The sequence below is a fragment of the Pristis pectinata genome, chromosome 17, assembly GCF_009764475.1.
Source record: "Pristis pectinata isolate sPriPec2 chromosome 17, sPriPec2.1.pri, whole genome shotgun sequence".
In the NCBI taxonomy this organism is placed as follows: Eukaryota; Metazoa; Chordata; class Chondrichthyes; order Rhinopristiformes; family Pristidae; genus Pristis; species Pristis pectinata.
In genome coordinates this window covers 13689100-13804097 of record NC_067421.1, presented here as the reverse complement: position 1 = coordinate 13804097, position 114998 = coordinate 13689100, and the positions used below count along the sequence as shown (strand labels likewise).

At 43.3% G+C, this 114998-nt stretch overlaps 1 protein-coding gene across 5 annotated transcripts; it reads right to left on the bottom strand.

The window, feature by feature from the left end:
* Window positions 1–19819: 19819 nt before the first annotated feature.
* On the bottom strand, window positions 19820–105769 carry LOC127579391 (calcium-binding protein 1-like). Of its 5 annotated transcripts, none has more exons than XM_052032155.1 (7): window positions 105232–105769; window positions 31836–31866; window positions 30965–31015; window positions 27315–27458; window positions 25114–25223; window positions 22406–22553; window positions 19820–20764 (listed from the first exon to the last, which is right to left on the bottom strand). In XM_052032155.1, the coding sequence occupies exons 1-7, from the start codon at window positions 105727–105729 to the stop codon at window positions 20739–20741; spliced, it is 1008 nt and encodes a 335-aa protein (XP_051888115.1). In that variant the 5' UTR covers window positions 105730–105769; the 3' UTR covers window positions 19820–20738. The 5 variants fall into 5 exon arrangements, with proteins under 5 accessions (XP_051888115.1, XP_051888119.1, XP_051888117.1 ...); XM_052032159.1 differs by lacking the exons at window positions 30965–31015; window positions 105232–105769 and adding exons at window positions 50217–50414; window positions 51053–51440; XM_052032157.1 differs by lacking the exon at window positions 105232–105769 and adding an exon at window positions 51053–51440.
* Window positions 105770–114998: the final 9229 nt, after the last annotated feature.

The window sequence follows — 114998 nt, the reverse complement described above, 5'->3', positions numbered from 1 at the left end:
CTTCAGCCTGACAAGTCCCATCGAACACCTGTTTTACACACAAATCCTACCCTAACCCATTTTATCCTGCCCACATTCCCAACAACTCCCCTCCCCCAGATTCTACCACTCACCCACACACTCGGGGTAATTTGCAGAGGCCAATTAACCTACCAACCAGCATGTTTTTGGGGAGAACGTGCAATCTCCACACAGACAGCAGGTGGTCAGGATTGAGCCCAGGTCACTTAAGCTGCGAGGCAGCAGCTCTACTAGATGGGTCACTGTGCTGCCCTTCACAATCTTTGAACATCCCTAAATGACTTACAACCAATGAAGTATCTCTTGAAGCATAACCACAGATGTGCAGGAAACACATCAGCTGATCCACAAACCAAGCACCCACAAACAGCAACATGATAATGACCATATTTTCCCAGGGGTGGGCAGGGGTTGGTGTGTTAGTGGTGGAGGATAAAAGTTGATCAGGAACTCTCCTCATCTTTGAATATTTTCATGGGACCTTTCGTGCACCAGAGGCATGTCCTTGGTTTAATACCTAACTTGACAAATGGCTCCTCTGACAGCACTGCCTTCCTACAGTACTGCACAATAACCTGCATTACGTGCACAGATCTCTGTACTGGAACTTGGACCCACAACTATCTGACTCAGAGGCAGGAGTGTGACCTCCAAGCCAAACATCCTCAGTTTGGGCACCATTTTTACTCAGTTTTTCCAGACTGTTATTTCCCCTTTTACTCAGTTCTTATCTTTACCCCTTCTAGGTTGAAATGAAATATATATGCTTATTTGAGTGGGGGGGGGGGGCATGTGATTATATAGCAAATGCTTCTCTTAAGTCAGTTTATCTCAGTCACATTATTACATTTGATAAAATGGAAATAAATCACTGGTTCAACTAGACCTCCCTAATATTATCCCAGTGCACATTTCGTACACATCACCTTCCCATAGGTATATAGAATTTTATAGACTGTGTGATCAGTTTCTGTGTCTTTTCCTGAGATTGGACTGTCCACGCAATGCAGAAGCTAGCCACTGGAGGGGGCTGTCCACCCGTTTCTTTCAACCATGCCTGAGACTGAAGCTACCACAGCTTCCCATCCTCCCGGACTAATCCCCTGCTGCCTTTTCATCCAGGGCCAACAATCGAGGGCTAAGTAGTATCAGATTCCTGCAAAACTGCAATAAGAATAATACCAGAACGAACAGCTGTCATCAACTTGAGTTGGACACAACAAAGGCATACTCAGTCCTATCATCTCCACAGAATCCTCTTCACCAACGTGAGGGAACTAGGAGAGTTGTCCCATATACTAGTGAAACAAAGCCTTACGTACTCATGCGGACAGCCTTTATTTTATAAATGCAACATCTGGAATCAAGGGATACAGTTGTACATTGGGTCATAAGTTTTAAGCAGCAGCATAAGATTCGAGCGTATTCATTAAAACAAATACGGTGCATGCACAAATTTCCTGCACAGGGAAATGTCAGGATACCATCCAGATAAAGGAGCTTTGCACGTATGCACCAAACGACCGCAACATGCACAGCAGCAAGATGTTCATCTGAATCAGCGAGCAAAGCCACTGTCATTTTTGAATTCTGCACCGCAGCCTGTCTTAACCTAGCAAGGGTTAACTAAACACAACGCTAAACAGAATGCAAGGCCTCACAGCCTGATAAGGAACAGTGCCAATCAAACGGGCCGTGCATTACTTGGGGGTAATTCCTTAATTATTGTAGGTATTATTAACCCTCAAGAACAGACGGGTTGCGATCAGGAAGGCGGCAAACTTTTTTAAAATCACCCTAAAACTGCCCCTACTTTACCCGTTGCCTCTTTCACAGAGGTGGAGCAGGGCGCAGGCACTAGGTTCCAAGGAGCAGTTCGTCCACTGAAGTGTTATAACTAAGGTGAGGGAGGGGAGAAGGCGAAGTGCTTCCCCAGCACTGCTATAGGACCAGAAGTGCAGCACACCAGCTCACCCCCTTCCCTGCCATTGCAGCCATAAAACACGAGTAACCCCCCCGTGGTTACATAGTGCACCCTACCCCCACCACTCGGAGACCAGAACCACCCTGTGCGTTCTCCCAGGGCCAGCCTCTCCTGCGCCACCCAGTGCCCGCAGCCTCGCCGCTGCAAGGCTACAGCTCGGGACATTGCAACTGTGTGCCCGCCGGTGAAGCAAAACCGGGCGAGTGTTGGGCTCGGGTGCGGCCTGGCGGAGGTCCCCGGTGAGGGGGCGACGCGGATGCAACGGCGGGGACTGAACTCACTCACCTTGGAAGCGGCTGCTGGTTGCTGGAGACACGGGAGGGACTGCGGGCGCTGGGAAGCTGCAGCAACACCCAGAGCGCTGGAGGAGCTCAGCGGGTCGGGCAGCATCTGTGGAGGGAGATGGACAGTCGACGATTGGGGTTGGGACCCTTCAGGAGTGGAAAGAGGGGAGATGGCGGGTATAAGGGGGGGAACAAGAGCTGGTGGGTGATGGGTGGATCCAGGTGAGGGGGGGGTGATAGGCAGGAGGGGGAGTGGGATTGAAGCGAGAAGCTGGGAGGTGATAGGTGGCAGTAACAAGGGGCTGAAGAAGGTTGAATCTGATAGGAGAGGACTGGACCATGGAATAAAGGGAAGGAGGTGTGGGTGATGGACAAATGGAGAGGGTGGGGGAGGGGAAAGAAATGGGGGGATGGGGGACAGTGGGATAAGGGGAAAGTGGGACAGAGGGGAGTGGTTACCAGAATTGGAGAAATCGGTGATCATGCTGCCAGGTTGCAGACTACCAAGGCAGAAATATGAGGTGCCGTTCCTCTAATCTGCATCTAATCTCAATTTGGCAGTAGGGGAGGCCGTGGACAGACATGTCGGTGTGGGAATGGGAAGTGGAATTAAAATGGCTGGCCACCAGGAGATCCCGGCTGGTGCTGCAGACGGAGCGAAGGTGCTGGACAAAGCGATCCTGCGTCGGGTCTCACCGATGTAGAGGAGGCCGCGCTGGATGCAATAAATGACACCGATGGACTCGCATGTGAAGGACTGCCTCACCTTAATAACCTGTTAGATTTTTTTTCCCAGCAGTGCATGAATGTTTTCGGAGCAGCGCCCTGCTGGGACACCTCTCCCACCACCTCCTGAGCATCGGACTGGAGGGAGGCTGGTTTCCCTCCCTCCATCTCACCCACAGGCCTTCCTCATCAACTCTGGCACTTAAACCTCCTGTGCACTGCTGGAAGACATTGGTGCTTGCTCTCTCACTGTTCATCCATTCCTCAAAGTATCTCAACATAGATTCGACCATCAAGTGACTCACACCACTCCCTGCAGCTACAATGCACTTTGCCTTTGAGAGGTGCAGGGTGCTTTTAATGAGATATCGCAGTTATCAGGCTCACTGCTGATGTGTGCAGCTGATGAATAGTACAAAGCATTGGCAGCATGTCAGGCATCAGGTAGCATGAACTTACCATTGCTGCCTGCAGTACCAGGAAAGGTCACAGATTAACTGCGATCCCATCGCCATTTCAGGGGATGACACAAACTCATGGAATCTTAAACCAAAATATACAGAACAAGACCACTCAGCCCCTCCCGCTTATGCTGGTTCTTTGAAAGGCCTATCCAAATATTTCCATTCTCATGGCCTTTTACCCAGAGCCCTGAAAATATTTTTCCATCAAATGATTCTCAAATTCCTTTTCAAAAGTTACTATTGAAACCGCTTCCTTTGCTTTTCAAGCACTGCACTCTGGACCGTGAGAGCTCGCTGCAATAAATGTTGTCCTCCCTCACCTCAGCTTGTTTTTGTTGGTTACCTCAAACCCGTGTCCTCTGGTTGTTAGCCTTCCCCCATGGGTAACTGCACCACGATATTCAGTGCTTTGCTTCTAGTGAGTCTCCTCCCAACTCCAAGGAGAACAACTCCAGTCTGTAGCTCACATCCTGCCTCCTGATTATCACTCTAGTTACACTCTTTAAAGCCTTCACATCCTCCCAGAAGTGTGTCACCCAGAAGGAAACACAACACTCCTGGCAGGGACTAACCAATGACTTACTAAGGTTTAGCATAACTCCCTTGATTTTATATTCTGTACTCTGTTTATGATGCCAAGGATTTCATGTGCTTTAGCAGCTTTCTCCAATGTGCCTCTTCACTTCTTTTCCTCCAATAACCCCGACTTCAGGTCTGTCCTGGACCTTGACTACTCTCCCAGCTCCTCTCTCATCTTCTCTTACACCCCTGGACGGAAGAACAGAAAGTTTTCTCCTGATTCCTCTCATCTCTTGCTCCAGGCAACTTGGTCCGTCCACCTTCTCCTGCCCCAATCCATCAGTGGTACTGGAATAACTGCTTCACTGGTGACCCTCATTTACTGCTCTTAAACTGCAAACAACCGTTTCTACTTCCTTCTGTTCCAGTCACGCTGTATCCTTCTCCAGGCTGAAAAGCAAAAATTGGAGTAATTGGAAACCTGAAATAAAACCTGAGAAATACTCATCAAGCTGAAACATTAACTCTGTTTGCCTCTCCACAGATGCTGCCTGGCCTGCTGAGTATTTCGAACATTTTCCATTTTTATTCCTGCACCAAGTTGTTATTTCCCAAGCCATTCTGTGATCTATTTCTGTGATCTAAGAGTTTTATATAATCAAAGCTCAGAGCCAAGTTAGAACCATCCAATCAAAACTCATCATCAATTTAACAAAAGCAACAGGTGCAAGAAATCTGAAATTAAAAAAAATGCACAGTAGGGCGGTGCGGTAGCGTAGCAGTTAGTGCGACGCTATTACAGCGCCAGCGATCGGGGTTCAATTCCCGTCGCTGTCTGTAAGGAGTTTGTACGTTCTCCCGTGTCTGTGTGGGTTTCCTCCGGGTGCTCCGGTTTCCTCCCACATTGCAAAGACATGCGGGTAGATTAATTTGGGTTTAAAATGGGCGGCGCGGACTTGTTGGGCTGGAAGGGCCTGTTACCACGCTGTAAATAAAATTTTTAAAAAAATTTAGATAGTCAGCAAGTCAGGCAGCAACTACAGGAGGAGAAGTGAGTTCTTGTTTTGGGTTGACGCAGGAGACGGCAGACGCTGGAATCTGGAGCAACACAAAACCTGCTGGAGGAACTCAGCGGGTTGAGCAGCATCTGATGCAGGGTTTCAACCTGAAACGTCGACAATTCCTCCCGCCCCCACAGATGCTGTTCGACCCACTGAGTTCCTCCAGCAGATTGTTTGTTGCTGTTGTTTCAGGCCGATGACCTTCCGTCAGAATTCATTAGTGCTTCAATGTTAACCTTGTTCCTCTCTCCCAGGATGCTGCCTGACTGCTGAGTTGTTTTTCACTCCATCTTTTCTTTCATCTTTGGCTCTCACTGGACTTTGACTCTTCACCTCAGTCTCCTGTTGACAGTAGAATGTCTTTTCTTCCCCCCAGCAGTTTAATATAAAAGAGAGAAACTCTCTGGAAATGTGGGTGAACAGTGAGCAAACTGAAACAATTTTCAGCTGCCCATGTTGCATGCACAGACTTTCAATGAAATTGCAATTACTAAAGTTTGGTGCGACAAAGGAGAAAAAAAATCCATTAATTTCTCATCAGTGTGACTGACTTGTATTCAGCACCTGCCATTGGCCCAGACAGGTAATTAAAGGGAAGAGGATACAGTGAGCCAATGGTTTACACTCAAGAAGCATGCGGTGCTACCCTGCGTATAAAGGCACTCACCCCTCACAGACGAGTGTGGCCATTTGAAGTTTAATTATACCAGTGTGCAGACAGCAGGCAGCTAAAAGGTAATGTATTATCACACAGACTGAAGCTTGCTTTACACTCAAGGCTGTCACAGCCAAATGAAAACACAGATGGGAGGACCATCTGGAGATCTCCATGCATTTTTAATGTAGATGGTGTTCTAAAAGAGCAAGTGCTTACTTACACAGACTTCAGCCACCCCTGCTGTTAAACTCACCCTAATTCATCACAGATTGGTTACAGCACAGAAGGAAGAGGTTCAGTCCACGCATGGGTGTCCTTGGAGAGGGAGCACGCGGTATCTGCGGGCACCCCGGTTGAATTCCGCGATCGGTGGGCCCCTCAGGGGATTGTGTGTGTCGTGGATGGTGTGAATGCAATTCTCATCTGAAGTGGTGCGTTTTGCGGTCATTTAGTTAGCATTATTGCCGTAGTTATGTAGTTAGCATCTGTCTGAATAGTTTTATTTTCTTCCTGTGTTGCTGTAGTCTTGACACTGGATGTCATTTTGTGGCGCTTTTAGCGAATAAACTTTTGTAAGGTAAACAAAAAGGAGGACATTCAGCCCATCAAGTTTGTACTGGCTGTATGTTGCACCATTGGCTCCTCAGCCATGCATATACACCAAATATCCAAACCTATGGTTCTTCTCGTACGGAACAGGATTACTGTTGCAACAGCACATCATCAGTCGGGTGAAACTAACCTGTTTCATGACCTTCTAAACCCAGCTCATGTTCCCTATTAGTCGGTGAACAATCCACCGCTCGGTGAACTCTGCCTCACAATGATAGGAAGAGTCGGCATCAAAGGATCAAAAAGTGTCGCCGCTACGATCACTTGGCTATCACAAGCCAGTTAGCCCTGTGGTAACTTTTCTGACACCTCCTGCTTCACACTGTCCTCCAAATTCTTTCAGATACTCATCCACGGAAGGCTACAATTGAACCTGCCTCCATCCCTACCTCAGCAGTGCATCCAGACCCCAATCACTCACCGTACAAGCAAAGTTTCCTCATGTTGCCTGTGTTTTTTTTTTTGCCAATCACCTTCGTTCTATGTTTAAGATAAAAAGTAAGAGGTTTAGAGGAGGTGCAAGGAAGAATTTCACCCAGAGATTGGTTGGAGTTTGAAATGCACTGAGAGGATGCTGGAGGCAGAGACTCTCACAACATTTAATTTATATCTAGGCTCGCACTTGAATTGCCAAGGCATGGAAGGTTACAGCCCAGGTGCTGGTATGGGATAAGTATTGTTAGACACTTGGTAGCCAGCATAGATGTGGTTCTGTTTCCATGCAGTATGACTCCATGACCCTTTAGTAAGGGGCAATCAATGGGTTGGTAGGACCTGCCCCAGGACTGGATCAGGCCTAGTAGTGGGACCGCACCTCCCTTACCCTGGGTGTGAGAGGGAAGGAAACAGCCCTGGCCTCCGGGCACCACCTCCCCCTCCACACCTCAAGAACAATGGTTGACAGCTACAGAAGGAGAGCAGTTGGTCTCAACGGGAGGCAAACAGTAAAATCCTTCTAACTGTATTAAAAGGTTTTATGTAATTTAAGCAGATTCCCCTCCAGAAATAAATATGCCAACTGACCTTTGCAAGGTCTGTATTACTAAAATGTCAGTGTTACTTCCCTGCAGTTTTTTCCCCCATTTTGCTTGCAACCTGGCTGGAATATTGCAAAGTTCATTCTGCAGTTTAGGAAGGCCGTAATTTTGTTCCACGTTCCAATATCTAAGTAATTTATTTCTGTCAAAGAAAACTGTGATCCCAGCACTGAGCCTCGGGGAACATCGCTGTCTAACATCCTCCTGTTCGCAAAACAAACATTTACTACGACTTGCTATTTTCTATTTTTAAGTTCTTTTTATCCAGGCTGACTCTGACCATCCTACTCCGTAAACCTCAGTATTTTTAACCAGGCTTTTGTGTGGTACTCTGTCACTTTCTTAAAATCCATGTTGATATCCACTGCATTTCCTTCCCGGTTATCATTAAAAAAATCAATAAGGTTAGTCAAGCAAATTGTGCTGCCTCTTCTTAATTAACTCAAATCTCTCTGGGTGTCTGCTAATTTATTCCATGGTTACTGTTCCTTAAACCTTGCTCAGCACTTACGTTAAACTGACCGGACTGGTTCCAGTAAATGAGGTGTTAGTTACCCTGGGTTCACTGCCCCTTGGGTAAACCCCTTGTGAGCATTAATTGTTAAATAGTGTTGGCTTTTGTTGTTTACATTAAACTTGTCACAAGTATGAGGCCAGTCTAATTTAGTAAAGGTCTTTTCCCCTGCTAATTTTAAATTGCCCCTAAACAGAGGTCTCAGGGTACAAATCTGTGGGGTTTGCCCATCATCCACAAGTCTATTTAGGCACAGTTAGTAATCCCTGGACAATTCATCCACTTTAGGCATCATTTCATGGATATTGCCCAAACACTCTGTGGTACTTTCACCAATACCCATGTCGTGTAGTGGTTAGCATAATGCTATTTACAACACCAGCAACCCGGGTTCAATTCCGGCTGCTTGTCTGTAAGGAGTTTGTACGTTCTCGCCGCGTCTGTGTGGGTTTCCTCCGGGCGCTCCGGTTTCCTCCCACATTCCAAAGACGTACGGGTTAGGAAGTTGTGGGCATGCTATGTTGGCGCCGGAAGTGTGGCGACACTTGTGGGCTGCCCCCAGAACACTCTAAGCAAAGGTGCATTACACTGTGTGTTTTGATGTACATGTGACTAATAAAGAAATTTTATCTTATTCATCTTCCACCTGGCTTTGTAGGTCACTAAGTAAATATCTAGGTTTACCATGTTGGAAATGTGAGATAGCATTCAGTTTATTCCCTCCCTCCCTGGTATTTCAAATTTCATTCACATTCCCTGACTTCCACCTCTCCCAGGTACAGACACAACGTTACTGCCCTCTCTCATCCAGTACGTCTCATGTCATTCATTCTCTCCTAGTCTCTAGCCTAGCACAGTTCTTCTCATGTTCTCTCTGTTGCTCTCCCTTTCTCTGCAAATTAAAACTCGTTTTACTTCTAACTTTTCCCAGTTCTGATAGGAAGCCATTGACCTGAAACAATAATTCTGTTTCTCTCACCATAGATGCTGACTGACCTGCTGAACATTCCCAGCATTTTCTGTTTTACTACAGTAGATCAGTTTGTTATGTTTACATAAATGAGCTGGGTACCTCTTACTTCTTAGACCTACCTTCATAATGTTCCAGAACACAGCTCTGACGTATTCACGCTAAGTAAGTTTTCTCAATTTCTCAATCAATCAGTTCTTAGAACCAATCTCCCCCAAGCTGTTGTTGGTTTGTTCACACAATCTACAAGCTTCCCTCTTCCATTACACATTCCAATATGTTTTCTGAGTTTCACCAGAATGTTCTCACCTTTAATGTACATCTTGCTAATGGCACCTTACTACTGGTTAGACATACCCCTTCCCATCTTGGGGCAATCTGCGTCAATATTCAATCAATGTTTTGAATATTAACCTTTTGAATTTGCTGTTTTTTTTAGTCACAACTACTGGCATATTTGATATTTAAAATGCACTCCTTTCACTGCTCATCCTTCTCAATGTTATGCACGCCACCTTCTGTGGTTTTCTACCTTCTGTTTGGAACTGCTTGACTACCTCTACCTTGGCTTGTTAGCCCTGCCCACAGAGGCTGTGCACCTTTGCTTTATGCAATCAAAGCATCTAAACTGGTACAGTGATTCCCACTGCAACAACAGCAGGATCCCTACCAGACCCATTTTTTACACCACTCACACTCATGTGACATGTACTCCACATCAGAGCTCCTACCTTACTCCCGCCGCTGATCCCTGATAGTACTTGTGCTAATGTTCTGTGCCAGCCAAACTTCCTCTGCATTTTCAGAGCCCAGGTCCATGACTGTAGCTGTCTTGCACATATGTTCAAACAGCTAGCGTGCTTAGTACCTTGGTTTTGATGTGGTCATTTAACCCACACACAAATTTATCTCACAGCCTGATCCAAGAATGATTCAAAATTGCAATGCCGCAACTGTGATCATCTCTCTTGACCTCTGGTGACCAGTTCCCACTCTATAACACTCCTCAATCTCAGACACTGAGTTGAAATGGTTTTGCAACTTTTCTATTACCTCATTAAATGGAATATTGATTGTTCCAGGAGGACATAAGTAAACTTGTCATCATCTGCAAAGCACTTGCCCTATTTCTATGCTCAATGTTGCCCGCTTGTGTTTGGGTGTGGCCTCATTCTGACCATTTGCACGCTTGCAGTCTGCTTTAACAGTGTTATTGGTTCCACAAAATCATCTTCACATATCAATATACAAATGAAAAGGCTGCTGCTCTCTGTCCAGATCTCCAATGGAACCCATCTGTGTTGGGACTGCCATTTTGTAACTTCAGGAGTAATTAGGTTTGCCTTTTTCTTCACACCAAATTTTGCAAGTGCTTCCTCTTCCTCGAGCTCAAGTCTGCACCTCAGGTTTGTCACAGCTAATTGTGACCTTCACAAACTCATCCCATCAATGGAGTCAGGTAGTCACTTGGCATCCTCAATGACCTTGAACTGTTGGTGGATGTAATTCTTCACCACACCTTCCTCGATGCCAGTGTAAAGTAGTTGCGTTTAATGAGATCTTGAACTCTACCAAAGTCACAGACTGATAAATGTGGGACACAAGAAGCTGAAACAAGATTCTTGTTGTTTATTCAAAGGCTCTTCACAGCCTGCCTTTGGAACTTTTCATACACATTTAGAGAGCAGTCAGTCACATGACACAAACCTTAAAGGGACAGCAGCCTTAAAGCAAAAAATTATTGTTCTTCATTGATTTTACATAAGCTACAGTGTCAACTTTTGCTTCCTAACATTTTACTGTATTAAAGGTGCAATATAAATATAAGATGTTGCTATTTTCTGATGGATACAAATCAAATACAAGAGGACATGCATTTAAGGTGAGGGAGGGAAAGTTTAAAGGAGATGTGCAGGGTAAACTTTTCTACACAGAAGGTGGTGGGTGCCTGGAACAGGCTGCCAGAGGTAGTGGTGGAAGCAGATATGATTGTGGTATTTTAGAGGCTTTTAGATAGATACATGAATATGCAGGGAATGGATCATGTGCAGGCAGAAGAAATTCAGTTTAATTTGGCATCATGTTTGGTGCAGACATTGTGGGCTGAAGGGCTTGTTCCTGTGCTGTAATATTCGATGTTAACACGTGGTCCTTAATCAGAAGGTCTTGGCTCATAGGAACACGGGTTGGTGAGTAACTCAATCTGGATTTTGTACACTGTCCCAATCTGAACTGGAAGGAAAATGGAGCTGGGGTAACAGGTGATTTACTGTAGCGACACTAAAGTGGATGGAAAGAGCAAGGAGATGGGGTGGGGTGTAGTGTTGGATGGGGACAGTCTATCGCCACTTCCTCAGCAGTTCATTGCCACCGAGTAGGTTCTGCTCTAAGCTTCTTTAGTGGTGACGGTTGGTCAAGATTTGGGCAAACCAAGCACCAGGGCAATAAGTATCTCACACCAGACACAGAGGTTCAGAAGTTTCATCATCAGCACAATTGTAAGTCTAATCACAGTGCTGCAGAAGGCACTACAGACAGTTGTGGGCTAATGGAGAATTGCTTCAGGCACCCACTACCAGTCAATATGGTCAGAGCATCACTCAAGCCATTAAATGAGGGTCACTCACATTAACGAAAGCGGTAAGATAGCGCCCGACAAATTCAACTCCAATAGAGCTGGAAGCAGCCTATGGTGGGAAGACACTCGAGTAATCTTGCGATTTATTTGCTTTGGTACTGACTAGCCAACCCTAGAGGAACACTCATTAAATCAGACATCTCTACATTGCTGCCGGAAAATATGTCAAACCTCGATTCTTCAAATAAAAAGGACAATGTTACATACTTGTCATCCATTTCTTTCTGTCTTTTCCTTGTTCAGTCTGCAGAGGCACAGACTTGCTCTAAAATCCCTCAATAATTCACTCTCAAGCCCACAGCTCTCTCACAAATTCACCCAGAAATGTATTATGCTGTCAGTAATTTACACTCTCGCCACTTCACTATTCCTCAATCCCCAGCTCCCTCACTATTTCAGTCTCAAAACCCAATGCCTCATAAATTCAGCCTCCAAACCTGCAATTCCCTCACAAATTCCCTCACAAATTCCCTCACAAATTCCCTCACAAATCTGCCTGCTGCCCCACTGATTAACCTAAATGCCACTAAACCCAGATCCTTCAATAATTCAGCCATAAAGACCAGTTCATTCAGTAGTTTAGACAATCCCCCAACAACTACTAATTCACTCAAATCCCCAGCTTGCTCACTAATTTATTTCAGAAGTCCTGACTCCCTGAAGTAATTTACCCTCAAATGTCTGACTCACTCACTAATTCGCCTTTGAACCCCTCACTCCCAAATTAACCCCCTCCATGTGTTCGCCCACAATCTCCTCTCACCCTCAAATCCACGGCTCCCTTGCTGCCGCACAGAATGACATGCGGGCACTATTTTTTGCCCAGACTGGGGTGCAGCCCTACAATCTGCTGCCCCACTTCCCCACCACTGCCCTGATTAGGGGGCGGCAGGGTGGTGCAGCTGACAGAGCTGCTGCCTCCCAGCTCCAGTGACCCGGGTTCAATCCTGACCTTGGGTGCTGTCCGTGCGGAGTTTGCGTGCTCTCACTGTGACCGCGTGCGTTTCTTCCCAATGCTCCAGTCTTCTCTCGCGTCTCAAGGACGTGCTGATTGGTAGGTTTATCAGCCACTGTAAAGTGCCTCTAGTGTGTAGGTGAGGGTTAGTTGATGGGAATGTGGGGAGAATAAAAAAAATTGTGATTAATATAAATGTATGGTTGATGGCCAGCAGAGACTCTGAGGCTGAAGGGTTTATTACAGTGCTGTATCTCAACAGCTCTTTTCTGGACATCTTGCCTGTGCACTTGGGTGACCATTTCAAGGTCACTCTACAAGTTGTAGAATCATCGGGGGGCGGGGAGGTGGGGGGTAGGATGGATAATGAAAACGTGGGGGGAATAAAGTGAGCTTGGCATGGGATTAGTGTAAATAAGTGCTTGATAGAATGGATCTAGTGGACTGAAGGTCCTCTTTTCACGCTGTATGAATCCCTGGCTTCATTTCCATGTGCGCGTGAACTTTTTTAAGTTTCGAAGTGAAATCTGGAAGAAAATGACTAATCCTTTGTGATTCATTGAAGCTAGGCTAAATAATTCACAGAAAACTGGGGACTCAAAATCAGTCAATATACTTTATGCAATAAATGAGATCAGGCCAACTCTCAGTATTTACATCTCAAGTCCATGAAATCGGTGGTGTTATCCGCAGTGCTTTTAACTTGAAACTTCCTAGTCTGCAGAATCAAGTTAACAAAAACATAAAATGCTGGAAACACTCAGCAAGTCAGACAGTGTCTGTGGAAAAAGAAAATGAGTTAATTGACGTGAAATGTTAATTCATTCTCCACAGATGTGCCCGAACTACTGAGTGTTTCCAGCATTTTCTGTTTTTCTTTCAGATTTCCAAATCAGCAGTTTTTTTGCTTCAAGTTACTATTTCACATTGCATTTAAAATAAAAATCTATAGCAGATTAAAAGTGTATTTTAAACACGCATGAGGACTGAGAGCAGATTATTCTAGGGAAACACACGTCAGGGGGTCAGAATCTAGAAAGATACCGAAGTTTGAAGCTTCTGGTGGGACTCTTTGTAGATGGACACATTGAAGTGTGAGGTGAAAGTGTGATGTATGGTGTTAACCATTTTAACATACCAGCAAAGCGGCTGGGTGTGGCAACACCGTGGAAATAGCCTCATTTCCTAATCACACAAGGATTTTAGGATGTAATCACCATTCCTTCATTATCACCAGGTTGAAATCTGCCACCCAACACCATCATTGCAGCAGCACCATTATAAGAACTAACGTAATAAGTAACAGCACATTCTGAGTGCAGCCTAGAACACTCAGCCAGGAAGAATTATACATAAGAAAAAGGAATTGGCATAGCCAAATGCAGTAATCACCCATAAGCAAGCACAGTATCTGATACAGCTGAAGGCATTGAGTAGTTGACTGTGTGTAATGTCCCCTCACTAACCATCACCTTACTGTCCATCCTGTGGCTTTCTACATTTTGACTCAGAATGGAGCCTGATAATCAACTCCTGGTACCATTGTGATATAACCCTGTGACACCACAGTCTGGAGATCACACTCACGAGGAGCTTGTGGGCTCCATCAGCCACTAGATGTCGGCTGTGCGCTCATCAGGTGGGAGAGGGGGCCGAGCCTTCGCAGGGGAGGACCATCACCCTGAGACGTTGGAGGTCGACTGGCCAGGAACAACCAACATTTTCCAAACGCGGAGCAACTTCCTTCCCACCCTTCAGGAATCCCATAAAAATATCCTTTGCACCAGGTCTTCAAACTGCCCTAAAATTCCCTTTATTTGTTCAGCTTTCCACAAGCATAAGATTTTATATCTCATGAGAAGCAATGTAAAATACAATTTGTTATCACCATTTCCTAATGAGGAATAGGGGACAGTATTTTTAAAGTCTTAGTGTGCTTCATTGCCAAGGTACTACTGCTGTTGTCAGTCAGTCAGTAACTGGAAAAGGAAAAATCTGGTGAATACACAAAATGATTCTCGAGTAACTACTTTCTCACACAATATATATAATTGTAAGGGTCACCCTGGAGAGGACAGTAAGATGCTGTGGAGCCAGTCTGGCTCCACTTAAAAAATAGTAAACTTAGTTTCTGACTGCAGCACCTGCTGCATACAGATTACCATGGATTCCCAGTAGAAACCTGGCATTCTATCCCAGTAGAATGCTTGCCATATTCAGTATGTCTAAAGTGAACACCGTGGACAGGAGGTGGTCTTTGAGAAACAATCACCTCAGAAAACAGGGTCCCATCACTAATCATTCACCTAAAAACAGGTGTGACTGGGTGAAAGAATTCCTTTTGTTGCAGAAGTCCCCATTCAGGCCATTGAGCTCATCAACGTCTTTGCTTCACTTGCACCCCGAGTCTAACCTGTTACTGACTTCTCATAACCATTGTTATTCCATCTCAAGCTGCTAAGTTCCTACTTTAAGTTCTGACAATTTTCTATAATCTTAACACCCTGTTCTTTTTTCTTAATTTTATGGTTCTTGTTGCTACCTCATCAAATGGCGGAGAAAACCCATCATTATTTATCTTAAGCTCTTGTAAGCATGACGGCTTTTGTTCAGGTTGCCCCATTAACTTGCCCAGTGCCATCTAATCAGTCCCAACCCCTCTGGACTCCAGTCACGATTGTAGCCCCATATCTTTAGTAACATCCTAATGAAGTCACACTGCACTTATCCCATTAACTTTTTGTTACTCTTAAAATGATGTTGTCCGATTCTCCAATTAACATCTCACTAAATCTTCATTTAAGTTCGGCACTAGCTGTACAATTTTGCATTCCAAAGAAAGAACTTCATTTTACAAAACACTTTCCCTGTTCTGAAGTCATCCTTAAAGGTTTACTGTTGAGATTACTTTTGAAATGCAGTCAATGCTATGTAGAAAGTTGTTCCATTACATAGACTAGGGATCTACAATTCTAATGCAGATCTCATGTTCTTAAGGTACAATAATGGTGCCTCTCCAAATGAGTCAAGGAAGATTGAGGCAATGGTTTCTCACTCAAATGAGGAAATTATTGGATAAAATGGATGTGGGAAATTTTTCTTCTTTGCTCCAAAAGGGCAGGAGGGTGAGATTGTTTAAGTACCTTCCTCCTTTGGGATCAGTTACTTTCCTGATGAATCATTTTATGGTGAATTTTCTTCTACTATCGGCCGGTGCATGTTCAGTTCAGCATATCGGGTGACTTACAGAGCCAGGAGAACCTAGGACCTTTCCAACAATGTTTCTATAAATGTTGGAAGGGTGAAAGGAGAGTAAAGGATACTCGTTCCAATCTCCCTCTGTGACCCCTTCAGAACTGGGTAATCCCAGCAATGGGCCCAGACTCAGGTAAAATGCCTGGCCCTGCTTCTTTGCCACAAACTACCTGGTCTAAAATTTCCAGATTTCTGCCTGGTCAGTTTGAGCCTTTGATTAGTGTAATTATAATATTAATTCTGGTTACAAGAACAACAAAAAAAAACATGTTTGCAAACTAGAACTGAGCTCCAATATTCACTACTACAGCAATACTTCAAGCCTAGAAAACAAGAATTATCTCTAACCACAAATGAGGACAATCTAGGGAAACACACAGAAACAACTTCAGGCAGGTATTTATAAATAACCATTTTAAATCTTAATTTAATTATCCTGCAATCTGCTCCCAACGTAGTATAATTATACTGAGGGAATACCTGCTAGTCTTTAGAAATAGGTTGAACTACGTGATTTTATACGTGATTTCTGCAGTCATAAAGACCTGCAGAATGAAACCGAATACTGCAATTATAAAGTGGCAATTCTGTAACACCATCACAACAGCTGCTCACTAGCCAAAATCTGTGTAAATTGTCATTGTAAAGCCTTTCCCTTCAATTATTGGCTCTACTATCCATAGAACCATAGAACAGTACAACATAATACAGGCCCTTCAGCCCACAATGTTGTGCCAACCTTTAAACCTCACCTAAGACTATCTAACCCCTTCCTCCCACATATCCCTCTATTTTAAATTCCTCCATATGCTTATCAAGCAATCTCTTGAATTTGACCAATATACCTGCCTCCACCACCGCCCCAGGCAGCGCATTCCATGCCCCAACCACTCTCTGGGTAAAAAACCTTCCTCTGATATCTCCCTTGAACTTCCCACTCATTACTTTAAAGCCATGTCCTCTTGTATTGAGCATTGGTGCCCTGGGAAAGAGGCGCTGGCTGTCCACTGTATCTATTCCTCTCAATATTTTGTACACCTCTATCATGTCTCCTCTCACCCTCCTTCTCTCCAAAGAGTAAAGCCCTTAAAGAGTAGCTCCCTTAGTCTCTCCTCATAATGCATATTCTCTAAACCAGGCAGCATCCTGGTAAAATCATTGGAGTTACTTTCATGGAGTTACTATCATTGGAGTTACTTTCATAGAATCATAAAGCTGGGAAACAGGCCATTCACCCAACTCGTCCAGACTGACCAGTGGGCACCCTTCCATATTAACCCCATCACTTGGTCCATAACCCTCTACGCCGAAGTGATTCAAGTGCTCATTTAGACTCTTCCTAACTGCTGTTAGCACCCCAACTTTAACCACTCCCTCAGGCAGTACATTCCAGTTACTTACCACTCTCTGGGTGAAGAAGGTTTCAGGTAAGGTAGAAGAGATTCAGAGGGTATATGAGAGGGACCCACGTCCTCTAGTTTTATCTACCTCTGATATGGAGATAGATTTCCTGCAGTTTACCTATTTACACTCCTCAATTTTATATAAACGATTTGAATGTAAATGTACAAGGCATGGTTAGTAAGTTTGTGGATGACACTAAAATAGCTGGTGTTGTAGACAGTGTAGAAGGTTATAAAAAAAAATTAATGGGAGATCTTGATCAGCGGGTATGTGGGCTGAGGATTGGCAAATGGCTTTCAATCCAGATAAACGTGAGGTATTGCATTTTGGGAGATCAAATCAGGGTAGGACTTGTACAGTGAATGGTAGGGCCCGGGGAGAGTTACGAAACAGAGGAATCTAGGACCACAGGTGCTTAGTTCGCTGAAAGCAGCGTCTCAGTTAGATAGGATGGTGAAGAGAGAGGATGGCACGCTGGCCTTCATTGGTTGGTGCACTGAGTATAGGAGCTGGGAAACTCTGTTGCAGTTATATAAGACGTTGGTGAGGCCTCACTTGGAGTATTGTGTGCAGCTTTGGTCACCGTTATAGAAGAGGTATTATTAAACTAGAAAGAGTGCAGAAAAGATTTACCAGGATGTTGCGTGGACTTGGGGGCCTGAGTTACAAGGAAAGGCTGCATAGACTAGGGCTTTATTCACTTGAATGTAGGAGATTAAGGGGTGACCTGATAGAGGTATGTAAGATCATGAGGGGCATAGACAGGGTGAAAGCACGTAGTCTTTTTCCCATGGAGGGGGTGCTTTAAACAAGAGGCCATAGGTTTAAGATCAGAGGTGAGACATTTAAAAGGGACATCGGGACAGCTTCTTTACACAAAGGGTGGTGCATATTTCGAATGAACTGCCAGAAATAGTGGTCGAGGCAGGCACATTAGCAACGTTTAAAAGCCATCTATTTAAGTTTGTCGATAGGAGACACTTAGAGGGCTATGGGCCAAACACAGGCAGATGGAACTACCTCACTGGGCAACATAGTTGGCATGGACGAGTTGTGCTGAAGGGCCTGTTTTCATGCTGTAAAACTCTATATACCTCAATTATGCCCCCTCTTAACCTCCTCTGCTCCAAAGAGAATAGACTTAGCTTCTCCAGTCTCTCCTCATAACTGATCTGCTCCATCCCAGGCAACACCCTGGTGAATCTCCTCTGCACCTTCTCCAGGACTATCACATCCTTGGTGACCAGAACTGCATGCAATACTCCAGCTGAGATCTGACCGAGGTGTTGGAGCATAACCTCCCTACTTCGATATTCAATGCCCCAACTAATGAAAGCCAGTATCCTATATGCCTTCCTAACCACATTGTCTACCTGCATTGCCACGGTCAAGAACCTATGGACTTGTCCTCCGAGGTCCCTCTGTTCCATAATTCTCCATAAGACCCAACCATTCATGGTGTACATCCTGGTCTCATTAGTACTTCCAAAATTTTAATCTAACCTGTCGAGCAGGGAACACCTGGGATCAAACCGACCACCCAAATTTGTCCTCCATATTCCTCATCATTCTCCCTCCCTCCAGAGGTTGGGTTAAAGGTAACCACTTTGTTTCTGGCAACTGGTTATTTTGAAATTGGTTCTGAAGGTTCTGCCTCCTAGCAGTTTGGGGACTGACCTGTGCCAATGGTAAACCATATGGATTGAGGAGATTGTAGTTGGATTCCTGGTTAGTGCCATATCAGCTTATCTCAACCTGGGCAGCAATGGAACTGTTGTTCACTTCAAATAGTTAAGGTATTCCTGACCTGTTCTGCTCCAGTCAGGTGGAGAAAGATGTCTAGGTGAGGTACTTTCAAAAAGTGATCTATTGTGTCTCCTTTGAAATGTCTTCACATGGAACAGCCTACACTGCCAACCTCAGAGGGATGAGGAGCAACTCACAGGCCAGCTTCTAAAGCTAAAGTTGACATTCCAATATTGAGAACTCCCTTGAATCCTTAAGGCCACAAAAGCCTCAGTTGCGTGTGCCACATGTGCAGTACGGTGATGTTAGTGCATCATACTCAACTTGTAAAATTCAGCTCCACTTTCTACAATGGGACCACATTTCAGAAGCCAGAACCACACAGTAAGAATGAATTCCCACCCCTCACTGTTACAGCAACTGTGACACTGAGGTTGTGATTACAAGCATAAAGTAAATGCAGAACAAAGAAAGGCCTCTTCTTCCATCATACTTTTGAACACCACTTAAATGTTTGATCATTGCAGACAATTCATTAATTCCCTGATCACGAGTCACTCATTGTCTCTTTCTGAGGGAGATGACCAAAGTCAGTTAAAAGAAAGTTCTCCCTCAATGTTATAGGAACGAGGGTGCATGCAATCTGGCAGGATTGTTATTTATACAGCAGCTTCATCCTGTCCAAGAAGAACCTTTGATGTCACCCTTATTAATGTGTTCAACCCACAGCAGCAGCAGAGAGACTGAGAATAACCAGACTGTGAAGAGTTGAAAAGATATTCTTGAGCATTTCAATCCGGTTTCACCACAGCCGTGTATGCAGCAATCTAAGGCAGGTTGGTGCATGAAGCAGAGAAAGAATTCTGGTGTTAACATCTCTCACCTTCATCAATATAAAACAGAATAGAATTACAGAGCACAGGAGGCCATCATGCTTGTGTTGGCTCTTTGAATGAATTAGCCAACTCTTAGTTGTCTCACAACTGTACTTTTTCTGTGCACCCTTGCAAAGTTTACCTCTTCAACTGTCTTCTGAAATTTATGACCGAATCTGTTTCCGATGCTTTTTTAGGCCATGCACTCCAGATCATCACTGGAAATGGATGGGAGAGTTCAATCCAATTCAAACCATGAAGAAAATGTCACTGGTTCTCTCTAGTGCAAAGTAATGGGGACAGTTGTGAAGCATCTCCATTGCGTTTACAAGCATGATATCCTGGGATTTCATAGCTCAACCTACCACCACAAAACCTACCAGCAGCTGGAGGTCTCATTTCCTCTCTGAAGCTATTTTAGGACTTTGGTTAATGCGAGAATGCATTAATTTCCCGTCTCTGGTATTTCAATGGAACTATCAACTCATGTGTTTGAATGTCGCATTAACCTCACAGAGACAAATTAAATAGAAATGCGTCAGTGTGATTAGTACAGACACAAAACAATTCTTATCCCTGATATTCTGTTTAGCTGAAGGCTAAGTCCTGTAAAGCCTCATAAAAGACTGATGAACTATAAACAGCTTGTTACAACTTTACATTTCACCTGTCAATTATGTTAGTGATTTTATTTTGAGCACTGCACACTTAAAGAATAATCTCACCACCACGTTTATATGTACAATCCTTGGTGGGGAATCACTTGTATATGATTCTGGGACGATGTTTAATGTGAAATCCAGGCAGCATGAGAGTAGAAAGAGTTTCAGTTTGTAATGCAATGCCCCAGCATGATGGACACTTGGTATTTCTTCAGTAGTTTGGAACAGAAAAGGTTTTGCTCCTTAGCCAGCAAGTCTGTTTAATAGTCTCAAGAACAGCGTGGAGACACTGCATCAGTTTGTGTAATTTGGTGGCTATTTGCCATCTTGGTCCAGAAAGTGTTTTTTCCTAGTCAGCGAGACATCATCCGGACAAACTCTGCCAAGGTAAAGGTTTGAAGAATAGTGTTAAGTGAGGAATATGATTTGAGGTGCTCAACCTAAGCTTCAGTTCCGACCTCTTTAAAACTTGATTAACATGCTGAAGAGAGACATTAAACTGGCTTGACTACTAAACTGACCAAAGATCCCTCACCCCACCCTGTTCCCTCACCAGCCCCTCACTGTGGGCTATGTAAATGTGGTGCATGAGAGTTGGGTGGTGCAGGAGTATGGTTTGTGTGGGGACAGTGGTGTGTGGTGTGTCATTACATATATTGTATGTGAGTCTGGCACACACGCTAGTGCGGAGTATGACTTGATATATGTGAACTCAGTGTACAGCATGGTGCGTGTAAGTTAATGGTGGTGTGTGAGAGACTGCAGTGTGCAAAAGTGTGGTGAATGAGTGCAGTACGTGCAATTGTCGTGTGTGTGTAAAAGTGTGGGAGTAGTGCATAAATGTGGTGTCTAATGTATGACAGTGCAGTGTGTATGATGAACGTTGAGTGAGATTGTGGCATGTGTGAGTTGGTGATGTGTGTTTAGTGTGTGTGAGTGTAGAGTGTGTGAACACAGTGTGTGAATAGTTAGGGACCAGTGTGATGATGGATAACTTTCTCCAGGGTGAATGAATTTCCCAGGACACCCCAGAGAAGTCCCATATTCTCTCTCAAACAACATTGTAGGCTTTTTCACATCCCCTTGCAAGGACATTTCTCAGTGTAACAGCTTTACTGAAAGATGGCCTCTCTGAGAATGCACCTTAACATGTTGCAACTCCCTGCATGAGCTTTTGAACAGAAGCATCAGAAATGGTTACATACACTTGCATCCCCTTTAGTTTAGTACACTTCTCAACTCTGGCGCCGATGAAGCAGTCAGAATGAACGGCCAATCAGTTTCACAACTCAGGCTGACTTTCCACGGGAATGGAGAGTCACTGGGGGACTCATGGCATCATTCAGGAGTGTTAACTCACTGGAATCAGTTTCATTCCACAAAAATTCAGCTGCTCAAAATGCCCTTCTGTTCCCAACTTAGTCACCAATTTAAGCGCCAGTGTGTGCTCTTGTTTGATAAAATTAAGATACATCAATCAATGCAATTTTTGAAGTCCAGTAACGGTAAGCACTTGGTTCAGAGCATGTCATGTATGAGGTTGCGGTGCTAAAATTTTAGCTGCAATCTCTTCTTTCGAGAGCTAAGATGAATATTCCTCACACACTAGCAAATTGGCTAAATCAGTCCAAAAATAAGCAAACTGACAAATGCAATTGAGACTTCTATGACATCTATTAATAAACTTTGTCACAGTGAGTTAAAATAAGCTTGAATAAGCATCAGTTCATGTTGAATTTAAAGGAAGCCTTGCACTTGAACTTTTTCTCATTAGTTATGTCTCCAAGACTCAGTACATGAAATAGTGGGGAGGGGACAGGTGAGAGTGGATCAGCATCCACTGCACAGATTACCCACGTGGGACGGCCTCGGAAATTGAAGGATGTGGGGGGAGGCGAGGATGGAATGAACATTGGGCTGGTGAAGTAGTGGTTGGCTTTCAGCTCATTTTGTCCCAGTATGTGCACTGTGCTTTGGATATGGTGCTCAGCCCCACTGGGTTCTTCAGGCTGCTTCTTACCTTCAAAGTCAACACGTCCATCACCATTCAAATCAACATCTTTCAGTATTTCTTCAATGTCCCGGTGTCCAATCTGTTGGCCGAGTAATTTCTTCATGGCTTCACGAAGTTCTGTTGTGCTGATCTCCCCATCTCCATTTGTGTCAAACTGCATTGAAGGGATCGGACTCAGTCTCAGTGTACAGCAGAGTGAAACAAAACATGAAGTACGTAATATGCCATTCAGCCCATCTACATCCTGCTAGGTTTATGCATCATGCAAATCTCCAACTCACTCCTCCTCAATTATCAACATCCAATCACTTCTCCCTCATGTGTTTGTTCAGCTTTCCCTTAAATGCCTCCGTACTACTTCCCTCAGCGCTCCCCAGCATAGTGGGTCTCACCCGCATTACCTGGCTTTCCTTTTGCAGGTACTTCAACATATCACACCAGGAATGCATTTGTTTCTTATTTTCTCTCTGCGGCGTGGGTCAGCTGGTAGCACACTTGTCAGTCACAACATCCTGAGTTCGAGTTCAACTCCTGACGTTTGAGTCTATAAAATGGCTGGTTCTGCTGTACCGAGGAAGTGCTGCACTGTGGGAGATGTTGCCTTTAAAATAAGCCCTTAGCAAACTCCTGTGCACCCTTATTACCAGCTTTATTGATTTCTCAATCTACAACAGATGATCTGGTCATCATCACATTACTGAAGATGGGAATGTGTTGTGGGAAAACTTTCCGCCATCATTCCTACATCACTACAACGTCTGTACTTGAAAGTGCTCTGCTGCCAGTTGCCACTTCAGGATGTGTGGAGATCTTGAGAATTCCTTAACAATATCAGCTATTCAACATCCTTGTTTTCAACCCTCCATGGTGTCACTCTTCTTACCTCTATGACCTTCTCCACCCCACAACCACCCGAGATATCTGTGCTAGACCGAGCCAGAACTCTGGTCTTGGTCACTCGATCATTGGTCTCACAGCTCCAGCGACCTGGGTTCAATCCTGACCTCCGGTGTTGTCTGTGTGGAGTCGGCACTTTCTCCCTGTGACTACGTGGGTTGCCTTTGGGTGCTATGGTTTCCAGCCACATTACAAATCATGTAGGTGAGTGGAAGAATCTGGAGGAGTTGATGGCAATGTGGGGAGAATTAATGGGGATTAGTTTAGGTCAAGTGTAAATGGGTGGTTGATGGACAGTGATCTGAAGTATCTGTTTCTGTGCTGTATGACTAGGACATTGCTGGCATTGCTTTCAGCTGCCTAGGCCATAAGCTCTGTAATTCCCTCTATAAGCGGCTCTTCCCTTCTCCCTCCCTCTCCTCCTTAAATCCTACCTCATTTATCCCAGAACATGGCTTTGTCCACAAGTATGAGCTAAAGATAGTGAGAGCTGGCAAACATTTTATACATGAAGGTTAATCCTGGACTCACCCTCACACCTTTCATACACATTCTCTCTATTCCATCAGCATCGGGAATCCTAGCCAAGATTTTCCCCTCGCAGTTGGCACCAACCTGCTGTCCTTGCACCCCTGGTAAACCCAGATCACTCAAACCTGGAGAAAGAACTCAACCTGGCAAGTGCTGAACAAGGCCTACACCCTCTCAATCACTGAGGTAAAATTGGTCAGCCGGTCAATCCACACACCTCCCCCCCCACTCTCTGAAATGTGCCTAAAGCTTCCCATTTCAGAAAATGAGAAAAGGCCATTCAGCCCACTCTGGCTCCTCACCTCTGCCATCTCAGAGTGTTATTGTGTTTTGAACTGCTCAACATGGCCGGATATTCCAAGATAAGTTTATATTATATAGAAATTAGAATTATGCAAAAAATGACACACACCAACCCATCATTCAGCCCAACTGCCTTTGCCATTTTTATGATCTATCTAACCCTACTGGGATAACCTATTCTATTCCCGGTGACCATAAGACATTGGTGCAGAATTAGGCCATTCAGCCCATCCAGTCTACTCCGCCATTCGATCATGGCTGATTTATTTTTCCCTCTCAACCCCATTCTCCTGCCTTCTCCCCGTAACTTTTGACACCCTTATTAATCAAGAACCTATCAACCTCCACTTTAAATATACCCAATGACTTGGCCTCCACAGCCATCTGTGGCAATGAATTCCACAGATCCACCACCCTCATTCCTCCTCATCTCAGTTGTAAAGGGACGTCCTTCTATTGTGAGGCTGTGCCCTCTGGTCCTCGACTCTCCCACTACTGGAAACATCCTCTCCATGTCCACTCTATCCAGGCCTTTCAATATTTGGTAGGTTTCAATGAGATCCCTCCCCATCCTTCTAAACTCCAGCAGGTATAAGCCCATCAAACACTCTTCATATGTTAATCCTTTCATCCCTAGGATCATTCTCGTAAACCTACCCTGGACGCTCTCCAACGTCAGCACAGCCTTCCTTAGATATAGGGCCCAAACCTGCTCACAATACTCCAAATGTGTGGTCTGACCAATGCCTTATAAGGCCTCAGCATTACATCCTTACTCTAGAGGAATTGGAGAGACAGGATGTGAAACCAAGCCAGGTCTTGAAATTTACGTGGGGGTTCACCAGATTTCCTGGCAGAACCTTGTTGGAATCCCCAGGGAAATGTGAAGGCCTTTACCCTGATTTTGAAGTTACTGCAGGAGATTGGAGAAAGCCCTATGGAAATGCCAGCCATGCTTATTTAACAGTTGTTGAAATGGTCACCTCCTTGAAAGCATCCCGTAGCTCTTTCACTCCGATCATGTCAGCTGTTTCCGCCAAAAGCTTGGGTCCCATCAATTCCAGAAAGTCATCAAAATCAACGTGACCACCCACTGAAAATAAAACACACAGAAACAAGAGGCCCGGTGACAATCTTACTTCAAATACATTCATCCTGAGAATGCTCAAGCAATAATACTGGGTCCCAGAAATTATTTTGCAGACGTTAGTGATTAAATATTCAATGCCATTGTGGGTCATTCCATTAACTGCTATTTTAATGAAGGTTGCAATCTGCTTAAGTTAAACAGGATAACAAATATATTCATATCCTAGACAAAGGTTCTCACACTGACACATCAATCCATCATCAACCAACATCCACTGTGAATTATAGGGGTGATTTCCATCCTTTTCATTCACTCCATTTTCAGTCTGGGCAGAAATACAGCAGGTAATAAGAATTTCTAACAATATTTTAAACAGAAAAGAGTTAACAAAGTCAACACTGGACCAAATGGAAACAAGTCTGGGAATTAATAATAGAAAACAAGGAGATGGCAAATGAATTAAACAGGCATTTTGTATCAGTCTTCACAATAGAGAATGTGCACAACATCCCAGAAATAGCTGTAAATTGGGAATTGGAAGGAAGGGAGGAACTTGGAAAAATTACAATATCCAGGGAAATGGTACTAGGCAAACCACTGGAGATGTGGACTGACAAGTGTCTGGGTCCTGTTGGATGTCATCCTACAGGCTGAAAAGAAGTGGCTAGTGGGATAGTTGATATGTTGGTTTTAATTTTCCAAAATTCCCTTGATTTGAGACAGGAAAATAGTGTAACTCCATTATTCAAAAAGGGAAGGGGACAGAAAGCAATTCAACATTGTCAATGGGAAAATATTAAAAGCTATATTTAAAGACGTTATGGAAATTCCAAGGTGATCAGATAAAGTTAATGCGGGTTTGAGAATGGGGAATCATGTTTGACCAATTTATTGGAGTTTTTTAAGTAGTAACATGTGCTGTGGATAAAAGGGAAATGGTGGATGTCCAGTCCTTAGATTTCCAGAAGATTATTGCAGAAAATTACAGCTAATGGTGTGGGAGGTAACATACTGGAGTGGACAGATGATTGGCTGGCTAACAGGCAGCAAAGAGTAGGCAGAAATGGGTCTTCATCTGGTTGGCAAGATATCACCAGTGGTGTGCCACTGAGATTGGTGCTGGGGCCTCAACTTTTTACCATTTACATAAATGGTTTGGAGGAAGGGATCAACACACACAAAATGCTGGAGGAACTCAGCAGGTCAGGCAGCATCAGTGGAGGGAAATAAGCAGTTGACGTTTCGGGTCGAGACTGTGTGTGTTGCTCCAGATTCCAGCATCTGCAGAATCTCTTGTGTCTTGGAGGAAGGGATCAAAGATTTGTTTGCTGGAATTGCTAACAACACAAAGCTAGGAAAATAAATTGTGAAGAGGATACAAAGGGATATAGATAGGCTAAGTAAATGAACTAAGATCTGGCAAATGTTATATAATGGGAGAAAATGTGAAAATGGTGATTTTGCAGATAAAAACCAACATTATCTAAATGGTGAAAGGTTGCAAAACAAAAGGGGATTCGATTGAAACAAGGAGGATCCAGCTTGTTGTCTGTATTCCCAGCAACAAATGGTCTGTACCCAGGAACCCTGCCCTTAGCATTCAAGAGATGTTGGTACCTGGGTTCCTGCTCCACAAGTAAGTAATGTTATTGTTGCATTCAGAGGGGCAGGTCATAACTTTGTGATAGCCCTACTCTTGACTTTGCTGGCCAGAAAGACCAGCCAAGTAACAACCCAACTGAAAACCCTACTGGCATAGAGGGAATTCCTGCTACCGTCAATGTGCCTGGCATCAGCATGTTAGTACCTGCCATTCACTTGGGGCAGCTGCTCCTAAGGCACTGCAGTGATTGTGCACACAATCCTGGTGGCTGGTCCAGAATGTTGTAACACTGTGCTACTCCGTCACCTGCATGCCACACATGCAATGCCATGAGCATTTTTGCTTAACTTAGTATGTGGTCCAAGCAGACCGCAGCAAACAGAACCGTGGTAGATCCTCCAATTGGTGTCAAAGGGAGACGATTGTGGTGCTTCAGGTTTCTACATTCAATGTAACACATCTGATTAGGTTGCCATTGAGTGCAAACTCACAGTTCATGTTAATTTGCTGGGAGAGTTCAATCAGCTCCATCTCAGTTGGCATGTAGCCCATTGTCCGCATACAGTTGCCCAGATCTTTGCAGCCAATGAAACCATCCTTGTCCTTATCAAATTCTTTGAACGCATCTCTTAGCTCTGTCAATAAAGAACCACGTAATCAAAAATAATACTCTATTTACAAGTCACGTCAAAATACTATGAGTACTGGAGGCATGAAACCAATATTGTTAGCATTTGCTCTGTAACTTCAATGTAGAACCACCTTCCAAGGTACTTCACAAGACAGTAACTTGGTGAAAGTAAAGCTCTTAGGACAGATGTCAGGAAGAGAGAATGATGGAGGTGTTTGGGGAAGGAATTCAGAGCTTTGGGCCAAAGCTGGTTATTCCAAGGTGCAGGAATACGTGCTGAAGGACGCACTGAAGCTCAGTGCAGCCACCCACAAAGGTTCTGTGGGGAAGGACCAGAGTCTAGGATCCTGCCACCACTGGACACTAAGAGGCTGGCCCTGTGTAAGTGACTCTCAAACACTTGTGCATTGTTTAAGGAGGAAACATGAGTGGTGTTGACACATTGAAAAATAATCTATTGATTTGATGGTACAATAATGTAGAGAAAGATGAGTCATGATTGTATTTACTGGATATATAATGAATAAAGTATATTTTTGAAGTTAAAGAAGTCTGTCAGAAACTCACTGGTGTTCCACAGCGGGGGGTGTTGTCCATGACCAAGTGTTGCAAACTGGCATGTTCAAAGGCCAGGACTTGGTGCTGGGACACATGCTGACGCTGGGTGAAGACCATGCAAGGGCTCTCTGGGGAAGGACTACTGATCAGGTTCCTCCCGCCATTGCATGGAGATTAGTTTTAGTTGAGTTTATTATTGTGACATGTACCAAGATACAGTGAAAAGCTTTTGGTTGTGTGCCATCCAAGCAGATCATTCTGTGCATAATTACATGAGGTCGTAAAAAGGAAAACAGAATGCAGAATATAGTGTCACAGTTACAGAGACGGTGCAGTGCAGGTAAACAAATAAAGTGCAAGGGCCATGATGAGGTAAATTGTGAGATCAAGAGTTCATCTTTTAGTTGAGATCTGTGTCAAAACCCTATGAACTATTTGCTCAATAAATGTATATAGCAATTAGCAAGTTATCGGCTAAGAAATGGGAAAAACATGACTTCTGATGAAAATGTTGACTTGAATAATTTGTATTATACACATGATTTCTGCACAAATATTATACACATGATTTCTGCATGAATATTTTGATATATAAAAAGCTGAAGGTACAGCTCTAACAATGGCCAAAAGGACTGGAGAGTTGCTCAAGAACCACCCAGCTTCCTGACTAGGGGCATCCATACTGTTGTGTGATGTCAAACTGACCCAGCTCAGTAAAATTTCATGGAAGCTTTCTGTATTCCAATGACAACCTCTGTTTTAAATTCGATAACCCACCTTGGTTTATAACAGAGCTCACTATGTGCTAGATTAGCTTTGCCATTGTTTGGTCCTGTCTATTGGAACCTCAACACTTAAAGTCATGGAACTACTGAGCAAATCTTTGCAGCAAGACAGCAGGTGGTGTAAAACCTCTCACGTTGGGGTTTGTACTGCATTTAGACTTAATCTACTCCATTTTTTGTGATTCGGGGATATGTTCCAATTGCTTTAGTGGAACCCAGCACTTGGTTTCAGTCAACACCCCCTTGCTGTGGAATACTGGTCAGTTTCAGGCAGACTTTTTTTTAAACTTCAAAAATATTCTTTATTCATAATATATACAGTAAATACAAACGTGAATCGATTTCCTCTGCCTTCATTGCACCTTCAAATCAATACATTATTTTACAATGCATCAATGCCACTCATCGTGTTTTGTAACAGATGCATTCAGTAAGATGACAGAGATGGGAAGGGGTGCCAAATGGGATGCGTGAATATGGAGCACATAACAGAGAAGTTTACCGAAGAGCCTTCTTCAATTACACTGTGTTCTGCACTCTTTATTCACTGCTTTAATATGGGCTCTATGTTGTAACTTGCATTAAGGCTATGCCGTCATTTTATAAGAGGATTAAAGTTTCCTCCTTCAGATTTGGAATGAAGTTGAAAGGATCTAGAATGCAAAAAAATGAATGCTTTGGGATTACAAATGGACCAAGTTAATTTCTGTAACACCAGGGTGCCCCTGTGCTATCTGAGTGCCGTTTAATTGGTTAGAAACCCACTCCAATCCCAGTCCCGTATCAAATCCCTTGCCCATTTTCACTTCCAGATCAGTTTTAGCATAGAGGACATTAGAGTAGAATCCCTGGGTTTAGAAACTTGCATTCTGGTGAACGGTCTGAATCCATGCTATGGTAATATGCACACATGGAACTCCACTACTGACATTTGATTCCACTGAAACTGATGGAATTGAATTTCAAGAGCAGAATTTAATGTATGTTATAATGTTACATGTTTAGTATAAACAACAAAGGACAAGTCTCTTCCCCAACAACGTGTCTTAATTACAAGTTCAAAGGGAAATCCTAAATGTTATACCTGGTATTTGCCATCTTCTGGTTTCTTCCAATGAGCTTGCCAAATCTGGGACCAACCATTGGGAGGAGTTTCTGTGCATAGGGTCTCTGTGCATTGTTGCTGTGCCTTTGCTCCACCCTAAAACCATTGCCCATGGGACCAGTTCCCCAGAGGTGATATAGGCTTTATAATGCAGTAAAGCCACCCATTGGTCTCTATACAAAATATTCACATTTTATAATGCAAAGCAACAAGTGAAGATGTAGGAACCACAGTCATTCCACAGGGAAAGTGGCCAAAATCACTGTTGGAAATTAAGGTGGTAAAAAATACTTCAGGGAAAACTAATTCTCTATATAGGACAATAAACTCTTGATGGAAGTAACTAATATTAATTACTGTTTGTTTTTCCAAATGAACACCCCAGTAATGAGCAACAAGAGTCAGAGGATTCAGCTGGCATTGCTATTTGAACATGAGAATGCAATTCAGGACTGAGTTCGTGGATTCACCAAGATTTTCATAGATTCCTCCTTCCCCAAAATCCAGGAACAACCACGTTAAAGTAATGGTGGAAAATATGGAGGGATTAAGAATTAGTCATAAATAACTAATATAACTTAGGGGTTCTAGGAGACAATGATCTCAACTGAAATTAAATGGTGAAGGTTAAAGAGCTCAAGGGGTTGGAGTGTGTGGGGGGAAGGGGAAGGTGGGTGATGTTTAATGGTTGCACCTCAGGCAGCAGAACCCATTTATACTTTAACCTTCCTCATGTGTTACCTGCTCATTGACATCATCAGTTAAGATAAAGCTTCACTACTTGTCCCTGAGTAATATATTTCAGCTGTAATTCCAACTTCTTGCATCAGTGCTATCTACTTCCTCAATTTCTCAGACCTGTGACTAAGTTTACCAGTTTAAGTAGTAATTATTGGTAAATTATGTCCAGTGAATTTATAGTGATTCCCCAGACCAGCTTCATGGAGGGCACCAGATTTAGAGCCTGGGTTCTGCATTGTTATTAATGGAACTAAGAACCACTGTATCACTAATGTCCCCAACAATAAGCTATCTAAAAACATAATTTCTCGACACAATTACCAATGTCAGTTCCTCTTGTGAAGGCTATGTGGGACATAATCTTCTGGAACTCTAGAAAACAGGGGTAGCTTTATTATAATATTCATAGTTATCCTTCAGCAATGCAATAACTTACACATATGCATGCACACACACACACACACACACACACACACACACACACACACATACACAAGTATAATGTAATAAAACTTTCAGATTTCACTTCATGTGAAAAAGAACAAATTAATCTTCACATTTTTAAAAAGATTAGCCATTTCTCTTAATTCTATTCATAAATATTAATAATGTTTCATTACTCTCTGTGGTGCATTCAGCAATTTGCAATGATCGGGAAACACTGTCCAAATGAGTAGGGGACACAGGTTCAATAATAACCTTGAAAAAGGCAAATTGGATAAAAACATAAAAAAGCAGAAGGAATGTGAGGCCAGGCAGGAGAAGCAGGGGCGTGGGACTCACTGAAGAGCTCTTTCGAAGGTCTGGCATGGGGGCTCAATAGACTCTATCTGTGCTGTATAATTCAATGATATTGATTCATGTATGAAAATACTGGCTCTTAAAGCAATATTGATCTACTGAGACAACTGATCACGTGGTATGCTGGAGTGGCTAAAAAGGACGCAGCCATTTTGGAAACAAATCTCTAGTTCAAACACTCACCCTTTTGCCATATTCAAACAGGGTGAGTGAGGGTAGGAAAATGTAAATATTGCTTCTGGGCAAAATAATCCAAAGGTTTTGTGTGTGGCACTTACAAACAATACTGTGCAAAGAGAGACATCCACTGCAAATGCAGTTTGTTTTTTAACTACATATTTAGTCCAGTTGTAATATGGCTTAAGGATTGAAAATTAAAAGAATTACTTACCTTCAATTTCTTCTGCACCTAGTTCTCTGTCCTAGTGGCAAAACAATTTGCATTAGAAAATCTTCACCCTTGTTAAGGATTTACAATGCAAATACAATTATGTCAAAGAGGATTTTATTACTTCACATAAAATTCCATTCCCTTCCCTTCAACAAGGAGAGGCCCTTGATATGGATTCATTTCCACAGATACCAGTGTCTGTGTCGTCTCTTTTAATTAATGATAGATAGATGTTGGGCTGCCCCAGCGTCATCCTTTAGAGGGGTGCATCTAACTGAACCCAAATGATTGAAAGCAAAAGGAGCATTTCAAATAAAGTATTATTTCAAATATATATTATTGATGCCATCCCTTATGCACCTCAGTCCCAATGGCCATTGAAAGTCAAGGTACTGTCTCCTTGTTGAATTAGTTCATGTTAAAAGATTGTTTCCAGATAGCATGCACAGAATCAAATGGAGTTGAACCATGATACAATGGACTCAGTAAAGAGCAGCACTCAGAGTGCGCACTCTGGGAAATGCATTTGTGCACCTTGTAGTTTCCTAGGATGTGCTTCCTACAAGCAGTGCTCTCTTTCCACAAACTCTGGATGCTGGGATTTTCAGCACATAAAAAGCAGCAGGGCATGTCCAACCACAGATAAGAGGGAATGAAAGCTGGAGGCTATGAAGCTTTACACTAGCAGATGCGAACTGAAGTACAAGTCCAAGTTAACAGTATGGTTAGCAGAGTATACTGAGTCATGGAGAGTTACAGCATGGATCATCAAATACCCATTTACACTCATCCTACCCTAACCAATTTAATTCTTTCCACATTTCCATCAACACCCCCTAGAATTGACCACTCATCTAATGACTAGGAGCAATTTACAGTGGCCAATTAACTTAGCAACACACACATTTCTGGGATGTGGTGGCAACCGGAGCACCTAGAGGAAACCCATGCAGTGACAGAAAGAATGTGCAAACCCTGCACTGCTAGCACCGGAGGTCAGGATTGAACCAGGCCAATGGAGCTATGAAGCAGCAGCTCTACTGACTGCATTATTGTCTCGACCCAGAAGAGAAAAATGCCACGAATACTCAGTGGATCAGGGAGAATCTGTGAAGACAGAACCAGAAGTAACCAACCCAAAATATAAAACCTGCTTCTTTCTCAAAAGATGCTGCCCAACCTTATTTTTGTTTATATTTTGATTTTCGATCAGCTGCTGTATCCTAAAAAATGTATTTTATTTGTGTAGGAGAAACACTTGTGATTTTGCTGTTCTGTCATTTTGAGAACAGAAATTAAGCCATGTTTCAGCATTACTTCCTCATAGTGGCCAAAGCATGCAAAGATTTAAACAAAAACTGGACATTAGGGAACATGAATAAAAATGTAGCTCAGCTATGCAAAGTTCACAGTGGCAAGTAGCTCAACAGACCAGACCTCTTACTTTATCTCTACTGCAGTCTACTTCTTGTATGCCTTGACAGCCATTGCTCAGATAGAAGTGACATGTGGAACAGCCACGTCAGAAAGGGAATGCTCACATTTGAAAAGATTTGCACTTATACAAGTGTCCTTCAACCTCAGGTGGTCACAAGTCACCTTACAGCTAATTAAACACAACAGTGCAGTAAACATGGCAGCTAATTTACGAAAAGCAAGCTCACACAAAAAGCACGAGAAAATGACTACACTATCAACATTGGTTGAGGTATACAAGATTAGTCTGGGCATGAAGATTATCAGTACTCCTTTTAATGCTACCAGGTGATTTTCTACATGCACTTGAGATCTCAGTTTAATGGCTCATCTGAAAAATTGTATCTCTGACAGCGCTGCACTCTCTCAGTCCCGCTCTGGACTGATTACATGCTTGCTTGGCTTTAGAAAGTGATTGTGAACAAATGGGTACTAAGAATCGAGGAGAAAGATTTATTTTGCTATGTTGCTTTGACAGATTCTTTGTGGAAGCAAATGAAAGATGAATTCAAACTTCCTGTGCTCATTACATGATGGAGCCTAAACACAGCTGGATGGTGATAAGACAGCAACTGGAGGTAACCTCCTGCCAATAATATGTTCAAGAGTCATAATACCTCCTGAGTTACAACGTTACTATAGAACTGCTGCTGATGTAAGCACATTATAATTGATATCTGTGGGTAGCTCGTTACGTCTGTATGGTGTCAAAATGTGCCTGGACAACAAAAGCAATTCACACTCTGAAATGATAACTTCTTCAATATTTAAACCTTGAATTGATATTTTCTTTAAAAATCAAAAGCTGTTAGGTAACAATACAAGGTTGTTCAATAAAAGACGTAGTCAGTTATACAAATCTCAGTGAAACCTGTGCTCTCAATAACCACTCTCAAGCTCATGACAACAGCCAAGCGCAGCATCTCAACATATATCCTGTTAGTAAGATCAAATAACCACCTCACTAACTTACATTTCAACAGCCAGTCATTCAGAAAGATACAGTGATAATCACCAAATGATGTATCCTGAAAGTCACATTTTTAATCACATCTAACTACACCTATCAAGTAACTTCGAGGAGTAAACCTTTATACTCAGCACATTCATCAACTATAGTAACCACTCTGAGCATTATCTCTTCGTGCTTAGGTCAGTCATTGAGACTAGGTATCATCTCTTGGGTTATACTTTCACATTCAGCTGATTTATAAAGTTTAGTGATTGAACACCGTTCAATCATTAATGAACATTCCCACTTCTGACCTTATGGTGGAATGAAGGTCATTAATGAAGCAGCTGAAGATGGTTGTGCCTTGAACAACGCCCTGAACAACTCCTGCAGTGATGTCTTGGGGCTTCCATCAACCATACCAACTACCTTTGTGTGAGATAAAACTCCAACCATTTGTGTGTTTAACCCTGATTTTAATTGATTTCAATTTTACCAGGTGCCACACTTGGTCAAGTGCTGCCTTGATGTCAAGGGCACTCAGCCTCACCTCTCCTCTGTTATCCAGCTCTGGTCCATGTCTGGTGTGCTCCTGGTGAAACCCAAACTGGGCATCAGGAAGCAGGTGAGTAAGCGCTGCTTGATAGCATTGTCAATGACAACTTCCATCATTTTGCTGATTGAGAACAGACTAATTGGGCAGTAATTAGCTGGATTGAATTTTTCCTGCTTTTCGTGAACAGTACGTACCTGGGCAATTTTTCACATTGTTAGGTAGATGTATGTTGTAATTGTATTGAAACAGCTTGGCTAGAGGCACAGCTTGTTCTGGAGCACAAAGTCTTCAGAACTACAGCTGGGATGTTGCCTTGTCCAAAGAGGCAGTTAACAGTCACATATATTGTTGGATCTGCAGGCATATATAAGCCAGACTGGGTAAGGACAGCACATGACAATTCATAGTTAAGGTTACCATGACTGGTTCTTTTTAAACCCAGATTTACCCCATTACTTGAATGTAAGTTCCCTTGCTGCCACAATGGAGCTCATGTCTCTGATCAATGGTGGTCCCATACCCAATCAGCCAAATTCTTCAAAACACGAGAAAATAGGAGGAGTACCCACCAGACTCCATCAAGCCTGTCTCACCATTCAATATGATCATGGCGGACATGACAGAGCAGTTGTTGAGATGTTTTCACTAGTGGGAGTCATTGATAATTGGTTTGTTATCGTCACACATACTGAGGTACAGCGGAAAACATTGTTTTGCATGCCATCCATACAGATCATTTCACAACATCATTACATCGAGGTAGTACAAGGGAAGAGCAGTAACAGAATGCAGAGAAAGTACAGTGCAGGCAGACAATAAGGTGCAAGGCCATAACGAGGTAGACTGTGAGGTCAAGAGTCCATCTTGTTATACAAGAGGTCCATTCAATAGTCTTATAACAGTGGGATAGAAGCTGTCCTTGAGTCTGGTGATAGTGTCACATGCATGGGGATAGAACTGCAAAGTAATTGGCTGGTTATTTTAAACTGAGGTGCATAGAAATTTCTTCTCTCAGAAGGCAGTGAATCTCTGGAATTCTTTACCCTAGAGGTAGTGGAAGTCACATCACTTGATATATTTTAGATGGACCTCAACTCCTCTTCTGGGCCAGTTCCCCGTAACCCTCAATTTTTTGATCTTTCAAGTATTTATCTATCTTCCTGAGAAGGTTCTTTTGGAAATCTGATACACCACTTCACCTCTACCCCTTCTCCCTGTTATATCCTCAAAGAATTCAAGTAAATTTGTCAAACATGATTGACCTTTCATAGAACCATGTTGACTAGGTTTGATTATATTCAACTTTCCTGAATGATTTCCTGTTTGATTATTGATTCTAGAATCTTGCCAATAATAAATGTCAAACTAACTGGCCTATAGTTCCCCACCTTCTGTCTTCCTCCATTTTTAAACAAGGGAGTCACATTAGTTGTTTGCCAAATGTTTGGTATCTTCCTGGAATTTAACGAGTTTTGAAAATTTTCAACCAATGGGTCCACTATCTCTGCAGCCATTTCCTTTTTAAATCCTTGGGTGTAGGCCAGAGGGTCCCAGAGATTTATCTGCCATTAGCCCCATGAGCTTCTCTAATACTTTACTCCTTCTGACTGAGATTTTTATGAGTTCTTTCCTATTATTTGAAATCAGCCCTTCTGTTATCTTAGGGATATTTTCAGTGTCCTCCACTGTGAAGACTGATGCAAAAAATTGATTTAACATGCCTGCCATTTCTTTGTTTCCTGTTATTAATTCATCAGCCTCATTCTCTAGAGGTTCCCCACCTACATCAGCCACCCCTTCCTACCTGTATACTACTGATGGGTCTGCACTGCCACTGGAATAATTGAGGTACTCAAGTGTGTGGATTGTTCAGCCAAGTTCTTGGCTTAACAACATCAGAACCTAACCAATGGACCACCACCATACTCTGTGTACTGAACCTGTCTTCAAGACCAAATCCTTCAAATGAGTCTAATAACAAGCATTCGGATTAGTGTCAATAACTGAAATACAAAATAAGCATCTTCCCTTCTAAATAAACTCAATTTCTTCTCCCCATTTCTGAGATGATTGTATAGACTACTATTTTCACATAAAGAGTTAACTTTCCTGAAGCTTCTCCTCCCATTTCAAGCATCTCCTAGGCTGGGGTTAATCATGAACAGAGGGCCTCTGTCATTATGAGAGATGTGACAACATATAAACTATGCTGAGTGGGCAGTAGATGTCCTTGTCAGGTACATCATGGTGCTTGCACCAAGATATTCCCCCTCCCCTGATCTTTTGCCTGCTCAACTATTCTCTGTGGGGGAATGTTATTAATAGGTACACCCTGGTGTTAATTATAGGCTAACCCCAATTAATAATAGCAAATCTGCCTCTCAGTTAATAGTTGCCTGCAAATCTCAGGGGAGAAACTGGATTAACAAAGTCAGAATAAGCCAATGCTTTTGTTCTTTCCTCTTGGAGAGAAGCTGCTTGGTAATTGACAGATTCCATCCCTAATTCTTTCTGATTTGTTGCTGTTTTATGGATGTGACATGCCAGCAAATCAGGTGCAAGTGTGATATATACTTTGCATACGTGGCCTGGACACATGAAACGTGCCTACTGGCATTTTCCTCTCTGTGAATGATAATGGGTTGTGCATTGTGCCGGGGCACCAGTCCATTCACAACGGATCCAACCTGTGCAATTACTGACCACAGAAGCCCCAATTCGGGATAGGCTTGAAATTTTAGGGGAACTGATTTGCCATCAGTACACTCATCCCCGCAACAAATGTTTGCTGTGAAGAGGATACAAAAACAAAAAAAAATGTTGGAAACACTCAGCAGGTCAGGCAACATCTGTGGGAAGAGAAACAGTTAATGCTTCAGATGTTAAGTCTTTCAACAGACCTCAAATGTTATCTTCTTCTCTTCCCACATGTTGCTTGACCTGCTGAGTATTTCCAGCATTTCTTGTTGTTATTTCAGACTTCCAGCATCTGCAGTTTTTTTTCAGGGATTTGTGTCGTTCCGAGCAGTAATCACTGCTATGATGCAGGACAAGGAGCAACTGATTGGTGCACAGCAAAGCAATGATGCTCAGGGTTATGAGGAGGATGCAAAGAGGCTCAAGTGTTATTTAGGCATGTGCGCAAATGCATGACAGATGCAGTCTAAGTGAGGTTATTCACTTTATTTCCAAAAGCAGATTGACAGACTATTTTCTGAATGGTGATACAGTGGGGAAAGGAGATGAACAAGGCGACCTGGGTGTTCTTGTACACTAGTCACTGAAAGTAGGTGTTTAGATGCAGTAAAAAGTTTGGAACAAAAATGGTATTTTGTCCCTCTTTGCAAGAGGATTTGAGTACAGGAGCAAGGATGTTTTGCTGCAGCTCTACAGGGTCTTGACGAGACCACACCTTGTTTTGTGTGCAGCTTTGGTTGTGATGGAGGGAGAGTAGCGAAGGTTAGTAGAGTGAGTCCTCGGATGGCAGGACTGATGTACAAGAAGAGATTGGATTGATTACGCCTATCTTCACTGGAGTTTAGAAGAATGAGCAGAGATCTCAAAGAAACCTATACAATTCTAACAGGATGGAGGCAGGATGTTCCCCATGGCTGGAGAGTCCAGAAACCGGGGTCAAGCTTCAGGATACAGGGTACATTCTTTGGAACTGAGATCAGGAGAAATTCCTTCATCCAGAGGGTGCTGAACCCTTGGGATTCTCTACCACAGAAGGTAGTGCAGGACGTATCTAAGCCCTGAAGAGGTGGAGTGGAGGTCAGGTACTGGTGAAAAAGAAATGGGAAAGAATGATGTTCCAAATATATTCAAGAAGGTAGATATATTTCCAAATCTTAAAGAGATCAAGGGATATGGGGAGAAGACAGGGTGGATGATCAGCACTGATAATATTGAATGGTGGAGCAAGCCCAAGAGCTGAATGGCCTACTCTTGCTCCTATACCCTATGTTTCTATGAGATCTGCTTTTAGTGATACTGATGAAGGGATAAACATTGGTCAGGACCCCAGTGAGAAGTACAAGTGAAGTTATCTACTTTGGTTCCAAAAGCAGTAAAACAGATTATTATCTGAATGGTGACAGACTGGGGAGAGGGGAGGTACGTCGAGACCTGGGTGTTCCTTGTACACCACTCACTAAAGGTAAGCATTTAGATGCATATTTGAAATAATGAAGTGTGTTAATCTACTATCGTCTTATGCTGTTCCTTTTGCTAGCCTTACTAAACAGCCGGAGGTAGAACTGGTTGCACACCTCTGAAGCCTCAGTGATGATGTGTGAGGAACCACTACACGTTTTAAGTGTTGGTTCCCTGTGGCAAAATTCTTTTGCGTACAGGGCCCAAGGTGTTGACTGAAATCTGCAGAGGAGAAGGAAAGGTCAGAGTTTTGACTTGTAAGGGATGGAAGAAACTGAAGATTGGGTCGGGGTATAGGGAAGGAGTGTGGGTGGGGTATCATAACTGCTAGGATTGGATCTAGGCAGCAAGGTCATGGGCTCGATTAGCTGAGGGTACAGAGGAACTTGGATTGTGGTATGGAGGGGGCTCAAAGGACTTCACTGCAATGTAAGGGAAGTTTGTAACTAAGGAGCTGGAAAAGTTGTTAAACGTCTTGTGCTACAGGATCTTATATGCATAGGGCCCCATGGGCATGGAGCAGGTCATGCTGTTCATGCTTTTGAATGAACACCATCCACTGTCACCTCGAGTACAAACATCCAAGTGGCGTGGGTATGTGCATTGCATGTCTCAGCCCTGGGGAGGTGGACTGGAGGTCCAGTGGTGGTGAAAAAAGAGAAGAAATGGCAAAGATGTATCAGATCGTTCTCACAGATCTCGTAACAGAGCAGTGGCGATATGGGGTTGCCTTGCCATTGTGTCAGTAACAAGGACTGAGAAGAAATTGGAAAAGGTAAAAGGCCAATAAAATTCTGCAACCCAACATGGCAGAAATAAGTGTGAGCATCCTGGCATTCCCACTGCACGTGTCTCACCCTGACAGGGTTTGAAGAGAGGAATTCAGCTGGGTTTATCTCTGCCAGGATAGTGCCAGATCCTTGTATGGTCACCCTGAGTAATTTGAAAGCACACCTGACCAGCATGTTCCCATTGAACAACCCCCCCCCCCCCAAATTTTTATAGAGGCACGATAGAAAGCATGCTATCCAGATGCGTCACTGCTTGGTACAGCAACTGCTCTGCCCGAGACCACAAGAAACTGCAGAGAGTTGTGGACACAGCTCAGCACATCACGAAAAACAGCCTCCCCTCCATCGACTCTGTCTACACTTCTCACTGCCTTGGTAAAGCAGCCAACATAATCAAAGACCCCACCCACTCCGGACATTCTCTCTTCTCCCCCTCCCATTGGGTAGAAGATACAAAAGCCTGAAAGCACGTACTACCAGGTTCAAGGACAGGTTCTATCCTGCTGTTAAAAGACTATTGAATGGTCCCCTTGTATGATAAGGTGGACTCTTGACCTCACAATCGACCTTGTCATGGCCTTGCACCTTATTGTCTGCCTGCACTGCACTTTCTCTGTAACTGTAACACTTTAATTTGCATTCTGTTATTGTTTTTCCTTTTCTCCTACCTCAATGTACTGATGTGATCAGGCAGCATCTGTGGAAAAAGAAATCATATTAACGTTTCAGGTCTTCAATGTTGCCTGACCTGCTGAGTATATCCAGCATTTTCTGGTTTTATTTTAGATTTCCAAAATCAGCAGTTTTTTTTCATTTTTATTTACTGGCTTTACAGTAACTTTCACAACACTGGGATATCTTAAGAAATTGACTTTTTTTGTTCTGATTGCATATAGTTTATGTTTAATTTATGTTTTTCTTGTGAATGCTGCTTATATGATGCCATGTGCCTGTGATGCTGCTGCAAGTAAGGTTTTCGTTGCACCTGTGCACACATGTACTTGTGCATATGGCAATAAACTCAACTTTGACTTTGAAATTCATAGACATTGAAGTGGAAATGCATTTACTCCAGTAATGGAGAGAATTTTGACAATCAAACAGCCCATAGCAGGGTCCAGCAACAACTGGATAACTGATGGATAACAGGACTAGGACTCCCCTGCCTTCCTACATGAGAGCACAGACAGAGACTCAGTTCAATGTCGCATCCACAAGTCAGCACTTTTGGACAGTGCAGCAGTCCCTCGGTGCTCCTCTGCAGAGTCACCCTGGTGCTTGTGCTCAAGTCTCAGGGGTGCAGCTCGAGCCAAGCACCTTCTGATTCAGAAGCGAGGACCGCCACTCGGAACAGGCTGACAGCTTGAATGACATTTTTGTTCAGTCCCCAGCACAGCTTATAAAAAAAGCGTGCTAAAGGCCGTGTACGATAGTGACAATCAAATCAATAAATGAGGATTACCAAGCATACATTTCTGGATTCCATCAGCCTGCTTTTATATACCCCACAGACCACCGAGTTAATGTTAGTGCTGGACTGTAATTTCGAGCTTCATTCCCTCCACCCACACATTTGTTCTGGCCAGAGACTGACAGTCATGGCGTGTTTACACAAACTGGCTACTCAGACTGACAATAATAAATAGAGAATACCATCACTGGTGCCCAGGAGAAATTAGAAGGGAATGAATCACATAGAAGGGTTAGATGAATTCATAAACATGGAGCACAAAGTCAGAGCAGTTACATGAATCATAAGACAGCATAACAGCTTTGAAATTACCACATCTCGATATTTAATATGGACTTTGCATAGTGTTTTTTCCTGGTTTTCATCCCCTTTCTCCTTAAAGTGTGAGTCATGCAGAAGGATAATTACTTGGGTGTTGGGATCCTTCAGACACCTCAGCTCAACAATCATCATTTAGTACTGAATACGGTGAGTGCCGATACGCTATTTGGCTGTGAGAGCATCATCGCCAGATCTGACCCGCCAATCACAGGGGCTGCACAGGTCTGTTCCAGGGCCTGGAACTCACTACCATTGCACTCTGCCATTCTACCACTGACAAACAACGAGGGTGATGGTAACATCCTCACTGCCAACCGCATCATGGATTAACTCAACGCAGCAAGGTAACATGCTTTCTTAGTCTCTGTGCCTCACTACCTGACTGTGCACTGCATTTACCCTCTGACCAGCAGAACGATTGTATCTCACTGACCGAGACTCTCAGGAAGATCAGTACTTTCCTTCCACACTAGTACAGGATTGCTCCACACAAGAACACAGTTCTGATATAGTCATGTAATTATACACAGAGATGTTTGAGAGCTGAACACTGCAAAATGCTTTGATCATTATATACTATTCTGCAAAAATAATTATAATTGTCTTCTTTAATGTGTAATAATGACACAACTGACATGGAATTGAACAATATTTTTACAGCATTGCATGGGTGCTCCACAGCAACAGAAAATATAACAGCAAAGATCTACACAGAAAGAATTACTTGCTGATGTTTTTCTTTCATTGCTTTTCCAGACATGGACATCACTGATATTGCCCAACACCAGGGTGCCCTGAGGTGGGAGGAATTGGCCTCCTTTTCGATACGTATGAATGACTTTCTTATCAACCAGAATATTACGCAATAGAGTGATACCGCACAGCAGGAGGCCATTTGGTCCATCAGGCCTGCCCCAGCTCTTTGCTAGAGGAACCAAATTAGTCCCATTCCCTTGCTTTGGAGTCTGTATTTCACAGATGGAGACCCTCAGGGAACATGATATACTGTTTCCACATTAATGTAAGAGGCTCCGCAGAAGAACACAGGGTAATCTTGCCATGAATATTTAAACAGCCATGGTTAATTTATTTCTATTATTATTTGTTTATAACTATAATTCTGATTTCTACCAATCAAACAAATGGAGTTTCAGTCTGGTATATGTTAGTTTTGACTATTGTTTGAAGCGTTTTAACACCCTATTTTCATGGTAGATAAATTAAATATTAAGTAGAATGAAGTAGAAACATAAAATGAAATGGCACACAAAAGAAACAAGAGGCACAACGTGTCTGTGCAGCTCACTGGTAGGTCTCTCAAAGTCGAGCTTGTTGCCATCTGCACAAGTCCATGTGTGCACAGGTGCAATGGAAAACTTACTTGCAGCAACATCACAGGCACATAGCATTAGAAACACGCATTCACAAGAAAAACATAAATTAAACATAAAGTATATAAAGGGAGAACACAATTAGAGCAAAAAAAAGTCCACTGTAATTCATAGTGGTCATAGTGGTGCCATACTGAAGCAGTGATTAGGGTCGTACAGGTTGGTTCGAGAAATGAATGGTTGAAGGGAAGTAGCTGTTCTTGAACCTGGTGGTGTGAGACTTCAGGCTTTTGTACCTCCTGCCCGATGCAAGAAGATGGCATGGCCTGGATGATGGGGATCTTTGATGATGTATGTTGCCTTCCTGAGGCAGTGCCTTATGTAGATACTACCGATGGTGGGGAATGATGTGCCGGTAAAGTATTGGGCTGAGTCCACTACTCTCTGCAGCTTCTTACATTCCTGCACATTCAAACTGCTGTACCAGACCATGATGCAACCATTTATTCCCACTGTGCTACTGTCACTCCATTGCTCTGTAAGTTTGTAGCACATATGCATTCTAATCTCAATTTAATATTACTAGTGAGTCTGCTACCATCACCCTTTCAGGCAGTACTGCCCCTGCTGTTCTCTGGTATGGATATGTGTGTCCAATCATCCTGCACCTCCTGATCCCCAAGTCAGCCAGCAAGGGGTAGCCAGGTTTCAGCAGCAGCTAGTCCTCAGCCAACGTATCGCTGAGACCCACCCCCAGAACACTCCAGTTGCCTTTGTCAAAGTTGTCAAGGCCTCACAAGGGGGTTTAAATGCCTCTGAGACAGTCACACTTAAAACTAATAAAATTGCTTCATATAATTAACATCTATTATAAACACTTCAAAATGCAAATAATTAAAAACACGCACATTTAAAAAAACTGAACTTTTCTTTCTCTTCCTCATCTCCAGGTCAGGAACTAGCTTCAAAAGAATGGGAAGTCCTGTCACATACTTGCTCTGCAGGATTTCCCAGAGTAGTGCTGGGGAACCTGGGACAGTGAAACTCTGTCTGTCACTCAGCTTCAGACAGGGCTACCCAAGTCCGGGATCTGCTTAATCCTTCAGTACCATTGCTCACAGCCAGTTCTACTCAGGCCAATATTATTCACTGCATTGAAAAAGAATGTTCCCATTGCTGCCTCTATCCTTTTGCCAATTACCTTCAATCTGTCTTCTGATTTGCAACCCTGCTGCCACTGGAAGTGGTTTCTCCTTACACTATCAAAATCATTCATGATTGTGAACATCTCTGTGAAATCTCTGCTCTAACCCCATATTCACATATCGCTGAAAAAACTCACACTACACCACAAGTCCTCTTCATGACCCCTCCAATGTCTTGATATTCTCCCTGATGTACGAGCCCAGATTTGAACACAATACTCCAGCTGAAGGCTGGCTGGTGTTTTATGAAGGGTTTAAATTAGCTTTGTTGCTTTGTTCCCCTGTTAGGAAAGCCAAAGATCTTGTGTTTTGCTTTAAACAGCCTTGCCGACATGATGTGGGTATTTCACCTCTATACATTCATTTTAAAATTATACCATTCATTTATATTGTTCTTCTCATTATTCCAAACAAAATGCATCACCGCACAGTTCACATCAATTTTCACGTCATCCATCAGTGCATTTCACCAATTTATAATCCCCTGAAGTCTGTTACTGTCCCCCTCATTGTTTATTTTATTTCTGAAAATTGTCTTCAAACTTGGAAATTATTTCCAATTCCGGGTCATTAATATATATCAAAAGGAACTGTAGTCTCTGAAGTCACCATAGTATACCTCTTTCTAGTCTGTAACACAATTCCATATCAGTCACTGTCTTAACTAATATCAGAACCATGTTGTCACTATCCTTTTAGTCCCAAAAGCTTTAATTTGCCAATGTCTATTATATAATAATCTCATAAATGACTTTCTGAAGTCTAAAGACGCAATATCAACCACACTTGCTTACATTACATCAAAGTACACAGTGAAGTCAGTTAAACATGATTTGCCTGCAATAAATTTGTGCAGGATTTCACTACTTAGCCTGTTTCTTTTCCTCCCCAAATGCCAATTCATTTGAAACAGAAACAGAAAATGCTTGGAAGTATTCAGCATCTGTGGAAAGAGAAGCAGAGCAAACTAACAAAAGATTAGCTCTGTTTCTCTTTCCATAGATGCTGCCTGACCTGCTGAGTGTTTCCAGCATTTTCTGTTTTTGTTTCAAACTTCCAGAATCTGCAGTTTTTGTTTTGATTTTCATTTGCTGTTTATTAATTTGACCCTGAATTCTCTCTATAAGCTTCTCCACTAGTCATGACTGGACTGAAGTTGCAGGTTAATCCATCTCCCCTTCCAAACAAACATATAACATTTGCAATCCTCTAGTGCTATGACACTACCTCCTTATCTAAAGATTGCCAGTCTCTCCAATTTCCACCCATACTTTCCTCTGGGAAGCAATCCATTCAGACCAGATCACTGTCAATTTTAAACACTGTTATTAGCCAAATTTTGGTCAGTGTATTCTGTTATTGTAATCAGACAAACTGTGCAGTTCCCATCACAAAGGGAAATGAAGCAGATAATATAAAAGTAACCATTGTATGCTGGTGTCTGACTTCCAAGCTCTGGTGAGCAGGAGCACAGAGCTCCACAGGGCTCAGACCTCCTGCAAGCAAACTGACAAGACTAATCATCTTCTCTTCTGTGCTGCTCAGCATCATGCAAAGTCCAGCCGCCTCAGCAGATCAACAACCTGCACTTATACAGCAACTTCAGGGTGGCTAAATGTCCCATTGTACTTTACAAGAACCTTAGCAAACTCAATTTGACAATGAGCTACCTGAGGTATTATAGCAGATGAGGTAGGTTTTAAGAAGATAACTGGGCAGAAAGATTTAGAGAGGAACTTAAAAACATATAAGAGCACAAGAAATAGAAGCAGGAACAGACCACTGGCCCCTTGTGCCTGCATCACACCTCAATAAAATTTTGGTTGTATTCTTGATCTAGCCTCACCACAGACCTGTACAATTGGAGGAAGATGTCTTTTCCTTCAGTTGCACTTTCTTGCACTAACCCTATATTCCTTGATTCCTTTAATATCTGAAAATCTATCAATCGCTGCCTTGGATATTCTCAGTGGCTGATTCACCATACCTTCTTAGGTAGAGAATTCCAAAGATTCAGTACGGTCTGAGTAAATGAATTTTCTTCTTATCTCAGTTCTGAATGGCTGACTTAGTATTGTGACCCTTTACTCTGGATAGCCCAGCTAGTGGAAACTTCAACCTTGCATCTATCCTGTCGAGCAACTTAGGAATTTTGAGTAACAAACAATCAGCTGGAAGAATTCAGCAGGTCAAGCAGCATCTGTGGAAGGAATTGCCGATGTTCGTCTCTTGTGTCTCCAACTTTGGAATTTTGTTTGTTTCAATGAGATAACCTCTCAGTCTTCTAAATTCAAGACACTATAGGGCCAGTCCACTTAACTTCTCCTTATCTGATAAACCTGTCATGCCAGGAATTAATCTGGTGAACTATCCCTGCACACTCCCTCTATCAGAAGTACATGCTTCCTTATGTTGGGAGACCAGACCTGGACACAATATTTTACATATAGTTTCACTGCGAGCCTGTAGATATCTCAACTCTTATGCTCAATCTTCTTGCAATAAAGGAGGCAACATACTAGTTGCCTTCTTAATTGCTTGCCTGCATGCTGCTTTCAAAGATTTGTGTACAAGGATATCCAGGTCCTTCTGAACACCAACACCTTTCCAGCTCTCACCATTTAAAAAACACTCTTTCTACCAAAGTGGGTGGCCTAACGTTTTTCCACATTATATTCTATCTGCCATGTCCTCGCCCATTCACTTAACCTGTTTATATCTCCTGAAGCTTCTCTATATCTTCCTACAGCCTTCATATCCACTTAGCTTTGTACAATCACCCAGCTTGGGTCTACATTGTAATTGATCTCCTCATCCAAATAGTTGACATAACAGCTGGGGCCCCAATGCCAACGCTATAGCACCCAACTAGTAATAACCTCCCAATCCAAAAATGACCCATTTGTTCTTCATCTCTGTTTTCTGTCCATTCCTCACTGACACAATTCCTTAATTCACAGCAATATTTTATCCTCAATACCATGAGCTCCAAATTATGTTCAATAATCTTTTCTGGCGGCATTGTATGAAAGTCCAAATACAACACATTAAGGGATTCACCCTTATCTATTCTGCTGGTTACAGCCTTAAGAAATTCCAACAGATTTATCAAACATGATATTCCTTTCATAGGTCCATGCTGACCCTGCCTAATCTTGTCATTATTTTCCAACTGTCCCATTACCACTTCATTAAGAGTTCCCAGCATTTTCTCCACTACTGTGGCTAACTGACACACAGACCTGCACTCTCGCTCTCCCTCCTTTCTTAAATGGTGGGGTTACACTTGCAACCTTTGGGAGACAATCTCATGTCTTTGAAATCTGGAAGATGACAACCAGAGTAGAGCCAGCACCTTCAAAGCTGCTGGATGCAGGTCATCAGATCATTGGGATTTATTGCCTTTCAGTCCCACTAAGTTCTCCAGCACAAATTTTTTACTAATTTCTTTGAGCTTCATCTTCACTCTCGACTTGCCATTCTTCACTATTTCTGGGAGGTATTCTGCATCTATTTCCATGAAGGAATACTGGAAATTCTGAAGCATTGTATCTACCTGCAGTAGACATCTCAACGCACAGAAGATACCACCAACATCGTCTCTGCAAAATCCTCATAATCCACTGGCAAGATAAGCAAACCAATATCAGCATTCTCTCCTAGGCCAACATCTCCAGTATTGAGGTCCTAGTTATATCTAGTTGACTCCGATGGGTAGACTACCTTGTTTGCACTCATGACCACAGACTCCAGAACAGCTTCTCTTTTCCAAGCTCTGTCATGGCAAGAGATTACCAGGTGGACAGAGAAAATAATACAGGTATGTTCTCAAAGCCTCCTTGAAAAAATGCAACATCTCACTGAGTCTTGGGAATCTTGGTGCACAATCATCTGGAGCACATGGCAATCCAGCACAAGTGGTGGAAGGAGTTCACAACCTCCCAAACCATCCACCCACCACACCCTGCCAGGCACTTGCTGCCCCACCAGATCTGTGGGTCCACTGAATTGGGGTGGAACTAAGTCATTCTCGATCCTGAGGAACTACCAAGAAGAACATCTATGAGTGTCCTTGTTTGAAGCAGGTCTCATCAATCACATGGTTCCTCAGCAAATTAGGATTCCAAGGGGACCAGATTAAAGAGCAGCAATACTGGGGGTCACACTGAAACAGGTTTACTGTTGTGTATGATAACATGTGGGGCAAGAATTTCAATGATGGTTTGGTGTCAATGTGGCCTTTTAGAAGAGACCACGCGTGGGAATTTTTCAACATAGTCTCTCCCATTGAATATTGCTAGGAATTTCTGCCATGGGGGGCAGGTTATTCAGTGTTTTGCTCACCCCTTCACCCTTCAATTTCAGTCACATTCACACTTCGGCAAATTCCTCGTTTCATGGAAGGCCTTGCTCATCCCCTGCCATCAGCAGCGCCCCCTCCAGGAAATTTCACCCAAAACATCCAGTTCTAAATAACAATTACTTTGAATGGGAACCACCTAGATAAAAGTCATTTGCGCCCCACCCCTATCATTGCAAACACTACAATGCCTTGACGCAAACAGCAGTGTGCTACGAAAGACATTTGTGTCACTTAGGAAGAACGTCCCACTAAAGGCACAGGCTTTTCATTCATCCATACAACACAGAGGCATGCCCTTCTGCCCACCAAGTCCCTGCCCAACATCAAGCTACCTTTTACATTAATCCTACACAATTCCCATTCTTATTCTCCCCTCATTCCCATCCGTTCACCCACACACCAGGGGCAATTTACAGTGGCCGATTTACCTGCCCACCTGCACGTGGGAGGAGAGCAGAGGGCCCAGGAGATCACAGAGAGAACACACAAACTCCACACACACAACACCGGAGGTCAGGATCGAACCTGAGGGGGTGGAGCTGTGCCACTCTACCACTCAACTGGCCCATTCTCCAAAAAACACACAAGAACGACACACATACAGGTTGATAAAACTGTGTCATCTTGACCAGATTCTCACTCACCACAGTGACAAGTGTTGTATTAAACAACCCTTCTTTTATACCAAGAAATTTAATTAATTTCCACATGGGACCTGACTGAGGTATACAACATTACGGGGAGTAGGAGAGTTGAGGGAGATATTTTTCACCCAGTGTGTGGATGGTTGGAATCTGGAATGCACCGCCAGTGGGTCTGCTGAAGACGGGTACTCTCACAGCATGTACTGGCGTATTTAGACGAACACTTGAAACGCCATGGCATTCAAGGCTAGGGGCCGAGTGCTGGAAGTGGGATTGGGATAGGTAGTTGATGACGAGCCTGTGGGATATTTTACTTGATCTTCCGATCATAGAAAACAATGGAAGTGCCAAATTGGGCGGTAAAGTTCCGGGTGACGGCCAACTCATTGGTCCCAAAAATCATCTCCAAAGCTGCACAGCGCAGGGAGAACGCGCAAAGAGGATTAAAGCTGCGAAGGATCAGAGAAATCCAGAGAAAGTTGAACGCTGCCTTCTTAATCCACCTCCTCGGAGCCGCGCCTACGGACAGACCCGCGCCCCGATGGCGAGGACAAACCGAGGTCGGCGCTCTGAAAAGCAACGTAACCTTCGCCGGTGACCGGGGTTGAGCTGATGCAAGGACTGGCGGACTAATGGGACCAGAGCACTTATTGCTGGATCGGGTCGAGGCGCCAAACGCCAATAATGTGCTTTCCCTTTCTGCTAAACCAAGCTCTGCCAAGTAATTTTGTTTTTGGTTCTCTTTGGGCTACCGCTCATACAGCGGGACAGAAGATTTAAAAGGAGAGCCTCCCTAGATTCAGAGTGGGAGCTGAACGTGAATAGAAGTGTGCCTCTACACGCCAAACAGAAGCGTGTCTCTACACACCAAATGTATTGAGTGTAAGCTTTGATCTCTGCTATATTAAATGAATTAAGAATTGTCGTAATTGTTACAAATTTAGGGAAACAAAGTGCAAAAACAAGAGTGCTCAATCTGCCTGCTGCAAATGATCACTGACATATGAGGAAGGAGGTGGGGGGGGGGAGTAAAAGGGAGGGGGATGTGACAGGGACTGAATGCAATGCAGCGAGACCTTCTGATGGATGGGTAAGTTCCAGTTAAGACTTACGTACAGCCTGCCTTTCTGCGAAGCCTTTCCTGAGGAATATGCAGGCTGGCCCCAGGAGATTGTGCATGAGCGCGCAGTTGTGAGCGAGAGCGAACAGGGGCTCCTGGTAGTGGTCGGCTGTAGGGTGCGCTGCCGTTCCATCCGCCACCGTCTCCTCGCTGGTCCTGACTACTTTGTAGCTGCTTTTGTCCTCGTACCGAATCTTTCGCACCCCGAGCACCAGCACAGAAAACAGAGCATTCATTTCGCTTCAAGAAAATACACTGATCACTCTGCTATTTTTTTTCTGAAGGAAATCTCCATGCATTGCCCTGCTCTGCTTTTCACTACGGGTTAAATTAGGGCGAAAAAGTTCTTGCATGCGGACAAACATTACACAGGATTTTTGTTTAAATCCTCTCTCCTCAATGTACTATTTGAATATTCAACGCACATGCAATGCAGCTCCCGGCAGGGAACTATAGAGAACGATGTTTAGTAATGCGGACACAGCGCTGAATATACCTCCCTGGTTTTATTTGTAAACGAATCTGGGAGAAGATACGACACGTGCACAACACAGAGCCCACTGGTTCAAAACGAGGACAATCACACCACAGTACCAAACAATACTTTGTAAGGTGTTGTCTTGAATTTTAAATTCGATTTAGACTCCAGTGAAACTCAAAGCTGTTGACTTGCTCCATAGCTGGGGGGTGGTCTCTCTGTCCAATATATTGACCCCCAGCCCGCGACCCCATGCGTTTTCCTGATCGTCGCCCTGAGCATTCGGTTGCACACATATTTAGGCACTACATCTATATATTACAGAAACAATTCCTTCCAAACTGTGACACATACCTTCTGAGATAGATTTCTGAGCGGCGATTTGACACAGTTGCCCATATTTTCCTCACAGGTGGTAACACCAGGTCTGCCCGCTCTAGAGAGTCCCATCAAATGTAATCTTTACAAAGAAACCGAGCCGTTCTTGAAGTCCTATCCATGAGCTAAGAGGTTCGCTGGAGCTGCCCGTGGGTCGCAGGCTGGAGATGAAACGTGTAATCCAGGGCGGATTAATGCCCCACCAGGCACACTAATGAATGTTTGTGGTGACGAAGGGTGGATTTTGAGTGGGATTTAGTAGCTGGGATGAAGTGACTTTAAATTACCAGCCGCGGAATCGAACTCTCGGCCGGTCCTTCTCACACTGATTGGCGATGCGCTCCTACCCGCACACAGTGCAAACTGCAACACTTCAAGATCCGACTGACTGGGCGCCAGTGACGAGGCAACAATCGACGCAGCATCGATCAAACACCGGACCTGTTTACGAACGGAAGCGCAAACTTTGTGGAAGTTGCGGCGCAGAGCAGTATCACTGCGCCAGGACATCCAACACGCAGCCCGGCTGAGCCCAGGCAGGCAGCGAACGCCTGGTCACTCTGAGAGATTTAGTTTTGCTTAGTATTCCTGGTCAGGCGGGAAAATAGGAGAGGAAATCTTCAGCGCAGTTATGACGCGGTGCACGAAGATCCAAGCCACTCATGGAGCAATTGTAACACTGCAGTTATATAGCAACAGGATAATGAGGCGGTCACAACCGAAACCTTCAGTCCACTCTGCATTCAAACTAATTTTTGTCGTGGAATAATATATTATCCAGCAGACAATACATAACATAGCAATTGGGATTCGGTGCTAGAAAAGTTAATTATATAATTTGAAGCGATTTTGAAATAAAATGCATAGATTACGCCAAACCCAACCTGTTTCCCTGCACGCGTTGTCACCAAGCATAAACTCTTAGAGTAAACGAAAATCAAAAACTGCAAATGCTGGAAATGAGAAATAAAAACCAAACTGAAAATACCAGAAATACGCAGCAGGTTAGATGGTATCTGTGGAAAAATAACAGTTGACGTTTCAGATCGAAGATCCTTCATCAGAACCCTTCACCAGTTCCGATGAAGGGTCTTCAACTTGAAAGGTTGACTGTTTCTCTTTCCACAGATGCTGCCTGACCTGCCGAGTCTTTCCAGCATTTTTGTTTCAAAAATCTCTTAGAAATCCGGTTATGAGAATAATTTGAAGGTGGGAATCATGCTCCCCCAACATGTGTATGGATTAATTCACAAACTCACAGTTTACTTTGTGAGCTCGTCTTAATTTGGATACATGTAGTTTTGTTTGAAAGAATACCAAGGAGGTCATGGGGTAGACTATGGAAACAATGTGATGTCTGAAGAATCATATTAAGTCTTAGATACTGCAGACCATTCAGCTCATCACAGTGCAGATTGCAAAAGAGCTGCCTAGCCTCATCCACCATCCAGTTCCAGCACTAGATTCTGCAGTTTATGACACACATCCGAGCACTTTTTGACACACATCCGAGCACTTTTTAAATGACATAAGGGTTTCTGCCTCTACCTGGGTTTCAGGCACTGAGTTCCTGACCCCTCGCACCCTCTGGTTATTTCTCCTCTCCTTCCCCCCAACACTAATCCCTCTACCATAGATCTAAAGTAATTGGTAGAAAGATCAGAGGAGGGATGAGGATTTTTTTGGTCTGAGATGGTGGTAGAGGCAAATTATACACAATTTTTACAAGAAAGCATAATAGAACAAAAAAAGTCAATTTTATTGCAAAGTGATCAAAGTGGTCATAGTGCTGCTAAACTATAGTGATCAGGGTTTTGCCGGTTGGTTCAAGAACTGAATGGTTGAAGGGAAGTAGCTGTTCTTGAACCTGGTGGTGTGGCACATCAAGCTTCTGTACCTCCTGCCCGATGGTAGCTGCCCGGACGGTGGGGATCTTTGATGATGGATGTTGCCTTTTTGAGGCAGCGTATCCTGTAGATACTACTGATGATGGGGAAGGATGTGCCGTGATGTATTGGGTAGAGTCCACTACTCTCTGCAGCTTCTTACATTCCTTTGCATTCGAATTGCTGTACCAGACCATGATGCAACCAGTCTGGATACTTTCAACAGTACATCTGTAGAAGTTTGTTAGAGTGTTTGGTGACAAGCCGAACCTCCTTAACCTCCTGAGGAAGTAAAGTCGCTGGCGTGCTTTCATTATGATTGCATCTATGTGCTGGGCCCAGGACAGGTCATCTGATATGTTAACACCCAGGAATTTAAAGCTGCTGACTCTCTCCATTGCCGATCCCCCAACGTAGACTGGCGCCCATTCGCCCTCCTTCCCCTTCCTGAACTCAACAATCAGCTCTTTGGTTTAGCTGACGCTGAGCAAGATCAACCGGGCAACTAAAAGGAATATTACTGAATGTGTAATTCTTAGATAGCAAGAGAGGATGAGCGAATGGTCCAGACCTTCACGAGTGCTAAAATGAGTACTCCTTCAATTTGCCACGTGTAAACTTAGCCCACTGAAGTGAATGATAGAGATAACAAGTTTTAGATTCTAAATTTTATTAAATAAGTAGGAGACATTCAAACCACCTATCATCCCAGACGCAGTGCTCTGAAGAGAGAAAGGAAGGATGGAAAGGAACTTGTACTGACGTAGCATGCTTCATGGCCTTGAGGCATCCCAAAGCACTTTACACCCCATAAAGTAGTTTTGAAGTGTAGCAAGTGCAACATCTGATTAAAGCCCAATAAGCTTTCACAAACAGCTATGAGTATTACTTTGTGGCGTTGGCTAGGAGATAAATATTGGCCAAGATGCCTGGGAGAATGATCTCACTCTGAAGTGTAATAAGGCCTTTTATTTCCACCGGACAGTTTAGTGTTTGATCTAAAAGGCGGCACCAACAATGGCAATCCCCAAGTTCTTTCCTGAATGCCAAGGGACACAATTATATCTAGAGTAAGGGAACATAAACATTAACTCATGCAGGTCCAAAGTGAAGGGGTTACATAGAATATTCTGAAACTCAATCAATTTCGTGTAACCAATGATGAATGACAAGAAATGTATAACAAATTTATTGTGTTGTGTTGAAGCATTAATATACAAAGCTTGAAACTTGTCAATGGGCCTGATCACAATGCAAATGTTTTATTCCACATTTTGTGTGAAAATCTACCAACTTTTTTCCTGCATTAATTGTTCACAGAATCATGGAACATTTAGAGCACCAGAGGAGACCATTCAGCCCACTGATTCCCTGCTGGTCAAAAGGGAGCTCCCAGCTTAACCTCCCAGCATTTGATATGGAGTTTTTCAAGTGCACTGACTACTTGGGCCATTATTGCATTTCTGTTTATGGGAGTTTGCTGTGTGAAAATTGGCTGCTGCATTTCCTACATTGCAATAGTGACCACACTTCTAAAGTACATCATTAGGCATGAAGTACTTTGATATATTGTGAAAAGTGCCATATAAATGCAACTTTTTTTAACAGGGGGTCACTAGGAATGGTTATGAGAGGTTCTTAAGAGCATGTTGGTAATTAAAGGAAGTCACAAGGAGTAATTATGGGAAATCCCTTGATATGTGTTGGTTTTTATGGTGATAATTAGGAATATGTCAGTGTTTATTGGAGGTCCTTAGGTCAATATGTGTAGGTCACTGGGAACATGTCAGTCAAAATCTTCATGGGATGTCACCAGGAAAAGGTGGGCAAGAGTGAACAGGAAACTAACATCAGTAGAAGGGAAAATGCTAGGGGCTATGATAAAGGCTGAGATAACATGCCATTTGGAAAATGAGATTAGACAAAATCAGCATGGATTTCTGAAAGGAAATTCATTCTTGACAAGGCATTCTTTTGATAGTGCAGTTGGTAGATTAGATAAAGGAGAACCAGTAGATGCGGTGTACTGGGATTTTTAGAAAGCCTTTGAAAATGTTCCACATAAAAGGTGAGCATGCAAAAATAAAGCAAATGGTATTGGAGGTAATGTATTGGCATGGTTTGAAAATTGGTTGACTGACAAGAAACAGAGTCGGAATTAATGGGTCCCTTTTGGGATGGCAGGCAGAAGTGAGTGGGTTGCTGCAGGGATCAGTGCTTGGGCTTTAGCTATTCATTATATATATCAAATGATTTGGATGAAAGAACCAAATGTAATACTTAAAAGTATGACGAAACACTAAAACTCATGGGACTATGAATAGTGAGGAGGATGCAAAGAGGCTTCAAAGTGACATAAATTGGGCAAAAACTTGGCAAGTGCAGTATAATGTGAATAAATGTGAAGTTATCCACCTATAAGAAAACTGGAAAGGTGGTGTTTAAATGATGCTGGTTTGGGAAGTGTTGATGCACAAAGGGATTTATGTATCCTTGTACAACAATCACTGAAAGAAAACATGCAGGTGCAGTAAGCGATGGTATATTGATCTGCATAGCAAGACCATTTGAGTACCAGAGCAAGAATGTTTTGCTATAATTACATGGAGCATTGGTGAGAACATACTTGGAGTATTATATGCAATTTGGTCTTCTTGCCTGAGATATACTTGCCATAGAGGGAGTACAAGGAAGATTCACCAGACTGATTGCCGGAACAGCAGGACTGCCACATGAAGAAAGATTAAATTGACTAGGTTTGTTTTCACTAGAATTTAGAAGGATGAGAGGGAATCTAAATTAAAAATTTTTAAATTCTGACAGGGCTTGACAGACTGGATGTGGGAAGGAAGTTTCTGCTGGTTGAGGGGCCACAGTTTCTGGCTACAAGGCAAGAGACTTTGGACTGAGATGAGGAGAAATTTCTTCTCTCAGAGGGTAGCGAACCGGTGGAATGCACTACTGCAGAGGGCTATAAAAGCCATATTGCTGAATATATTTAGGGAGATAGATAAGTTACGATGCAAAAGGCATCAAGGGGTATGGGTGGACTGCAGCATTGAGGTAGATCATCAGTCATGATCATAATGGATGACAGAGCAGATTCAAAGGACAAGAATGGTTAACAGAATGAAACATTTTCTATGGTTCTCTGAATGTGTCAGCCAGTATTTACAGGGGAAGTTCTGTCTAGTTTCTAAATTTCATAGGTGGGTGCTTTTCCTTTTGCAACATACAATTAGTCTTCCTTTGTTTCAGGTGACTGGTGAATCCAAACATTCAGACAATGGGATGTAACTAAGTAGCATCACAGAGGCACAGCCAAATCAGAAAGTTACAAAGCTACAAGCACAAAATGCAATTGTCAATAAATATTTATCAGTACCAGAGATCTGTGACAAAGGGTGATGTGACGTAAACACAGCATTTGAACAGCTGGAGGAAGAGGCAGGAAATTGAATCCGATGGTGTGAAATGAACAGAATGACTGGTTATTCCAGTATTTTAACTCATCCCATTAAACCCGACCACTGAGCTTAATGGGAAATGACAAAACTAGGATACCCAGTGCGAGCGTTGAGGGGCATTCAAGGAAAGGTCACGTAATTGAACATCGTAAGTACTTAAACATAAACTTTATAAAAATATTAATGGGAAGTGAGCAAGATAAGGGCTCACTATGAATAGTGAGAAGGATGCAAAGAGGCTTCAAAGCGACATAAATTGGGCAAAACCTTGGCAAATGCAGTATAATGTGAATAAATGTGAAGTTATCCACCTATAAGAAAACTGGAAAGGTGGTGTATTATTTAAATGATGCTGGTTTGGGAAGTGTTGATGCACAAAGGGACTAATGTCTCCTTGTACAACAATCACTGAAAGAAAACATACAGGTGCAGTAAGCGATGGTATATTGATCTGCATAGCAAGACCATTTGAGTACCAGAGCAAGAATGTTTTGCTGTAATTATATGGAGCATTGGTGCTTCATTCAATCAGCCACTTCATTCACAGCCCATGCACAAAATACCCAAGACTATTCTCATCTTTTCATAAGGCTCTCCCGTCTTCCTGGGAAAACAAACTAAACTGCAGAATATGTGTCAAATGTACAATTTCACATGGTCCATCCCCAGCAGGCACCAAAGCTACACAGTTTCACAGCTCATCCTGTCCCACACACCATTTATTTATCTCTTGCATGCCTTATCTGAACTCTCAGCCTCAAGAAACAACATGTATTCATCCAGCTGTTTTTATTAGTCAGTCCACATAGTTATTTCTGTTGTTTCTGGGTACCTATTCCACATATTCAAAGCTCTGAGCTACTTCTGTTCTCAAACCTCAGTTTTAAGATTACTCTCATGTATTATGGTCAAATGTCTGTAACCAACTTTAAACAATCAATTCCTCTCAATTAAAATACAACATGGATCGTGCATCTTTTCTGAGTTCTTTCCCTTCATTAGTTAGACCCCAAAATCCCAGATTAAACTGTTCTATTGTGCTCTGAGCAACACTATCAAGGAGGTTCACTCATAGTCCCAAGCACCAGACAATGATTTTATAGGTGAAAGCCTTACTAGATTGTTTTTCTTCTTAATTCATTTCTGGGACGTGGAGGTTGCTGGCAAGACCAGCATTTGTTGCCCATCTGTAATTGCCCTTCAGAGCTGCCTTCTTGAACCGTTTCAGTCCTTCTGGTGAAGGTTCTTCCATAGTGATTTTGGGGAGTGAGTTCCAGGACTTGGACAGCTACAATGAAGGAGCAGTGATGTACTTCCAAGTCAGGATGGTGTGCAACTTGGAGGGGAACCTCAGCCAGTGTTTCTGCACCTGCTTCCCTTGTCCTTCTTGAGTCATGGATTGGGAGAGGCTGTTGGAATAGCCTAGGTGAGTAGCTGCAGTACATCTTGTAGATGATACCAGTGGTGGAGGGAATGAACATTTTGAGTGGTTGATGAAGTGCCAATCAAGTAAACTTTTCTTCTCAAAGAGGGTGGAAAACCTCTGGAGAGCTGTGGAGGCTAGACCACTGGAAGCATTTGAGGAAGAGGTAAATAAGTTTTTGAAAGATTGGGGCAATGAGGGCTTTGAGGAACTGGAAGAGTTGAGGCCTGGGGCAGATCAGCCAGGACTGTATTGACTGGTGGGGCCTACTCCTGCTATTTTCTTGTATTCTCATGTTCTGTGACTGCCTTGTCCTGGATGGTGTTGAGCTTCTTGGGAGTCATAGGTGATGCATTCATCCAGGCATATGGATTACACTCCTTATATGTGCCTTGTAGATGATGGAAAAGTCTTGGGATGTCAGGAGGTGAGTTGCTCACCACAGGATACCCAGCTTCTGACCTTCTGTATTTATCTTGCTGGTCCATTGGAGTTTGTGTTCAAAAGTTACCTCTAGGATATTGATGGCGGGGAATTCGACAATGCTAATGCCATTGGATGTCAAGGATAGGTGGTTAGACCCTCTCTTGATGGACATGGCTATTGCCAGGTACTTTTGTGGCATGATGTTACTTGCTACTTATTACCTGAATGTTATCCAGGTCTAACTGCATGCAAGCACGTGCTGCTTCATTTGCAGAGGAGTTTTGAACGGAATTGAACATTATGCAAACATCAGCAAACATCCCCACTTTTGACCTTAACGTGGAAGGACACTGCGCTGAGAAACACTTACTGTGATGTCCTAGGGCTGGGATGGTTGACCTTTAACAACCAAAACAATCTCCCTTTGAGTGAAATAGGACTCCAACTACTAGAGTGTTTTCCCTTGAGACCAATTGACCTCAGTTTTACTAGAGCTCCTTGATGTCACACCGGGTCACTCTCTCCCCTTTGGTCTATGTTTGAGCTCTGGAGTGGAATGATTCTGGCAAAACCCAAACTGGGAATTGGTAAATAGGTTAATGGTGAGTAAGTGCCAGATGCAGTGTGATCAGGTGAATCGGGGCCTAAAGAACTGGATTCTAAATAGCCAATGTGCTGGGAAGTGGGGAAGGATAGAAGGCAGTGGGAGGAGTCAGTGAGCACACAGAAAACTAGGCAGCAAACGGAGCACCTCAGGCAATAGCTTTTAAACAGCCAATAATTTCCACATCCCATTGTGCCAGCGCCCCCAGTCATCCTGCAACTGACACCTGTGGAGCAGTAGGCATTGAAAAGATGCAGACTTCAAGGTGTCAGGTTGGAGATGAGGGCCACACCAGTTCCTGACAGCAGGTTCAATATTATTCACCCACACGGCAAACAACAGCCACTAAAGCTGACGTGAACTCAGCACCAAGTAAAATATAACCACGAGCACAGTGACCTAAAGTGCCCAGTTCTGACGAAGGGTCATTGACATGAAACACTCACTCTGTTTCTCTTTCCCTGGATGCTCCCTGACCTGCTGAGTGTTTCCAGCATTTTCTGATTTAATTTCCAAAGTCCAGTATCTGGAAGGATTTTTTTTATTTTCAACCTTAAATGGTGGTCTTCAACCATAACCACTCTCTGCCGGGTGAATGGTCACAGACCATTCATCAGCCCACATATTCACACTCCTGGGATGGCAGAAAGACAGGGAGTTTGGTTTCATACATCACAAGTGAGTGAGGGCAGATGGTGAAGGAGGGGCGGCAGTGCAGAGTCTGCGGTAGAGGGTACCGGGTTGTCTATGCTCTCCTTAGCTAGACATTGATACCATCTCAGGGGCTGATGAGTAGAGTACTTCTGAAGCAGCAGCAAATGGGTGCATTGTCAGTATCCCAGTCAGTGCTCACATGCAAAGAGACTGCACTGGAATTATCACGGGGCTTTGCCCATGGAGAGAGTGGTCATGTGTAGGAAGCATCATACGTGTGCTTGCAGGGCTTCGTCGACAGTTTTCACACCACAATTATCTCCTTTAACAGGACATGAATTACCCTAGGCTTGTCTGTTCAGCAGACTTGACATCTGTAGCAAAGTGCTCCCCTGTTCACTGCTAGCAGAGCAATGCGGAAGGGTCACAAGGGGGTTGGTGGTAAGAGGGAACAAGGAACTGCAGTACTAGCTCAAAGCATCTCCACCTGATCCATTGCCCCCATCCAACTAGGGCTCCCGATGCTGCCTCGCTGGCTGAGACTGCCCCTGCATAGCATGCAGGCAGATATCTGGGAAGGGGTCCACATAGGCTCCAAGACCCAGAGGTTATCTGAGATTACCTCAGCAGTCAGAGCACCAAGTGAACAGTCTGCTTTTATCTGAAGCCACATACATATCACGGTGTAAGAGTATAAAGCTTTACAGTTGCTAAGGGTTTGCATACAGATGTATTGCACACTGATAGAGTGTTAAGTTTCATTTAGAAACTTGACCCATGTTCTCATTTTGCACATTTTTGACAGTGGTCTTTTCCCTAGTGATGAATAGCGAGAGATGAGCTCTTATCGAAGGGGAATGGTGAAAGGGTTGGTTGGAGGACCAGTTTGTGTTAAGAAAGTAGCATTTGACGAGTAGATGTCAGATGATTATACTGATGTGAACCTTACTGGTATTCAGGCAAATAATATGTGCCATCATTGATATACTGGTTGTGTCAGCTAAGAATCTATAGATCTGGAGCAGAAGCCACTCTTCTTCGACTCTGAGGCACTGCCTGAGAAGAAGTATCATGTTCCACCACCATTTTCTTTGTGGAATCATCTGAGGAGCTCTGTGCTCTGTGCCATGCATTCCTATGACCCCAAACCTTGTTGCTGCTGCCCAATGTTATCCAGAGCTGAGAGCCCAGTCAGCACGACTGCTCTGGAGTGTGATGAGGCACACTTCCAGAGTGGGCTAGGCCCCTGAAGACCAATTTCAAAATGCTCAATGGTACATCTGATTTTCGCTGCATCACTCCTGTATCTCATTGGTTGGGTTCCTGCTGGGCTCATTGGCCATGTTTTGAGTGCACATCCCTTGGTGATGAGTTGTTATAGTTTTGAGATTTGAAGAGATTGGGCAGGGTGAATGAAATCATCGTGGCAACTAACTGAGAATCTTGTGCATTCATGCGTTAAATACCTTCTTGTGATTGCACACCAGTGGCACCCTAAATTGAAAGATCTTGTGGTTACTGAGAGTTCCTGGGTTAAAACAGCTGCAAGGTTTCATTATCTGGCTTATTTCTGTTGGCTCAAGTCTCCAGACACCTCAATGCTGCCACATTTTCACTTTGATTCCATTGGATTCCACACTTAATAATTCCACACTCACCAACTTTTATCGATGCACCATAGAAAGCATCCTACCTGGATGCATCATGGCTTGGTACGACAACTGCTCTGCCCAGGACCGCAAGAAACTGCAGAGAGTTGTGGACACAGCCCAGCACATCACGGACATCAGCCTCCCCTCCCTGGACTCTGTCTTTACCTCTCGCTGTCTTGGTGAAGCAGCCAGCATAATCAAAGACCCCACCCACCCGGGTCATTCTCTCTTCTCTCCTCTTCCATCGGGTAGAAGATACAGGTGACTGAGGGCACGTACCACCAGATTTAAGGACAGCTTCTACCCCACTGTGATAAGACTATTGAACGGTTCCCTTATATGATGAGATGGACTATGACCTCACGATCTACCTTGTTGTGACCTTGCACCTTATTGCACTGCACTTTCTCTGTAGCTGTGACACTTCACTCTGTACTGTTATTGTTTTTACCTGTACTACATCAATGCACTCTGTACTAACCCAATGTAACTGCACTATGTAATGAATTGACCTGTACAATTGGTATGCAAGACAAGTTTTTCACTGTACCTCAGTACAAGTGACAATAATAAACCAATACCGATACCAATAATTAATAACACTCTGAATGAGCCATTACTGTCCTGGAATTTACCACTATCCCTGGAGGATTGCAAGCACTGAGTCTGAGTAAAACATGAAGCAGCTTTCTAATTTCCCTCGTTACCCACCCTGCCTCTCCCTCAATGTACTCCCAAACTCACAGCCACAGACTTTAAATCTATCTCCATTGTCTCATGGGCTCCTTGAATTCACTCTCCTATTCTAAGTATGGCCCTGCTGTGAGTTGCTTAAGTTTAAATACATTAACTAAACACAAAAGAAATTATGAGACGAGTCTAATGTCTTTTAATATGATGATCTAACTTTTTTTTAATAAGCAGCTACTGTTCTCTGCAGAATAGCAATTTAACCTTAATAAGCAATGCATGTGCTCTACCTTTCTCTGGTAGCCAGAGCACAGAATGTACAGCAAACAGGGAGTCTCATAGCCCACGCATGCTTTATCACCACACTCCTTTTAGGAGCCAGTCTATCAGCAAAGTGCTAATTGACCCAGTAGTTCAGCCAATGAGTTGGAGGCAGCATGGGATTTACAACAGGGCTTGCAACAAGCAGTATATGGTGAAGCAAGCAAGTAAAAGGCGAAGCAAGCATTTGGTAATCAGTGCATCATGTCAGTCTACAGAGTCAGAGAGTTGTAGAGCTCAGAAACTGGCCCTTTAGCCAACTACGTCCATGCCAGCCTTTTGGCCATCTACACTAATCCCATTTGCCCCGTCAGGTCCAAATCCTTCACACTTTCCCTATTTAAGTGCCTGTCTAAACATCTCTTAAACATACCGATTGTGTCTGACTCCACCTCCTCTGGCAGCGTGTTCCTGATATCAATCACTCTCTGTGTAAAACATATTCCCCTCAAATCCCCTTTAAAATTCCTTCCTCACACCTTAAACCTATACCCTCTATTTTTTATATCACAACAATGGGAAAAATATCCTATCTATATCTCTATCAGGTCACTCCTCAGCTTCCTTCGCTCCAGGGAAAACAAACTCAGCCTATCCAATGTCTCACCAAAACTAAAATCCTCCAGTCCAGGCAATATCCTGAGGAATTTCCTCTGCACTATCTCCAGTGCAACCACATCCTTCCTATAGTGTGGTGACCAGAACTTCACACAATACTTCAAGTGGAGTCTAACCAATGTTTTGTAAAGTCTCAAGATAACATACCAACTTTTACATTCTGTGCCCCAACATTGCCATTTGCCTTCTTCACCATTCTATAAACCTGTTGCCACTTTCAGTAAAATATTGTCTTGAACCCCAAGGTCTCTCTGTTCATCAACATTCCTTAGTGCCCTACCGTTTACTGTATACAGGTCCTCTTCAGCTTACAAATGCTCAACTTATGTACAGCCCGTACATACGAACAAACAATTGAGAAACTGGCAGGGTGGATTTGCCGACTGCTGCTGGGCTGCAGGCATCTTCTGCTGGGTGGAAACTCGGCCGTATTTCAGACCTGCCAACAGTCTGGGTCACAAACAGTTCACAGGAAATGGAATATCAACATAACCTGGGGGTGACCTGTAATGTATTGTACTGTACTGTATGGCCCTATTTGACTTACCAAAATATGTCACCCCACACTAATCAGGATGAACTTCCATCTGTCAATGCTCCACCCAACTTTACAAATGGTCTATGTCCCACTGTATCCTTGGACACCCTTCTTTGCTATCTAACACTCCACCGATTTTCATGCCGTAATCAAACTTACGAATCATACCACCAAGTCATTTATATAAATTACAAACACAAGGGTACCAGCCCCAATCCCTGTGGTACACCACTTGACACAGACTTCCAGTCAGAAAAACACCCATCCACCACCATCCTCTGTCTCCCAACATCGAGCCTATTTTGAGTCCGATTTGCCAACAATCCTTGCATCCCTTGTGTCCTGACCTTCCCGGACCTGCCAACCATGCGGGACTTCACCATGCGGGGCTATCCTCCACTCCTCTGGTACTTCACCCGTGGTTGAAGACGCAAAAATGTCAGAGTTCCAGCCATCTCCTCCCTTGCTTCCCGGACAGATCTCATCCAGTCAAGGGGATATAATAACCCTAAATGTACTCCAATATCTCTAGCACTTCCTCCTTCCTGATACAGCTGTGCTCCAGGCTTATCAGTGAGACTCTCCAGCCTCCACATCCTTCTCCCTGGTGAATACCAATGAAAAGTATTCACTTAGGATCTTGCTCATATCTCCTGGCTCCATGCATAGATTACCCCTTTCGTCCTTGAGGGGATCTATTCCTTCCTTGGCTATCCTTTTGCTTCTAATATAAAAGGTTTAGGGATTGTAATTAATCCTACTTGCTGAGGTCACTTCCTGGCCCCTTTTTGCACTCCTAATTTCTTTCTTGAGTTCTCTCCTTTATCCCCTATAAACCTCAAGTGACTTGTTTAATAATAATTTCCTATAGCTGACATACATTTGTGACCTTGCACCTTATTGCACTGTACTTTCTCTAGCTGTGACACCTTACTCTGTACTGTTATTGTTTTTACCTGTACTACCTCAATGCAGTCTGTACTAACCCAATGTAACTGCACTGTGTAATGAATTGACCTGTATGATCGGTTTGTAAGACAAGCTTTTCACTGTACCTCGGTACAAGTGACAATAATAAACCAATACATTTCCTCTTTTCTCTGATATAGGAAGATATAGACAGGCTGGTGGAATAACAGATAGGGTCAGTTAAAATTTATGTGGTGTGGTAGGAAGAATAAGGAGATAATATTCTAAATGGGGTACAAGAACAGAGATATTGCGTGGTTATGCACAATTTGTTGAGGGGTGGGCTGAGAAAATGGTTTAAAACATGAGATCCTGAACTTTATAAATAGAGGCAAAGAGTACAAACTGGAGTACTGTGTCCAATTCTGGGTACTACACTTCAGAAAAAATGTTGATGGCTATGGAGAGGGTGCAGGAGAGATTTACCGAAATTATTCTAGGGATGAGGAAGTGTTGCATGGATGTACTGGAGAAGCTGGAGTTGTTTCCCTTCAAACAAAGGAATCCGTTATGGGACCTGATAGACGTATTTAAAATGTTGAAGGGTATGGAGCAGATGGAGAAGCTGTTTCCATTGGCAAAGGGGTCAAGAATTAGGAGACACAGAGTGAAGGTGATTGACAAGAGAACCAAAAGTCACACAAGGAAAATTTTTTGCAGTGAGTGGTTACCGTTTGGAATGTACTGCCAGTGAAAGTGGTGGAGAGAGTCTCATTTGTAGCACTGAGAAAGGAACTGGATAAAGTATCTGAAAGAAACTAATTTGTAGGGCTCTGGGGAGAGGCATTGAAGAGGGACTAGCTGGATTGCTCTCATTTAGGGGTAGTTTGGACTTGGTGGACCAAATGGCCTCCTTCTCCTGTCACCAATCAATCATTCTAAATATATAAAAAAGGTAACATGGTATTTCACTTGACTAGGAATAGTTAAAAGGAAAGAATATTGTCTTTAATTCTTTAAGTCTTTTGTCCCCAGTCTCATGAAATACAATCTGGATCTTCTAGTTTTACAATAACTTGTTTAGACTTCCAGTCAAATGCCCTTGAGTTAAATTCCAATGTAATTACTCTTGTTCATAACACATCCCCATTAATGAATATTTTCATGAATATTAAGAAAGCTGAGCACTGTGCCCTTCACTTTATCACTGCTGTTAAATAATGTTTGCCTGAACTGGAAAATCGGTCTTTTCCTATCTAAATATTAGAAAAATGCAATGACTTTCTCCCCAAATCCCTTTTTTCCTTTTATGATGGACTTTCCTTCATAATGTGTATGATTTGCCTTTTTCGTTTTTATTAGATATTAAGATGTATCAACTGATAATATCAAGGCCCATGCACAATATTTCCTTGACCACTGCTTTAATCCAATTGTTAGTATTACAAACAAGGGAATTTTGATCAACTGTGTTAACGTTTGCGGCACCATTAGGTTGAGAACTGAGAAATATTTTTTTAAAGCTACAAGCCATTCCCAGCTTCCCCCTTGCTACATCAGGAATGAATAGAATAAATAGAAGGGGCCCTGGATAAACCCTACAATCACTTTTTCATTTATCATGATTTTTTTTGCTGCAAAGATAATCCTTTCAGTTAATATAGTGTTGATTCTGTGAGCTGGATAATGCAGAGCATGAAAAATGTTAACCTTCAAAAATATCCATTAGCCAGTGCTTAACAACCACAAGATTCCCAGCATGACAATTCACTGATGATCTCCTTCCCTCTGCTAAATATTTCTGGAGGCCTGTTCTGAACACTTTGGCAAGTCATCTCTAATTGCCTTGGACATCTTCATTCCTTGACCGGCGTAGGCACTGGGCACTTCTAAACAAATAACCATCATAAAGTTGGGGAGGCTATGTACTTGCCTTCAAATTATTCAATCTGTGCTGTTGTTGATGGCTCATCTCTTTTTTTCCATTACCTCAGGAGAACTGGAACAGGAGGAGACCATTCAGCTCCTCAGGGCTGCTCTGTTAGTCAGTGAACCTTCGCTAATCTGCACTTGATTCTATTTTCCCAGCCTTGCTCCATTTCCCTTGATACTCCTTAGAAAGACCCCAGACCTTCCTTTCTTTTTCTCCCATTCTTTTTTCCCCAGATTCCACCAGTATCTGAATCATTATGTTATGCAACTAGTTTCAAAAAAATCTTACTACAAAAAAAACTCCACGTTAATAGGAGGCCTCTGTACATTTGCATCTGAGCTCCGTAATACTGAAACAAAGTCTGCTTCTTTCAATTCTTCAAACAGCATTGGCCTAGAAATTCTACCGCATCCTTTGCTGCAAAATTCAGTTACACTGGCAATGGTCATTGCTGTACTTCACTTGAAAAGAAACTAAATCTCCAAAGCAAAACACACTGAAAAGAAGTGTTATACGGTTGACTTTCCAGACAATTGTTTCATCTTTCCCCTCCCCCCCAGTACAACCAAAAGGTACCACTTCTTACCCTTGATGTTATTCCCTTTGATCTCAAGTAGGACCGCTATATTGCCTCTTATTAATGCTGCCTTCAAAGAACATCCTTTCTTCTTTCATGCCAAAGCCTTTATTCACTCAATAACTTTATTCCTCTGAAATTCTGAAGATTACCCAAGACTTAAATGCTGCTATGATAATATAGAGTGTCTTCTGTTGCCAATTTTGGGCAGTTCCTTGTGCCTGCAATGTCTGCAGGTGGTGGAGGGGGGCAGAGTTCTAATATCATAGATTCATCTGAACCCTGAGAAACATTGTAAGTGATTAAAACATGCTATTTACACCATTTCTCTTGGTCTTCCACAAACCTTAAACCTGAAGGTCTGGCGGATCAAATGAACCCAAGGACGTTCTCCCCCAAAATGGCTGATGTGCAACTATTTTCACACCTATTACCACTGCAAACTTTGTTTGCTCAGTGCCACTCACACTCTTTGCTTTTCTCTTCACTTCCTGTTCCAAACACATTGTTCTGTAGGCTCTTCATGCTGTCAGCATGTCCACTGTTGGGTCTTGCATATATCAGTCTGCAAATACTCATTGCCTCAGGTAGGGGTGCAGATACATGTTGTCAAATATCAGATTGCACATCAAAAGATATCAGTAATTCCAAGCGTGGAGGGCATTCTGTGTGTTTGTTCAGTTACCAGAGGTGTTTTGCTCTGATATGACATTCTGAAATTCTACCCCTCCACTCAGGGCTTCACTTTAGAAAGGCGCTTACAAGTCTCTCTAGAGCTACCTCCAACCAGTTTCAGCACATAAGCTCTAGCAAGATGCTGAAGTGTGATGTGAAATGTGGCAACACTTCAGATTGTGCACAGATAAGGCTTCCCTCCCAGCTTCAACAGGTTAAGCAGTTCTCTCCTTTGCCATTGTGTCTGTAATGCAGTGTTCTTGGGAAATATCAGAAGGCCATTTTAATTTAGTGCCTTCACGTTGGTTTTACATTATTGCAAAGCAATTTTGCTCTTCAATATAAACTAAAACAAACTAAAGGTAAAACTTCTTTTGCAAGATTAGGCTATACTTTATTCCCATAGAGTCAGCTTTCTTTCTGTCATTGCCGCTGTGCTTTTCTTTGCCTGTTACAATTCTGAACAGTTACTTCTGCAGTGGTGCTGTGGTCTAAGTGGCCCAAAGCAGCAAGTCAGTGCAAACCTGAGGGACCGAGGACGAGGATCGTATACCACACAAGGTTTATTCCATATGCATCACTTTGTTATTTAGTTGAAATAATATGCTCAGAAAATAGCAAGAAGCACTTCTTTACCAAGGTGCCGTTTAAGCAACTATTTATTATTTTGTGACAGTAGCTTGGAATGGAAAGGAAATGGAAATGGAAATGATAACCCCTTCCATTGTTATTCCCAGACCAGGATGTGGACTCATTGCTGCCAATGGTTGTTGATCGACGTTTCCCACTGAATGGTGCGAGACCATTATGCTTCCTCTAACAAGGTTAGTGGATTGACACCCTCCAATCAGTGCTCATTGAGTTGCTGAGATCCAGGAACCAAAAAAGCCGAAGTGCACTCTCAGTTTCAGCATGGGTATTACAACCAGGGGCAGGTCACTCCAGCAGCAGCACAATGCCACTTATCACATTTTGGCAAAGCCACTGGGATAACTCACTGCTGACAAAGAGCATAAATGATCAATGGCAAGTTCTTTCTAGTAAATAGCTTGAATAATTCACAGAAGATTTCTTCTGGTGCCCATTTCACTAATAATTTTGAAGAAATCCTTCCTGATATCTTACCATGTCTAACTTAGGATTTCTTAGCTGAGGAGATATCAATATTGCTACAATATTAATGACACAAGGAAAACATTCTGTGCCACAAATGGATTCAAAATATTGTTTCAGATAATCTGCATTATTCAAATCTCAACCCTATGGGACAGTGGTGCAACTATTAGAGCTGCTGAATCACAGCTCCAGTGATCCAGGTTCAATTCCGATCACTGGCACTGTGTGCGTGGAGTTTGCATATTCTCCCTGTGACCGTGTGGGTTTCCTCCAGGTGTTCCAGTGTCCTCCCACATTCTCAATGATGTGCAGTTTGGTAAGTTAATTGTCCCCTGTCAACCGTCCCTAGTAAGTAGGTGAATGGATGGGAATGAGGGGAGAATACGAATGGGAATAGTGTAGGATTAGTGTAACTGGGTGCATGATGGTCAGCTTGGACTTGATAGTCCTGCTTCTGCAATGTATGACTCTACAAGTCTATAACCTACACTGGCCAATGAATCAAAAACAAAACCTGTTTTGGTTTGCCATTCAAATCTTCCATGTAGTCAATGCAGTTTGAATTGACTTTCCAGTAATGATACCTTCCCTGCATCATAATTCTCATTTGCAATTTGGACTGAGCATCGACAAATACACCTTTTACATTCATTGACACAGAATTTACTGCACAGAAACAAAAGATCGAGTGTGACAGGCCTGTTCTGGTGTTTCTGCTCCACATGAGCGTATTCTCACCCAACCTAACCCATCTATCATCCCTTATATATTTATCCAGCTCCCCCTTAAATACACCTCTTAGCTCTTCCTTGTGTTAGAGAGTTCCACATTCTGACCACTTCCTGGATAAAGACATTTCCCCTGAATTTTTTTTTAATGGAATTTATCAGTGACTATTTTGTTTTACTTATGGCACCTAGTTTTGGAATCTCCCATAAACTGAAACACATTTACAACACCATTTAAAACCAGACCTAACCTTAAACAGTATGCACATTTAAAAATTTCCAGTGACTTATGATTAGGTCTCCAGCTGAATAAAAAGATGAGTTGCAGTTATTATGGAGGAGGCAAGCCTTGAGTGCTCAAAGTGGAGAAGGAACATGCAGGACGATATTGAGAACTGACCACATGTCTACAGAAGACCTGTGCAAGCAGTGCGCCCCTTACAAACTACCCACTCCTTCATCCAGCTGTTGGCCCATCTGTGGAAACATCTGGAGTTCCCACATTGACCTCATCTGCCACCTCAGAACTCAAAGAACTGGGGTGGAAGCAGGTCCTCCTCCATCCTGAGGGACTCCTGAAGATAGGAGCCAACGTTGTCCTGGATGAACACACACTGCCACACATGAAAGTTGGTTAAAGCAGGAAGGACAGTTTGCAAGCAAGCCAGACCTCACATTCTCATAGTCTCAAAATCATCGATACTTAAGCAACAGGTATCCTGCCATTGAGGGCTACCAACATCTGTACCTTCTCAGGGCTTGGAATATCAGATTTCAAGGAAGTCTTTAATTGTTTCATCCACTGTTCTCATATGATATCAGGAGCACTACTCTCCATAGAAATTGGACATGCCCCCTTCATGTTACTACCATCGGGGAGGTGATGCAGGAGCCAGAAGACCCACACTCAATGTTTCAGAAACAGCTTCTTCACCTCCACCATCAGATTTCTGATGGGTCCAGGAACCCATCAACACTACCTCATTATTCCTCTTTTGCACTTATTATTTATTTTTGTAACTTATAGTAATTTTTATGTCTTGCACTGTACTGCTGCCGTAAGACAGCAAATTTCACGACATATGTCAGTGGTAATAAACCTGATTCTGATGAGCTCTATAATCACCCATGCAGATGTGTTCACACCGGCATGACTGGGCCTTTCTGATGGTGGTCTCAAGCCCAGTTATATTGCAGCAATTGAGAACAACAGTGCCCTGCCAAACCACTTCATCTGACTGCAAAAAGCATTCCGTCAACTCTGATTCAAATAATAGGGCAGTGAGGACAATGGTTTTATATATTTTATTATATTAGTTTATTTATATTATTATATATATATATGCTGAAAACACTCAGCAGGTCAGGCAGCATCTGTGGAGAGAGAAACAGGACTAACATTTCAGGTTGATGACCTTTCATCTGAAATTTTATCTGTTGGAAGATCACAATCCTAAACATTAGCCCTGTTTCTCTCTCCACAGATGCTGCCTGACCTGCTGATATCTTCAGAATTTTCTGCTTATATTTCAGATTTCCTGCATCTACAGTTTTGTTTTTTTACATTGTGTATAACGGACTGTTGTTAGTGGGTTAACCGCTCAGTAACAGAGCCTCTCTTTGTTCCAGTTGCCCGATGCATTGAGGGGCCACCAAAGCGGTATTTCTGCCAGTAGTAGGCTTTGTCCACAACCTTAAGTAGTTATCTACTGATCGTGTCCATGATTGGCCCAGGTAGGGATTGGACCAGGACCCCAGTCTCTTGGGAGTTGATTCTATCACCAAAACTTTCCAGTAAAGCTGTAGATAGAAATAGATAAGCTGGAGGTTATGTAGAGTACTGCACAGTCACCAGCATAGAGTGAATTGTGAGTGGTGACTGCATTACTCCCTCTTGCCCTACTCCTTCCAGCCTACCTTTCACACACATCTTTGCTTCCTTGACAAAGTTTCTGCCGATCACCACGGGGCTTTTTGCCACAACAAAGAGGTCACACAAATGAAAACTGGCTTCTTCAGCCTATAGTTTACAAATGTTTGGAGATGGTGCTATGTGGTAACAAGTATAGATTCCACCACCACCCCCCTCCCCCTCCCCCTCCCCATTACCAATCCCAGACCTAACTAATGCAGCAAGCACTGCAGAACAGGGTAATTTTCTCACCTTCCCCATGGCTCTGAGGAAACACACTTGCCCGGTGCCACACAGACTTGAGGGACTCCTGCCTTTTATAAATCGTGCTGTGAGAGCAAGTGGGGTGGCAGTGGGGTGATACTGGGGGGGGGGGGGGGGGGGGGAAGCGTGAGAGAGACCTCTGGAGGGAGGTGAAAAGTAAGCCAAGGTCCACGCTCTTCATTGGAATGAATGGAAAAATGCCTGTGACAATGTAATTGATCCACTGATCTCCCAGCACACAGGGCCCAGGATCACACCTGTCTGTTTAAACTGGAAGCATTGTAGATCACATTACACAGTGCATTTGGGAGAGCAGGAATATATTAATTCTCCTTATATACCTGCACTGTGTGTGATTCAAATATATGATGTTAGCTTTAAATTTCTCGAGTTATCAAATAATGTAATTAGATGTATGCATCTTTACAATGGGCCAAATATCTTTAGTAATAAACAGTTAATAAATGTCCTTGCTCACAATACAGCAGAGAGCCATAGGTCCTGGGTGAGTGCAGGGCACGGCTGCCTTCTGTGAATCCTTTCCCTCACCATTGCCCTCCCCAACCCCATTATAACTTACTTCAATAACAAAGAAAAAATGCAGAAATCCCTCAGCAGGGCAGGCAACATCTGCAAAAAGAGAAACAGATTTAATGTTTCAGACCCTTTGTAAGAACTGCACTTTGTTTTTTTTTCAGATTTCGGGCATCTGCAGTTGTTTGAATTTCATATTTCTCTTCACTTGTATTTTCCCGGAGTCATGGACCAATAGAATCGTACAACGGACCCTTCGGCCCACCAGGTCTGTGCCAACTATCAAGCAGCCTTTTATACTAATCCTGTTTTAATTCTCCTCTCATTTGCTGTTCCCTCATACAGTGTTCACAGGACAATGTGTGACACCTTGTTCAGAGAAGTGGAATTTGCAAAGGAAAGTCCGATGAATATCTGCAAAGAGCTTAGGCAAGAGTCATTCTCCATCACAGTCCACAGAGGGAGCTCCTGCAATTAACAACCGTCTATACTTTGTTCCCATCTGCTTCTGTCAATGTGGTTACTGCCATCCTCCTTTCCTCTCTGAACTTTTTCCATTGGCGTCTGTCTCCACCCCACTGTATCCCCAGCATGGCCTGAAGGTGGACTTCATAGACTGGTGGTCTGTTAGGGCAGATGCAGTGAGCAACGGCTGAGTGGGTGGTCTCTCTGACTGAATGTGCTGGAAGTGCACTGCAAGGGAGTCACCTCCTGAAACTGGGAAAGTAGCTGAACTCGGTCAACATGGAGGTGAAATGGCTCAAAACCTTAAAGGAAAGCGAACATTTGGCCTGTTGTTCCCTGCTGACAGCATCATCCAATTGATGTCTCTCCACCTCTTGTCCCATTTTTTTTTCCAGTTTATATAAAATTCTCTTTTGAATTTTACTATTAAATCTGTTTCCATAACCCTTTTGGGGAATGGCTTCCAGACCAGACCACAGCAACCTGCTGCATACACAGAAAATAGTTTTGAAATCATAACGAGAAAGAGAAGCAAGGCAAGAAAAGCTGTAATAGGGGAGAGAGCGAGCACGCAAGAGAGAGAGAGAGGCAGAGAGACAGACAGTCAGAGGGGGGGGAGAGAGGCAGAGAGACAGACAGACAGTCAGAGGGAGAGAGAGACAGAAAAGTGCAGAGAGAGACAGACAGAAAGTCAGAGGGAGAGAGAGAGGCAGAGAGAGACAGAAAAGTGCAGAGAGAGACAGACAGTCAGAGGGAGAGAGAGGCAGAGACAGAAAAGTGCAGAGAGAGACAGACAGTCAGAGGGAGAGAGAGGCAGAGACAGAAAAGTACAGAGAGAGACGGACAGTCAGAGGGAGAGGGAGAGGGAGAGGGAGAGGGAGGGAAGGGAAGCAGGAGGGAAGGAAGGTGGGGGCGTTAGAGAAGGGGTGAAGAAGTGGGCAGGGGAAAAAGATGAAGACAGATGGGTAGAAATAAAGGAAGGGGGGAAATGGGATGAAAGAATGGCACCTTCATACTAAGGAACAATGTTCAAATCTCACAAGGACTTTTGCTTTCTCCCTGTTGAGCAGAAATTACATTTTTGGCACAATAAAGGGAACTGAGGTGGTGATACTCTGGTTAACGGCCTTGTGGGCCAGAAACAGCCTAACAGTGCCACTCCATGTGTTGCCAGCTGCGATGAGCCTGGGGCTGACGAAACAAGACCGAAGTGACCTCCAGGCCACAGGCACTGTGTGCACCCTGGCACTCGGATTCAGCTCTGCTGCAGCAGGTGACATGGGTCAGAGGCTGCGTGTACTGAATCCCTGGCACTCTTTGTGAAACAGGCACCTGCTTTCAACCTTCCTCTGGATGTCTGCAGACCTTTGCTGCTGTGCTTGCAGTTTCTGAAAATGGCGTAGAAGGAGACCATTCATCTGTCAGTTCCATGTTGTCTCCCGGGGGAATGATCCCATTATTCCCATTCTCCCTCTCTTTTTTCCCTGCACCTGTACAACTTATTCTCTCCCACACATGCCCACCAACTTCCCTTTAATTCTCATTGTCATCTACCTACACCAGGGGCAACTTACAGTGAGACAAATAATCTAGGAGGATGAGAGGTGACTTGATAGAGGTGTACAAGATGATAAGAGGCAATAGATCCGAGTGGACAGTCAGAGACTTTTTCCCAGGGCGATAATGGCTAACACGAAGGGACATAATTTTAAGGCGATTGGAGGAAGATATAAGGGGGATGTCAGGGCTAAGTTCTTTACACAGAGAGTGGTGGGTGCGTGGAATGCACTGCCTGCAGAGGTTGTGGGGGAGATACATTAGGGACATTTAAGAGACTATTAGATGGGCATATGAGTGATAGAGAAATGGGGGCTATGTGGGAAGGGAGGGTTAGATAGATCTTAGAGCAGGATAAAATGTCGGCACAACATTGTGGGCCAAAGGGCCTGTACTGTGCTGTAGTGTTCTATGTACCAGTATGCCTTTGGGATGTGGGAGGAAACTGTAGCACCTGGGAGAATGTGCAAACTCCACACAGACAGACAGGATCAAACCCACATCTCAGAGGCAGAAGACACTCTTCCTGCATTAAAGAAAGCTATTTTTTCTCATAACTGTAATGCAATTGCCAAGTGAATGTTAACTTAAAGTTGGTATTACAAATATTCCTGATTATGCATATATTTTTGATTATATAATAATCACCTGCTTTCAAAATACAGTGAGCACTTATCCTAACAGGGTGCACATCTAATAGAGTCACTGCCTCAAGGTGCCAGAGACCCAGGTTCAATCCTGACCGGGTGCTGTCTGTGTGGAATTTGCACATTCTCCCTGTGACTATCTGGGTTTCTGCTGGGTGCTCTAGTTTCTTCCCACTTCCCAAGGACATGGGGGTTGGTAGGTTAGTTGGCAACTGTAACTTGCCCCTAGTGTGTGGGCGAGGGGTAGAATTTAGGGTAATTAGTGTGGAGAGTATATAAAAATGGGATTAGTGTAAATGGATGGTCGATAGTTAGCACGGACTCAGTGAGCTGAAGGGCCTGTTTCCGTGCCGTATCTGTCTTTGGCTCTATACCACCAATTATCTTAAAAGAGGAGAGATGAGGAAAAATGTTTTCACTTAGAGGGTGGTGGGAGTTCAGAACTCACTGCTTGAAAGGGTGGTAGGGGCAGATTTAAAACAGTATTGGGAAATGTACTTGAAGAGCCAAGAGGGGCAGGGCCGTGGTGCTGGAAAGTGAGATTAGGCAAGGTTGCTCTTTTTCCACTGGGCCTGATGTGACGGGCTAATTAGTCTCCTTCTACTTTGTAAATTTTTAATAATACATAAACTTTAAATGGAATACTAATCACTGATGAATTACACCCTTAATTTTGCACACTGCTGAAAATTTAATTTCATTAAAAATAACAAGAAATACCTAAAAACAAACACTGATTTTATCTGTCAGAGTTATTTATATAGAAAAATGAATTCTGATAATTCCTGCAAATGATTCAGCCAATGTTGATCAGCAAAGTTCCAGAGCAACACACAGCAGGCTCACCAGCAAAATGTCCATTCATTATTCTCCTTCATTTCAGAAATTTCTACTTTTCTTGGAAACTTCCATCACTTGTGGTGCCTTCCCTTCCTTTACTTCCCTCTTTTTAATTCAAGCTCACACTGGACAAACTTCTGATGTTCATCAGTTCTGATGAAGGATCTTCTCCCTGAAACGTTAACTGCTTCTTTTTCCACAGAAGCTGCCCGACCTGCCCAGCTTTTCCAGCATTTTCTGTTTTTATTTCAGATTTCCAGCATCAGCAGTTTTTTTTATTTTCATCTACTTACATCTTTCTTTGTTTGCCCTCTGCTGAAAGCTGCTACTAGACGTCTCAACATCACTGAGAGCTCACACCATTCTGTTATATCAGGAAAGTTAATTGGAGAACATGGTGACATCCACAACCTCAGGGCTTCCCAAAGCACCTCACAACCAATTAAACACTTTTAGTTGTGTAGTTGCTGTTGTATCAAAAAAAAAAGTGGCAGCCAATTTTCTCACAGTATAGTCCAACAAATAATAATGTCCACGTAAATCAGTTTCAGTGATAACAACTGACAGCAGTTATAAGTGAAAAGAACTGAGGGTTAAACATTGACCAGGACAGGGGAGAGAGCAGCTGGGGCTTCAATTTAATCATTTCATCTGGAAGTAAATCTTCTTCTTAGGCAGTCCCTCAGGATCGAGGATGACTTGCTTCCACTCCAGTGTTGAGGTGGCTAATGAGGCCAATGTGGAAACCAGACTTTTCCACAGATGGGGCAGAAGGTGCCTGACAGGGTGGGCAGGTGGGTGGCTAGTGAGGTGATACACTCCTTCTGCCACTTACAGTTTTTCTCTGTGTTCCTGATGCAGAGGTTATACAGCACAGAAACAGGCCCTTTGGACCACTGAGTCTACACCTATCACCAAACATCCATCTACACTAACAGCAACAAACAAACTGCTGGAGGAACTCAGCAGGTCAGACAGCACCTGTGGAGGGAAATGGACGGTCGACCTTACGGATCAAGACCCTTCATCTCGATCAGATGATCCAGTTCAGCTGAAGGATCTCGATCCGAAACATCGGCTGTCCATTTCACTCCACAGGTGCTACCTGACCCACTGAGTTCCTCCAGTTGCTTGTTTGTTGCTCAAGTTTCCAGCATCTGCAGTGTCTTGTGTCTCCTCTGAGTACCCAGGTGCACTACTCCCATTTTATTCTCCCCACATTCTGTCACTCACCTTCGTATTGGGACAATTTACAGGGGCAAATTAACCCACACAACCTGCATGTCTTTGGGATGTGGAGGAAACTGGAGCACCCTGAAGAAACCCACACACTCAAAGGGAGAACATACAAACTCCACACAGATGGCGCCCTATGTCAGGATTGAACCTGGGTTCCTGGAACGGTGAAGCAACAGCTCTGTTAGTTGTGTCCTGTGCTGCCTTGCATGTTCTCAAGATTCTCAATAACATCCCCAGTGCTTCTTCTTCACTTTGACTGGGAATGGGCCAGAGATTCCCAGGGGTCGGTGAGGATATTACATTACTTCAAGAAGGATTTGAGCATATCCTTGAATCTTTCCTCCTGGGGTAGAAGTAACTAGCCCACTCCTAAAGCAACCCACAATGGAAAGTATATTGATTTAAACTGGAGACAATAAAATGTCACTGGTAGCAAAAAAATTGTTAAAATCTATCTGCACAGAGGTGACTGATCCAAATCAACACATCCAATTATAGTTAACAGACAGTGAATTTATACTGATTCAGATTGTAGAAGAGATGAACAAAGTGAAACTGCACTTTTAATGTTTATCTGCAAAGTATTCTGAGTGGTCAGGATAGCTGTGTTTCTTTAATCACCAAGGGACAGAAGTTTCCTCAGAGTTGTCCCTGAGACACCCACTATAGCTTTACCATAGTGCAGACCTCACCAACAAGGATCTGCGCCATATGATCCTGGCAAAACAGTTCCAGCAGAATGACACCAGACTGGGAAGTTCCTATAGAAAGCACATGAACAGCTGAGAAAGGGTTAAATTAAAGGGCAGGCTCCCTGGCAGAAGAGGAGCCTTACCTGAAGTTTGGTAAGGGTGAATCTGAATCAAATCCCAAACATTAGTTAAACTTGACTTAAACAGTCTCACTTTTGTTTCAAAGATTTGGTAAAGATGCAAATTAATTTAACCATTTACAACAAGAATGGTTCACATTAATGCTGGAAAATGTCTCAGAGAAACACTAACAAACAAAATTTAACATTGAGCCACAAGAAGCTTCATCAGAGGTATGTTTTATGGAACCTTAAAATTGGAAAGCAAAGCCTGGTACTTTAGCCGCACTACAAACCATGGACCACCCTGCTTAATTGGAGCAGTCATATACAAAAACGCCTTTGATCACAAGTCCATCATGCAGCGATCAGCACAGATACACACTGAGACAAACATCAAGCACTACTGGAAGGTAAATTGATTTATTATTGTCGCATGTACCGAGGTACAGTGAAAAACTTGTCTTGCATACTGTCCGTACAGGTCAATTTATTACAACAGTGCATTGAGGTAATACAATGTAAAACAATAACAGAGTGCAGAATAAAGTGTTACAATTACAGAGAAAGTACAGTGCAGGTAGACAGCAAGGTCATAACAAGGTAGATTGTGAGATCAAGAGTTCATCTTATCGTACCAGGGAACCATTCAATATAATTGGTTGATCAGGACAGGTTATTGGTGATGTTCACTCCTAGGAACTTGAAACTCTCAACCCTCTTGACCTCAGCACCATTGACGTAAACAGGAGCATGTGCACCGCCCCCTTTCCTGAAGTCAATGACCAGCTCTTTTGTTTTGCAGAGATTGAAGGAAAGTTTGTTGTCATGACACCATGTCACTAAGCTCTCGGTCTCCTTCCTATACTCTGACTCATCATTATTCAAGATACAGCCCACTAACGTGGTATCACCTGCAAACTTGTAGAAGAACCATAGAACACTGCAGCACAGAAAACAGGCCATTCAGCCCTTCTAGTCTGTGCTGAAATGTTGTAGATGGAATTAGCAGAATCTGGCCATGCAGTCATGAGTGTATAGGGAGTAGAGTAGGGGGCTGAGGACACAGCCTTGTGGGGCGCCAGTGCAGCACGGTAGCATAGCGGTTAGCGTAATGCTATTACAGTGCCAGCGACCTGGGTTCAATTCCTGCTGCTGCCTGTAAGGAGTTTGTACGTTCTCCCAGTGTCTGCATGGGTTTCCTCCGGGTGCTCCAGTTTCCTCCCACATTCCAAAGACGTACAGGTTAGGAGTTGTGGGCATGCTGTGTTGGCGCCGGAAGTGTGGCGACACTTGCGAACTGCCCCCAGCACATTCTTAGCACCGCAAAAAGACGTATTTCACTGTGTGTTTCGATGTACATCTGACTAATAAATAAATACCTTACAAAATATCCATCTCTGAGGTGTTGCTGCCTATCCTTACTGATTGCAGTCTGTTGGTCAGGAAGTCAAAGATCCAGTTGAAAAGGGAGGCGTTGAGTCCCAGGTTTAGGAGTTTGGAGATGAGTTTGCTGGTCATCAACTCAGTGAAAGATGCAATTTGGTTTGCCCAAAACTTGTTGGTCTTCCAGTAAAACAAGATGTCCGTAGGGGAAAGCTGCCGACTGGCACATTCCAGGCTGCAGGACTACATGCTGAGGGACCCTCCAAAGCTTGGAGCAGCCAACGTAGAGGCTTTGCAGGGAAGGACTGCAATGCAAGGTCCTACCGACACTGGGCACTGAGGAACTGGAGACATAAGAGACTGCAGTTGCTGGAATCTGGAGCAAAAGATATGTCCAGATGAAAGGTTTCAACCTGAAACGCCGACTGTCCATTTCCGTCCACAGATGCTTCCTGACCCGCTGAGTTCCTCCAGCATTTTGTTTTTGCACTGAGGGGCAGGGCCTTGTGTAACAGCCCCGCACACACCTGAAGGCTATATTGTTCAAAGAGGCCACGAGTGGTATTGGTGCTTTGTGCATTGAATGTATTAATTGATGACATTATGAATGTATTGACTTGACAACACTTTGAAGGTAAAGAAAGCAATGTATTTTTTTATGAATAAAGTTTATTTCTGAAATATAAAAAAAATACACAAACTGATGGAAACTTGTTGGTGTAAGGAGAAATGCTGCCAACTGGCAAATTCCAAGATGCAGAGGTACGTGCCGAGGGTCGCACTGAAGTTTGGTGCAGTCACCACAAGGACTCTGTGGGGAAGGCCCACACTCTAGGCTCCAGCTGCCACTGGACACTGAGGGGCTGGGTCCTGTGTAACAGACCATCAGATACTTAATGGGTGCATTGTTTAAGGGGCAAACATGAGTAGTGTTGACATATTATGATAGAATATATTGATCTGATGATACAATGAACACAGAGAAAGACATGTCCCCCTATTTACTGTACATATTATGAATAAAGTATATCTTTTAAACAAATAGGCATATACAAACTCACCGGGACTTATTTGCCTAGAGATTGGGCTGCACCTTTCTAGTTCACTAAAACATGTGTTTGGTGTGTGCACTAGGTCATATCCCCCTCAAAACAAAGTAGCAAAATTGGTAAAAGGCAAGTGTTTCCGCCCAAAAACTGCTAAGACACCGGCTGTGCTGATCCCAAGTACAACAGCCTGAAGTTAGTGCTGCCAATTTGCTGCCCAGCATTGAGTGGAGGACGTCACCCTGATGACGTGGAGGACTGATGCAACTCACATTGGCTCTCATGGAGGAGGGAGGGAGAAAAAGGATGTGTCATCAGTGGGATACCTGCCAAGAGGGGAGGGGAGGAAGGGTTCCTGTGCATCAGGTGGGAGGTGATTGAGGTCCTGTGCACCAGGTGAAGGGCAAGGGGTGAGTGAGGCCCCGTGCACAGACAGGAGGGTAATGGGGGCAGGGGAAGGGAAGAGTTGGCCAAATGGACACTAGGGCCACTCTAAGAGCCTGGCAGGAGGAAGCTCCAGTTGTCTCCCCTTTAGGCACAAGGACCCCTGGTGAATGGAGCAGTGTTGGAAGGCAAGCTGCAGATGACTAAAGGTACTGCTTTCCCTCACACAGCCACATTTATCCACACACTCGCACACGTACCAACCACTCAATCCACAACCCCAACCCACCACTGACCCCAGAAAGCAGCCCCCTCCAAATGCAGGAGCATGAAAAGGTCATCAGATGTTCTTCAGCTCCTCTACTTAGGCGAGAGCAGCCAGGAGTGGGAGGGAAGTCACCTGGACAGGAGGGAGCCACTCGGATACCTCACCTCAACAGGCATAAACCACCTCTCACACAGAGGCTGCCACGTTATGTCCTTAATGTGTTTCATTGAGAATAGTACACCCCTTGTATAGTTTAACAGTAGGTATCTTCATTACAACCTGTGCTGCTGCATCACCACAAACCTGTCTTGGGCACAGCTTACATGCAACTGTTCTGAATTGCTGGTATGAGGAGAGCTTCCTTGCTTCCCTTCGGCAGAATGTGAGGACACATGAGAAGAGGTGGAGAAATGGGGAGGATATGGTAGAAGCTGATGATCACAGTACTGCAGCAGTCCAGTGTGGCTAAAGGCCACTCTGCAGAACGTCACAGGTATCTGTTATTGCAGCCTTTCATAACCTGAGCCCGTGAACACATTGGGCAAAGGAGAGGTCCAGGTACCATCTTGTCTCTCTCCACACACTCTCTGGCAACAAGGTCCATGGCTGACATCCTGATACATTGGTACATGTGTGTCTCCTGCCTGGTGGTCCCTCATCTGCATTGAGTATCTTGATATACTGGCCCAGAACTCCTGGAATGACAGTGGGTTGTTCAGCAGTTCAATGCTGCAGCAAGTTCCCCTTGGAAGTATGAGCACATGAGGGTTCAGACAGGGTGGGGTTCTGCAGTCAGTTCTGGAGCTGCTGTTCAGCAGAAGGTCCCTTAACTTGTGAGCAACTGAAGAATGTAGAACATTGTGTTCCTCTGACATTACAACAACAAAGGTTTTCTATACTTTTAAGCTCCAATTTGTGTTGGAAGTGATGGAAATGAGCATTGCATGAATAGTTCCGTCACCAGGAGTATGTTTGACACTGGAGATTTTCAGATGCACTAACATAGATCATGACCAGAAAGGTTCAGTCCAATTTCTTCACCGAGGCCACGTGATCCAGAGGATCAACTAACACTACTTACTGCAGATAAAATGAATTCCATATTGTAGAGCACTTAAAATAAAAGTGCCACACCATTCATTTCTGGCAAGGATGATTTGGCATCACTTGTGAAAGAATTCTTGTTTGCAGAGGAGGGCTGTGAATGGCAGGGACCACACATTCTGCAAAGGAGGGTTGATGCTTGCTCTGGCATCAGGTAGATGGGACCAAGTCTAAACTAGTCTGTTGCCATGGAGTCCAAAGCATCCACTGCCTTGCTGATCAATTCCCCCGTTAGATCAGATTTCTTTATTAGTCACATGCACATCAAAACACAGCGAAATGCATCTTTTTTTGCGTAGTGTTCTGGGGCCAGCCCACAATGTCGCCACGCTTCCTGCACCAACATAGCATGCCCACAACTTCCTAACCCGTACATCTATGGAATGTGGGAGGAAACGGGAGCACCCGGAGGAAACCAACGTAGACACGGGGAGAACGTACAAACTCCTTACAGACAGCGGCAGGAATTGAACCTGGGTCGCTGGCGCTGTAAAGTGTTACGCTAACCACTACACTACCGTGCCTGTCATGTTCTCAATGTTTGCTCTCGATCTCAGCCCCCTCCTTGCCATCAATATCCTTCGGGTATCTGACTGACACAATCCTCCTCCCCATTGTGCTCCCTGGCCCAACTGCCCATCTGGTTGAGCCTCCTGATGACCAATGATGTGTTCAACCCCACTGATACCCCACCACTTTGCTCCTGACCCTTGACGTTCACAAGGCTATCACCCTAGATTCTATCTGTTCTGATTCAAGTCCTCTCTCCACTCATCCCCCACCCCTGCAGCTCCCAGCAGACTCCTCACACCTCGTGTTCACAGAATTTTACTGCTGAGGGCCTTGGGACCACTTCTCCTCCCACACCCCTCTCCCTGACGTACAGCTTAAACACCCTTCAGGCACTGTAGAATTACATTTTATATTCTAAGGAAGCACAAAAGAAACTGCAAAGCAGGTGAACGTTAAAGATTTGGGAAAAGTAGATCATAACAAGAAGCTAGTTTTTTTTTGCGCTTTGGAAATTAATTTCTCAGGTGAGAAGTAACCACAGCATGGAGGACTGCTTGATCCAAGGGTAGATTGGCCAATCAGGTGTGGAGGTTAGCGTGCCTGAATTACTAATTAAAATTAATAAGATCAGGAGGGTCATGAACTGAGATTTCCGAGCTCTTCATTTAAGTCTCACCTCATTGCTCTTGACCCTGCCGCAACCTTTGCCACGCTCCATCACTGCCTCTTCTCCAGTCAGTAGGACCACAATCACCTGGCTCCATCCCTATCAATTTGGTTGTGGCCAGTGAATCACCCACAGTGGCTATGATTCCCACTCCTGCCTCGAATTTCCCCAAAAATCTATCTTTGGCTTCCATCCACTTCTTATCCATTGGCTCTCTCCTTGGTGAGATCATGCAAAGATATGACATCAGGTCCCACATGCACCCTGGTGACACCTAACTCGCCCTCACATCTCTCAACCCTTCCAGTGCCTCTACTTTGTCACGTCGTATGCCTGTCATCTAGTACTGGATGATCACTATTTTAGGAAGAAGGCTGATGATGGCAGAGTTAGATTCAGTGCCTAAAGAGACAGAAGTGAATCAATATCATAGAATCATAAAAATGTACAGCACCAAAATGGGCCCTTTCTGCCCACCTTGTCCACGCCAGCCATGATGCCAATCTATGCTAATCCCATTTCCTTGTACTATGCCCATTTCCCTCCTTCCTATCCAAGTACCTGTGCAAATGCCTTTTAAACACTAATTGTATCTGCCTCTACCACCTCCTCTGGCAGCTCATTCCAGAGAGTCACTGCCCTCTGTGTTAAATACTTACCCATCAGATCTCCTTTAAATTTCTCCCCCCTCACCCTATGTCCTCTAGTTCTACACTACCCTACCCTCGGTAAAATATTCTGACTAGCTTTCCAATCCATGCTCCTTATAAAATTTTATGAACCTCTAATAGATCACCCCTCCTATGTTCCAGTGAGAATAAACCCAGTCTATGCAATCTCTCCTTATAATTACCTCCCGCCATTCCAGGCAACATCCTGGTGAATCGCTGCTGCACTCTCTATTGCTACCACATCCTTCCCGTAGTGTGGTGACCAGAACTGTACACAATACTCCAAATGCAATCTAACCCATGTTTCGTACAACTGCAACATGGCATCCCAACTCTTATACTCAATACCTCAGCCTGTGAAGGCAAGCATATCAAATGCTTTCTTTACCACCCTATCCCCTTGTGTCACCACCTTCAGCATGTAATGGATGCTCCTGCCATTTACTCCATATGTCCTACCAGAATTCGACTTCCCAAAGTGCATTACCTCACACTTTACCTCACAGGATTAAATTCCACCTACCACAGCTCCAGCCAAATTTCCAGCTGATCTATGTCCTGCTGCATCCTTAGACAAGCTTCTTCACGGTCTTTGACTCCACCAATTTTCATGTCATGTGCAAACTTACTAATCCGACCACTTATATTCTCAACCAAGTTATTTATATATATTGCATTCTCATCCAGAAAATTTGCATATTTGGCCGAGCGAAAGCAAATCCTTTCCCCCAGTAAGTCAAATGCTGTTTAAATTGTTACTAAAACAAGCCCGGTGACTTGTTCACAACAATTACATAAAAGGCTTGATTTTAGGTTCTATTATGCCTTACATTTGATTGCAGCTAACATGTAGCAGTACAGCAACATGAGTGGACTTTAACATGGCCCAGTCTCAGCCTCCACATTACATGTCTGTTGCCCAACTGCAGAACTCCCACTGAAAATGGGCGAAAGATTTATTGTAACATTGCAACGGCCTGGGATGGCATTAAGTATGCCCTTGTACACTAATTCTTCAAGAAACATACATATAATAATAAAGCTGAACCTGAAGTGCTTGCTTTTTAATGTGGTTTTTCCAGAAGGCTTTTTGGGCTGAAAAGTTTGTCCAGAGTTTTGGCACCGCCAGTTTTTCCCATGGGAACTTGGACCATGGGTTTTAAATGGGGTTCTGCCAAGTTAAATGTTTTGTTGAGAGAGTGGAGAAAAGGTCAGCAAGGGGAGGGAGGCCAAGTAGGACAAAATTCACCACTACTGGCTGTGACGTACGCACAGCTCTGCCAGTGTCTGTGAAGTTAATCATTCCTTACTCCTTCTGATCTATGTGAAGCAGGATAGCCCTGTGCAAAACCAGCTAATGCACAACACCCATTCTAACAGCTGTAGGTGGTTAGGAGGTTCAGGTGTCAATCAGCTCCATCTCCAGTCTTCAGACTCCTCGTTGTACTTCCACACTTGTTTCTTTTCATTTGCTTTTTGTCCAGCACGTGTTACCATCTTCCTAAACTGAAAGCATTTTTGGAATATTTTAGAAGCAGTTAAAAGTTGTCCTTCAATGCAGCCATTTACCTTTGTGGTCAAATCTGTACAAAGGTCTACAGAAGCAAAAATAGAATAACTGCCCTACCAGCAAAGTATGGAGATGTTAACATTCATGAAATAAATGGTATTGCTCATCATCATTACCAAGATTGGCTCTATTCTCTGGGCAACAGGAGACTAGAACGTGGTTTACTGATGCCCTGTGGGGTATTTGGGCCCCAAATGAAGTGACCACTGGCTTAGTGATACCATTTCTACCTCCAAGTCAGAAAGGTCAGGTTAGGACCTCACTCCAGGTGGTGCCAGTGACCAGGGAGAGCGTGCCATCATATGTGCTTGATGGGTATAGATGTCCAGAACAATTGCAAAGGGCCCTTCAGTTTTAATTACACTGGGTTAGAAGGTCCATGAAGAAATTTAAAAGAAAACACATCAGCTTTTCAATCTCCTGTAAATACAGATCCACAAGCTGATAATATTAACTATTCTTGCCAACGCTACCTTGAAACCAGGGATTAAAGACAAGTTCAAAGGCAACAGGCACCTCAAAACAGGCATTAATATTGGTTTCTAACTAGTATTAAGTAGGGAATACCATGATATTGCACCAGAATAACAGTGAAATGTCTCCAAGGGAAACAGAAACCACCGAAGGTGAACAAGGTAAATGACACCACCTGAAATCCCATTGGAGGAGCAGAACTTCAAGATCAGTATTCCTGGAGGAAAAGTGGCAGTGAATTCAACAGTAAATGAAAAAAAAAAATCAACAAAATGGCAGATGTTGGAAATCCGAAATAAAAACAGAAAATGCAGGTCAGGAAGCATCTACGGAGGGTCTTCAACTGAAATGTTAATTTTGCTTTTTATTACCACAGATACTGCCTGATTGTGTACATGAGAGTTTGTACTTAGCCTAAAATTTTAGTTCTGAAATTTTAAAATGTAGATATTTAAAATTAAATGGTGGATATAACAGAACAATGAGAAACAATAACTGGCAGTGCGATCAACTCCTGATCTCTTTGCTGTAACGGTTCATACTCAGGTGCTACAAACATTAGAAGATAATGATTGGTTAGAATCACGGGAAGTTTATCAGCAATTAAATACCAATAAATGCAAAAAAATCTATTCCAGCATATCTAAACTACAGAACAAGGGAAATTGTATACTACAATAATAACCAAAATACACAGTAATTGCATTTCACAATAAGTTATAAACCAACTCCAGAATAATTGATAATCATATTCCCAAAAAGCTATCAACCTTCATGATAACTATAATAAGCATATTCCATGATAAATGAAACACAATCTTTGATAACAGTGAGGATCATATTCCATTATGTGCAATAATAACATTGAAGTAACTACACTTCATGATGAAGCTAATAATCACACACAATTGTGATAAGCACCCTTCATTATAATAGTTATATCCTATGATAAATGCAAAAGTTACAATAACTGTAATAATCCATTATATCTGAGGTATTTCTACTCCAGCATAAACATGATAATCTTGCAGAACAGTGATAATCATATCCTATGATAACTGTGATAATTCCATCCCACAACAGATGTTATAAATCATATCCTCTCACAACTGATAAACAGACTCCATAGTAAATGTAACGATCACAATTCAAGATAAGTGTGGAAGCAGAGGTACACAACCAAGGTCAAATTAACAACATGAATGATAAACTTTTCAGAAAATCTAACAGTTAAGTTTTAGTATTCTGATTGCTGAAATATCAGAACAAGACTATTGTAAATGATGGTATAACCAGGAACCCAGAGTGATGTTTCTATCAGTCTTAGTGCAGAAATCAACTGATAACATTGATAAGAATTTACAGTGTGTCCAGGAGAGTTTCAATTCCTTATTTAAATTGGCAGATGGGTATTAGAAATAATTAAGGCTTTTCACCAATTTTTTTGATTTACATTTCCACTCTGATGAATACTGTGCTCATATATCCAATGCACCAGTCCACTGGGATATTAACTATAATTTTTTGAGAGCTCTATCTTGATTTATTGAAGTTAATCTTGCATTGAGGGAATAGTGTAAAATGGGACATTTTGGCTGTGTATTACACAGCTCTTCAGATCTTCATTTTCAGTGAGGGAAATGTGTTTGATCTGATATTGCTCAACTTACTAATATTACTCTATCACTCAAAATAAATTTACCCCAAATACATTTTCACAGTAGTTCCTTGCTACTATTATTGAGAAAATTTACTTTGTCAGCACCTACATTCTCAACAACCTTTATCACCAACAGGTATCAACCCATGAGCAACAAATTGTACCCCGGAGATATGCTCATGCTCACTGCTTCAATATCCTGACACTAATGCTATCATGGGAGACCCATCAGCACAAGATCTTCAATGGTTCAAGGACGAAGGCCACCACCATTAGTGATCTTGGGATGGGCAACGACTATGACCTCGCTAGTCTCACACACATCCCAAGAAATTTTACCCCTTTTAGGCCCGAACCCATTGCCATGTTTGGGGATGGGGTGCACAGCTCAGAGGCAACAGTGGGGTAGTGATATTGTATCTCCCATAATTTCCAACACATCCAAGTGAATTCATGTCCTTGCCCATGGTAAGCAAGTATCCTTAGTTGCCTTACATTGGAAAGTGAATTTCGAGATGGAGACATATTATAGGGTTTGTGGGGTAGATTTTAATTCAGGGCCTTCCTTGTCCCAAACTGTCACCCACTGCCCCCCTTGCACAACCTCATTTGAGATACTCCTGAGATTAGTCCAATTGACCTGCTCCGCTTATGTGGTCGTTAGAACCCTCCATTCCCCCAATCTTTCCTTTTTGTCCATTGCAAGCAGACAGCTTACCGGAGGCACACAGGCAAGGCCCATTCTTTAAAGTAGCCCATGTCCCAAAACAGGGCCTTCTAGTGTATTTTGTCCAGAACCCTGTTTAGGTTTGGGCTGGTTAATAGCAACTCCATTTTTATTTCAATTTTATTTTCAATGTGGCCAATGACTTCCCTAAGGAAACATATTTGAAGTTCACTGCCACTGAGAAATACAGGAGCAATTTTACATGTAGCAAAATCCATAAACACTATTGGGATTACTGGAGATAATCTGGTCACTTTAACTGTTTGTGATCAAAGGGGAACTGATGTTTAAGGCATTGGTGAACTCATCATCTGCTCTTCTTCACATGGTGCCAGTTGATCTTTGTCATCCACCTGAGAGGGAAGACTAACCCTGAATTTAACACTTCACCCAGAAGATGGGATCTCCAACAGTTCAGGTCCTCCTCATCTTACGTTGCCCAAGTTACGTACAGCCTGTACATATGAATGTGTTTGGGATGCCAGCGAGTTGGATTTGATGGCTGCTGTGGGGTGTAGCCGCAGTTCCAACTTGTGAACTGATTGAGTTATGAACAGTTCACAGGAACAGAATCCTGTTGTAACCCGGGGGCAACCTGTTATTCCACAACACCCCAATACTGCAGTGACTGAACTACCAAGTAGTGAAGTCTCTAGAGTTGAGCCTGAAACCACAGCATTCTGGTTCAGATACACAAGTGCAACCACTGACATTATGACAAAAACATACACAATGACTCAATGGAAATTAAAACTGGGAGATATATAACAGATAATTGGTTCACCAATCCCCTAAATCAAAATTCCCCTCACTACGTTGAGGTTGGGCAATGAAAGCTTCTAAAAACAGGTGTTTCCGACAATAATGACAATGACCCCCCCCCCCCCCCCCCCCCCCGTTCTTATTTACTGTAAAAGGTTTTGGGATCTGCCCAGGCTTATTGCAATTGTAAATCTTTATCCCTTTTTTTTTATGACTGCTAAATTTCAGACCTTTTCTTGACATGTTGATTCTGTAAAAACTGATTTCCTGCTGAATTTGAGAGCTGGCTATTCCCCTGGAATTTCCGTGTTTTCTTACCAAACGAGGTTGGGGAATATGCACGCATCCATAATGTCAAAAGGTGTGTGTGGAAAGTCCATGGTAATGACCACAGCAAAGTTAAAATAGACTCGTACTCTGCAATGCTGGCACCACTCCATATATACCACACATTCCGTAATCAAATATTAGTGTCAACTTTTTCAGATTTCAGTGAGATATCATAAAAATATTTGTGTTCTATCACGACAGTGCTGATGTGCTAATTCAAGCATTAATTTTAGCAGTTAACAATTTCCAACACACAGCTCAGCGACTGTGCAGCCAAAATAGCTTGAGAAGTTATTTGTGCTCACGGACACTTACATTACAAGACTGCTTCTGGAAGGACTACCTGGTCCCAAAAAGGTATGTGCATATTCATTGTTTTTGAAATATGGCAATATAAACAAGTGGGCAAGGTATGACGAATGCAAATCTATCTGTACATTCGGAGGAGGAAAGTTGGACAGAACCTTGGTGAAACTCTTCAGAGAATACCATTGCATTGTTTAGATTCACTGAACTGAGAAACACTGAATTTCACCCCTTATCTGAAAAGCAGTAGCTAGGATAATGCAGTGCTGCCTTAGTCCAATCCTGTGTCTTTTTTTTTTAATTTATTCATTTTTTGTGATCTGGGCATTGCTGGAAAGTCCAGCAGTTATTGCCCATCCCTAACTGCCATAAGAGTATTGGAGTCACAGACCATGGAAACAGACCTTTTGGCTCAACTTATCCATGCCAACCAAGGTGCCCACCTAAGCTAGTTCCATTTGCCCGCGTTTAGCCAATATCCCTCTAAACCTTTCCTCTTCATTAACTTATCCAAAATGTCTTTTAAACTTTATTATAGTACTCACCTCAACTACTTTCTCTGGCAGCTCCTTCCATATACACACCACCCTCTGCAAGAAGTTGCCCTTCAGGTCCCTTTTAAATCTTTCCCCTCTCACCTTAAACCTGTGACCTCTAGTTTTTGGTTCCCTTTCCCACCTTGATAAGTGGTGGTGAGCCACCTTCTTAAACCGCTGCAGTCCTTCTGGTGAGGGTTTTATTCTTCTGTTGAACATAGTGGTAATGGTACAACAGAATGGCTAACTAGGCCTATTCAAGGGGCATTTAGGAGCCAACCACATTCAAGTTTCAAGTTTGTTGTCATGGGCATACATACCCAGGGTATAAATGCCATGAAAATTAGCTTTTGGCAGCAGCAGTAGCAGCAGAGTACATTACAAGATAAGTTACATAAACTTAAATTAACATACGTGAAGTGGGTCTGGAGTCACATGTAGATCAGACCAAATAAGAGTGACAAATTTCCTTCCCCACCACCCCCCCCCCCCCCAGGACGTTAGTGAACCAAGATGGGTTTTTATAACAATCTGCTACATTTTGTTGGTCATCATTGATGAGGTTAGTTGTTTTTCCCAAATTTCAGATTGTTAACAGAATCTAAATTCTACAGCCGCCGTGGTAGGACTTGTGGTCCAGGCTTCTGGATTATTAGTCCAGTCATTTAACCACTGCCTTATCATGGATGACATGAAAAGTGAGCTGATACTTTGGCATGATGTTGCTCCATCAAGACACCAACCAACCACATTGAGTGAATGTAGCGCTCCTGTACCAAATCGCTCATGCAAATTTTTTAACCACGTCCATTACAGTAAATGAAAAACAATTAACAAAAAAAAAAATCACCCCAAAATTATGATCTTCTGAAATACACACAGAGCTGCAATGATTTGTCTCCACATTTGCAGGTCTCATTTTAGGAAGCAGGTCAGCATAGCAGTAGGGTAAAGCAAGAACAAAACAGCTCTTTATAGGGTCAATTAGAGAAAGCTCAGCAAAGAACAGAAGCAGGTCATTATGTAAAAGTCACTTAATAAATTTGGAGTATTTCATTTCTCCTTGGCATGGGATGGTGCAAGATGTCTGTTGAGTGCCAGCCAAAAGAAATGCTGTTTCTAGAGACTCTGAGATTTACTTGTACACTGCCAAGGCTTCCTTCTTCTTTACTGGTTCAGAGGATGGAAATTAACAAAGGTAGGTATGAGCAGCAGTCCTCCTGACTGGTATCCAGGGCTGTTGCTGCACCAGGGGCTCTCTTTGCACAAAGAGGACTCCTCATCCTATTGCATATTGCAGGTAGTGCCTTCTGGAGTTAGAGAAGAACCCTGCTAAACTATGCAATGCATACCCAAACTACTAATTCTGACTGAGGTGATTGCCTCGCTGTACCTGCATTCCACTGCTATTTGGGGTTTTCATGTCAGTCATCCCTCCCAATTGCAAGGAGCAGCCCTGGTCTCCATGCACTGAACTGTCAAACTTACTGGTCCCTTCCAGGAAGGTAGCCACTGTTAACTTCACATTAGTGAAGATATCTTGGCTGGATTACAAGGTAATGAGCATTAACTTCCAACATGATGTTTCTTATGGTCATACATCATTTACCTATCAACCAAATGAACTTTATAAAATAAACTTTTGTTAATGCCAAAACAGCACACAATCCTGTAAAACTGTTTCATTTTCTTCAAAACAGCCTTGTTTTACATGTGCTGTCAGTGGAAGTACAGTAATACCAATAAGGCCCATACAACTGTTTATCTATTGGCTGATGCTTCGTGATCTGCTGAGTAAGTCCAGCATTTTCTAGTTTTATTGTAGATTTTTGACATCTGCAGCATCTTGCATTTGAAAAATCCATTGCTGACAATCAACACAGGCACACCTCCAGGATGGCTGCTTAGCCCACTGCTCTACTTTCTACACTCATGACTGTGTGGCTAAGCACAGCTCAAATGTCATCTATAGATTCACTGATGACACCACTGTTGTTGGTAGAATCTCAGATGGCGATGAAAGGACATACAGGACTGAGATGGATTGGTTGGTTGAGTGGTGTCGCAACAATAACCTCGCACTCAACATCAGCAAGACCAAGGAATTGATTGCAGACTTCAGGAAGGAGAAGTTGGGAGAGCACACACACACACACGCACACGCACGTCCTCATTGAGGAGTCAGTGGTGGAAAGGGTGAGCAGCTTCAAGTTCCTAGGCATCAACATTTTGGAGCATTTATCCTGGGCCCCAACATATTGATGCAATCACGACAAAGGCACGCTAGCAGCTCTATTCCGTTGGATTTTGAGGAGATTCGGTATGTCACCAAAGACTCTTACAAATTTCTGTAGATGTACGGTGGAGAGCATTCTGACCGGTTGCATCACGGCCTGGTATGGAAGCTCCAATGCACAGGACCGAAAGAGCTACAGAGGGTTGTAGACTCAGCCAGTTCCATCATGGACACAACCCTCCCCACCATCGAGGACATCTTCAAGAGGTGGTACCTCAAGGTGGTGGCATCCAGGACCTTCACTATCCGGGACATGCGCTCTTCTCAGGGAGGTGGTACAGGAGCCTGAAGACCCACATTCAATGATTCAGAAACAACTTCTTCCCCCCACCATCAGATTTCTGAATGGTCCATGGATACTACCTCTTATCCCTTTTTTTGTACTATTTATTTTTGTAATTCATAGGAATTTTATGTCTTTGCACTGTACTGCTGCTGCAAAACAACTTTCACGTCACATAAGTCAGTGATAATAAATCTGATTCTAATTCCATAATTATATTGCTCAACATCTGAGAATGGCCCCCATCAGGTTTCATAAGAATCATTGTTGGCAAATGTATTCTTTTGATTTCACCAAAAGAACTGCATTCTAACTTCCCATTTGCAGACTGGATTCCTTTTACTTTTCTCATACTCTTGTGACCAAAAAGCCAAGCAAGTCCAGCACTCAGCCAGCTTCACCATCAATCAACAGAGTCTCTGCTTTCACCTCCTCTTCTGGCCCTTCAGAAGACCATGTCAGCCATCCAGCACCCATTTATTCTTCTCACATCTGAATCAACTCCCCTCAGATTCTACCACCCACCCACACTCTAGGGGCAAGTTACTGTGGCTAATTAACCTACTAACCTTTCGAATGTGGGAGAAAACCAGAGGAAACCCATGAGGTCACAAGGAAACCGTGCAAACTCCTTGCAGGCAGCACCAGAAGTCAGGATTGAACCTGGATCGCTGAAGGTATGAGGTCGGAGGTCTACCTGCTTCACTGCTCCACCATCACCAGGAGTTTGCACTGTATCAGCAAAAATGCCTTATTTTCCAACCTTTGCTTGGGTAGAAGAGAAGACTTCTAACTTTTCTGCAGTTGTATTGACAAGCATGTGAAAGATAGGGATATGGAAACGGTGCAGTGCATTGGGGTTAGGACTGTTCCTCAGATGCAGCAACAGGGACTGGCTGCCTCAACCAACCTCCCAGAATTCCTATGTAATTTCTAAGTCATGTCAAAATGTTCTGAAATTCTTCACACATTTAATTTTGTTTGAATTTTAACGAGTTATATTATGCAGAAAAATGAAACAGCCATTTTCATCCAAAAACATCCCACAAACAACAAGCAGCAGACAAAAAACAAACCAGTGAATTAAATTTTTGATAGCATTTAGAGCGGAGTAGTTAGTAACCCCGATCACATACTTATTTTGATGCAAATGGCAGCCATTCAGCCCACCAAATTGATACCAGCTCCAAGCAGAGAAATCCCATCAGTTCAATTCCTCCTCACGTTATTCTCCTGTAGCACTGCAACTTATTCTCTCTCTTGCCCACCAAATTCCCTTTTAATTTTTTTTGCTACCTACCTATACTAGGACTAATTAACCCACAGTAATATTTTTGGGATGTGGCAGGAAATGGGAGCACCTGGGTGGAAACCCACACTGTCACAGAGAGAATGTGTAAACTCCACAAAGACAGTACCAGAGGTCGGAATCGAACTGGGGACACTGGAGGTATGAGACAATAGTGCTAACTGCTGCACTATTGGGCAGGCATGGTAGTGTAGCGGTTAGCATAACGCTTTACAGTGCCAGCAACCCGGGTTCAATTCCCACTGCTGTCTGTAAGGAGGTTGTACGTTCTCCCCATGTCCATGTGGGTTTCCTCTGGGTGCTGCAGTTTCCTCCCACTTTCCAAAAAAGACGTACAGGTTAGGAAGTTGTGGGCATGTTATGTTGGTGCCGGAAGTGTGGCAACACTTGCAGGCTGCCCCCAGAACACTCTACTCAAAAGATGCATTTCACTGTGTGTTTCGATGTAAGTGTGACTAATAAAGATATCTTATCTACTGTACCACACTTCTGTTTTTCTAACACCAGAACAGGAGCATTAACCATACCAATGGGGCTTTGGTTTACCATCTAGTCATCCTTTAACAATGAAGTACTCACAGTATTGTACTGAAGATAATGAGATCAAGTTTCAGGATTCAAACATAAAACCTCCTGACCCAGAAGGAAGAATGCTACCAGGTCAGGTAAAAAATGGTCTGATAATTGCAAAACAGAATTAATTCATAGTTGCCTTGGAAAATAGGAATCACGGTCAGGGGCTCAGTCATTCTTTGAATGAAAGATTTTTGAGAGTCCTAATTCACGATACAGGTTCTCCCCAGGTTATGGCAGGGTTCCATTCTTGTGAACTGTTTGTAACCTGGACAGTTACAGAAATGCAGCTGCAAACCACATTCCCACCCGGCAGAAGATGCCTGCAGCCCTGCAGCAGCCAGCAAATCCATCACACCAGTCTCCCAAATGCTCGTTCATATGTACAAGCTGTACATAAGCCGGGGAAGACCTGTACATAGATTGTACCACCAGATACTAGATGCAAATGCATACAAGGAGTGAAGGTGGACCTGGACTGACCATGGATACTGAGACAGGCAGTGACTGCAAACAACCCTCATCTCACTATGGCAGGCAACCCTTTACATTCAAGCACAGAAAATGTAAAATCCTTCCCTTCTTCTGAACCAGTTGTTCTCATTGGGAAGACATTTCAGTAGTGCCAACGTAAACAATACAACATTCAGTCACCTTTATTTGCCCATACAAGTCTAAATCAAACTCCAACCCATTTCTTTTCAAAGGTCTTTATCAAAATAATTTTATCACCTTCAGCAGGAGATTCCTTCATTTCACAAGTCCCCTGACCTGTGACAGAAACAGATATTTCTCTGCTGAAACTTGTTCATTTTAATTCTCACATTCTCTTTAGCATTCACAAGTGAAGTTAGATAACTTGATTACATTCCCCCCCCCCCCGCCAAAATATATTTTATTCATAATATATATAGGAAATACAATGGGGACGTCTTCCTCTACATTCACTGTACCATCAATTCAATGCATTCTTCTACAATGTGTCAATGCCAGTCATGTTTCCTCCTTAAACGATCACCTTTGAAGCATTTGAGAGACTGTTAGACAGGGCCCAGTCCCTCAGTGTTCAGTGACTGTGGTCCATCCCCACAGAGCCTTTGCAGTGGCTGCACCAAGTTTCAATGAGTCCCTCAGCACGTACTCCTGCACCTTGGAATGTGCCATTAGGCAGCATTCACTTACGCACATCTCCTTACACTGAAAGACCACAAGTTCTGGGCAGACCAAGGTGTGCCTTTCACCAAGTTGATGATATTCCAGCAGCAGTTAATATTTGTCTCTGTAAGTGTACCTGGGAGCAGCCGGCAATGCACAGTTTGGTCCACACTTCAACAAGAGTCACTACAATCTTTTCCAAATGTTCTTGGCCAATGCACAATCCATGAGGAGGTGGATGATGATCTTGACGGCACTGCAGCCATCGAGGGCAGCATGCATTTGGAGGAAGACTCCAATTGTGCAGGAAAGATCTGATGGGGAGGCCCCCTCTCACTACGACTCAAACAAGCCTAGGTGCTTGTTGGAGAGTTCTGGAGACGAAGCATTTTGCCAAATGACTTTGACATTCTGCTCAGGGACCAATTTCACAGGATCCACCATGTCCTTCTCCCACAGGGTCTTCAGGACATTCTATGCTGACACTACCTGATGGATTTGTGATCAGAGAACTTTTCTATGAAGGACAGGTGGCACAGCACAGTCCGACTGAATGGAATGATGATGCAGATGAAGTTACTGGCCATAATGTCACCAGCAGCAGTGGGAACTTCTGGAGGACAGCCAGCTATTTGTTCCGATGGGGTGAGGTGTACACACTGAGCAGTGCATTTCCGTGTACTACATCTGCCAAGAGGAGACACCCACCAACTACCTCTTTGACTTCAGTGATGGTGAATTGCCTCTCTGCAGCAGAATACCAAGGCCTGAGGTGTGGTGACCATTGCCCCACCCCCTGAATCATATTGATAGCCAGTGGAAGCACCATCACAACTACTGCCAATACTTGCTGAGGTGCGGTAAGCCACGCTCCTGTGAAAGCAACACATTGGCCTTGATCTTAGTGAGGCTTCCCAAGGTGGCAACACACCATGTAATGCTTTTCACACTGTGAATACTTATTGATGCAACTTTACACCCATAGTTTTGTCAGCTTAAGGTTCAAACTTTACTGCAGTCAGTTTCTCTGTGCCGGTATGCCCAAGGCTTTAGTGAACTGTAGTGCTAGTTCCAAGCACAATCTCCACTGGGGGGCTGGGGGGGGAGTTGGTGGCAGTGGCATCCCCTGTGGTGAAGCTGGCAGTATTGCTGAGAAGAGAGCAGCGTGGTTCTCCATTATTGTTGTTTGCTCCATCTGCATCTGGTTGACGTTGGTACGTCCAGTCTCCCGGAGCTGGGGTGTGTCAGGTCTTGTCTCACAGAGCTGCATTTGACAGGCATTGCATCATTCCCACTCTGGTAGGGCTGGGGGGGTCACTGGATCGACTACTTCACTCACAGCTTCCTGACTGGGTCTTTTCTTCCTACTTTTCATTCCTCCCATTCTGATACTTTTTCTGCCTGTAGTGTCGACTTGCTGATTCCTCCATTGTTTATCCCCCCATTTGTCTTGTTGTTGTCCAAGGTCACTGGCTTTTGGAAGGCTCCGTTTTCCTCTTCACCATCTGCCAATCCCGTGTGTCCCTCTGTAGCCTCCTTTTTCATTGACTCCGTCTCCAGGGGAAGAGGCTGGGGCTTGGCAGCTTGAGGTAGCCAGGTTTTCCTACCTTTCCCCGGGCTTGTTCTTAGATGGAGTCTCGGATTGGAGGGGAAGGGATACGTTCTCCTTCCTGGAGGACTTGTTGACAGCCCCTTGCCTTACCAACTGTGTGTAACTGCAGGAGTGTTTGGGGCAGGCCGTGTAGAGGTGGTCTTCCTCCCGCACAGGTTGCAACACTTGGTCTCCTTGCAGCCCTTTGTCTAGTGACCTTCCTGCCCACACTTTTGTAGATGGGTGCATTGCACTGGGACATCCTGTGTCCAGGTTTACTGCAGTTACTGCACACCACGGGTTGTCCTGCATACACCACATAACTATGAAAACGATGGTGAGTGCACCAATGGCTGCTGTTCCGTCGAACCTTAGCATGACCTTGACTTCGCATTTGCTTATTGAGATCCTGAAGTGGTCATTGACACCAGTGCAGTTCCCTGCTCCCTGGACAGGAATATCAGAACATCCACAACAAGGACATAGGGGTTGAACATGGATACAGTGATCGCACATTCTCTCTGCATCGAACAGGTAAATAGCCACTCTGTCTTCAGAAGCAACAATAGCGCTTCACTTCTCTCCTCCCAGAAAGCTTACAGTAGCTTTGCAAATCCTGCAGTATTCCCAATGTTAACATCAAACCTTAAGTCTACAAAACTTAAAAGTTACATCATCAACATGCGCAGTGTGAAAAGCACTGCTCGATGTGTTGCCACCTTGGGGTCCATCGCCAGCATCAAGGCCAATGTACTGCTTTTGCTGGAAGGTGGCTTAACAGCGAAGTCCTCCAGGCAGAAGATGTCCTTTGCATCGAAATCACAGCAGTCCAGCAGAACATCCTTCACAAAGAATCCAGTCTTTGGGGTTTCCATTGCTCATATTCCTCAGTGACACACAGAACTCCTTGTCTTCCTGCAGGATTTGCAGCCAATCCTGTTGTGAAGGAGCAGGCTACATCAGTGCTGGAAAGAGGGATTGGACTGGTCCCAGATCAGCATCAAGGATCACCTCTACGTCAGAAAATAGGTCCAATTCGCAGTCTGAGAGATGCACACAAGAGAGCAAAGCTCTTAGCACATACCCTCAGGCTAAAAAAACTCCAGAAGTCCTGGGAGATTAACCTTTTTGGATTGTAGTCTCTCCCCTGCCAGGTAACCCGATTACATTTTAGAACACAGGACTGTTATTATACAGAGTCATTTACAGAACATTCTATTTGTCAGGGTGGTCACAGATTTCTTATCCTACTTTACTTCAGACTGACTTCAACTGCTCCATCTGTCACTATCCTGGGCTGGCTATTCCCCAGGTTTCTTATCCTCTGTGTGAAGAAGTCATACCTTAATTCTGGCTGTTCTCATATCATTGGCCAATCTGTACGTGGGTAATTTCTCAGTGGGACTTGGAGCCTGGTTACCTGAGCTGACCCCGAGAGGACCTGATTATATGTGTTGAAAAAATTATGCCCAGCAGCTCGTAACAGGAAGGTTCTTTATAATGCACTAAGTGTCAGTACTGTGGGATATGACAATGCAAGGATCTAAGAGAGTGCAGGTAGTATAGGAAGGGGTTCCCACTTCTCAGAGTCTGGCTTAACTGCAGAACCTAGCTCCCCACCCCAAAGGCCAACATATTCCAAATACATATGTTGAGTTCAACTTGGTCAAGTATGAAAAAATTTGTAAGTTCTTGGACTCATATTGGCTGTGGTTGGGTCCAGTTTATTTGTTGAGCAGAGCTAAAACCATCCTCTTAACTCCAACCTGCTGTACCTCATGGACTGAGAGGGGCTGATATGACCTGGCTAGAACCCTGAATACAATTTATGGGGGCAGAGGTAGAGCCTACTGCACAAAGAATTCCCCCGTGTTTTCTGATCAGAATGCCAGTACACAACAGAAAAAGCCTCAAGCTCAATAACTTGTGCAGCCAAACGGTGGGCTCTTTTGCCTTCACAAATGATCACCAGACATTCCTTCTATGTCCAGCCTGGCCCACCTCGACAGTGCATACCCCCCCACCTCCACCTCTTTGGGGGTTGTGGACAGGTCTCCCTCCCTCCAGGACCAGTGGTACAGCTAGCAGAGCTGCTACAATACAGCTCCAGAGATCTTGGTTCAATCCTGACCTCTGGTGCTGCCTGCATGGAGTTTGCACCTTCTCCCTGTGACCGTGTGGGTTTCCCCCAGGTGTTCTGGTTTCCTCCCACATCCCAAGGACATATGGGTAGGTTAATTGGCCATTATAAATTGTGCAGGTAAGTGGCAGAATTTGGGAGGGAGTTGACGCAAATGAGAGGGGAGAATAAAAATAAATGAGTGTATATGGGTACCTGATGGTTGGCATGGACTCGATGGGCTGAAGGGCTCATTTCATGCTGTATGGCTATGACCAACCCAGGAGGCCCAGTTACTGACAATGCTGAGGTTTGAGAGTGTTGAGCTGCATGAAAACACACGAATCAAGCAATTCTCAGAATCCCAGTGACCTCTGAGCTAGAAGGGCCAGCCTGAATGCAACGCTGATTCAGTGCCACCCTTTCCACTTCCCACACTATGCCAGTCAAATCCCCTCAACACCCACCCCAGAAAAGGGGTCAACCATGACCAAGTAGGCAACACTTTCATTTCCAAGTCAGAAATTTGCAGTTTTAAGTCACACTTCAGAGATTTAAGCACAATATTTAAGATGATATTTCAGCACAAATACCAGGTACGGCTGGGATGCCATCTCTTGAATGAAATGTTAAGAACATCAGAAATAATAGGTCATTTGGCCCCTCCTGCGCTGTCCATAAGATCATGACTGATCTTCTACCTCAGTGCCACCTTCCTGAGCTAACCCCTGATCCTCTTAATATTCAAAAATCAAGCAGGGTCCTGAATACTGAGTGGCCAAACCTCCACAGCCACCTTAGGTAGTGAATCCCAAAGCCTTTGATGTGAAAAAGTTTCTTCTCATTTTTGTCCTGATTGGTCAACCCTTTATTTTCAGACCACACTCCCTGGTTCTAGATACCCAGCCAGGAGAAGCATTATCTCCATATCTACCTTGTCAAGCCCCATAATAATTTTGTATGCTTCAATGAGATCAAGGAAGTATAGGCTCAGTCCACTTTCTTTCTCCTCTTAGACCAAACCCACCATCCCAGGAATCAAGCTGGTGAATCTTTGCTGCACTCCCTCTATTGCAAGCATATCTTTCCTTGGGTAGGGAGATCACACGTGCACAATATTTCAAATGTGGTCTCACAAGTGCCCTAAAGAACTGCAGCAAAATTTCTCTACTCTTGTAGTCAGATCCTCTGTTGATATGGGTCAACATATCATTCACCTTCCCAAGGGCTTGCTGTACTTGTACGTTAACTTTCAATGATTCATGTACAAAGACACCTAGGTTCCTTTCATCAACAACACTTTTCACACCTTTCACCATTTAACAAATACTGCTCCTTTCTATTTTCCCTACCAAAGAAGATGACCTTGTATTTTTCCACATTATATTCCATCTTCCCATTCACATAACCTGTCTACATCCTAGAAGCCTTGATGCATTCTACACACAACCCAATCTGCCACCCAGCATTGTATCCCCAGAAAACTTGGATATATTATACTTGATCCCCTCCTCCAAATCATCGACCTCAGCATAGATCCCCATGGCATCCCACGAGCCACAACCTCCCAACCAAAAATAGCCCACTTTTTTTTTCTGTTCTGCGTTTTCTGCCCATTAACCAATTCACAATCCACACGTGTACATTATCCCCAATACTATGCACTCTAATTTTAATAAGATCTTGTGTGGCACTTTATTAAGGACCTTCTGAAAGTCCAAATATATCACATCCACTGGTTCCCCCAACGTGACTCTGCATTTGCAACATTACATGGTGATTGTACTTTCAAGTTATTTTGTTGCTTTTAAAACATCCAGGATATCCAGAGGTTGTGAAAGGTGCTTTTGGAATTGGAATATTATTGTCACATGTACCAACATAAAGTGAAAAATCTGTCTTGCATGTCATTCATACATATCAATCCATTACACAGTGCATCAAGGTAGTACAAGGTAAAACAATAACAGAATAAAGTGTAACAGCCACACAGAAAGTACAGTGCAGGTAGACAATAAGGTGAAAGGTCATAACGAGGTAGATTGTGAGGTCAAGAGTCCATCTCATTGTAAATTTGAAAATGCTAGTCCTCTTTATTAAATTTCATTCTAGGCCCTATCACCATAAGCCACCATTTTAGTGATGTGAGCATCTTTGATTCCTACAGCTATCCCCTAACCCCATTGATAACTGGAGTAAACCTTTAGCTTGACAGCAGCATTCCTGGGTTGACAGTTGGGATTCATGTCTAGTTGAGATTGGGTGGCCTCCTGCATTACAAGTGGCATGCAACTAAACCACCAGCTGAAGTTGGTCATGTACGGATGGTTCACATTGAGACCTGTCAAACTGTTACTCAATCCACAATAACTTCAGTTGTGTGAGATATTGTAGATTAATAGCCTTGCATTTTATAACAATAATCATTATCCATGCCCCTTAGCATTTACAAGCTTGATTATGCTTTCCATAACAAAAGATCTTTGAGAGAAAAAAAAGATACAAAAATATTGGCAACAATTGGAGCAGTGGATAGCATCTGAAAAGAGAATAAACACTGCTGACATCTCTGAACTCTCTGCAGATGCTGACCATTTCCATCTGATGCTTTCTTAATTCCAATTCCTTGAATCTCTTCACAAGTTCTGAGATGAGTGGGGAACCATCATCCTCAAACAGTGCAGCGTAACCCACCTTCACTGACCCCCTCCCCACCCACCTGCTGCCAAATCATGAAGATTATGTTTTTAAATGAGTAATGGAATTACTCATGAGTGTGGGACATTAAAAAACTTATAAAAATGCATAAATCTGCTCCACACACAAGGAGTGGGTGTTGATGGGATTTTGATCTTAACAGAAGTATAAAATGGGAATGTTTGTTCAATCAACTGTTAAACAATTCTCACCACTCATTTCCCCTTAAGTAGAAATTCTATTGCACAGTCTACACTATCTAGAATCAGAAAGAACTCTTGAATAAGCCAAGTACAGTGCTGAACCAAATTCAAATCCAAATTCAAGACCAACTACCATGCAAGAAAATTAGTGCCTTTTGTGAAAAAGAGAGGATTTTTCCCCAACCCCCCCCCCCCCAAACAGTTTGGATATTGCAGTAGCCAAAGAACTACTTTCAAAGTGTGACCTGTGTTGAAAATCTCAGCAAACTTTTTGCAAAAAGCAAGATCTGACAGACAGCAGCAAGGTGAATCAGCAGTGCTAAGTCGATGTACAATTCTGCTACCTAAAATGGTGGTACATCATTACTTTAGTCCCTGTTTAAATTGACAGAATTCCTCTATCTACATGTAGAGTTTTACCATATTTATCCTACATTTAATCATAGTGAACAATTGCCACAACCCCATCCCACATTCCTCCCCCAACACCTCCATCTCTCACCACCCCATACCAAGTACCACAGGGCAGGATCACACCCAGTTTAATCTCTGGTCTGTGCTGCCAACCTTTCGGACAGGGTTGTTGCATTGAAGTACAACATGCAATTGTTGTTTGGGAGTACGTACATACATGTGGTCAAACTGGTGTCAAAAGGATTAAGCTCCTCGCACAGTTCTCAGCTCTCACTATCTAAATGCACACATGGAGAATGGTTGGTTGGACAAGGTACCCAAGCATTATTCATACCACTCAAAAGAGGAATGGAGGAAAAGGGATGTGTTATTGTTAAATGGGACTTGGCATCTGCTCTGTAAGAAAAGATTACAGGTATTAAGAATATTTAGAATAGGGAAAAGGTGGCTTAGAGGTATTTATGAAAAATCTGGGATTGATCTAATTAGGAGAAAGCAGAAGAGGGGATTTAGTGAAGATGTTCAAAATCATAAGGGCTTTTGATGAGGAAGATAAGGAGAAGAGAGCACAGAATTAAAAACCAAGCAAGATAAGATTTTTTTTTCCATGAGACATTTGTTATGATCTGGAATGCCCTGAATGAAAGTATATCAGAAGCCTCTACAGAGATAACCTTTAAAAGATACACAAACGAATAGTAAGCATTTTTAGAGCTTTGAGATTAACAAGATAGCTCACGGTGCGTGCACAGAGGTGAATAACTTCCTTTTGTGCAGGAAGATTCCAGAATGCTATAAAAGAGATGGCTTACAGAATCTCTGGGGTAAGTAAAGACTCTATTTCTCTAAATAACTTTGGGCTCAAACTGAAAACTCAAACTGATGAATGCAGGGTTATGTGTAAACTTTCTACATAGTTGTGGCAAACTCAGCTCTATCACTTCATAGCCAGTGATCGATTTATCTTATTTAAACAAATGTAAAGCATCTCACAAGATTCTAACAAGGGGACCGAATGCACATTTCATACAAAGTTTAATTTTTTTGAAACTAAATCCTGAACTGAAACAGAAAGAAAGGATTTCATTTGAAGTGAAACCTTTCCTCTGCAATTAGGTTTAAGGAGTGCAGTTCTAATAATTTCTGTTTATGTGGTCTGAAGAGTGCCTGGTGCCTTCCTGGTGAGTGTGGCAGCAGGAACAGCCCTGGGCTTTCTCCAAGCCTGACTGGTTTAAGTGATGCATGAAGGGTTCAAGGCAAGAAGGCAACTGCTTGGCAGACTGAGGACACCCTGGATTCTACTAATCATCAATGCTTAACAGATGCAGCTGCGAGTACATTGCTCAGACAACTACTGCTTTAATTAATATTTAATTAAAATTCTCTTGGTTACTTATTCTCCTTCTACGATGCAACTCCTCGCAGTAGTCTGACAATTAAAATTTGGGTGACCATTACAACCCTTAGGGTTCTTAGGTGTAGAGGAGAGAAGAGGCACCCGTCAGAGGAGTTGGACGGGAATATTGGAGTCAAATGTCCCTTCGATGTAAAGGTCCCGTGTGGTCTAGTGTGATGCCTTGTACAGCGGAACAACCCTTGGCCCCGAGTTGGCGAGTTCCCGGAATAGTGATTGCTGGATTCCTTGCCCCACATGCACTCAGTGTCAGTGGGGATGGCCACTAACGGGACATCGCATCTCTCCATACTCGAAGGTAATGTGCCTTTAAATGGCTCGTTGCAACAGTGCACGATGCGACAGGTAAAATGGTCAACACCAGCCGGCCACGCCGCCAGCAATAACATAGCCCTGTGCTTAAACTTGCAGCAAGGCTGCAGTCTCACCCCGGAATCTAACAACAGAGCCCCAAGACAGGGGACAGGAACGCGCAGAAAATCAAAGTTTCTGGCCTAGGGTCCCGGACCTTGAAACGTTAATTGTTTCTTTCCACAGATGCTGCCTGATCTGCAGAGTGTTTTCCAGCGTTCTCTCCCTTTTTTAAAGGTAAAGGACAGGTTTGATGCCATTCACCAACGCGGAGACCAGCGCTGGTGAACAAGTTCAGAGGAAGTTACTGACCGCGGTAAAAGTTTGAACTGATCCAGCCAACACTTCACGCTGCCACCTCTAATCGAGCCTCATGTCAAATAGGCACCGCAGTATTGCCTAGAGCTCGATATTACTCTGGTAATTTATCTGCAGACAGATTCAACCGCCCCACAAAAAGCAACTGTAATGAGGTGGTTGGGACAGATGCAAACTCGGGCACACGGGACACCGACACTAGCCCAATAAATACATACATCTCGCTTCTTAGTGAAGCTGGTGCTTTACAGAGCGTGGTGGAGGGAGCAAAGTGGCTGCGAGTGAACTTCTCAGCGCACCTGTTTGGAGTTGCTTGGATTGGAGAACCATTTCCCGCCCTGTGTGAAGGGAGAAAAGTCTCTCATCTGTTGAGCCAATGTGTGACCAGTCCCACAACCAGCTGATAAATGGATACATCTCTCCCCAAAACTCGTTACAGTTGATATAAACAGTATCGACTGGGCAAAGGTGCTCCAGCCTGTATGTTAAAAGCAGATTATTTGACCGGCTGCTTTAATTTGAAGGGAAAACAATTCATTTACCTGACCGAACACCGAGTCCAACATGGGGCTCAAACCGGGGTCGACGTCCACCGACTGGAAGCTGGCCTTGCTGGATTTGGACGAGGAGGGCGACGCCGAGCCGCTGAGGAGCGAGCACTCGCTGCCGCTTCTCTCCAACGCGCCCTTCCTGCACCGAGCCACCTTGCTGCCCGGTGCCCGCTTCTTGCGCTCGCCCGCTTGCCCCTGCCCTTCCCCCCGCTCCCCTCGGCCGCCGGCTGCCTGCGGCTTGCCGCCCGTGCCTCGCTTCCTGGACGGTTTCGCGTCTCCTGCCGCCGCGGTGCCGGCTCCCCTGGCCGAACCTCCCGCCGGCGGCTGCTCCTCGGCCGCGTCGCTCCACTGGCCGCGTTCAGCATCTGAGTCCCTACCTTCGCGGTAGCCTCGCCTGCGGGGCGCATTTCCCACGTGAAAGTCTCCTCTCGTCGCTCCGCATTTCAGCAGGGAAGTCTTGGAGTCGCTTTTTGTTATAGCAGAACTCATTTCCTATGTTATCTCTTTAATTGATTGTTATTGTTTTACATCACCGAGCTTTCTGAGGCATGCAAGTCCTCTATACACATTGTACAGTGTAGGACAAGGCAGCGGAAGGTCTGTCCTTTAAAAAAAATCTGCTTGCATCCAGAACACCCATGTGACACAAACACAATCCCTCAGAGGGGGGATTGTGAACCGAATTAATCAGTACTCTCCATGGCCCAGTTACATTACGTTTGACTGACACCCGAAATTTGAAACAAATCAGACTCAGGCACTTATGTAAAGGTTGGATCTTTTTGGCTTCAGGTACAAAAGCAGATTAAAGTCGCAGTTGAAATATAAATAGATTAGTCTGGATGAAATACTGCCGGATATTCATCATTCCAAGTTTGATGAAAGACAACCGACTTCTCATTGGCTTTCTGCCTTAAACATTTGAACTACTGGGATCATTTAAATTCAGCAACATAAATTATACTTTAAATTAGTGCTAATATATAATTGTCAAATCGTTTAATTATGTGACTGAGAATTAAGAATAAACTCCAGCAAAAACAATCACCTTACTTGATCCTAATCTTCTCCCTCAGATCTACCCACACTAGATCTACTGACAGGATAAATTGTTCAACAGAGAATTTCCTCCATTTTTTAATCCTATTTCATCCAGAATAAAATTCGTTAAGGATATGGCAATAACAGTTTTTACCCTGCTTCGGAGTTTTGAGATCCGAAATTGCGTTGTTGTGGATGGATTTATTTCCCTATGTTCCTGTGAACCGACAAGACAGAACATCGTGTTATAGGTAACGAATAAATTCAGAGTGAAGATTATTTCTCACAATGGAAACAAATTAAAATTGCATAATACACTTTGAAAAGAAAGTCATTACTAAAATATGATTTCCAAAAATGGTTATTGAAGTGCCAATGCAATTCTCTTTTGAAAGTAACTATCAGTACCGTGAGGGCAATGAATTCCACCTTAAAACAGCTCCTCTCCGACTCGTTGGCCAGTTCTCTAAAGCCTGACTCTTCTGGTTACTTTTGCAAATGAGACAAAATCTTTCATCAGGTAACAGGACGATGTGGTGTTCTCCTCTCAATCATAAAAAAAACAGTTACATAAATTACAATAGAAATATGAGCCACCCGACAGCACAATAACCCCTAACTCCCTTCTCAATTGCGGCCGGAGTCTGGGGAAGGAGAGTGAATATTTTTAAGGCAGAGGTATATAGTTACTTGATAAGCAATGGGGTGAGAGGTTACTGTGGGTAGATGGGGTTGTGGAGTTGAGGTTACAGACAGACCAGCCATTAAATAATGGAGCAGGTTTGAAGGTCTGAGTGACCTACTCCTGCTCTCTGAATTTGAATTTCACTGTGAACACAGAACCCACCAGTCTCACTGTCAGTGAATAACTATGATAGCTGCTGTCACTCACTGACTAACAGATGCCAACAACAAAGATTCCTCCTGCCAATGGAAAGAGCTTCTCCTCATTTACTTTATCAAAGCCTTTCAAGATTTTAAACTCCTCCACTTAATCATCCATTCAAACTCATTTGCTCTGAAGAAATCACTTCCATCTTTTCTAGCCCATGAATGTGGAAGATCTCAGGAAATGGACTGCTGAGTTCAAATATGCAAATCATTTTCCCTACCCGTGAGCCATTACTCACTATCTCTATGATCATGGAATCAAGCCCCGGTTGACCTTTTGATAGAGCTGCACAGTTCTCTACCATTTCCCCACAGCCCTGCAAAACTTAGCTCTTCAAATATTTTAAAACACCCCCTTGAAGTTTACTGTTGAATCTCCTTCCACACCATTTCAGCCGGTGTATTCTACATAGCCCACTGCATATTTTGTCCCTTCATCTATCTTAGGGTCCTTTTGCCATTGCATAAGCTTGACTCAAAAGTAAAAATATGGTAGGTGTTGCAAGTCTTGAAGTAAAAACCTCCAACAGTCCAAGAAGTGATCAGCAGGTCAGGCAACAGTTGTGGAGAGAGAAAATGAGTTATGTTTCAGGTTGATCACTGACATCAAATGGCACCTCTATTTCTCTCTCTATGAATGCCATTAAAAAGTAAACAGCACACCACATCCAGCCACAAAGAGGGAGGTAATGAAAGGCAAAGACTACAAAGCTTTCATCTCCTGAAATGTAGGCACAGGGTTAAGAGTAGAATATGTCTCAAAGATGAAATCAGAAATTGCTGGGAATATTCAGTAGTTTAGTCAGCATATGTAGAGAAAAAAACAGAGTTCATCAACCTTAAACCTTTGTTTTTCTCTCTCCACAGATCCGACACAACCTGAGTATTTCCAGTGTTTTATGTTTATAATTTCATATTTCCACCATCTTTAGTATTTTACTTTTATACCTTAAAAGATATATTTCTTTTTGTGGGTAGGAACAAGTGATCTGATGTTAAAAATGAACAGGAGGGAATGAAAACAAGAATTGAACAACAGGAGCGTTCTTGAACAAATTGTATAGTTAAATGAGCATATGTCATTTTGCATTTATTTACTTGATGTTACTTTAGTTTTCTTGTCATCTTTGACTTTCTTGTCACTTTGATGTTATGTCAAAGAGTACATTGTATCTTCAAATACTTCACTCTGTTTCATTAGAGTCTCCCCTACCCTCCAAATATAGGACCCACACAAAGCAAGCTATTAAAGATACTATCCACATAAGAGCTGACCTACCTTTTTATTCTGCTAATAGGCCATAAACAATAATTTGAAGTAGGATTTAGAATCAGGAAATTCAACAACTATTTAACGTCTTGCTTTAATGTCATAAGGTCATACTGATGGGTCAGCACATTGTGGGGATTCAGATTATGGGAATTGTGATCATTAAGGGATATATTCCTGCTGCAAGAATGAATTTTCCCTATTACTGTAGTCTCTGTGGTGTTTGAGAATGAGAAACTTCCTTGTGCCAGTTAACAAGGCAATGTCAAGCTACATTTCTTGGGTACATTTCAGGAGGTACTTTTTGATCTTCTATCACAATCATTTCAACCTAGTGATGTCCTGAACTTTGGGCTTTGTCCTTTTTCCTACATGTCTTAATTAAGAACAATCAGTTTCAGGACTCTGGAGACTGGTGTTCGAGCTGAGGAACAGTTTGTCCCTCGACACATAATGTACTCTCGCTTCCAACAACCATTGCTGAGAGTTTGGTTTAATATTATACTTAAAGCTAAGGTATAAAAATAACTCTAAAGGCATCCAAAGCTTTAGATCACTAGAACCCACAAATAGTGATATTGGTGGCCAAAACTTCACACATTTATATGTTCACTACATTTATTCAGCTGTTTGCTTTAAATGGTAGCACACATTTTTTAAAAATACAGATATATTAAATGTTTATCCCCTAATGCTGCCAATTTTAATGTCTGTGTCATAATGTTTGAATCCTAGATGGAAGGCAGCAAAAGAAAAATAAGGAGTTGAAATATAAAGTTGATTTAAATGACTGTAAAAGGTTAGACATTAGCAAGACCAAGACCACAGTTGTTGATTACTGAGAACAAAGATGACAGGGAAGGGTTGTTCTGAAAGGCAATGAAATCATAGACTAGTGAGTGTCACGACTTGTACGAAAGGTAGTCAAGGATAATTGTGACCACTGCTTTATAAGAGGAAAATAGAAAAGTTGATTTCTGGCAGCAGGAAGAGGGATCAACAAAATATATGAAAACAAAGGAACTATGTGAAGTGACAAGGGTTTAAAATCCTTTAATAGTTAAGTTGACTTTGGTGTCTGAAATGTTCTTAAGGTCAAGTTGATTTGTAAATGAATAATATCTTTAGCATGGCTTTTGTAGCCATTCACCGGATCTGTTCCATTCACTGTAAAGGATTTTTCCTCTTCATCTTCACAGCAGGTTTGTAATCTGGTATAAAGCTACCTTCATACCAGCACTCATTAAGTGAGGATTCTGGGAGACAGGTGCCTCTGAGCTGGTTCTCTGCAATTAATGCTGCTACGTCCAGCTCACTAACCTCTGGTAGATTTGCAGTGGAGTTACTGCTAGATGTATGAAACCCACATGTTGTCGGTCAATCAATGGAGCACACAGAAAGCCCTGTATAAAAGAAGCCAGAGCATTAAGATTAAGAATGGATTTCTTTGCCCAACAGCACCCCACGAAGTTAATGGTGGGCTTCATTGGAGTGTATATAGGAAAATGACAGCCTTGTTTGTATTCAGAGGCAAGCACTCATCAGGAGGATGCTCCATGAATCAGACTGAGCTATTGTAGTAATATAACTTATTTGGGGATATGCCTTAATTATAAAAAAAAGACAATGAAACTTCATTAGAATGTGCTGGGATAATTTCATTGATATTACTTTTGGTGGAGGTGTGGCCTCCTGTGGAACTGAGCTTCATGGACCAAGAATGACGAAGGTCAACAATTCCTAGTCTCTACTGCACCAGTAGTTGGGATGCTCACCTTACAGCCACACCTCACCTCACACCTGACAGCCATCTCTGTCAACCATAACTCCTACCTAACGTTCACATTCCTTACCACCCTCTCGTACACTTCCTGCTTCTCCAGTACTTCTCACACATAACCCATGCTCCCTGTAATTCAACCCAGGATGTACCTGTCCAGATATGCTGTAACACCCACTAACATACATCCTTCTCTCCTGCAGTACAGGATGCCACACAGTTGCCGCCAACAGATGCCAGTCAAACTGTGTCCATCAGCCTGGAGGCATGGAGGAGAGAGTGTTAGTAAGCAGTGACCACAATGTCCATGGCCATCAGTGGCACAGAAACAACTGAAGATGACAGAGTGCTCATTACATTAACAATCCACTTCCCTCTCATCCCACACATCACCTTCTGACTTACTGAAAGCGAATGAAGACACACCTCTTAATTCTCCTCGGGCCTTTCTGCTTTGAGATATCAAAAGACTCCCTCACTCTCAGCCCTTGGCAGCTAAACTGCATGAGATTGAAGAAGAACCCAGCCTGTTGCTCAAGATGACTCTCACAGCCACCAGCTCACACCCTAGAATTCCACCCACAGCTGAGGCAGGGTTGGCAGCTGGTGAGTTATCAGCCATGTAACTAGAGCCAGGAGAGGGCAGTTCAGGTACCAGTTCTCCAGAGGGTGAGGTTGCAACCATGTCCTTTCCCTGAGGAGTACAGATGAAGGCTGATGGGGTGCCTGAGCCATTGGCAAGTCTGCAAGGAAGTGTGGATGAAATGTCAAGGAGTCCAACCCCATGGTTGTGAACCATGGAAGAAGTGGCCAGTTCCATTTCAACACCTGCCACCCTGACCAACGTTCACCAGCCAGCATCTGAGATCTGAGCTTCTTTGCAGCAAAGGCAGACGGCACCCAACATCTGAGAGGAGCACTGGGACCTCAGGCTTTACCCTGGCATTTGGGTTGCTGCCATCATGGCCTTAGATGTTCGTAGTCAAAGGGGCTTTGAGAATTGCACAGCACTCCAGCAATCTGTCCTCCAACGAGATTGTTCTAGGGGAGTGGCAATGGGACCTTGAAGCACCACTGGGCCATGACCTCTCCAGATATCGGCAGTCTTATCACAGCATTGTTATCTGTCAGCCAGCCAACTTAGTCTGCTTCTGCTCATGGAAAGATGGTGCAGTGAAGCTCCATCATCTAAGCTCAAAGTGGTCTTTTGGTGGTGTTTTTGTAGCTTCCTCCATTCCACCAACTTGGCTGCAGTCACTGTAGGAGTACTATGTTACAAACAGTAGGACAGACAAAGGCACATGGAAGCCAGAGAGATAGAACACTGTTCTCAGAAATACCCTGGCCACCTACTCAAAACCCAACAAACTTGCAAGTAAGTGGTAATCACAGGCTCAAGGTTCTTCCTACTGGAACAATGTCACACCTAGTTGAGCTGCTGCCTCACAGCTCCAGTAACCCGAGTTTGATCCTGACCTGACGAGCATTTGGTGCTGAATATGTGGAGTCTCCTCATTCTCCCTGTAGCTGTGTGGGTTTCCTAAGAATGCTTCTATTTCCACTTTCATTGCAAATATGTATTTGTTGGTAGGTTAATTGGCTACTGTAAATTAACCCTCAGTAGTTAAGTGGCAGGGGAGGGAATGGGTTGGAGGAAATTAGGTGAGGGTATAGGATTGATAGAATTGTTCTGAAAGCCAACACAGACTAGATGGCCCAAATGGCCTCTTTTGTGAGAAATAGGAAATAATACTAGATTTCCTGTGTGTGGTTCTGTCACCCTCACACAACCTGTGTGGAACTGAAGTAAATAGCATGAGGTACCCTACAATTGTGCAATTGCAATTTATGACTGGAGCAAATTGGCATACATCGTGCCAGTAGAAATAGCACCCTGTGATCCAGTTTCTAGGCTGCATGGTGCAAACCAGGAAGTGTGGGTGGAATATTTAATTTCATGTGAAATCATTCTAGAAATATAGAAAGCAAAGTAGAGGAGAATGAGATTAAGTGAGAAAGTTAAAGACAGAAAGAAAATGGAAAAAAGTATTTTAATTATTGCTTTTAAACTCTTCAAGAATAAGTAAAATCTATAGGAAAGAGATTTCATGCTTGCAAAGGAAAGATTTCAGTGCCAGAGAGGTTGTTTGGTAGCAATTGAGATCTAACATTGCACCTGAATTACTCCTGAATGGGCAAGTCCTAGCATGTTTCTGATGTGGTTAGTGGGTATCTAGAGGTTAAGCACTGCAGTATCATGCCCTTCATATATTTGAATGCTTAATCTCTTGGTGAAGTACCGTTGGAGCAAAGCTAATGGAGGAGTAGGAAATCGCAGAGGAAAACGTCCAGACTATTCCCTGAATGTGTGGACACTGGAAGATGCCATCTGATTTAATTCTTTAATCATGAGTGCTGATTGCCCATTATTCCTAAACCAAAATCCAGGCCAGCAGACACTTGTATTTTGTCTTCCTAACTATACAGCCAGAATAGCGATTCCTCGCCTATCTCAGCACAATTTTGAGCCTGAGAAAACGTAGGTCCCAAAGGCGAGTGAGTAGTAGAAGCACTAGAAGTAGGAAGATTCTGGTGACAAAAATACCAAGTGCCTCAGAGTTATGTCTTCAATGACACATCGATACGCCATTGTCATGCAAAACTGAATCCTGGTAAGTACAGGAAAGCAGTATGGAGACATGGTTGATGTTTAATTTACGCCTTGAAGATCCCTTTAGAGAATAGAGTGCATTAACCAACAGTGACTGGAGAGAGTTTGAGAGAGAGCTGTTTAGGGAGTAAATTCAAGGTAGTGTGACTGAGACAGATGAAAGCTCTGCTTCAAAGGTAGGGCATAAAGGGTGGCAAGTAGACAAAATGCCAGTGTCAAGGAGTGAAAGTGTGAGCAAGGGACTGGAGAGATAGGATGGATGTGGCAACATGGTGAAGACAGGATTGAATGGACTGGCAGTTAAGGATGCCAGTGCACATCAGATGGATGCATGCAACTTGACACAAGGCATGATTATATGGATAATGAGGATTTAATAAAATGTTTCTCGAAGGTGGGAGAAGGCTAAGCTGAACATTGAGGTTAGAGGTGACAGGTGTATGATTCTTATGATTCTCTTCTAGGGAGAGATGATGAGGGAAGAGTCAATAACATGGAGATGGGCGTAAATGGTGATGGGTAGGATGAAATGAGCATAAGAGCTTCACTGAGGACACCAATCAAAGTGGGACTTTCTACATGAATAATTGCTTGGTAGCTTTTCATTACCTTTGGGAACCAGCAGATTCCTTTCAGAGTATTCAAGGATTAAGGTCTGTGAAATAGCTTTCTCATTCAAATCTGTTTACTGTTCTTAAGATCACATCAGTATTCCCCCTTGCATTCCCCAATTATCATACTTTCTCTTTCGGAGGCCAAAGTTCTGGGATGCACTTTTCCTCACTTGTTGCCATTAGCACACCACTAGTGGTCAGCACAAGCCATTTTTCTCAAGCCGAAGTTGATGTTTCTTTTCTCTTATTGCACTCTTGGGTTAGGATGCATCAAGAACAGGCAGCACACCAATAATCAACCTATTTTATAAAGCCTTAATAGTTTATCGCCGTACCTTAATTATTCTCCTGTGACTCTCATTAAAAACCATTGAAACACACAGCTGGGTTTGAACGTAGAGTGGAGCGTGTGTCGTGATTTCAAACGGTCAGTGAATGTGAATGCAATGCAATGTAGCTAAACTAACCTGGTCATTGATAAGGGCACACTCAAATAGATTAATGTAGTTTCACTTTCCACCCACATTATTTGACGCAACATTGCTGTGCAATTTAATTTCTTAGCATTCATTATAATGTGTAACAGCCGTCAAGATAAAAGCTTGCAGGTTGACAGCTCTGAATACTAAGTGGTCTGTCACTGTTAGGAAGTTCTGAAAGAAACAGAAACATGAACAGCTAATATAGAGTTCAGATGACAGCGAGAGTAAAACTTTAAAATAAAAACAAAAAATGCTGGAAATACTCAGCAGGTCAGGCCACATCTGTGGGAAGAGAAACAGAGTCAATGTTTCAGGTCGAAGACTCTTTATCAGAACTGGGAAGGAGAGAAAAGAGAGACACAAGAGACTGCAGCTGCTGGAATCGGGAACAAAATCAAAATGCTGGAGGAACTCAGCAGGTCAGGCAGCATCTGTGGAGGGAACTGGACAGTCAACGTTGCAGGTCGGGACTATTCATCTGAACGGAATGAGTAGGGGGACCTAGCCGGTATAAAGAGGTGAGGGGACGGTGGGGCGAGAGCTGGCAAGCGATAGTTGGATCCAGATGAGGAGGGGTGATTGGCAGATGGAGGAGGAAAGGGTGGAAATAGCGACAGAGGCTGGGAGGTGATAGGTGGAGCCAACAAAGGGCTGCAGGTGATGGAACCTGATAGGAGAGGAAGGTGGAGCGTGGAGCAAAATAAGGGAGGTGGGCGGGCAGATGGGAACAGCGGGAGGAGCGGACCTGGTGGGAGGGGTGTGTGGGTGATGGGCAGACGAAGTAGGTGGAGGAGCGGAAAGAAACTGGGTGATAGGGAGCCGGAGGGTGGGGGGTGTGTAGGATGAACTGGTAGATCAGAAGGAGACAGAAAAGGTACAGAGGGGGAGCAGGTTACCTGAAATTGGAGAATTCAATGTGCCATCGGGCTGTAGACGTCCCAGGCGGAATGGGAGGTGCTGTTCCACTAGTTTGCCTTTGGCCTCACCCTGGCAGTGGAGGAAGTCGAGG

What these genes read in the sequence shown, in the direction of transcription:
- LOC127579391 (XM_052032155.1), bottom strand. Translation starts at nt 105,729, where the DNA reads ATGAGTTCTGCTATAACAAAAAGCGACTCCAAGACTTCCCTGCTGAAA. An exon ending in TGGACTCGGTGTTCGGTCAG is followed by an intron (nt 31,867 to 105,231) that starts GTAAATGAATTG and finishes TTTTGCCACTAG; the next exon opens with GACAGAGAACTAGGTGCAGA. An exon ending in TGGACGTGTTGACTTTGAAG is followed by an intron (nt 20,765 to 22,405) that starts GTAAGAAGCAGC and finishes TTACCTTGGCAG; the next exon opens with AGTTTGTCCGGATGATGTCT.